Source organism: Chironomus tepperi, unplaced genomic scaffold (assembly GCF_022539635.2).
Source record: "Chironomus tepperi strain 1889 unplaced genomic scaffold, CSIRO-AGI_Ctep_v1 contig_445, whole genome shotgun sequence".
Classification (NCBI taxonomy): domain Eukaryota; kingdom Metazoa; phylum Arthropoda; class Insecta; order Diptera; family Chironomidae; genus Chironomus; species Chironomus tepperi.
In genome coordinates, this window is record NW_027226567.1 from 5,769,781 (window position 1) to 5,913,959 (window position 144,179).

The 144,179-nt window shown below is 33.1% G+C and overlaps 4 protein-coding genes, 2 non-coding genes and 1 pseudogene across 13 annotated transcripts in view; 5 read left to right on the plus strand and 2 right to left on the minus strand.

Annotated features, from left to right (window-relative positions):
- LOC139098090 (tRNA-dihydrouridine(16/17) synthase [NAD(P)(+)]-like) overlaps positions 1–18 on the plus strand; it is a 20,606-nt gene extending 20,588 nt beyond the window's left edge. The window contains exon 5 of the mRNA XM_070650209.1: positions 1–18. This exon is cut by the window's left edge and continues 801 nt beyond it. The gene's annotated coding sequence lies outside the window, so the exon portion shown is untranslated.
- A 27,829-nt stretch (positions 19–27,847) lies between these two features.
- On the plus strand, positions 27,848–80,982 carry kis (chromodomain helicase DNA binding protein kismet). 8 transcript variants are annotated; one of them, XM_070650712.1, is made up of 17 exons: positions 27,848–28,218; positions 55,436–55,703; positions 55,853–56,152; positions 56,216–58,520; positions 58,709–61,382; positions 61,459–63,409; positions 65,249–65,336; positions 65,648–65,801; positions 65,864–66,062; positions 66,128–66,217; positions 69,064–69,270; positions 71,085–71,182; positions 71,246–71,406; positions 71,873–72,145; positions 72,783–72,958; positions 73,022–75,432; positions 75,508–80,982. In XM_070650712.1, exons 2-17 carry the CDS (start codon positions 55,663–55,665, stop codon positions 78,801–78,803), a joined length of 14,424 nt encoding a protein of 4,807 aa, XP_070506813.1. In that variant the 5' UTR covers positions 27,848–28,218; positions 55,436–55,662; the 3' UTR covers positions 78,804–80,982. The 8 variants fall into 8 exon arrangements, with proteins under 8 accessions (XP_070506813.1, XP_070506815.1, XP_070506814.1 ...); XM_070650714.1 differs by having other exon boundaries at positions 65,648–65,789; XM_070650713.1 differs by having other exon boundaries at positions 58,709–59,513; positions 59,577–61,382; positions 71,085–71,406.
- Positions 30,124–49,131, plus strand: LOC139098488 (mitochondrial thiamine pyrophosphate carrier pseudogene; annotated as a pseudogene).
- Positions 65,479–65,574, plus strand: LOC139098543 (small nucleolar RNA U6-53/MBII-28). The gene has a single exon (XR_011545209.1). It is a non-coding gene; the product is annotated as a small nucleolar RNA U6-53/MBII-28 (small nucleolar RNA).
- A 489-nt stretch (positions 80,983–81,471) lies between the features above and the next one.
- On the minus strand, positions 81,472–90,414 carry LOC139098489 (RUN domain-containing protein 1). Its single transcript, XM_070650718.1, has 5 exons — positions 90,086–90,414; positions 89,279–90,022; positions 87,944–88,799; positions 86,603–86,700; positions 81,472–86,534 (listed from the first exon to the last, which is right to left on the minus strand). The coding sequence occupies exons 1-5, from the start codon at positions 90,274–90,276 to the stop codon at positions 86,327–86,329; spliced, it is 2,097 nt and encodes a 698-aa protein (XP_070506819.1). The 5' UTR covers positions 90,277–90,414; the 3' UTR covers positions 81,472–86,326.
- A 1,476-nt stretch (positions 90,415–91,890) lies between these two features.
- Positions 91,891–93,619, minus strand: LOC139098199 (neuroglian-like). Its single transcript, XM_070650325.1, has 2 exons — positions 93,386–93,619; positions 91,891–93,177 (listed from the first exon to the last, which is right to left on the minus strand). Exons 1-2 carry the CDS (start codon positions 93,577–93,579, stop codon positions 91,980–91,982), a joined length of 1,392 nt encoding a protein of 463 aa, XP_070506426.1. The 5' UTR covers positions 93,580–93,619; the 3' UTR covers positions 91,891–91,979.
- Positions 93,620–138,998: 45,379 nt separating this feature from the next.
- Positions 138,999–139,071, plus strand: TRNAA-UGC (transfer RNA alanine (anticodon UGC)). The gene has a single exon. It is a non-coding gene; the product is annotated as a tRNA-Ala (tRNA).
- The last annotated feature ends 5,108 nt before the right edge of the window (positions 139,072–144,179 follow it).

Below are 144,179 nucleotides of genomic sequence, written 5' to 3' on the forward strand. Positions count from 1 at the left end.
GTGGACATTTTGTCAGAATTTGATTGTAGTTTGAATGTCCAAATTCCAGTTATCATGGTAGTTGCTTATTTCGCTGGCCGTAGAGATCAAGTGTGATCCATGGCTTCCCTCAGTCGGCTCCTGAAGCTGGCTCTATCGCTGACCATCGTTTGCCAATTACCAATTCCAAGTGTGACACTATCTCTATCGACAGTTCCTTTAAATGAGTTTTTTGGCCTACCATATCACGTACCAGAGGTAATTGTTAGACTATTTCTGATTTTCCATAACGTACCTGCCAATATCACTATAATTACAGACACAATTTCCCTTCCGATCAAGCTACTGTTGATATTTTCAATAATCCATGTCTTGTCATTACAGTCAACTAATTTATTTATCCATTCAAGTCATGACATTTACATGAAATGTGCATTAACTGAATAAAAAAAAAAAGAATCTTTTCACATCCATTGAGAACTCGACAGTTGTGCAGACGGAAAATCGATTGAGATTGCATGTTGTGCGGCATTGATTTTAAAATTCTAAATGCATTTTCCTTCTTTATTCCTTCATTTCTATGTCACCAGTGTTTTTCATTGATTGTGTATATATATGTGGATGTATGAATGGCTACAATAGCAAGTAAGACGTTTTCACGTGACCGAGTTTGTAGTATTTTGTAAGTAGAAAGCTTCGTTGTGGGTTGAGATTGTAGATAGAGAATGAAAATTGAACTTTAAGGTTAGGTTAGGCCATACATATCTTTATCTTTAAATCTTTCGTATGAAAGGAGTTCCTATTGTATAAATCAGACATAGCTTTCCTTCTTTTACTCCATGAATTCTCATCTGACCCACAAATCATTATCATAAAATTGAAACAAGTGTCAGGACGGAAATTGAGAAAGCTAGACAGAGAAAATTATGTACAGAGACACAGCACAGCACAGCGACTGAATAGAATGAAAAATCCATTTGGGAAATTTAGATTAAATTCATTTTTTTCTTATTCGCGCTTTATATCCAATAAATGAAAACCATGAAAGCGTCATCATCTCATGAATAAGTCACGAGTGACGAGTTAAAGTGGATTTTTTTTTAGATTGTGTAAAATTTTTCGATGTGCTTTTTTTTATAAGCTTTAGCATGATTACGATAAAAGTGATTTTTATTGGATTTTCTACTTAAAGAAATTTGTTAAATTTTCCGTTTAGGATTTGAAATTGATATTAATTTTGGGATGATTATAGGAAGTCAAGAGATGAGTCTTGAGCTTTCAATTCACTTACTTACTTACTTGTTTGGCTGGGACGCACGAGGATCCATTGCCGCGCATAGGGACTATAGCGTCCTTTTCAACACATACTTAAGTAATTACAAAGTTGTTCGAATCCAATCATAAAATGTAGGCCTAGGTTTGATCGAGAGACCTTGTAAATCCTGGCAAACCCTTCCCGTTAAACTATCAATAGCCATGAAACGCATATAAACGCGCAGCTTTGCATCTTAAGGTCTGAACAGCTAATTTGCCGAGTAATTATGTATGCATAATATAGATTTAAGAATTATTGTTAAGGATAAAATCGTTGTGCTTAAGAGTTCTGGAAATGTCATTAGACTTAACAGGAAAATAGGTTGCTATTACGTGTTGTAATGGTCTTTGTGAATCATAAAAGCATACTCTGAGCTTGTTAGAGTAAGAAACGTTCGGAAATTATGCAACACTTTAATAGATAATAACGCTAAGTTACGTGATTTCGGAACGTTCCCAAAATTAATGATGTCTAGCATTGGAAAGAAAGAAACTCAGTATCCTCTTAGAAGAGCAGATAGTCAAAAGCAATTAAACATTGACAACCTTCTTCAAAAAACCCTCAAAAATTATAAAACAATTCCATCTTTACAAGACAATACGATGTTATACCTAACTTCATAAAACAACACGATGTTATACCTCATTATAGTCATTAAAAATAATTTCGATATACCCATAAAAAAGAACTTATAATTAAATTATCCACCCAGCTCAAGAAGCTTAAAGTCTTCTAACAAAAAAAGAAAAGTTTTAATTGATTCCGATACGAATGGAATTCTTATCGATTATTCAGGGACATTCCAATTCATTCGAAGATATCTAAAAATACTTGCGAAAGTCAGAGGATAAATAAGATGAGGTCACGTTTCGTGCCGAGGAAGATTTTCTTCCTCCTTTAGGGTATTTAAAGCACTTCCAAGGATACCGATTTTCGATTAACATTTTAATGTAAATTTATCGTATATCCGATGCTATTTTAACCTATAAAGATTTTTGTTTGGTGCTCGTAAATTTGCTTTTTGCCACAATTCCTTCATATTAAGCCAAAATGTAGGTTGCAACTTTAACCAATGAATAATCCTCAATTTGCATAACAGCGTAATTTGTACAATAACCAAAAAAGTTGTTTCCGAAAAATTAGGTGGATTTTCATATTTTGTGTTATCGCATGCCTTGCATCTACAACGTCCTGGTCATAATGAAACTTTGTCTTATAACTTTTTTTTTCGGAATGAATATAACTGCGGATGAATCCGGGGGATGAATTAATTAAGGAAGAAAATTTATTCATATCGAGATCTTTGGGGGTATTGACGCATTATGCAATTTGGAATGAGGTTGATTTAGTTGGGAATGGGATGGTGAGCAGCACGTCATTTGTTGTTTGTTGATTTTGAATGCTATTTCCAATCTGGTTACGAAAACTGCCTATGAGTGAAAACGATAGCAGTTTTATACACAGACATATCTTAGGCTGTTATGCACCAAATCAGCACTGCTGATTTTAGGCAACATCAGAAGAAGGTCAAGGATCACAACTGATCTGTTTGGTCAAAGATGTAAGTGAGACATAACTTCATACTTGGCCGTACAGCTCAATTGTAATTCATGGCTTCCCTCAGACAATCTATGGTGTCTTTCAGACTTTTATTGGCTTTTCCAGACACCTAAGGCTGGCTCTATATCTGACTTCCGTCTGATATTTCAAATACCAAGTATAAGTCCATTTCTATCTATAGCTTCCTTCAAAGAGTTCTTTAGTCCTCCACGAGCTCTTTTACCATCTCCAAAGTTGAATTTGAAAACCTTATTCAATGTAGCTTCTGCAGTTCTTATAGAAACATATCCAGAACATTGAATACTGATCACAATTACATAACCGCGTCTAGATCAATAAATCACCAAGCAACACACCACATCTACATCTTTTCAAGACAAAATGTCCAACTTTAAATTGAAAAACTGCTTAAAAAGGTTATAACTTTATAAGTATGGAAGTGAGAAAGTAAAGAAGTGCTATAAAGAATTATAGAAGAGCGAAAACTTTATCGTCGAGCTCTAAAAACAGCAAAAGAAAGTTTCCTTTCTTCAAAAATAAAAATAGTTCATCATTCTTATTGAAAACTTTTCATAATTTTTCTTGAAGCTATTCAAAAAAATGCTAATAATCTTAGAATTATATATGCACATCTAATGATAATATTTGAACATAGAATAGAAAAGACTGAGAAATTTTATTGACATGGCTGTTCCGAGAATCATGAAAATATCCTGAAGCGAGCAGCATTTGAACTTTTTAAGTGGTTTTTTTAAGTTTCTTTCCAAAATTAATGATATCCTGTCCCAAAATCTAATGGATAGATCAGATTAGGACAGTGATGGGCAAACTGTGTGCCGCGGTCCACAAGTAGGCTACCAAAAAATGTTATGAGCAGCATGCTGTGTGCGGATTTGCTCAAGGCTCATGTGCCGCTAAAAATGAAAGTTTGTCCACCACTGGATTAGATCAAAATCAGCATGTGCATTTTAAATTAGTGATGGGCAACCTGTGTGCCGCAAAAAAATGTTGGAAATGTCATGAACCGAATGCTGTTTGCGGCTTCGGTCAAGGTTTACGACCAAAATGCTGAAAGGTTGTCCACCACTGGATTGAAATCAGCATCCGCGTTTTAAGGAACAGTCAATGTTCACTTCCCAACTGTGCCAATTAAGCAATCAAATTAGCTTAATGTGTGAAAAGTTAACTTCATTGGCCATTAAAAATAGATCCTCATGATTTTCCGATAACTTCATCATTATGTGCTGTAGGAAAAAAAGTTTATCAGACAGACAGTAAACGAGATTTTAAGTGCTCAACAATGCACTTAAAAGCGTCAAAATGACTTGGAATTGAGGGACTATAAAAATGCTCTAACGTAATTATCAGCAATTTTATTATGTACCATGCGATTTTTATGATGCTACTTATGGGGTAATTTACCATTGAATGCTATAGCTGTAAAAATATGCTTTTATCACCATGGGATAGTAACTTTTCAGACACAAATTTGAGTATATCCTTTAGTGTACTATTTTAATTTTTTACTTCCACACACACACACCTAGCCGTACACAAACATCTCACTAAATTGCCAAGCAATCTAACCAATTGATTTTGGAATCGAATCAAAAATAGAAAGCGGAAACGGAAAGTATGTACAGAACATAAAATTTTACGACCATTTTGTCAGTCCAGACTTGGAAACTCGAAGTTAATGTTGTGGCCATGAGCTTGTTTATTCATGAATCTGATTGAATATTTTTTTTGACAAAACTTCCAAATCGAGAGCAAATTAATGTTATTGTTTGGATGTCTGGCTGTATTTGCATATTGATGGTGCTTTTGATTTCTATAGACTTGCTTTTATCTTTAACAAGAGTCTGTATTCAATTCAAATTGGTAGTTGCTTCAATGATTTCATATTTTTAAATTACAGACTGAATGAGTTGTTCCTAGATGATGTATTTCGTGAGTGTGGATGTCAGACATGACTGTATTTTGGTAACTTTAACATTTTATAGACATCTTCCTTCGTTCTGATGATTTGAAATTAGGTGGGGTAGTGGTAAGAGCGTCAGCCCTAACATTCTAACGATCCGGGTTCGATCCCAGGGAAAGTCAAGTTGAATTCTGAGTGCTTTTTCGCTGTCTTTAGTCACACTAACTCGGTTTGGTTTATTCGCGACATACAAATTGTGGTTAGGTACATTGCATTGATATATCCTGGACCTTGTCAATGATTCGAGCAGGAAGTGAAACTTTCCTCGTATTTAGTATCAGAGTTTGAAGTCGACACAGATTTCATATGAAAACGTCGACCTAACTCATGGAACAAAGTCTGACATGGACACAAGCTCAAGTCCGAGCACTAGCCTTAACAGGCAAAGATACCACTTTTAGGGATCGTAGAGTATTTGCTCTAAAATGCAAGGAGGCTCTTTGCTTTTAGGGCTAGAGACTAGCAAAATATTCATAGACGTCACTAATCAACGACCCACTATAGATTCTACGCTTGAATACAAGTCTATTGAAGCACAATATGAATAACAAAAAACCAAAATTAAATGGCACAAACTTTTACTCAGCCTGTAATTTCCAATTCCAATCAAATATTATTATAGAGATGAGAATGAGATATTCAATCACAAATACTTATTGTAATGGATATAAAAAAATTGTTCATTTTTCCTTTTTCCCTTGAATAAATTCAGTAGGATCCTTTATAAATTGATTCTTGAGATTGATGAGCACTTGAAGCTCTTCTCTTTAATTTCGAGACTCAGCCTGATATTGAATAATTTTTGTATTCATGTCTAATAATCACAGGATCGGTAGTCATCATGAATAGCACAAAAACGCCCCTCATTGACATCTAAATACCAATTTAATCGTAAATTTTCTCTCAATTGACAGTAGTTGACAGAACATAAATCCTCAAGACATAATGTTAATTGTATATCAAATCCCTAGGAAGATACAGCATATAATGATGGCTTCATAAATTTCAAGTATATCAACAAAGCGAAAAAATTTCATTTTTGGACCAATCTTCTTAAAATATTTGACAACGTTCTTCTTCTTACATATTTCAATTTTCTGCTTTGAGTAGCAGAAGCAGCACAAAAGGAAATAAATTGAATAAGGAATTTTTCGTAGTTAAGATGAGAAAAGTGCTCTCATTGCAAATCATCGATATCTATAATATCAATCTACGATGGTAAAAAAATATCATTATATTTTTTTGTTTTAATATTGTTAAAGCTATATAGCAAGGAATGGAAGAAGCTATCTATTTTTGATGAGGAAGCTTTAAAAAAATATATAAACAAGAGAAATTTATGCTTTTATGTTTTGCTTCAGCAATTTCGTAAATAGTTCCTCAAGTTTCATTATTTTGACGTCGCTGTGGTTGTGAGTTTCAAGAAAAGGAAGTCTATTGACAGTTTATCAGATTAAAATTATGACACCTACAAGTTTTATTGAATAAATAATGATTTTGTGACTGTTGACAAAGTGATTAAGGTGATTAAAATAAGTTGGTTCTTAACTAGAAAGTTACTGCGTTTTAAGGGTTTCAGGGTGGGATCAGAGCTATTTTTTTGATGACATTACTGCCTGTAGCCTATAAAGGGTGACTATGAGTCACGTTTTCACTACATATGAATCGTAAAAGGACAGATGAAGAATTGCTACTGCCGAGTCTCGAACACATGATTGCAGGGTCGGTGTTTGGAATAATTGGGTACCTTGGGTTAAGTACTTAACCATATCGCCATCGAGAAACTTTGAATCAACATGCATCAAATTCATCAATGGGTTCATGGCACTCGAGACTTTAATGATAATGGACCGAAATTAGTCGACACGTTGTCGTAAGGGTTTCCTCAAGTCTCGCTGTCAATGCAGAACAGTAGCGACCCTTGCGATTTCCTTTTTACTCCTGGAACAGATTTGGAGACCAGAAATGACCTACACTCAAGCAAATATTGATATAAGTTTTCCTATTGATATAAGAGCACAAATCCGTCAATCGATCAAAAATTCAGCCTCTGGTCGTCGTGACTCTGACTTTGTGCCGAATTTGGTTTAAATCCGGCATCATGTCATAGACTCACCGGTCTGATGACGGATTTTGGATCGATTGACCGATGTGTGCTATTCAATTTCCACCTGGGATTCCAAAATTCCACAATTAAGAAAATATTTTGTTTCTACCCAACACAAGATTTGTCTCGTTTTAAAAAAATAGTCACCCTGAGGTGCTTTATTCTTCAATTAAAAACTTTATCAATTATAATTAATAAAGATTTTAGCTATAAAAATAAATTCACACTAATAAAGTAGATTGAACTGTGTAAATATAGAACGGTTTCCTCACTTCCTCTCTATTGTGTACAAAAAACACTTTCATTAATCAATAGATAATTGCTCTTTTGTTGTCCTCATGTAAATTTTGTCAACTACCGGATTTTGTAGCTTATAGTTTTTTTTGTGGTTGCTATTGTTATTTTGTTATCATTTTATGTAAATATCAAACGAGATTAATTTTTATTGGTATTTATGATATTGATTGAACAAAAAATATTTATTGACTTATCTATTTTGATGTAAATAAATGTTTATTGTTGATGTTATTACTGCCTGTTTCTGTATCATGTAATTTTATGGTTAGGGTGGAACCATTAAATTCGAAATTGAAGGTTTAGGCATCAAAAATCGATACAGTTTTGGGGATGTAAAACAAAAATTTCATGATAATTTAACTTTATGTGTAGTAACTTGACTAGAAAAAGGTTCAAGATGTTCTGTATACAATTTTATGGTCCTTTTAACATAAGCACGTTGTTATTAAAAGCTTTTCTGAGATTTACTGACGACGTGCTGAAGAAAAAGGTGTGTCAATTTTTGTAATTCGATCTTTCATTCAGTCTGCCTTAATTTCTCACATCAAGCATTAATTCATCTTCGAAATTAAATTCTTAAATGTCGGAAAAATTTCATCATGCATGAGTGATCTCGATAAATAATTCAATTATGTTTCCAACACGAAAATCGCTTCCAATCTTCTATCGCATCTATTCTTGTGATAGGAAAAAAAATGAAAATTGTGGTGTAATTTTACTCTGCGATTCATGAATAATTGAAAAATTGCTGATCGTAAAATGCTGAAAAATAATGTGAATTTCCATGAAATTTTATATAGCTTGTGATTTTTAATGAATAAATTTTGTGATTTTTTTCAGCATGAAAATTCATGAATTGGCTGATTTGAGGGTTGAATAATTATGATAAACTGAATGTTTGGGCTTTTTTCTCATTTGACTGAAATTCAAAGTGTATTCTTTTAAAAAAAAATAAAAGGTATACTTTTGTTTGCATCCAAAACTGAGCTTGAAGTCGACTCGAATTGTATATGGAGCCGAGTCGACTTTTCCATACAAAACCCGAGTCGACTTTGATTTATAATTATTCCGAATAACACAAATCTATTAATCGATCCATAATTTGGCACCAAAATCCGGATTTAAACCAAATTCAAATTCTGGCACAAGGTTGGAGCAGAGCTCGAATACAATTCAGACTTTGTTTAGAAAAGTCGAGTTGAGTTGACTCGATTCCATGAAAAATTCGAATCTTCGAGCTCTAGGTTGAAGTGACTGAGATAGTACCAGATCTAAAGCAAATCTGACACCAAGAAAGAGTCACGTCCGCCTGTAATCAGATTTTTGATCAATTAAACCATTTAGATATTCCAAATGCTAGTTCATATCTGAATTTAATGGAAAGTTCGTCTAAATGCCTTCATTTAGTACAAAATATTGTCTAAAATGTTGTGACAATTTATGGAATGACGCATAATACCCGAGCGGCACAAACGCAGAATGCTCCACCACGGAGCCTTTGGGGCCCGTTAAACTTCTTTTACTAGTAAAACAAATGGAAGCCGCCTCCATTTAGCAGCCATATGGACGCCATTTGACTTCATTTATGTCACTCGGGATAGTAATTTAAGGATATTAATTACTTTTAGACAGGAACGTACACAATATATTTTTAATTAACATCAAATTAGTATCCAAACTTTATCACGTGATTACATCAAATTTCAATTAAAGCCTCAAATTTCAATTAAATTTCTCAATTTGTATTAAAATTTCAAGGCATGTGATTATATCCTATCAAGCAATGTTCAACAAAATGTTCAAAAAAACCTTAATTATATTGAGAATATTAATGAAGGTTGTGTAGTTTTCAACGATAAAGATTTTAATTAGATATAAGCTTTTTGTAGTCTATACTATGAAAATCAATAAAACTATCTTTAAAATTTGATGTGATTTAATTTCATTATTGGAAAAAACTTTACCAATTATTTCTAGACTGTAATTTTGTTTCCAACATATCTATTATCAATTTATTATAAATTAATAATGTGATCGTTTTTCATCGATGAGAATGTAGAACAAAGCTATTGAAAATTTCATGCTACTGATGGGAATTATTAAAATGTTTAACCATAAAATTGTGAACGTGATGATGAAAATTTGAAAAAATGAAATTTGTGGTCGAAATTTTTATGACTTTTATTGCTTTTGTGGTTAATAATAATGAATTTTAAATAGGGTTCGTCCAAAATTGCAGACCTGCTTCCTTTGACAAACTATAAGGTACAATCGAAATCTGCAGCCATGCCCATCTAAAATGGAGGAAATGAAGGCTTGTGATTCATGAACAACTCTACTTTTGAACCTACTTTATTGGGCAGTCTTCTTTGATTGAGTCCTGATTAGATACTGTTTAAGCTTCAGTTTAAGAAAATGTACAGTTTGGCAATGCGGCTCTGCTTACCATGGGCCATGCGGTAATATCGACTTGGTTTTCCCTGGAATCAAACCAGGTTCGTAAGAATCGGTAGACCGACACCACGCCACTGCTGCCCTTTGTCGATTAAGAAGTACATGTCAAATGCATCAATTCAAAATCGGTCTCAAGACATGCAGTTTGCCAGACATTACCTTACAACTCTAAACCAGTCTGACAAAAATAATTCAAATGTCCAACTCTAAAATATCTGAAAATTATAATGGATATCATTATGACAACGAATCCAAAATACACAACAGCTTGTTAAATAATATTAAATTTCTTTGTTTACTAGTGTTCATTTCCATCATCATAACAACCAATATGGAATTAAAATTTGATCGAAATGTCAGCTACACATGACTACATAAAATAATTAAGCCAAAATGTTGAGGTTGTTAACATTAATTAATTAATGTCCATATTAATTAATTCATTTGTATTTATTAGGGATGTTTATAGTGTGCATGAAAATTTGGAGTTTGAGCTGTTTTAAGGAATGGTCAGAGGTGTGACAGAGACCGTAAAAATACTCTAGGTCAGTGTTGCGCAACCTGTGTGCCGCGACACATTAGTGTGTTGCCAAAAAACCACATGCCGAGTGCAATTTCACTCGAGGCTTCCAACCAAGGTGTGTCGCGTAAAAAAGGTTGCCCACCACTGCTCTAAAGCTGATGCATTACGTTTACCTATTCTACAGCTACTTAAAGCTCAAGATGAGAAAAGGATCATCCCCCAAAACATTTAAAGCTTCTTACTTTGCAACATTAGCACATGATTTGCTTCAGCAAGTAATTTTCATCATATTTCTCATCTGTGTATACAAGAAAGCTTTCACGAATATTTTTCATTCCTTTCACTATGCTATCTTTAAAGTATGCTGAGTAGAAAAATTGTAAAAAGATGCTTTTCTATCTGTCTTCTGAGAATTTTAAGCATAGTCAAATTTGAATAGATGCTGTGTAAGATTCTCAAGGCAGTTTGTCTGACATATGGAGGTTTGGAACCAAATTATTGTTCGTTGTACCTTACTTCTGCTCTTGGTTAGTTGCTTTACTTATTTCGCTGGCCGTACAGATCAATTGTGATCCATGACCTCCTTTAGATGGTGCCTAAAGCTGGCTCTTGTCTTCCAATTACCAATATCAGGTGCAAAAGTGTCTCTATCGACAGCTTCAACTGACAGTCGCTTGAAATTGGCATCTAAGTACTAACCCCACCTTTCCGTGGTGAGAGGCCGTTAATCCAAGCCACATAGTGGATCGGAGACGACCGGGACTCTGGTTAATCAGGATGCGTTGGCCTAGCAAGTCGCCATCCTAAAATCAAAGCTACGAAACCTAAAGAAAGAAATACCGAACTGAATCTAAATGTCCATTTGAGTTCAATTGTGCCACATGCGTTCCTTATCTTACCATCCTAATCATCTTGCCTGCACTCTTACACGATGCGTAAAATCAAAATTTATACCGACATGAAAAATTTCATATTTTTATATGTTTATGTTCGTCATGAGAGTCTTTCCTCACATGTGAGTCTAATAACTCCCAAAATACTTCAAGGTAAAAAAAGACGGAACAAGCTGTCTACGGATTGAAAAATTATTTATCGTATTCTCTTTTCGCATCACAATTTTTTCTCATTCCATGATTATTTTTTCATATAAATAATAATATTCTGCCATAAGCATTTATAGCATTTGCTACAACACATGTGTGTGACTATGAATTGATTGAAAATCGATTGTTGTTATGTATTTTGTTGCGGCCTACGTAAAAAAAGATTTTCAGACGGAAATATTTATTCATAAAAAAAAGTTGAAGTTCTGAAGAGTAATTTGTGTCTAGTAATCAACTTAGCAACACTTTACAGGCAACTTACTTAATTTAGTGATTAGTTCCTCATTCAATATTTAAGCTAGCCTTTGCTACTCGGTAACACATTAATATGTTGTGATGATGACATAAAGCTATATCCTTAAATTGTTTGTGCAATTAAGATGAGTTGTTGTGCTATATCCAAAACTTTTATGTATTCATCAATTCGTTAATTAATTGTGAGTGCTTACGATGAAGTCGATATTGTTTTGGTTCTTCTTATTTTCTTCTTGATTAATCAACGACCTTGTAGTATTTAATCAAAGTAATAACAAGTAAAGGAACTAAATTATTCAAATCCGAGCATTATCTGGACAAACTTAATTGAATTTTATGATATCCTATTATTTATTGTATTAGAATTTGTGTTATTAAGATTGTGTAATGTAAGGTTGATTCAAGCTGATGACTCTTGATGACTCAAATAGAATAAATCGATAAACTGATTCAAAATCCGGCACCAGATCAGCGTGAATCTACAGTAACTTAGTGTCGGATTCAATTTCTATCTGGTTGACGTGACTTTGACTTGGTGCTGGTTTTGATCATAAAGTCTTTATAAATGCATTCAATCCTGTGCAAAACTTATCAAAATCAAAGGATTTCCTATTGTAAATGCTAGTAGCTTATGCACGACCAACTTCCCAAAAGTCCGTATAAATTTTAATAAAAGTATAATAAAGTTCACGTTACATTAAAAAATTATTTATAACATCAGAACCACAATAGCCACAAGAGCCACTTCATTTTCTCACATAAGGTAATTATTAATGAGTTTATGAGAAGCATTGGTCTTTATACTTAATTCAGAGATTTTTGGTCTACTAAGGTATGATGTAATGAAAATCTTGTCAGGAAGTGGTGGAAAAAAAGTTTTTCTTTTTGAGTTGTGGACGAATATTTTATTGAACTGGAAGTTCCAAATTATAGCCATACAATCTAAGAATTTGAATATAATTCCTATTAATTTACAATTTAAACTTGTGAGCATTGTCCTTGTCATATCGAGAACAGTCTAAATATAAAACGACTGAAAAATCAGTGTTTGTGGGAATTAAATACAGTTATTCATAAAATAGTGATGTAGATATTCAGTCTGTTGCCTAAATACTCGAACAAAGAGGACTTACTGTAGCATTGACAGATTCGCTTATATATGACTCAATACCCCAGATTCCACTTTTTGCAGTCACAACAGCTATCAATAAGTAACCTTATCATTGGACAGGTCAAATGTGAAGTTCGTCTGGCTATGGATTTATTTTAAAAACTGTCTTCTCAGTTGGAGAGTCACAAAAATTCGTATACGATAAAACAGGTTCTGCATCACATCTCATCTACCTTACATCATCCAAGGCTACTCTTTTTTGAAAGTACTCCTGCAATTTCATGAATCTTGTACTTATTTATTTCAACAATTTAGTTGTTTATCAGTATTCAGCATGAATACATCACAAATAAGTGAAATTTTTGAAGTATTTTATAACAATGCAGACGATAAAATACGTGATAAAATATTCATGGGATCACCATACATCTTAATATCAGTTTATCTGCTCTATGTGCTGTTGACTGTCAAAATTTTACCAAAGTTTATGGAAAATCGAAAGCCATTGAACTACGACGTGTTAATGTCTATCCTTGATGCAATTTTATGCGTTGTTGCGTGCTATTTCTTCCTTCATGCACTAGTTGGATGGACATTTTTCTACAATTGGATATGTCAGCCTATTGATCGTTCAGATATTTGGCTATCGAATAACGAAATAAGGCTTTCGCATGCTTTTTTGCTCTCAAAGTTTTTGTACATCCTGCAAAGTATTGTGTTCATTATTTGCAAAAAGGATTCACCGTTTTCAACATATCTCTTATATCATCACACGTTATTTCCCATAATGTTATGGTTTGGCATTAATTTTTATCCTGGAGGACATACCACGTTTGTTGGACTGATAAATTCCTTTGTACATGTGAATACCACTGTGTTGAGATTTATGGCAATTAAATTTCCAGACAGTGGATTTCGAACTTATCAACGATTATTTCATGTTTTTTTGAACGTAAGTACGAGTCAACAATCCAATAGAACTGAATTTACCGTAAATCCATTCACAGGTATTTCAATACATTGTCATATTTTGTCATTCGTCGCTTTTATTCTTCCTACATGATTGTACAGTGCCAAAAATTTTGGGAGCTTATGAAATTGTTTGTGCTTCTATTATTGCTGTGTTCTATAAAAAGTTTGTGATAAATGCCAAAAATGAACGAATTGCTGTAAAACAGTTTGATGATAATGAAAAATTTTAATAAAATGGGATTTTTTTGGCAGAATAAAATTCAGATCTGATTTATTTTTACAGACCTTGCTATAGCAGCATGTGATATAATCCTTATTAAAATATTAATTCACTTATATTTCATGCTGTGGACATAAATTTATTTATTTAATTGAGGAAATTGTCATTAATCCTGATTGATTAATTAACAAATTGCGTGAAAATCAATGAATTGTGTACCGTCGAGGTTTATAGATATTGATGAATTATTCAGTTATTCCTCATTTAATGTGATATTCTTCAATGTCATGTATTTTAGGTTGAAATTAAAGTTAAATTACAAATTTATATTCTAAGATTCTAATGAAATCCACGACTTTATATTGAATTAATAGAACAGACTGTCAGCAATTAATCCTCAAAACATTCTGCTTAGAAACTAGTGAAAATAAGATTCTAGGACAGCGTGTCTCTGGGAACAGACCAAATTCGATGAAATCCTGCCTCAGGTAAGAGTCTAGTCGACATGGGGCCAAATTTTCAGCAACTTATGCGACAATTGCCTTCCGAGAAGTTTGATTGTTTAAGATTATGTCAAGAATACATGCTTCATATCTTATTCTATCCGTCACGTAATCTAATGCCAAACTCAACCTTGTATAGTTCAAGAAGTGAAATAATTGACGGTATAGAAACTTTAAAATTTTATTAAAACTTCCTAATCAGCATAAATTCACTAAATAAAATTTTCTATTACCTTTTTATTGATTTTTTTTTTTGACATTTCCAATCAGAACGCTTTCCACCCTACATCTATCGATATTTAAAATTCAAATAAGATTAAAAAATTCTCACAAAAATTCTCGATTCTAACATCATTGAGTTTGACATGAGAATAGGAAAAGGCTGCAAATGGAAATGAAGCAATAACGAAGAAATTGAAAAGCGATGAAGTTAAAATAATTCCATTTTTGTTTAATCAATAAAATGTTAAACAAAATTTTTCCGTTTTTTGAAAAAAATTCACATTAATTTTTATTGACATATATTCTGAAGTAAAGAAGTGATATATTGCTGATATTTATACTGTATTAAAATTGTTGAATCATAAAAATGAAAAAAATTTAGATTTTTTCTCATAAAAATTGTAATTATTCCCGAGTGAATGAAAAAACATTAGAACTAGTCATCAACTGGACATTGACTTACTCTCAACTAGTTATAACGTATATTTGTCCACTTGGGATTGATACTCTTGTGCAATTTCTGTTAAATATATGTTATCAAGAATGGAAATGTTTAAAAAGGAATATCAGACTTTTAAAATTTAGGTACCAATAGGTCTGTGCCATCTTTTTTGTGGTACGATACTTCGGTGTTAAGCCACGACCGAAACCGCAAACCGACAAACCGTCTTTCCAAAAATTTCGCAGCACACAGGTTGCTCACCACTGCAATAGGTTTTTACGTGACGAATCATCAGAGTTCGAAGTTGACTTGAATTTTGTATGAAAAAGTCAACTTGATCATAAAATTCGAGTCGAATTCAATCTCTGCAAATCATAAATTTCAATGCAAATGACCTTAATAATTATTATCATATCTATTATTTTTTTCAATCTAAATAAATATGCGATAACAGATAACTGATAATTTTCAACCATATTTTCTTGATATTGTATAAATTTCATGCCTTGCTATTATGGCTAGACAAATTACAGAGTGTGATCGAAAGAGCGTTAAACAACTTGACTTTAATATTATACTTAGCCCTTCCTTTTTTCTTTGTCCTCGACAAATTGTGAAGAACTTTTCATTGCTAACACTCCCATGCATCTCATTTCAATTGATTTATCATGCATAATTTTTCACAGTGGTGGTCAACCTTTTATTTATTGTGGGACATCTTGATTAGAAACCTCGACCAAAATCGCACATGGCTCATGTCATTTCCAATTTTGGCGGCACACTTGTGTACCGCGGCACACAGGTTGTCCACCACTGATTAATGTTTCACAAAAGAATCTTATTTCAAGAACTTAAATCCTCAAATTTGATACAGTTTTGTAAAAACAAAAAAATACAATTTCATTTATGGCAGTTACTCAGATTTCGAGAATGTTCTCAGTCAATGTCATAATAAATTACAACATCAAACATATCAAATCTCATGAAAAACCTGTAAGCTTCTCAAAAATATTTTTGTTTACGTTCCAAAAAAAATTGTGAAAAACAAAAATAAGCACAAAAGCTTGGTAAATTTCCCATGAGTATATCACCTTTATTTTGAGCTTAATTTTGTATTCTGTGAAATCTTCGTCGAGTCTTCTTTGCTGCCAATTCACTCCTGCTAAATTTATTTTCAAATAAAATGGTCTCGAATTTCTAAAACCTATCATCTCAAGCTATTAAATTTCAAAATAGAATTTGACACACGCACACAAATACTTTAATGTGATGACATGGCAATGACATGAATGGAAGTAAAACAAGCAATTTAACGCGATTTTTGTCATTCACCTGCCTTCTTTTTTCACTTAATTTAACACAATGGGTGGTTTTTGGTGGAAATTTAGGCTGGAAATCTGGTTTTGTGGATGATTGAATTTATGAAGAAAATTTAATAAACAGTATTTGGTATGCTTACTCTCAATTTGTGCTTGAAGCTGCATGAAATTGATATGGAATAAGAAATGAGGGTGGTTCATGAGCGGTGTTGCTTGACGCTTATCCAAAGGAAGCAGAGCATTTAAATAGACACTAGGAGAACTGAGGAGAGTTGAGGGAGACTGTCGATCAGACTCGATGGCTGACTAAAAGTCAAGTATTCCACCTTCTCGTGGTAAAAGTCGACTTAAGTCAAATTAACTTCATGTGCAAAACTGCTGGAAATTAGAAATTGACTGAAGTTATCTAAAGACAGATTCAGCTTTCGACGAACTCTAAAGGCGACAATAAGCCCTCGTGCGCTATCGCTAAGTAAGTAAAGTAGGCAACTTCATATGAAATTCTTGTTGAACTCTGGGATTTACGTACAATGACTCAATACGAACTAATTATTGGTATTTACCCCTTCAGCTCCTGAAACCTACTCCTTTCGTATCTCAAAATTGCAGATTTTCATCCATGACACCAATAGACGTCATTTGTCAACATATTTCCTTCCCCTCTCCAAAAAAATCCAAAAATATCCTCAAAATTCCACCCCAAAAATGCTTCCACATACGACTCCAAAGTTAAGAATAAATCACAATTCATCTGACTTGAAATTATATTTCCATTCGAGCATGAAAACAGCAAATGATTTTTTTTTTGTTCCTTTTTTAAATTTAATATTAATGACATGACGGAATGATTTTGGCATGTGTATTGTTTTTGTCTTGAGCTTCTTCGTGAGACTTTTTTTTTGTATTCTGCCTTTTTGAGAATTTCAACAAGACTTCTTGGTTTCCATTCCGAACAATTGACTTTTGTAGCAATATTTTTGTGTGCTTTGTATTCTGTTTTGAGGCTAGATAATTATTGACGCACATGTAACGAATTGAGTACAATGGTGGATGAACTTGAGACTGTTTATAGATATGGAATTTTCCATGAACTTGGGGCTTTTTGAAGGATTTCGAATGGAAAATCGTTAAAATGTTGATTATTTAAGATATTAAACAATTATACTAAGGTTGACAGGACTCCAGGGTAGTCAGGACTTTCTTAGAGTCCGATTGCATTAGAGTTTGACTCTACTTAAGTCCTGACTTCACTGGATTCCCACTCTAATGAAGTTCAGGCTCCACAAGAGTCCAACCATTGAGTCCATTTACCAACCAGTCGATTCCAACTCCAGGAATCATGCCAACTCGAAATAATACGCATTTTACTGTCGAATTCTATAACAAAAAATGAGAATTCCAACTTCCAAAGAGCCTAAACATTCTTTATTCAATTATCTCTTAATTTTCCCAAAATTGATGATCCTTAAACTCTTAAATTCATTACAAGCACTCAAATATCCACTTTTCCTTCCTATCTCCACAAAAAATGCTTCATTTTGCTTCACTTGGATTGTTCAGAAGAGTAGAAAAAAATGATGAAAAAAAGGTACAGACTAAAAGGCACTTAATTTAATACAATGGAGATGAGACAAAGGATATTGAAGATGTCACAAAAGGTAAAATTACTAAATTTAATCTTGTCAAGAAATTTCTGTTTTTACTCAAATATTTTTTTTGGATAAAGATCATAATAATAAGGTTGAGGATTGATATGGAATGTTGATGTTGGGATCAGTTGCTTGGTTATTAATATTTGGTATAGAATGTCTTTAGGGAAGTTTACTTTTTTGGATGTTTACTATTTTATTAGGAATATAGCCTAAGAGGCTCTTTATAAAAGACAAAGAGACCGCTTTTGGGTACCTTAGTGGCATTTCTGTACCATGAAAGCATGTTCTCTGTCTGTTAAGCGTATTGTGCATTTACAAATGCTTACTCACATCGTTGGCGGTGCAGATGAATTGTGAATCATAACCTCCCTCAGATGTCGCCTGAAACTGACCCTATCGCTGGCTACCGTTTGCTTGAAACATACACAGAAACAATCATAATCCACAGAACATCCAGAACACAATCAATACCAAAAATTCAATTCAGTTCATGCAAATTACCATCAATAATAAATGTATCTATTAAATTTAGTAATAACTGACAATGTAACAAATAAAATTTATTACTCGCCCCAACATCGCATATCCTAATATAACGCAAATTTCACAATATCGTTACAATCAAAAATAAATCCCTAAATCCTATCATCACGAAATACACAAAAAAAAACAAAAAATAACATTTGAATGATCAATAAAAACAAATATATATTTGATCTTGAAATTCATGAAAAATGTGAAGCGTAAAAATCAATTGTTTTTTGCGACACTGCTGGCTGGCTTTTGTGTCAACAAAAAGCAAATACTTTACGAATTTCAAGGACGATGTAGGTAAGGGAGAAAAAAATATTACATTAGAAAAAAATGAAGAAAAATGAAGAAAAAGCTCACGAAGTGTAATATAAATAAGGTAATAAGGAAAGAGAGTGAATGGATTGGTGTTATATTTTGGGAAAGTTAAGTATATTGGGGTGGTTGATATAAACTGGGATGTAATTAAACAAAGCCAGAAAGACATTCGGTGTAGAAATGGCTAAAATAACAAAATAATGTCTAAAAGCACTACGTATTCACTAGGATACCTCAACGTCGCTGTGTCAATGACAAAACTCTAAGCTGTCCTGACGACTAATTGAAGGCTGATTATGACCAAATTTAAGGCGGAAAATGCGTTTCATTGCTTTTGGTCACTTAGGATCCCATTCTAAGGTCGATTTTTTCTTTTATTCAACGCCGTGTGACTTCCAGGGCTTAAAAAGGAGTGAGATGAGCCTTTAATGGGCTTCTGAGAATTGCATTCTCAAATCAAAATATCTTAGTCCTAAGAGTGTTTGAATTTTCATGATCTTCCATATAAAATTCAACATTAAAGTGCAACAAAGTAGAGTTCGGTCATGAGCCGCAGACTTGTATTTTAGATACGCAAGCCTGAAGTATTGGGTTATACCTTATAGTTTGTCCAAGCCTGCAGGCCCTCATTTTTGTCTCCAGACCTAAATTTTTGGACAAGTCCTACTACAAAGTAACCTAATAATCTTCAATCAAAAAAATTTCCATCAATCAATTCGCTCTGCTCACCATATTAATTAAAAATAAACACAAACTTTTCTAAGATCACACGAAATAAAAATTGTGAAAAAGTGAATAAAAACAGCTCGCGACAGTAATAAAACATTGGAAATTCGAAAAATTTATAGAGCATTAAAATGTGGCTTCGTGCTTAAAATACACACCTGCGTGACGCAATAAGTAATAAGAAAAGAAAGAAAAAAAGTTTTCCACCTAGGCGAGCTTTTTATTTTGTATAAAAAAAGACGGTAAGCACATTGGGTAAGAAGGAGAAAAAGAAAAGTTTCCCTTTGTATGCCTTATTATGTATTAAGTAAATGTATAGAAGAAAGTCTCTCTTTTGAGCTTGCTCATAAAAAATACACAGTAGAAAAAATTCACACAGAGAAAGCGTGCGGTTTAACCATAAAAAAATATGGAAAATTCAGAGCTATTCAGAGCTATTCAAACATTCATCAATTTTTATCCTTAAATACACATATTGAGAGCTTCCATTTTTCACGTGTGTGACTAACTTAAGCACATAGACTTCTTGCATTTTCCTATTCCACAAAAAATAGCAAACATCTGATTTTAATAAGAATACAGCGATGTGTTATGTCTAAAGCTATCAATGAAGAGGCGCCTGGGGAGCAATATCAGATACATAAACTCAAGCTGTATTTTCTTCATGAAGCACTTGAAGTTTTGTGCTGGGGAGATTGCTGCGATGATTATACGAAGTCTTACGAATGGAAGAAAATCCGTATCTGAATTTATTTCACAGCTAGCTCAACCTTAGTTGATATTTATGAACAAACAAACCGAGGATTTAGACAAAAACTTCGATACTTACTCGTGCACGTTGTGGCAATATGTATCTCTTGAGAAGATATAGTAAGATTTATGAAGGAAGTGATGCATTGAAAAGTTAAAGATATTGAGCTTTTTTGTTGTGTGGGTCGATTGGTTATTGTGTCTATTACTTAAAGGCAGGGGCGTATTCAGGGGCTCTGTGGGTCAAGAGAGCTGTGCCCCTGCTAAGATAAAAGGACTTATTCCGTGGGGTTTTGAAGATCAAGAGAGATGCGCTCCTGCTTAGAGGCAAGAGCGTATTCAGTGGGGTTATGTGGGTCAAGGTAGCTGTGCCTGTGTTTTTAAAGGATATGAAGTGTACTTTTGAATTTTATGACTTCCGAATGGGTGAATTAAGGATGACATCTGGTACCTCAGAACTTAAAAATCATACCAAAAAATGACACACAGCTTGAACGTATAGATCAAGAATGAACCATGAGCTACCTTAGAAAATGACTGAAGTTAGTTCTACTGCTGACTTTCGTCAGCCACTTTGCGATAACCATAAGTGATGTACTGTGACTATCAACAGCTTCCTTCCAACTGTTATTTAGTCGTCCTGTGTTGTCTTTCCATGTAAAAAATCAGATTTGATGACCTTTATCAAAGAAGATTCTACAGGATCGAATGGACAGCATGCTCAGTTTGCTGAGTATGCTTATTGTCTGTGAAGTAGGTCTTCTAAAAACATGTTCAGTCTATCGAAGGATCATTCACAGCTTGACACTTTAATTCTATACAAATTACCCCAATATCCCTATTTTCTATGGATATCATTTAAGAACAACCCCTAAAAAAGCTTCTTAACTTTTAAAAAAGAGAAAAAATCTAGGTAAAGTCTGTCAATAGTCTATTGAAAAAAAGTAGCATTTGTTGTTACATTTCGTCCATAAATAATTCAATGTCTACACCTATTTCACTTAATCACATTTAATATTTATGGCCATGCTTGTTGCTACACGAAATGTAATCTTCATTATTTGTGCACATCTATTTGTAGATTATGTAGTCCGTTAGGTTGAAAGTCTACTGATATATTCATCCACCAATGATGATATTAATTGAATCTACAGCCAATACAGCATATTGTAAATCCAACAACATAAAATTCACTTAATCGATTTTTAATGTGAATGACTAATGAGGATGAAATCTTTGCGTGATTACATTTCTCATCAAAAGAGCACTTAATCATTTTGTAAACAGATTCCGGATACCATAAAGTGCGTACTTAATGGAACATTAATTAGTAAAAAGGTAGAAAATTTCAAACAATTTGTTACAAAATTTATTAATTTTTGAGTATTTTGAGACTTTTTTGTTTTTGATGTCCTAAAGTAATTAAATAATGATGAAGGTCTTGTGTTTCTCGTAAATGGAAAATTTTACATAAGTTTAGTATTAAATTTTTTATTGGGGTGTCATTGACAGCTTAGGCTTGTTATTCTAATGTAAATCTTTATGAAGTGGTGGTTACTTGGACAATATTCTCGGTTTATGATTGATTTGAGCGGTTCAACGTAGTCATGAGACATTGCTACGTCACCATGTTGATAGTCAAACTTCAAAATGGCATTATGATGGACCTGAGAGGAATAACGTAGCCGTGAAGCACTGCCATGTCGCCATGTTGATTGTTGAACTTCAAAATCGCATTGTGATGGACCTGAGCGGCTCAAGGGAGTCGTGAAGCATAGTTAAATCGCCCTGTTGATTGTTAATGTTAAAAATCGCTTTATGTTAGTCCTGAGCAGCACAACGTAGCCGTGAAGCATTACTACATCTCCTTATTAATTGTTAAACTTCAAAATTGCTTTATGATGGACTTAAAAGGTTAAATAGATTCGTGAAACATAGTCACGTCGCTTTTGACAGCTAAACTTTAAAATCACATGAAACTGTCTTAAAGGAGCTCCGTTTGACTGGTTTTGGTCACTTTTGACGACAAATAATGAGTGTGGCCAAACTATTCTAATCCTGCAGTAAATAAAGCTTAATTTCTACAAATTACCGCTTATAAGCACACATTACCTAAAATTTGTCGAAGCAATAAATTCAAAGCACTTACCAAATATTTTCATAAATATCATCAATTAATGTTCAAACTAATTTATCGCATCCTTGGTAACATTACACGTTTAATTAATCACATTACAGTAATTATGAAATATTATCATCCCTTTCGACTCTGCTCAATTTTCAACGTCGATGATAATGAACATGACTTATGAGATTCGAGATTATTCTTTTGCTTAATTGTTGTCTATACAGCAGCTGCCAAGCAATAAGAATCGAGTACATGAATCATTATGATTCATTAGTTTTGCTATTGTTGATTTTATTTATAGGTCAAGGAAGGATTTATTGAAAAAATTCAGACAAATTTGTGCATCTTGAACTTAATTCCAAGAATTATTGCTGCTTCTTACTGCAGACTTTAAATTATTTTCCTGAAGTCGTTCATTAATCACTAAGCACATACAAAAAAGTTGATGTATAAATGAAATTTCATGACGATGTCGATGCCGAACTTGAAAAAAGTTTTGAATTAAGAGGAACAATTTTTCCCCCTCGGTGATTAAACGGCTTTTATGCTCTCGTCATTGAATTGCCGCATACTTTATGGCAAAATCGACTAATGAGCATTTCTCTTTTATTTGCATATCTTTTTTATCTCTGTTAAATCTGTTCATTGAATGAACTTTAAGTGGCTCTTATGTTGAGTGAGGTTTCGAGAATGAGTAAATAGCTAGTAAACTTTCCTTTGATAGAATACGGAGCTTTATGAATAATGAAGACTTTACGTTTTATTGTCCTGTTGCTCATAAAAATTGCTTATATAATCCAATGAATAAAATGTCGATTCTTATGGGTAAAGTTGATGTTATTCACATACTTACATGAAAATTAATTAAAGTTTATGTCTTTACATGAATATTCTTTTTTTAATTGCTGTAAAGGAACAGTAAATTAAATTTTCAGTCAGTAATTGAGTTTAATCTTCAATATCAGGGTTGTCATCTTGGGTTTAGAATCTTTAACATTCTATATTGAGTATAACGATTCTACACAGACTGCTATATTCAGTGCTCGAGCGATAAAAGTAAAGAAAGCTTCTCCATGAACCTTCAAGTCTCTGATAAAGGTCCATTTATTTGCTCTGAATTGAAGAATTGAAGCCTTCTCTATTTGGCAGCCACATGGAAGTCACACGGATACGAAATAGAGATAGAGCTTTAAAGAATCGTTTAAAGCTCCGGATCTTAACTCATTTGTGTCAATTAGTCTTAGTCTACTTGCTTACTTACTTCGCAGACCGTACAGATCAATTGTGATCCATGACCTCCCTCAGATGTCGCCTTAAGCTGGCTCTATCGCTGAATTCTGTCTGCCAAATACCAATACCAAGTGCAATACTATTTCTATTGACTTGCTATCGACAGCATCCTTCCAATAGTTCCTTAGTTTCCCACAAGCTCCTTTAAATGTCTTAGTTCAGTTCTAGACAAGTCAAAACATCAACCATGCTTAATTACCTTTCATATCATTCACATCATGCTGTCGAAGACTCGTGTGCTCATGATTGCTTGACACAAGACGATATTCTACTTCATTACCTCATCATACATTGCCTACGAACCGAAAAAAAGCTAAAACAAAAGGCACAATTTGCGAGGAATAAAAGAAGAAGAAAAAATTCGCGAAAGAATGATTCTTGTGGAAGTAATAAAAACACAATAAATGAGACAAAAAAGGTGTTCTTATTCATCCTTTAGGCTTCTTACACTTCATGATGTGTATCAAAGTTAATTTAGGCTTGTGTATTATAATTTTGTATGCTTCAACACCTACGCATTTCCTTCCTTTTATTATTTTTCTGTGTCTCATACAATTTTTATTTAGGATGATAACCGTCGACATGATGTGGCACGTGATAATGACATGTAGGAATGAAAATATAAGAATCTTTAATATTTCTTAAAGAAAATCGGCTTATGTGTGCATTAATTCCAAAATTTGGTGATAATACATGTTATAGGATCTTGTGCTTAATTTATTTCTCAGAAGACACCTGTAAGGCATGCCTAACAACATACCTTAATTCACAAAAACAAAGAAACTATATCCAATTGTCTTCAAAGGAAGCATTTACCTGGAAATATCCTAAATATTTCCCGAGTGCCTTTAACATTTCAAAGAAAATTTACTTACATCGTAATGCCTTTCAAATATTCATACATGGCTCATATTTTCATGACATTTGACTTTTTGTGTGTGTCTTATAAATTCTGACATTTACTTCTGAAATAGGTATTGTCAAAAATATTTCACATGAAAATTTTATGGCTTTACTTCCTTAAAATTTTGAAAATTATTTTTGTACTGATGATAATTTTGGAAGTAAATATTTGAAGCGTTTGTTTGAGTTTGTAATTGTCTTAAAATAACTTTTTAATGCCAGGATTTACATAGCAGCAGAAGTGGAGAAACAGCTGATGTTATTGTATTTCAACAATTCTGGCTGGATCTTGGAAAAAGTTTAGTAAAATTTTGATGCCTTAGTCGTTATTTTAATTACTTAAGTCCTTGGTAAAGCTGCACGAGGGCCCATTGCCGCTTTTAGAGCTCGTCAAAGCTGGATTTGCCTTTTAGATAACTTCTGCCAGTATATAATTCCTAATAATTTTGCATCGCTGCTCACTCTGTAATCCCATGAACTCTTGGGTCTACCTCGAGGTCTCTTTCCATCCAGAAAGTTACCAGTTATCAACTCGTCAAATTACCTCACAAACCGGGTTTATGAAGGTGTCCTGTTTTCGTTCTGTTGCTTTCTTTGAGCATGTTGATTTTGAAGGTGTCTGATTATAAAAATTACCATTTTTATGTGGCCACAATTGTGGAGCTGCTGAGTGTGTGTTGCTTGGTTAGCCTTTTATTCTATTTTTTCAAGGACATATGGCTCTGTAAATAGCTAGGCTACCAGTGGTGAATTAAGTGGTTATAATGAATGCCATGAGATGGTATGCACCTGACATTTGGTCAGCTTTGGAGCCCAATTATGGCTTCTCGAACCACCTTTTGGCTTCCACAATCCCTGAATTTTGATGGTGTGCTTCATTTTTAATATGCATGAAACGCGGTTCAAATTATAAATTGTCTCATAATGGACTATAACAACCGAAAATAAATCAACAAGAAACGCAAAAAATTTCACACCTACTAAGTTCAGTGACTCTCCCGAACAGCACAGCGTGTTTCCTAAGACATCTCTGCGTCACCACATTTAATGCGTCACCACATTTAATGCGTCACTTATCATTAATCGTAAGACGCAAAGTTGTGTTGACGACCTCATGACGCTTGATTTCGACCAATTTTAATTTTAAAAGTTGTAATTCACCGCATTGTGCTTCTCGGGTCTGTCAGCATATAATTTATAGCTGTTATATATTAAAATATATATATATATATATATATATATATATTTTGTTGAAGAAAAATTTGATTACATTTTAAGCCTATTAAAGCTTTTTTCATAACTTCAGCAGCAAGGGATATAAAATCCATCATTCTTCATTTTCCCTCAACTGATTTGTGTAATTGCAAGCTACATAGAACTCTTCTCAACTTACAACTTATTGTACCATAAATTGGTATTTATGTTAATCGTTCATTTAATAGGTGGCATTAAGTGTTAATGAGAACTTAATTTAACACTTGTTAATTTGCCGGCATTGTCTAATGATTTGTGATGAATGTCAAAGGGTTGAGGGTTGGGGCTATTTTGGATCGAATTCCTCAACTCTTCTGTGAATGTCAAATCAACAGCAGTCATGCAAATTGTCAAATCCCACAAGATTCTTTCACAAGTTTTATGTATTTTAATGAAAAGTTATTCCAAAACAAATATTCAAATTTACACTCCCTTAATGAACATTTTGCTCCACTAATTGCTGAAGCTTTATGTGCTAAAATTTCATTTAATTTATAACTTTTATGCAGACGAAAAACTCTTCATATTGCATTGAAAATGGCAAAAATATAAATTAAATTTATGGAAATTTATTCAAAGAGCTCTTCTCACTTAAAGTGATGAGAAATTGCAACTAGTTGAACTTAATATGAATTTATTTCTTGTTGTGGATGTAAATTTTTTTTTGGACTTGATTTTCATAAACAAATCTTATGCATTTTTGATGTTCTTTTGGCTTGTTGTGTTTGAATGTTTTTCTTTTTTTGGCATATGTATGAGCTTTGGTGGTGATTTCTTTCGGTTTGAGGGTTTGCTTTGGGTTTTTGGGTTAATAAATATATTTAAATATTCTATGAAGTTGGTAATTGTAAGAAAGATCTTCTTGGTCATTTGAAAAGTGTATAAATGATTATCAGCTATGTTTTATGCTACATTTATTGAAGGTATAGTTATGCAGATATATAATAACTGGTAAATGCTGTAATTGATCTCATTTGGGAATCAATTAAAAAGGGAATTTAAAAGGAATCAAACTGAAGCTAACAATTTCTAAGAATGACTAAATGAAGCCACAACAATCAAAACCAAAAAGTCAAAAATTAATTAAAAACAAGCTGCAAGTTCGTGAAACCTCTTTTAGAATGTTGGAATTTAAATTTTAAATTTTCTGGTTATTGGGGTATTCATGATGGATTCGGAGTCCTGACAGAACTTTAAAAGTCTCATGATAATCCGAATATTAATACTAAATGAATGCCATTTATATCTGTAAGCCATATGTCTGTGAAACGGAGGCGGCCTCAATTTGATGGAGGTTTTGTGATTCTTTAAAGTTCCTTGGCGGTGCATGCTTCATTTATATAGCTGGAGTAATCCACCTGAATTGGAATAACCAATCAAATTCGACACTTTATGATTTATCAAGTGTACTTCTGTGATGATTACTCAAACCCATCTTAAAACATCAAATCTTCCATCTTCCATCGCTGATTTATGGCAAATCTCATTTTATGACATTCTTAAACGATTTTTTCATTCCTTGATTGTGAAATTTTTCTTATCGAATGCACAAATTTGCTGTAGAAAATCATTAAATATTGAATATTAGAAACAAGTAAAATTAAAATTTTATAGTCTCCTAAGTGCTCAATATTCTGGCAAAAATTTGAAATTCTAATGACTTTCGAAATAAAATTTCATGAGTTTGAAATTAAATTCATCAAAATAAGCCCAAAATTCTGATAAGAAAATGAAGTTTTATTGATAAAATGCAAGAAATCATAGCTAAAACACAGCAGCACGTGATTACAAAAATTCATAGAATTTTGAAACGTAACGAATGCTGTCAATTTAAAATAATTCGAGCCCTTTCCAGAACTACACAAAATCAAGCGCCCTCTCGCGTCAATCAAGTCGAAACTAACAAAGTTTAGCGCGAACTAACGCGACCTCTGTATTCACCTAAAGCTGTCAAAATCCAAGCTCGTGAAAAAAGGTGTTAAGAAATAAAAACGAAATTTTGAGACAAAATTAGTGTAAATAAATATTAAATAACTCTAGTCTTTAGTTATTTAAGTGTTTTTATCACAATTGCATATGAATGAATCGCTGAAAAAAGTGAATGCGAAGTAAAAAAAAACTTTAGTGAAAAAAAAATCGGCATTTTGAAAAAGAAGAAGGAAGCAGTCCGAGAAAGAGAAAAAAGAAAGAATATAAAAAAAAACGCTACTCGAAGAGAGATTACAAAAAAAAAATAATAAAATAATATAAAAATTCGTTTTTTTCAACATCATTTTTGAATTAAAATCGAGAAACAATAAAAAGTAAGTGAATTAAATTATTTATGCCACCATATAGATCAATTATAGTCATGAATGAGGTACAAATGTTGACAATTATGGATGAATTTATGCGTGAAAAATTTTGAGATGGAAAAAAATTCTTTTTTTTTTGATTCGAAATAAATTTCGATGACGGGAAAAAAAGGAAGGCGAAGGTCTCAGTGAGAAGATGGAAAATAATTTTTCTTTATTGTAATATTTTTTTTCGGTAGAGTGAGAATTTTTTTTTTTGTATATTGAAAAAAATTTATTATGCATAATGGCGATGACGACGAATTTTTTTTTTCGGAATCAAGTTAAAAAAAAAAATTAAATTTTTTTTAATGAGGGAACGAAACACAGAAAAAAAGTTTTTAATTAAAAACGCAGCAGCATTAACACATTCTTCATATTTTTTATATTATTTCCATTTCACTCACTCACTCTTACAAATTACCGTACCGACGATGGTTCCGAATTGATACGTTTTTGTTGAGAATCCCGCAACAACATATCGGCATAAAGTAATAATAATTCTTTTTTTTTACTTCAATATATGTATTTAATATTGTTCGTATTTGCTGGTGATGCTACACTATCTATCTCTTTGCTACATACTACATTCATGTACATTCATACAATACATTCAATAATAACAATAAATAAGTTCACATTTGTTCGGGGGGGATAGCACAAGATTGAATTGATAGATTTTTGAATATTTATTGGATTTTTTTGATGTTTTTATTCTGAATTGTGGATTAAAAATATTTTAAATTGACATTTTTTCGGTATTTTAATTTAAGGGCTCTCAAGATTGAGATAAAAACTTTCCAGTCTCAGAAAATTTTGAGACCGAGACTTGTTGAAGCTGAGACTTCAAGGAATTCTCTGGTAGTCTCGATTCTGGTACCGATCAAGATCTCGATTTTGGTTTCGATCCCAGTGTTTGTCTCAGTCTTCGAATCTTAGTCTCGACTTTAGTGTTATTATTGTCCCCAATCTTAGTCTGAGTTACAGTCTTGGTCTGAGTCTCAGTCTTGGTCTGAGTCTCAATCTCAGTTTGAGTCTCAGTCTTGGTCTGAATCTGAGTCTTGAAATGAGTCTCAGTCTTGGTCTCAGTCTCAGTCTTAATCTCGGTCTCGGTCCTGATATCTGTCTCGGTCTCAAAAACGAGACTTTGGAAAACCACAAAGAGTTTAATAATTGAGATTTTTTGTCAAATTCATAAAATTTAATTGAAGTTTAATTCCGGATTCGTCCAAATGTGCGGGACTGTGGAAAAAAATGTAGGACTGCCTTGGACGAACTATAAGAAACAGCCAAAAACTGCAGGTTTGCGTATCTAAAACGTATTAAATGAAGGTCTGCGGTTCTTGGCCGAATTTAAGATTGAAATTTCATAAAAATGTTGAAATATTACCCAAAAATTAGTCCAGACAATAATTTAATCCAACCTTAATGCTAAAGTCAAGTGCAGGTGCTCCTAATCCTCTCACAGTCAATTAAAATGCAAAAAAAGTCCCCCAACACACTTGCCATCCCCTTGCACTCCATATTTGTATAGTTTTTTTAATTAACCCGAAAAAAAAAGCAGGCAGATTATAGTGAGCGAGAGACAATAGCATCAGCATTAACAACAATAATAATATCATTAAGATGAGAGTAAACTATATATATATATATGAGTATGTATACAATTAAATTGAAAATTGAACATACACACAAAGTCGAACACCATAGAAAAAATATAAAAAAAAATAACCACGACAGGAGAAGAGGAACAAAAAAAAAAAAGAAATGAAATGAAAGAATTAAAACATGGAATGAGAGGAAAAAGAGTGGAAGTGAAAGAATGAGAGACAGTGAGAAGTAAAATAAAACACAAGAATCGAGACATGAAAATTAGTTTTCGCTGTTTTTTTGATCGAATGAGGTGTGTGTGCGCGAGATAGATGTAATTAAAAAAAATCATTCTTTTTTGCTTCCCGGGGAAGAAGAAAAAAAGGCACAAAAATTTTTGAATAATTTAGCACCAAAAATCGAGAAAAATGTAGATGAAAAAGTTGTGATTTAAGAACACAAAACAGTGAAAATTTTTAAATGAAAAAAATGTGCGTCAAAATGTCAAAAAATTAATGAAAAATTGGAGAAAATAAGAATCAAATTTTTTTTTCATGTAAGGAAGAAGAAAATTTGCACAATTTTCTGAATGGTTTTTGAATGTTTTGTGATTATTGATTTTTCTCATCATCGTGATACAATTTTTTTTTCTTGTGTCGGAGACCCTTTGGATGAGTTTTGTTAGAAATTTTGGATTAAAAGTTGACAATTTTGATTATTTTGGATTTAATATCGAGAATTTTAATTGTTTTGGATTAAAAATTGACAATTTTAAGAATTTTGGAATTTAAAATTGACAATTTTAAGAATTTTGAATTTTAAAATGAGTTTTTTGAGTTTAATTTATAGTTTGAAATTGATTTTAAACTTTAAACTGAATATTTTGAGCTTATTTTAGAGTTTGAAGTTGATTTGAATTTTCAAAATGAAGATTTTGAGCTAAATTAAGAGTTTGAAGTCGACTTGAACATTAAAATTAACTTTTTGATTCAAATTCCAATTCAACTTTAAGTTCCGACTTAATTCAACAATTTTAAACATTAAAAACTCTTTAAAACCCTGCAAAATAATTAAAATCTACACCCATTAAACCAAATTTCCCAACAAAATTACTGAAGGGTAACTCCAAAGACACTCAAAGCATTCAGCTAGTGATTAATGATTTTAAATGAAAAAGTATGTGCATAAAAATATTTTTTTTTTTTTTTTATTCGAATACAAGAAAAAAATGAAAGAAAATCGACTGTGCATTAAATTTCTACTTAAACACAATCATGTACAATATAAAATGTCTGTTATAAGTGCAAATCCCTTGTGGACAAATTTGTGTGAAAATATTTCAAATTAATTCAAATTTTTATAATTTTTGAATTGAAAAATTGACGAAAATCCGCGAAAATTCCAGAATTTTAATTATCCAAAATTAGAACACAATCATCACAAGGGAGAGCAGCAATGCTTGATGTAAAAATGGGTTCTGACTGTTGTTTTTGTTGTTGATTTTCGTGTTTTTTTTTTCTTCTCTCTCTCCTCCATTTCTTCTTATTCTCTGTGCTTGCTGTTTTTTTTTTCGAGGGACATTCATACTCTATACTCACAAAAAAAAAAGTGTATTCGTTTTACTTCGGTCTCTCCAATATCCGACATTTTCTAAAATTCACATTTTGTGTTGTTTCTTCATTTCGTATTCATCATGATATTTGAAATTCATCATCGTCATCATCTTAAAAAACCGTCTTTTTTCTCTCTCTCTTTTTGATTCGCTTCATCGTCTCATGATTGAACTTTTTTTTTTGTTACTGCTTTCAAAAAAAACTCAATCCACAAATGTAAAAAGCAACAAAAAAATTTTTCGCATGACTCAAACTCAAAAAAAAAAATAAAATTTTCTGGCAACAATGCACAAATGTGACGAAAGCAAGACTCAATGTCTGAAAAAAAAATAATAATATTAAGTTAAGCTCCCGGCCTCGGGAATGTAAACAATTTTTGCTTGTGCCGGCACACTGCTAGTCATATATATACACAGCAGTCATGTGAGGGAGGAGGAGAGGGACACCCGCCTCATAAAAATCAGCTGAGACTCGAGAGTTCTCTGTGTTATATAAATATATATATTTTTTGTTGTATATAGAATGAATAAGCTGGCGTTATGTACATCCACACACACTCACACACACTCACACACACACATTTTTGTTTGAAAAAAAGAAAAAAAATCTGGCAATGCTACACATGAGTATTTTTTTTTATTATATTTTTTCGGAGTTTATCGTACTTTTTTATATTCTTGACTTTGAGTCAGTCACTTGTCTAGATTATTTAACAGACTATAAGCATGTAAATGTATACGCTAATAGATTTTTTATTAGTATGAGTTCGTTGAATTTTTCTCATTTTATATAAAAATGAGCTAGAATATAATTTCGTCTAGCATGGTCGGTTGATGACTATAACTAGGAAATTAAAAAAAAATCGGTCAAAATTGTGAGTAAATAGGACATGAGTTGATTGGGGGATTTGAGGTTGAGTAATATTATATAAAGGAAGACTTTTCTTTACGTTTTATGGCTATGGATTGGTTTATGATGGTGGAATCGCCAGGCTGCACACTCATAATTAACCTTTTCTGCTAATATCGCATTTTTTCGACGGTTTGGCATAGCCAGAATGAGAAAGATGAGTAGGTGGTTGGGTAGGAGAGGCTTAAAGGCGATAGACACCTTAATTGAGCTTCACAACCTCTTGCACTCCAGTTAGACTACTTTCTTACATAGTTCCTTGTCTAGGGCACGCGGGGACTCTTTGCCGCGTCTGTAGACAGCTCAATCTTTCGATTCCTTAAGCTATTTCGGGATATTGAAAGCTCTAGCATCCTTATCAACACATTCAGACTCGACACTCCATTCAGACTAGTCAGCAAAATTATACAAACTCAATATGACATAAGTTAAACTACATTCTATGACGAGAGGAGTTTCCCATCGTCCACATGCTTCATTCAACAATTTTTACTCTCGTAATTTATGAGGATTCGTCTCAATTTTGTGAACTTGAAATGTTAATTTGTTGTGGCTTGAAAATTTGACATAATAAATTTTCGAGCAGTATGAGACATTAAAATTAATTGAATTTTTGACAAATCTGTACCTTACGATTTACTGACTAATACAGTCGATACAGCATAAAAAAACATCTTTTCCACCCAGGGGTAATCTTCATTATTTCATTACATTACGGTACATTTTCACATTTTTTGGGTGATGATAATAGTGTTTGTGTGCATACGCCATTTAATACACATTTGGGGAATATTAAAAAAAAGTGAGAGAGAAAGAGAAAATAAGCAAAAAAAAACGGTTGCTTTACAATTCCAAGTCATCCATTTTCTTACACAATTTAGTAATGAATATTTTATTTTATTTCATATACAAATATATGAAAAGTTTTTTCTTCATTAAAAGTTGTATTTGCGATAGTCGTCGATGACAAGACGTCAAAAAAATAATGTTTATAGATATGCGGGAGAGGAAAGACAAATTAGAATTTCACAGAATAAAATATTGAGATCGATAGCTGAATATTTTCAATTATAATGAAAAATGAAGTAATTTTAATGTAAATGTAAATTAGCTTTTTTTGTGAGTTTGTAGTTGTTGAGAGGCTATTGATGATTGAATTTTTGCGTTTTAATGATTTGAATTTGGAAGGTCAGGCGAAAAATTTAATTACTTATTGCGATTCAGAATTAATTAATAATTTTTGAGAATTGTTGGAGTTTCCAAGTAAAGGCTGCGTCAATGATAAAGACTTATACTTTTTGTAGCAGAACTCGAAGTTGACTTTCAATGCAAAATTCGAATTTCAACAAAAAATCCGAGTCGACTTCAAATTTTGCTTGTTAAAAATCTTTCTATCACAGCCCCGATAGCTTAGTGATTTGAGCATACGTCTCGAAACTCTTGGAGGACATGGTTTAGATCTCCGTTTGAAACAAGTTGTTGCAGAACCATAACAGACAAAGAGCATTCTATATGGATATTCACTTTTGTGATTATGCTCATTTGTATGTAAAAAGCATGCTTTAAGTATGCTCATTAATATGATTATGCTCTTTGTATGTTAGGGGAAGTCTTCTATGGAATCTCAAGACTCAACTTATTAAGTACCAAAACCAGGTTTCAAAAAGAATTTTGAAGGTTATTTCATAATAATTTTGATAATCTTTGACAGTTATGGATGATTTTGAAGTAATACATTTTTTTCTGGCAGTTTTCAAAACTCTAGAAATAATTAAAAAACAACTAATCGTCGAGTTCTAATCTCCAAAAAATTAAATGAGAATTGATGAATTCTGTGAATTGTAGAGAGTTAGTTAGTGATGACCATGAGCTTGACTTTTAATTGAAGTCTAAATTTGAGTTTGTTCACATTTGTTAGAATATTCAAATGAGTTTACTTAGAAGTTCAAGTTACTTACTTAGTAACTTACTTTGCTGACCATATAGGTCAATTGTGAATCATGGCCTCCGATAGATGTCGCTTAAAACTAGCGCTATCGCTGGCTACCACCTGCTATTTCCCGAAACTGGGAAAGCTGGGGCGCACTTGGACCCTTTGACTCACAAATAACGTCTAAAGCAGGTTCTATCCTTCGAAGTACACTTTTGTGTGGTCATTTCTTCTTTTTCTCCAAATATGCTAGATTGACACTACTTAAGTAATCACAACAATAAGACAAAATATCTGAAAATCTGCAAAAATCTAGTCAGCCCATTAAGAGCTAAAACTATGAATTAAATATCCATTATAACTCAAACTCAAATGTATTATTTGTCACAAATGAGCGAAAAATTTAATTGACGAAAAAATTATTTATATTTTTATCAAATATTTGCTTCATTTGCAAGCTAGCTGTTCATTATTGTGGTGATTAATTTGCAATTTTAGTGTCAATGTTGAAAATAATTATTATTATTTTTTTGGAACGCTGTTCATGTGAGTTCAAATTATTTTATTTATCTGTGATATTTTCCCAGAATTGTCTGACAATATATAGCTTATCAAAACAGGTGACTTTAAGTGCTGATAGCTGAATTCTTCTTATTCATTTAAATCTTATCACCTTATTCATTACAAATACGGTCCAAAGATTAAATTTCTTAATTAACTGAACTCCAATTTACCTGATATTTGTCATTAAGTTACGTGAACATTTTTTTGGATATAACATCGAACGTCATGACTCAAAGAATGCCACAAAATGAGCTGATTATGCTGCTTATTATAATAATATTGTTTTGAGTTCTGTGGAATTTTTTTATGAAAGACAATTAGGAGGATTAATAAGCTGGAATTACAAATGTTGTTGATGTAACTGATTTAGTAATACTGCTTGCTATGATTATGATAAGGCTGACTTACAAAACCAATTGTGGTTTGTAAGTCTTTTGCCTTGATTATTATGAACTGCATACAGATTTCTACTCAAAATTGATTCAAATTAATAACAGACTGACGACTTATGATTTGATTATCAGAAATGCAATTCCAGTGAAGACTTCGGTTCCTTTACTATCTCATAAACACTATAATCTCAAACAAATAAACAGTTCCAACCTGCAGTGAATTTCATACAATTTTTTTTTGGCAAATTGACTTAAAAAATTTATTTTATTAAGCCTTGAATAATTAGCACTTTGGATTGCTTGGGAAAATATTTTTTTTTTTTTCGAATTTCGGACTGCCTTATGTGAGAGAAATAGTCTACATGAGTCAGATATAATCATTTAAATTCACAAATAAATTGTGTGAGGTACTGAATAGAGAAAATTTTATTAAGTCGGCATTTTGAGGTGGATTAAGGACGTTCAAATTGTGCTGTAGGTATGGAAATATTTAAGAATTTTTTGTAGAGTCATGAAGGAAATTTTTGTCATTTGAAGGGGGTAGGGATACTGTTTATTTTGATGAATTTTGGGATTGAGGTTGGAGATTTGAGGGAGTTTAGGTCAGACTTGGGGTAGTTTAAGTCAGAATTGACAGCAGAGTATAAAGTGGACTCGGATTTTGTATGGAGTTGAGTTGATTTGAGTTGATTTTTCCATACAAGGTCTGAGTTGACTGTAGAGCTCTGGTTGACAGGAATTTGAGAGTCCAGACTATAAATGTCGCTCTAAACGACTCTAAAAGTCTGTTTTAAAGCCACCTTCATAGTGAAGCCCCCTTAACTCTGTTTTAAGTGCCCATACACCAAAGTAGGATGATTTTAACTGTCTAGAGTCCCTCCAACTCTGGGATTCAGACTCCATCCAACATTAAATTCAATCCACATAACCTGCCCCACACAAGCTGTGCCTTTAGTTAATTCTAACAAAAAAAAAAAAAATTTCGTCGCCACACAAAACAACACATTCAATATTGAAGTTATTTTATTATTATTTTATGTGCTCAAAAAAAAAAGTGAAGAAGAAGCATTTTGAGAAGATGAAGAAAAAAAATTACATCAGAAAAAAAAAGTTCAAGATGGCAGATGCCAAATAAAAATGATGAAATGTAAAAAAATTTTCTTTATTCAATTCCTTTTCGGTGTGACATAAAAATCGATGCAATCGACGAGTGCATTAAAAGAATCATATTAATGTAATTTTATTTTTCTGTGTGTGTGAATCAATGGAAGAACATAAAGAAATTATTGAAATATGATTTGATTGTAGTTGTGATACGAGCTAAAAAAAAACTACTATTTTATCACTGAGAATTGTGTGGTTTTTGCGTGTGTAAAGTCTTGTGGTTTTTGGAAAAAGAAACTCTTAACAATTTTCTTATTATGCTGGATTTTGGTGAGGAATTTTTGGGGCATTAGAGATTTATGGTAGTTGAGGTTATGCATATGGGCAAGTGACAATGGTCTAGTTGGTTAAGAAGTCGGGCAGTCGACTTAAAGGTCCCGGGCTCGATCTTAGGGAAGGTCTGGTTGAATTTCTGTTGCAATTTTTATGTTCTAGTCACATGCAGCAGCAGCGAAGAGCCGGCAATAGTCTAGTTGGTCAGGAAGTCGGGCAGTCGACTCAAAGGTCCCAGGGGTTCGTTCCAGGGAAGTCTAGTTGAATTTCTGGTGCTTTTTCGCTGTTTTTAGTCACATCAACTAGGTTTGTGTGATTCGCGACACACAAATTGTGGCTAGGTACGTTGCATTGATATTCCCTGGGTTAGGTCATGCAGCGTCCAGTGTTGAAGAAAGCAAAACATCATGATAAAGTCAACTTTAGTCGACTCTTCTTCTTCTTCTTCGCTGGTCGTACAGATCAACTGTGATCCATGGTCTATCTCAGATGTCACCTAAAGCTGGTTCTATCGCCGGCTTCCGCCTGCCAATTGTCAATATCAATACCATTTAGTCGACTAGATTCAATATAAAATTGGTGTCAACTTCAAGTTCTGCCAAAAATCGTTCAATATTGCCAAAAAATCGTTCAATATTGCCAAAAAATCCTTCAAAATTCCTTCAAGAATTTCTCATTTAAAAATATTAAAAGTCACCTAAATTAATGAACCAGAAAAACACAAAAAAGATATTCTCATTATTTGTAAGTAAATTGGAATAATTTAAGAAATACAAACATAGTTGAGTCCAAACTCATACGATGAAGAACAAAGAAAGGCAGTGTAAAAAAATAATAAATAAGTGTAATAAAAATAAAAAAAAGTAAATCGAGAATAAAAAATAAAGGCAAAGTCGTGAAAAAAGAAGAATATTTAATAATAATACTGTTAGTGTAGATACATAATTCTCTCATATATTCTTATTCTTGTTTCCCATTTCGTGTGGAAAAAAAAAGGTAATTTTGTTCAATTTTTTTTTCTTCTTTCATTAAATGGCGGCCATAACTAAAAAGTCGATGTGCTTCGTATAGTGCTGTGTTGTGGCTTTTTTTTTCTTCTCCCATTCAAATATATATCACGTTTTTTTTTTGGATATGTATTTTGGCGCATCGCGGAAAGAAAGAAATTCTTTCTCTCCCCTTATCATGGAACATATCTGGCCAATTAAAAAGAGAGAGGGATAAAGGAGCTGGGAAAAAAGTGAGAGAATTGACTTTTTATATTGTGGAGAGGAATTGCAGGTGCGGAATTGAGGGAAAAATGGTGGAAATTCCTGATCAAAATTCTGATTGAAATTCTGGATATTTTCGGTTTGATGTTCAAATTTCATGATTTTGGGGCGTTCTGAAACGATACCCACAATTATAGCTTAAGAGGGATTTGAATCCACGACCACTCGATTACATGTCAAGTGTTCTTACTTGCTGAGCTATTGGAGGCTATTAAGACGCATGGCACAGTGCTCTCTTAAGCAATCTTATCTATACAGCACTCATCTCACTGCTTTTATCGTTATATTAGACCCAGACGCAAATCCAACAGTTATACTAAACATTTCGATAAGTATACCTTGATTACGTTTCAAAGAATATCTCTACCCGTACCGACAAGGAGCATGCTCAACCATATTATTTGAGTTAACTCACGACCATGCCATTTAGATGAGCATGCTTATTGTCTCTTAGGACAAGATATATGCTCATTTAGATGAATATGCTCATTGTCCATTAAGCCAAGATATATTTTAGAGTTCATCAACTGAATATGGAAAATTAAGCTGTTCTAACCTTAAACATCCATTACTAAGCACTTTATTCAAGCTTCACGGCTAATTACACTTTACTTAGTTACTATTTGCCAAATCTATGCTTTTAAATTTAAGGCAATCTCCAAAAGTTGAATTCAAATCAATCCACAGATTTACTTGCAATTCCTTCAAGTTCCACATCAACTCTCAGTGCTACCCAAGGTACCCCACCCTCATTGCACCACTGAACCAAATTTTAATGCTTCATTTCTTCTTCTTATTTCCTCATCTTTTTTACTTCTTCACTTCACTCTCCTTGAAAATTACTTCTTCTTATTCATCTGTTCTTACCTCTCCAATTTTTTTTATATTTTATTTACTGTACCGTATATGAAAAAAATACCTTTTATTTGCTACTTATACCATTAAATGTCGGCATTTTGTATCGGCCAATATTATGTAAAAAATTGATATTTGTATAAGGAAATGCAATCATCATCATTAGTTCTACAATATGAATTTGCTTCTGAATGAAAAGTTATTCAGTCGTGTCTTGTTTGTGTGAGCATCTCGCTTAGATGATTAAAGTAAATAGTCCAAAAATCTGAATTTTCTGTGAATTTCTATAAATAAATCCACTCGAAAATTAATGAACATGATGGGAACTTGAACTTAAAGCCAGTAATTCAGTAAAAGTCAGTGAAATTCGATACGGACAAATTATTACATGAATTAAGCTACAGCAAATTTCGAAACATGAGAAATCGCTTGTAAAAAAATTATCTTCCGCAAAACTATTGTGTACATGCATAATCTGCACATATTTCAACATAATTTTTCCACTGCCATGCCCTGTATGTTCGTACAGAAATCTACATGCCTGCAACATCATTAAATCTTTATGTCCATTAATGTTCATCTCATCTCAAAGATTTTTTTTTTCTACAATTTCTTGCAATCTGCAATCAATGTTCAATCGACAGCATTGAATTGTTGGTGCATACGAGAAATAAAAATATATGCAAGCATTTAGAGGGCATCAAGTATCATGTAGTTGATTCCAAATAAGAATATTCTATCTTTTTTTTTGCTCTAAAACACGTTTTTACTTCTTCTTATTTATTTCATTCTTCTTTGATTCCTTTGTTTCTTAGACAATAGTTGTGCCTTCAATATTTGCGCTTCATGAACTTCTTTTACAATTTCATTTGAATGTGTGAAATGTGTGAATTCGGTACACAATCGTATGTAGCATACTCTATATTGAGGCAGTTTAGTTATTATCAGTTTTAAGCCATCGAATGAGCATTAAGAAGCATTAAATTTCACTTAGTTTACACATACAAATGTAAATACTTTCATGTCGATTTATTAATGATTCTTTATTCCATTTCCTTCAAGATGAAAGTTTTCTACTTACGATATTTAATATTTGACAAGTTTAAAGCGCATTTCTGGCCAGCTATATACTCTAGACTAAACTAATATTTGTTGTTGATCCCAAACTCTGCATTTGTCGTCCATATTGATGTATTACTAATCCACCAGATGGCAAAGATATGTCTCAGCGTCTGTTCCATCAGCAATTCCTGTCTAGCAAAGTCAAAATGACCAGACAAGTAAATTTTTCGCGGAAACGCATATTAAATAATAAGAAACAAAACAACAACAACTATGACTCAAAAAGAAGCAAAGTTTAAAAAAAAACGGCAAAATTGTACGAACAAACAGCACAGCAAGAGTAGAAAGAGAAGAAGAAGTAAGAAAAGAAAAAAAAAATAAAAACAAGCTTGTGAAAAAGAAAGAAGGAGAATAAGAAGAGGCAAAAAGAGAAAAGAGATGTGATGTAAGGTTTATTAACCTTTTCTTGCCGATCCGCGCCAATCACTACCTCTGCCGTCGTCACTAAACATAATAATAGTAATGATTAATATTCATACCAAATGGAAAATGGGCTTGATGCTTGCTTTCTATTTGAGAGACTTGTCGATGATTTCTTGCAAAATAATTGAATTTTTTCGAAAGAAGGAAGTGATTAGTGGATTGTAAGGCTGTAATTTTGGATCTTCTTGACATTTCTCCGTTGCTTCATACCTTCATACCTTCAAAAATGCGCCTGCCAACCCCTTCCATATCCATCCACAACTCGTCAACTAATTTGACGTAATTAACAACCAGCAAACTTCAATTTCAATCTGTTCCTTTCACTCGACGACCATTTTTTAAGTGGAAATAAAAAATTGAATTAAAAGCGAAGCCACAATTAATAACAAAGAAGGTCTTTGGCCTCATTTATGCTCTCCATGTTTCCACATCGCGTGTGTCATCATATGTGAAATTCGTCCATGAATCGCAACATCCATTAATATGTGAGAAATAAATGTTGGCAACATTGCATATGCTTAAATTTCTGTTAAGATTCCTAAAAGGAACTTAAATAAAAATTAAAGCTCAAAAAAACAACAACAAAATGAATATATTGTGAAGGCGAAAGTGACGTAACTGATGACGTGTCAGTGTGAGCCCCCCATACGTATGCATGTATATATAGATATATTTTCCAAGTTCAAGGTTGTTTTCGGCTTTGCTTATATACACACACATATTAATTTTATACCCTGAAATGGAACGTCTCCTTTATGTACATAAATAGAATTGAATTTTAATATATAAGTCGCGGAGATTTTAAAAGGAGGCTTTAATGCCGGAGATATATAATGCCTAGATATATAATGCACACAGAGAGAGAAGTAAATAGTGAGTGAGAGAGATGGTCTATTGTGGTAAACTGCAAATTGACTATTGAGGCTAATTCAGCTTTTTGGAAATTTTCTTAGCTTATGAAAAAAATGGAAAAGAGTTGAAACAATACATGAACTCATGGGGTTAATGACATTTTATGTAATGCTGCTGCTGCTGTGTATATGAAAAAAATATAAAATTTAACACAAATGAAAAAGAAGAAAAAAAAATGTTTTCATGGCAAAAAAGTATAGAAATTGTCGGCTATTACTGCCTATGTTTTCACTATTAATTAATATAATCTATGGGTTAAATTTGGTTAAATTATGCAGAGATTCAGCACATTGAATTATTGCTTCATTGTGCTTAATGAAGTCATAAATTTTAGGTCTTTTTTTTGCGTACTTTTGGAATAAAAATTGAGAATTTTATGAAAATGCAAAAAAAATTGTTTATGGAATTTCTAGATCAACTGTACTTTGAGGAAATAAAGCAATTCGAGTTAGTTTCAATTTACTTCAGCTACTCAACTGGTTTTCTTGGTATTTTTTATTTCAACAGTCTTAGCTAATTTATTTGAGTTCAATGAACTTGGACATTTAAAACACGGCCAGCTGATTTCGTTGCTTAGATTTTCGAATGCAGGGGTGGAGTTTGGGTGTGATACTGGGTGCAGGGTAGGGAGGTTGTGGATTATAGCATTTTATATGAATTTCATAGCGATTTTTGTAATTTTGAATTAAATTTAATGTTTTTAATTAATGACGCAGCTTGTGTGATGCGGTTATGAATGGTTTGTCGTGGGTATTGCTTCGGTCGAGGCTTACCACTAAGGTATGCCTCAAATAATGAAAGGTTGTCAACCACTGGACTAAAGTAATAATTCGGATAGGGATCTCAATTCCCTCTATTTCCTTTGAAGTTTCCTAAAATCTCAATTTCGATGACTTTTCGATATCGAGACTGAAACCAAGACCGGGACAGTTAACAATAACAGGGCCGTGACTTAGACTGAAAGGGAATTCTTTGAGCTCACTTTCTTGACAAATTTCTGAAGTGTTGGTCTAGTTATTGAACTGCTTAATGCGGTGAGTCCTATTTTCGTCATAAATGGGTCGAAATCAGCCTTCATTGTGCTGCCAGGTCAACTTTACGTCTCTATCGTTAGTATGTAGATGGAGCGGTACACCCAACATGTTGTGCAATTTAGAATCACAAATGGGTATAAATCAGCCTTCATGGTCAACTTGTCAGGTCAACTTCTTATTTTATCGTTAATATACTGACGTATCGGTGCCATTTGGCTCAGTTTCGGGTCACAAATGGTTTGAAATCAGCCGTCACTGTGTTGTAAGCTCAAGTGTATTGTAGCGATCCAATAGTGATGCCAAAATGAGCTCATAGTTCAATTCGGGAGTCTCAAATACTCTCATACTTCCACCAACCCTGCACAATTCTCTTCTCACTTTAGAAACTTGCAATAAAATTTCATGACCAACTTTCTATTATTGAGTTAAATTTTTTTTTTCGATTTCTACTAAACAATAAATCCACAAAAAAAAATTTACATACGATACAATCCACGTGTCATTATATGAACAAGCTCCATATTTGACTTTCATTTATTAATAACTTTTCATGTTTTATAATTTTTTGTTCATTTGTTGCTTTACGGGGACGACGCGTAAAAAAAATAAAAATCAGTTTTACGAGAAGCGGCGTACAATAAATGAAAAAAAGAGTTTATTTCATTTAGAGTGAGTGTCTTATACAATAACACTCATATATGTAAATGAATGATGTACGTGTAGCGATAAAGCCGATCGATATTATTATGAGAGAAGAAATACCAGCAGAAATGAAAATAAAAATATATAAAATCCGTCAAAAAGACTCGTAAGCCATTTTGTAAAAAAAAAAATATTATATACATATATATTTTATATATTGTACACTTTTAAGAGCGACATTTAATTTCATGACGCAACGAGTTTTTTTAGTTTATTTGTGCGCTTGATTATATATTTATGTATATATATATATATATATTTTTGAAACAATTATAAATGTGCTCAATAAAGTGAGGTTAATCTTAATGTTTTTCTGACTTTTTCGATTGTTTTCTTCTTAAAATTTGAATTAAGGTTCTTTTTTTTTGTTCTCGTTCACACCTAACCCCCAAATCCTCTAAATAACTAAAACCCCATCCCAAATCCCAACAACCCACAAACTCAATAAACACGACTTAATCAGCCGGATTTGGTTTCAAGATTTTAATTGGGTAATTAATTAATGTTGAAAATGTCAAGTGACATGAGGGGAAACAATCGATTTTTCATGATGGTTTGGAATGTAACATTGGCAGTAGTTTTTTGTAGTCGTTTGCAGACTTTTTGGTGATTTAATTTTGTTGTGAGAATTAATAGCAATTTTGTGGATTTCTTGGCAGAGCCACAAAGTCAGGTTGAGGCAAGTGGTCGCTAAAAACAGCTCGAATTGCCCTATCTGGGGTATCCCCCGGGGTAAAGTAATTTTGGACTCAATTTAACGTGGGATTAGTTCAAAAATTGCAGTTTTGCAACTTTGGATGAACTTTTAGGTACAGTCAAAGTCTGCAGACCTGCGCCTCTGAAACGCGCAATTTTCAGACCCCCCAGATTCACACCTGACCCCCAAATCCCATCACAAATCCCAAATACCCACCAACTCAATAAACACGACTTAATCAGCTCAATAATAATTGCTCAAAAATTATTAAATCAAATCAAGGCATCCAACATTGTTAGCTTCATAGCCGTAATCTCATTAATTTATATTATCGATTATGTACAGATTGACACTATGTATAATAATAATTAATAAACTATTTAATATTCATGTGACAGTGTCGCTTAAACTTGATGATGTGATACACTATCATTAGTATTAATTTATGCTGTATCAAAATGATCAAGCACACCCTGCCAGTTAGTGATAATATTTACATAAATGTGACAGAGTTAAAAAGTCTAACTGTGGCTTTAAATGATTTATTTTGTGTTTTTAATAATTTTTAATTGAAAAAATCTCTTGGCCTTGTTGACATTTTATGATTTATAATATTGTCAGCTATTGGAAAAGTCACTTAGTTAAGTTTTGTAAAGTTGAGGCTAATGACATTAATTCAAAATTTAATACGAGCAATGTAGTTGTGATTTTGGAGTTGTTAATCAGTTGTTTACAAGGAATTTTAAAGTTTCCACGTGTTCAGCTGTTAAGGATCATTCTTAAGTTGTGTCTATTGTTCGAGGTGGGAGTCTGGAGGTATGTGAGGCTCTCGGTAACATAGATTCTGATGAATTTTATGGATATAGAGCTATTTCGAGTCATAAACTGGACATTAGCTTGCCATCAATTAGTTATGACATATTTTTGTCCATTCGTGAATAATATGGATATAGAGCTCAAATTCAAATGACGTCATTTATGATCGATATATAGTTGAATAATTCTTGTGGTTAATGCAATTTCATGATGGACATCACGTCAACAATATTTACTTTTTTTGCATAGAACAGACGAATTCGCGTGGGTTTTGGATACATTCTGTATTATTCTAGCATGCAAACTTTGTTAGATCAATGTTCCAATGTTGTTCATAGAACTGTACATAAAAAAACTTTCGTCGTGGGATTCACTGGACTCTGTTGATGCTTGAATCATTTGTTTATACAACAAGACATCAGATCCTCAGGAAACTCCTCAGAAAGTAAAAGTTTCAATGAAAATGTAATAAGAGTCATGCACAGAATTCATAACAAAATCAGAAAGTACTCAGATACTTTCCCATAAAGTCGACAATCTCGACTATCAGAATTAAAAAATCTCATTTTACGCTGCATTTTATTTACAATTAATTATGAACAATATTAAAAGCTGCAATCTTGACACAAGATCAGTTTGAAAAGAAATGTGGACAGTGAGGGAAGTTGAGACATTTTTTTGTGAATTTCGGTTGATTTTTGAATAAAAAATACGTAATTTTGTGAATAAAAATCGCAGCAATCGTTCAGTCTCAAAGTCAAAACGCAGTGCAATAAAGCAAAATAATTGAAATTGGTAAAAAGTCAGGCATAAAAAGCATTAACAGACCAAGTGAGAAAGAAGCATGAAACGCCATTTAATGAAAAATATTTGAATATCTGTGTAGTTTTAATGTAGAAAAAAGTAAGAATTAAGAATCTCTTTAAAATCATCGAACTATAGAGAATGTTTGCGAGTGAGTGAGACACAGTCAGTTGCCCTTTTTACGAACAAGAAGAAGGCATAAAATAAAAAAAGATTTTCTTATTAGTTATCTCAGGGAATTGAACATAAAACTAGGTACAGAAATGGAGTGAAAAAAAAAGAATTGAATTGTGTTGGTGGTTAATACAGCAAAAAAAGCAGCAGTTCTCTCTCCTTCTCACTTCGACTGTCGCCGATTCATATGTTCTCCACTTCATCCTCATTTTCAAGTCAGGGCTTCCGGTATTTAAATAATAAAAAACATAACAATAATAATAAAATGCCACAAAATGTCTTTTTTTCCCATGAACTTGTTCCCTGATTTTTTCTCTCTCTCTCTCTTTGGATGTCTCTCATGTAATACTTATCAATTTTACATACACGTAAACCAGCAATAAAATGAGTAAGTCATAAAACGTGTGAAAACCCTGTACATGTCGCCCCATCCTCATTTCTCATATCTCTCTCTCATAAGTTCTCTCTCCATTTCTCTCTCACACCCCATCCATTTACAATTCTTTTTTTCCCTTCTTCTTTCCTTCCTTTTTTTGTTCTCATCGTGTCGCGTGTCTTTTCTTTTGTGCCTTCTTTTTTTTTTTCTTCTCCTCATCATCATCGTCGATTCAAGTCGTCGTTTGCTCTACCGTTTTTTTGTTGTTGTTGTTGTTGTTGCTTCTGATCGTATATACGCAAAAGCAATCGAGACTTATGTATACATATATCTTATTTCGGGGCAACAATAATGCCTTGTTTGCTTGCTATTTTAAGCGCATTTTTTTTATACATATATATGGATAGATAATTGGAGTTATTATGCTCAGTTTGGGTGGTTTTTGTGGTTTTGCCGTGTTTGAGTTGATGGATGAGTTATTTTCTTAAGTGGATGGGAGATGAAATAAAGAAGCTATGGTGGGTGGATTGTGTATGAAGAAGTTTACGACATTAAGGTAATGGATGGATAGAGTTGTGAGATAAGTGAGTGTATGAGGGTAGTAAGAAGGCATGATGGATGGAAGAGTTTGTGGCTGGATGAGCAGACTAATGGATAGACTGGTTTTGGTTATGAGCAGGCTTGTTGATTTCTGTGAAGTATAGTCAAGCCGGTTTTGAGTTTTTTGTGATTTTTGAGATAATTTCTGGGTTTTCAGCTTTAAATCCTCAAAAAGTCATAAAAATTGACATAAATTTCTGTTAATTCTCAAAAATGCGCTTCAACGACAATCCCAAATCCACTCGACAGTACTTTTTTCCTCTCTGACTGTTGTTGTTTTTATGCTTGTTGTGTGTTGGTATGTCGAGAGCGAATAGCACAAAAAAAAAACTTATACACATGCTCGTGCAACGCCAGATGGAAATTTCATATTTTCTTCTTATTTCATATTATATTCGTAGTGTCGGCAATGTAAGTGAGCGAGTGAGAGACTCGAGAGAAGTACAAAAAAAAATGAGAGAGAATAAAATTAATAAAATTTCTTTTTCTCAACCGCACGTCACATCTGACTTGCTAGCTGTTTGTAGTGTTTTTTTTTTTTTTTATTTCTGTTCGTTCCTCTTCATATTTAATTTTTGTCAGTTCTGTACCATTTGATATGAATGTATGTGATGTATATACTTATTGATCCATGCACTAATAAGTATGCTATATTTAATTTCATTTCATTATGTTATGTATGTGTGATGATGAATATGATGATGGCGGATAATAAGAAAACCACGCGTGATATTTTTTCGGTCTATCCAGTTGAGGTTGTTAACATTTTTTATATGAACCCCTTCCTGAGAGTATCCCATAAAAAAGTCCCAAATCTAATTTGATCAGCCGTTAATTTAACCTGCCAAATTTTAGACAACGAGTTAAGCCAGTTTTAACTGCTGTATATGCTTGTAGTCAGCCAATTTGTTAGTAATTAATTTGAATCTCTACACATCAGATCATATTTCAAGTTTTGTATTAATAAATTTGAATTTTCGAAAAAAAAATTAAATATCTCTAAGTAGTAAGAAGAAGATTTATTGTGACTATTGAGTCTAGAGAAAATGGAAGATAATGTAGATGAGTGTGTACAGCACAGAATAAAATAATAAAAAAAAGGTTATGGTACGCGCATTTCAAAAAACGCATGTTTTTATCATCATTATTGTTGTTGTTCTTGTGACGACATTTACTACTTCAGAATAAGCAGTTCTATTCCTATCTCTGTCTGTCTGGCTTCAAAATAAATGACAAAAAAAATTATTTTGTGATTTTTTTACTATTTTTTTCTTATAGAATAGCTTTTATAACTATACAAAAAAAATTATAATTTATAAAGCCACACAAACTGATTCAAGTTCTTCGAATATCTTCTGCTTCTTCTAGACATCCTCCTGACTACCACTTAAGTGCACGTCAACCTTCAAAAAGGTCTCAAAAAATAAAAAACTTTTAAAGAAAATTCTCTCAAAAAAAATTTTAATAAAAAAAAGGGAAAAAAATGGAAAGAAAACAGCCAACAGATGGAGGCAATGCAAATCACAGCAAGGCATACACAATATTTTTACAAGTAAAGGCACCAATGGCTGGTGGAATTTCTGGATTTTTAACACGTGCTCTAACACAGCCACTCGATTGCATAAAGGTTCGTCATCAATTACAATTGGAACCGATTAGAAAGAATATTGGTGCCAAATATACATCAACCCTTCAGACACTCGTCTTGATGTTTAAAGAGGAAGGCATTCGTGGCTTGTGGAAGGGTCATGTACCGGGACAAATACTAAGCATCACTTATGGTTTCGGGCAATTTGCTGCTTACGATCAATTCAATCGTCACTCAAGAAAGATTAAATTTTTTGATGAACATTCAGACATGAGACATACAATTGGTGGTGGCTTTGCTGGATCATTTGGTATGACAATTGCAACACCATTTGATGTCGTACGTACACGATTTATAGCACAAGATCATGGTCGTGGATATAAATCAATATTTGATGCATTTACAACAATTATAAAGAGTGAGGGACCAAAAGGATTATTTCGTGGCTTGATACCAAGTGTAACGGCAATTGCACCAAATGCAGCTATACAATTTGGAACATACAACTTTTTGTTGGAACATTATATGAAATTTTATAATGAAGATACAGTTTCACGACACATTATATTGTTGGCTGGTACGTGTAGCGGAACTATTGCCAAAACATGCATTTATCCACTCGATTTGACTAAGAAGCGATTACAAATTCAAGAATTTCATGATAATCGTACAACATTTGGTGAAAATATAAAGACAACGGGAATGCTTGACTGTCTACGTAAGACATTCGCACAAGAAGGCATCAATGGACTATATAAAGGACTTGCACCGGCTGTCATCAAGTCTGGAATGATGTCTGGCTTCTACTTCTTTTTCTATGAGGAAATTATTACTGCCATTAACAAGCGGTTGTAAGAACAGAATCTTGGTGGCTGCTTTATACTTTTTCTTATTCCTTATTATAATTTTCTGGTGCCTTAAACAATTTTTTTCTTCCCCATTATTCTGAATAAAGTTCTAAACTTGATTATTTTGGTTGATAATTCAGAGACATTTATGTAGTGTTCTAAAAAAAATATGAAAAATGTTACGAATAAATTGGTAAATAGCTGACATATAGCATAAAAATATGAATTTTTGGAGGTTTTTTAATGTTTTATGCTGCACATCATACTCATATCTGCTTCTAAATTCTGATACAAATTTCTGTGTGCGTCCAACAAATGGAATGTTGAGACTTCTTTGTGGTATGCCATTGCTTAGTGTCACATAATTCGGACAGTAGGAATTCAACGCTTTGAAATTTGATACTGTGTAAATTATTTCAATATTAAAATAGTTTAAACTTGTTGCTTCAGAGATTTGCTGGTTTTTGGGGGTTAGAACTAGAAATTGTGCTTTTTTTCGGAATCTCAAGGCTGAGAGGATGTGAAAATGTGGTTTGAATGAAATTTGAGTGATGATGTTTTGTGATGTTGACTTTGATGTTTGAGAATGTGGAAGACTTGTTGTGTATGAGGGGAGGTGTACTCGGATGGATGATAAAAGAAAGAAATATGATTCAAAAATATTTTTGAGGACTCAATTATGAGCTACGAGTTATAAATTATGAGAATCCTTGGCTTAAACCTATACATTTTGTTTTAAATCCTTTGATTCCCAATAGGATTGAGATCTTGAGTGTTGAAATTTCAAATTTTCAGAATCGAGTCAGATCCAGAACTCAAAAGATTTATATGAAGTCGAGCTAACTTGAGTAGACTTCTCAAATACCACAAATCGATTAATCAATCCAAAATTCGACTCCGGACCGACGTGACTCAAGCGTGATTCAAACCAAATCCTACATAATGCCTGAGTCACGCTGACCTTGTTCTGGATTTTGAATCAATTAACCGACTTGTGCTAGTTGATCTATTCCATACAGATTCCGAGTCGACTTCAAACTCTCGTTAATTCAATTTATAACCACTAAGTCAAAATACAGACTATAAATACTTAGTAAAACACCTTCAATAAAGATTACAAGATCAAATCGCTGCAAGATTAAAAGTAATGCAAATTATTTTATATCCACTATTTAAAATGTAAATGCATATAAAAAACCTATTAATATTCATAAGATTAAGCAATTAAGTTCATCTTTATTGCCCAGAATCATAAAAATATGATAATATTGAATCGAAATGACTGCTTAATTAAAAGACGATAAGATTAATCGGAGGCTGTTTCATTGGGAAAGATTGAGGTGGCTTAAATAAGAAATTAGCTAAATTGGTTAAATTTAAGGACGGATAATCCAATTTAGTGATTAAGGCTGATAAATTTTGATGGATTTCTTAATAGACAGTGAGAATTCTGAGCTAAATGAGCAGGAAACTGGCTATAATTAATCAATATCAGAGCTCGAAGTCGACTCGAGTTTGTATGGAAAAATTGACTCAAGTCAACTCGACTCAATTTCTAGTTCCGATCAATATAATTGAGGATTCTCAATTTTATAAGCATGTTCCTTGTCTGTTCGGGATTTCTAGAAGATCTCTAGTATGTATGTAGGAATAAAGTCAGATTTTACCATTAATATTCCAACCACTTCCATGGTGGTGCTCATTGAAGTGAACTGATAAACATTTCAAGTTTTAAGGTACAAAACTTGTCGGTTAATTTCTATAGCAACATTTCATTATAAATTCCACCACTCATCAGCAAATCAGCACACAAATAAATGCGATTTTAATTAAAAATCCTTTCATTTGTAAAAAAAAAGTTCTCTTAAATCCGAACGAACCAAGTTGAAAAACTTAACACAAACAAATAAACAATCGTAATGGAAATACAAAAAAAAAATGGTTGAATGTAAAGAATAGAAGTAAAAGGAATAATCAAGAAGAAGCAACGAGAACGATGGCGAAAGTAATTAAAATTGTATTGATTTTTATTTGTCACTGGGTGAGTTTTTATGGTGCTGATGCTCTATGTTCCATCACTAAAAATGTCTTCGTCGCATAATCAGATAGCAAAAGAGGGAACACACAAAAAATTTATGCCATCCGAACATTGCGGGGGAGAAGCAGCACAGAAAAAAAAAAGATTTGTGAATTTTCATTCTCTCTCGATTTTTCTGGTTGTGTACCACCCCATCCAATATCCGAAAATTTTTCTCCATATCGCACTTAATACCTTTTAGTGCTCATGCGACGCACTTTCATCATGATGTGTCTCTCTGTGCTGCTTCTTTTCTTTTTTTTTTATGCTCGTCTTTTTTTTTCTGTGCTTGCTTCTCTGCATTGTACATTATATTCAATATATGTACACACATTTTTGTGTGCTGCGGTAGCAAAAAAAAAAAGCAATAATTTTCCGACATTTTGTTTATTTCTCGACGTTGACTTTTAGTTGGATATTTTTTTTCAAAAGCTGTTGTGGATTTTTTAATTAGATTTTTGTACATTTTTGGGATTTTTCACAGTTTTGGAATTGTTGGGATGCTCTACAATCATCTACAGTCTGTAGATTGCTACAATCATATTCCATACTCCTATTCCTGTAGCTTTCCTGTCCCACAAAAATGTAAAGGAATTTTTAATCTCCAAAAAACTCAGCTTTTTCATCACCCAGATGAGATTTATTGCGTGTACTTTTCATTTGACAGGCAGAAAAAAAATTCAATTTTCATTTTGGCCCCACAAAAAAAAATGGAAGCTAAGAAATGAATTGGGAATTGAGGCAGAATCATAAATCGAGTATGTTAACCTTTCTCACACTCCATTGAGTTCAAGCGCATGTTGAGAGAAAGTTTATGGTATAACTGAAGGTCCTGAGGTGGATATTGGGCGAATTTTTGGATAGGGAGGTGGATAGGGTGGTGCTAGGTGGATATTGGGGGAGTTTTTAGAAGATTAGTTGGATAAAGTGGTCTTGTTGCTCTGGTAATCGATGATTCTATGCCTAATCGACCTAATACTGCTTAACTTGCAATATTGGACGAAATTTCCAACCTGACTAACCTTATCCATCAAAATCCCATCCCATAAACCCCATAAACACTCAAAATCACACAAAAATCACTGCAAGGATTCAACTCGAAATAAAAAAAGCCTTTAAGCATTCACTCAACCTTACATAAATACCCAAATATTCATGTTCACTCATACAGTCACACGAAAGTGCGTAATAAATGTGCGGATATCAAAAATAAAATTGGGGGGTACGACAGGATGAAAAATTTTATTATTGGCAAAAATGACATTTTTTCCCATTCGTTTGACACAAAAAAAGGAAAAATGTTAGATGAAATGGAAATTCGGAAGGACTTTTTGTGCCTGATAAAAAATTTACTAGAATGAGGGAATAAATTTTGTGTTTGTGATGCTCATTTTCCATCTGACCGACAAAAGTAGATTTCGTTATGAACCAAAAAAAAAAAGTCATAAACTAAGAATGACTGAGTATGTGTGTGCAGGGGGTGCTGGAATTTACATCATTAAATCATCTACCCCTAGTTACTTTACATAACCATAAAAGTTGTTATGTTTGAGAGCTACTTGATCCATTTTTTTTCTCCAGGTAGATGAATGTGCTTCAACGTAAGCTCATTTGTGGATTTTTTCACATCTGTATCTTTATGATGTGAAGCTTTATTATGAAATTTTGAAGGATTTTGACCAAGTTTTTGAGGAAAAATTCAATTTCCACCCCCAAAATTACATTAAATTTTATCGATTTTCACATTACATAAAATGTTGCAATTTTCATAACTTTTATTATTCCTTCGGAAGGAGTCAAACGAGTATGAAGAAAAACCCATTATTAGGTCAGTGAACTGAGCTTCCATTTCCTTCAATATCACTTTTACAGTGTCTCTTCCTATTCTTATTGTTGATGAAAAATTTTCTTTTATTTTCCATAATTTATTGGCATTGATAGTAATTTGTGGTTTGGGTATGAATGCACTTAGTGGATGGATAAGAGGAGATGCATCAATAATTCAACTACTATCGATTTTGTCCTGATATCATTTAGATTCTGTAATTTTGATTAGATTGGAATGACTTTACTTGGCCATTAAAATTCCTTTTAATTGAAACCATACAAAGTATCATAGAACTGACCATACGGCCGTTAAAACAGCTGAGCTCTATTTTTATAATTTATTGCACTTCGATCGAATGTCTTAGATAGCATTCGGCTGAATATCGATAAATCATTAATCGGTATAAATATATCAATATTAAATTAAATATATCCATATTTGTGTCGATAGAAAAAAGGAATTGAATTTATTGCTGATTTTACCAAAAATTCCTCCTGACATTCAACAGATATGCTGTTGATATGGTTTCCCTTAATGTGACTAGCATCCACCACAAACCAGAGAATTATAGTCTCAAGCAGCTTATCCTGCATAAGCCTTTTTGAAATGCACAGAATGAAATTCCTGTAAATTATATCAAATAGATGCTATCATTGATCATAGCATGAATAATTCCTATAGCAATTCCATCAAGTATTCATCTACTCTACCTAGCACTTCTGTGAATGTGAATGTTCATCCTTTCCATCCCTCAAATCAATGAGATGAGGAGTAAGAAATTAAAGGACAGATTGATGTAATTTGAAACCTTTTTTTTATGTATTAAGGACGGTACTCTAAGAAAGTACAAGCATAAAAAGCGCGAGGGTTGAAAAATGGAATGAAGGGGTTCAAGATGAGAGAGACGAACGAACAAAAAACAAGAACGGTAGCAAATAAAAGCCGAGAGAGAAAAGGAAAGAATTCGATTAATGTTGCAAAGTAGAAAAAAAAAACTTTTTTGGTTTTATAAAATGGTGGCAAGCTGAATAAAAACACAAAAATACATAAAAAATATTCCATATTTTAAGTTGAGAAACTTTTTAATTGAAAAAAATTGAAAAACTTTCGAAATACGTGGATTTTTAAAAATTTATCCGTTACTATTTTTATTTAATGAGATTGAAATTGGAAATAGCGAAATCCACACAAAACTGCATACACAAATGTAAATGACTCCATACATTGTTTTATTGATTTTTTTTTTCTTTCCTCCAACACTGTAATAACTTTTTTTTGCATCATCTTCTCTCGTTTCTCTTCTAACCTCACTTTTTTTTTGTTCATTTCATTTCATTTCGTCATATCCTCTGAATGAACTCCACTCTTTTTTGAATATTCCTTTAAATCCAGCAACCTATTCATCAAAAAACATTTAAACACTCCTCAGTTCCACCCACCCAACAAAAGAGCATGAATCTATCAAATAACAAAGGAATCAATTCCCTCCCACCCCCCACCAACCCACAATGTTATTTACAAGTAAGGAATTTAGCACCCCTAACCTAATAATACGCGTTATTTTGGGAAAACAAAAAAAAAATTCTTCTCCCACAAGTGGTTGCGTGCCTCATCCAAGGTCGAGTATTATTATTGATGTTTAAATAATTTCACTCTCGTTCCGGAATTTCCGGAATTTTGTGTGTGTGTATGCGACATGTTTAGTACCATTTAATCACTTTCTTTTGGGAAGTCTGGATTATTAAGTGTTGAGTTGATCATCTACTAAAATGAAATGGAGCTGAGGACAGAATCAACAGTAGTCTTAATACCTGAGGGGAGAAACTGTGCGTTATATGTACAAAAATGTATCTTAATATCATAAGCGTATAGCTTTTCCCCTTAGGTGTTGAGAAAGATGCCAGCAATTTGTGGTTCAACATATGTTCTATGCTACAATGTGCTTCCGAATATCCTTAAAGCTAGGAAAAAAGTTTTTTTTTTTTCTTACAGCCGGCAAATCGTTCTGTACACAAATTCAGATTCCTATAAGAAATATATACTGTCAATATCCAAAATCCAGCCTAATATTTGTCGCGTGCGATCAGCACTGAAGATTTTTAAATGTAAAATTCACGAATATTATCATGAATGTCTGCCATGAGTCTGCCATGAATAAAAAAATTCAAAAAAAATTCTTATGTGTGAATATAATCATTATATTGTGCCAATGATGGCAATGACGATGATGATGATGATGAGAGAAAAATAAAAAATGTCTATGCTGTATGTGTGAGTGAGAGAGTGAGCAAGTTGAAAAAAAATGAGGTTTATAGTTTGAGACTGAAATTAATCATTAGAATTGGAATTAGCTTAATAATCTAATATTGGATATGATCAGGAATTCAGTAATTGTCCTGACTATTCTAGATTAATAGAATATTCCAGAAGTTTATGCTGCATAAAGCATACTTTTTCTCCCTTTCTCAAAATCTCTTCGAATTTCGAAAGTCTCTCACCGAAAAGAACTGAAAAAAAAATTGAGTATGTGCCTGTATGTGTGCGTGTAATTTTCGAAAAAAATTAAAAATAAAGCAAAATTTTTTCATTCGTTTAATTCATTCTGAAACTTTGATCTATTTACAGGTACATAACATAAACTAAGCGTATTAAAAATAATAAAAGATTATGAAATATGCAGCTTAAGAGTGATGAAAACTACTAATTTTATCGAATACTTGTACGTTAAATAGTTAAACAAATGTCAACTAGCAATTAAAGTCAGAACCTCCAAGTGAAAACATCAGAAGAAGTGTAGAAGAGAAGTTTAGAAAATTGAAATAAAAGTCATCATTTTTATTGCGAATATCTAAATGGATGGAAATGCCCAAAATATGTATCATGGAGGACAAGGGTAAGTGACTTATTCTTAATTATTAACTAATTTTTCTTGAAGGAATTTTTTATAAAAAGTATAAAATAATGGTGTATTAACAAAGAAAGTTCATTCCTGACTTAAATCAATTTGATTAATGGGAAAATATCCTATTTTGTGCCCTACAGCGACGCTTATTACAGATACGATCCGACAGCGCCAAGAGGAATGGGGCCACCGCCAGGTTATGGAGCACCACCACGACAACGAGCTCCTATGCCTTTACATCAACAACAGCCTCAATATCCTACTTATCAACCGACCGATAGTATGTATACAATGAGTGCCGATCAACATGCTAGCATGAGTTTGAGTGATATTACTGGATGGAGTACACCACAATCTGTTCCACCACAGCCTTATGGCCAACCAATGGGTTATGGAACTCATCCACAAGCTCCTCAAGCGACACAACGACAACCTCAAAGGTTTGTAGTCCAGATAAATATCCTTAAAGACATAAAACTTAATATTTTCAAATTTACTTCCAGCTATCGGCAACATATGACTAGTTATCCGCAAGATCCGAAACAAATGCAAACGGCATATACAACACAACAGAATATGATGGGTAGTATGATTCCACAACAAGGATATCCATCAATTCCTCAATCTCAACATCAACAGCAAGCCCAACAAAGGATAACACAACATTATCCGCAAAGCGGTCATCAAATGTACGGAACACCACCCCAACAAGCACCTACACAAGCCTATGCTGGATATGGAGTTCAGCATCAGGCTTCCCGTACAGCAACCAATCAACATCCCGCATATGGTCATCAATTAGATCAAACGGGATATGGACATTTAGCCAATCAAGGTCCAGTCGGCTTACCGCCAATTCCAATACAACAAACACAATCCCATTTAAGTCAAACGGCTCAAAGTCATCAGCAGCAACAACAATTACATCAATTACAACATCCGACAATGAACTCAGCGGCTCAACAGCAACCTGTATTAGGATCTACTCATGGTACTCAACAGCAAGCTCAAACCCAACAATCTCATATAGCACCACAAACGCAGCATTCAGCATCAACAATGCTACATACATCGACTGCAACTCAACAGCAACAACAACAACAACAACAAACACATCAGACGACATTAGGTGCTCAACAGCAGCAAGCTGGTCAACAGACTCATCAGCAATTAGCGCAGGTACATAATCCTGCATCTATGCCTCATCAAATGGGACATAATATGTTGCCAAGTTATGGAAGTCAATTGACTGGAACTCAAGCTGCCGTACCACCACAAGTACCAACTTACTTACCGAATTCCAAACAAACACCTGCCACACAACAACAACTTGGAAATAGTCCACAATATCGTGCGCCTTTTCCACAATTATCACCACAAATGAGTCCAAGGCCTCAAATGTCACCTCATTCTCACCCGCAAATGTCACCAAGACCAGTTATGTCACCTGCCAAACCGCCAGTGGTATCAACACAAAATCAACAAGTGCAACAGCAATCGTCAAATAATCAGTCTCCACATCCTCACATACCAAGTCCTAGTGTACGATCACAAGCATCTCTACCATCAATGCAAGGCGCAACGGTAAAGAGTTCAATTGCACCATCAAATACATTACAGGCATTGGAGCAAATGGTTATGCCCAGTACGAATTCAACTGGAATTGATTATAATCAAACAAATTATCGTCAACAAACACTTCCATCTATGCCAAATAATCCATTGTCGCCATCACCACTCGGTACACATGTATCGATGTCACCACAACATCAACAATGGCCTACACATAGATCACAAATGAATGGAAGTAGTCATCATAATATGATGACAACACAATCGCAATTGCAAATGTCTCAACAAATTCCCCAAAATCAAACAGCTCAAATGATGGGTATGCAGATGCCTGATTTAATGTCCACAGCTGGACAAAATCAAAATACACCCATTCAAGTAATACCACCTCCAACAAATCAACTACAGCAACAAACGACTTATAATAGCTATGATGATATGAATCAACAGCAGCAACAGCAGCAACAACAAAAAACCCAACTTGAATCTATACATAAACCTTATGAGAACTTAACACCATCAATTCCATCCCAACAACAACAACAACAACAACAGCAACAGCAGCAACAATTAGGTAATGCAATGAGCATGCTATCACCACAACAGCAACAACAACAAATTGAACCACAACAAGATCAGTATTCAGTTGGTCTACAAGTAACAACAAATCAATCCTCATTATCAACATTAGAATCAACAGATCAATCATCAGATCTTAATTTACTTGATAGTTATTCGAATAGTGCAACAGTTAATACATCAAATCTATCGTCGACAGCACAAAAATCAAGCATTGATGATTCATTGCTCTCTCAAACCACCAATGATAATAGTCAAAGTAGTCAAATAAGTGATAATGCCAATAGTATGATGCAAACAAATAGTTTCAATAATGATGCAATGCAGGACGAAAATGCAAATCAACAGTCGACAATGGATCAAGATGTTAATTCATATCTTGAAAGTGACAAAAGTGATGAGTATGGTAATCAACAACAACAAGCCCAACAACAACAACAACAACAAAAGAGCACAACAGACAATGATGATGAGCAAGATGCATTGAGTTTACCACAAATGCAACAGGATACAGGAAGTGATAAAATTGATAATCTAGAATTTGGATTTGGTTCCGAAATACAAAAGCCAAAATCGGCTGATTCAACAATGATTAGTGAAAATGATAAGCAAATAGGAAACGAGATGACGAATGTAGGAACGGAAATTACAAATAAGGTTGGTTAATTATTAATTTGCGAGTATTAAAATTGGAGCATGTAAAAGTGACGCATTCTTCCATAAATAAATTAATGCTTTTTGCCTCAAAATAATCCTTTTAAAGCTGCTTAAGGCAGCTCAGTTCCAATATATTTAATGTCATTTTACCACTAATTAATTATAAATCATATAAAATATCATTACAGATTGAAAACATTCCATCACAATCAAAAATGGAATCGGGTCTGATAACAGCATATCCACCGCAACAAACACAACTGCAAACATATAATATGGGATATAATATGCAACAATCACCATACAATACAATGCCACATCATCAAGAGAGAACGATGATACAGCAGCAATTAAGTGAGCTTTATACATTACCACCTACATCTGAGAATCAAGAAAAGATTCTTAAGCATCAAGAGAGGATTAATATTCTACAGCAACATGAGACAACGGATCAATGTTTAGGCGGTACACCATCATGTATCCTTCAAAATCCAATGTTCTCAATGATTGATTCACCACAAGTGACGAGTACAACTGGTCGAGGACGTGGACGTAGTAATTCCTCAAAGCCAAGAAAGCCACGCCAAAAGAAGTCTGAAAAACAATCACAAGCACAAGCCACTGAAGAAAGCTTATCAACAAGCATTAATTCATCAAATTTACCAGTATCTGAAGACTCAGTGACTGCTGGAACTGGTGATATATCACAAATTTATTCAGAGGATCATGATATGGCTGATATCTCACAAGATAATTCTCTATGTGACTTAGATACATCAACCGATGCAAGTGGTAAGAAGATTAAGAAACCACGTAAGCCACGTGCACCAAAGCCACCAAAAGAACCAAAAAGTCCAAAAGAGACGAAAAAGAAGAAGGAAAAAGATCCAGAAAAGTCATCAAAAAAGAAATCAAAGAAAGGAGCTGTTTCGGATGAAAATTCCGTATCACATGACAATAATAGTACTGAATTTTCAAAGCTTACAAGTGAAGGTGAGGAAAATCAATCACTTGCGTCATTAATGCATAATCAAAATTCTACTGATGCTAATTCAGGTGAAGGTAATGAAACGATTGAAGGCGATGAAGGCAAGAGTGGACTGGAACTAAAAATGGACGATGAAGTAACCGATTTTGATGATATTCCGGTATCGAAGATATCTGTCCAAAGCCTGCTCGACGAGAAAAACGAAAAGGCCGCAATGTCCGATGAAGCTGCCGGAAGCGATGTTCTATCCATGAATGAAGATGAATCACCAAATAAGAAGAAAAAGAGCAAGAGTGGAGATCGTAGACGAAGTGGTATGAGTAAGCCACGTGCACGTAAAGGTGGATTTGGTGGTAAATCAAATCGTCGATCAAATCGTGGTAAAATTGTTCAAGATTCAGGCGATGAGGCTGACGATATGATTGCCACACCACCTGCATCACCAACAGGTGATGATGCTGAAATTGATAGCTCAAAACGTCGATCAGCTAGAAATACACAACGAAAGAAGTACACTGATGATGTCATGTTGAGATTCTCGGATGAGGAAGGCGGTATGATTGTGTCACCAGTCAAGCAAGGTACACCAAAAACTGACGATGGTAAGAAGGAAAAGGGTGAAGATGGTGCTGAAATTAAATCATCAGAAACAACAGATGGACAACCAAAAGTTGAAGGCACTGAGAAAATCATTCCACCAGAAGATATTAGTAATAAGCCAAATTATGTATATATAAACACCTCCGATGAAGACACAATGATTGTACAGTTTGTGTTGGCTACGAGAATGGGCAAACGTGAGTTAAAACCTGATCCGCCAGCACTACCACCCGTACCTGTTGAGGTAAAGAAAGAAGAAACTGAGGGTGATGAGACAAAAACTGAATCGAGTGAAATGAAGACTGAATCAAGTGATGTAAGCACTGAAGTCAGTGCTGATGTTAAAGAAGAAAAGAGTGAAAAAGTCGAAGGTGAGGAGATAAAGGAATCTGAAAGCTTAGAAGATAAAAAAGACGTTGAAAGTGAAATTAAAGCTGATGAGAATAAAGAAGAGGAATCGAAAATGGAGGTGGATGAAGAAAGTAAGGAAGAAGAAGAAGAAAAGACAGAAAAGACTACAGAAGAATCCACAGAAACAAAAGAATCGAGTGATGAAGTAAAAGAGGACGAAACTCCAACTGAAAAATTACCAACCACTAATGATGAGGGTACAACAGAAACAAAGGAAGCTGTCGAAACTGATGAGAAATCAGCTGAAGTTAAGACAGAAGTAAAGCCAGAAGTTACAGATGGTACAGAAGTCAAAGACGAAAAACCCGAGCCAGTTTATGTAGAAGTTGAAGAATTTTTAGTCAAGTACCGAAACTTCTCATATCTTCATTGTGAATGGCGCACAGAAGAGGAACTCCTTAAAGGTGATAAGCGTGTCAGTAACAAAATTAGACGTTTCCAACAGAAACAGGCACAACAATTCAATATTTTCGAAAATATCGAAGAAGATCCATTCAATCCAGATTTTGTCGAAGTCGATAGAATTTTGGATGCATCTGAGCATACAGATGAAGATGGAAATAAGAACAAGCACTACTTAGTAAAGTGGAAGAGTTTACCATACGAAGACAGTACATGGGAATTAGAGGAAGATGTCGATGAAGAGAAAATCGAACAATTTGAAAAGTTCCATAAACTTCCACCGAAAAATGAATGGAAGTTTAAGAAACGTCCACATCCTGATCAATGGAAGCAACTAGACAAAACGCCTACATTCAAGGGAGGTAATTCTTTGAGGCCATATCAGCTTGAAGGCTTGAACTGGTTGAAATATTCATGGTACAAAGGCAACAACTGTATTCTTGCTGATGAAATGGGTCTTGGTAAGTATCAAAAATGCATTAAGCATGTCAAGTCTAACTGTCTAATTAATTCCATTTTCATTACTTATCCTTACAGGTAAAACAATCCAGAGTCTCACATTCGTAAATTCAGTATATGAGTATGGCATTCGAGGTCCATTCCTCGTCATTGCACCATTATCAACAATTCCCAATTGGCAACGTGAATTTGAAGGATGGACTGATTTGAATGTAATTGTTTATCATGGTTCAGCAACCAGTCGTCAAATGCTTCAGGATTATGAGATATACTATAAGCTTGACAATGGCAAACCATTAAAAGATATCACAAAGTTTAATGTACTGATTACGACATTCGAAATGATTGTGACAGATTATCAAGACTTGAGTAATTTCAATTTCCGTGTCTGTGTCATTGATGAAGCACATCGTTTGAAAAATCGTAATTGTAAATTACTTGAAGGTTTACGTCAATTAAATTTGGAGCATCGTGTGCTGTTGTCTGGAACGCCATTACAGAATAATGTCAATGAACTATTCTCGTTACTTAACTTCCTCGAACCTGGACAATTTGCATCAAATGAAGATTTCTTGAGAGAATTTGGTAGTTTGAAGACAGAAAGTGAAGTAATGAAGCTTCAAGCTTTATTGAAGCCAATGATGTTGCGTCGATTAAAAGATGATGTCGAAAAGTCACTTGCACCGAAGGAAGAGACAATCGTAGAAGTTGAACTGACAAATATCCAGAAGAAATACTATCGTGGTATTTTGGAACAGAACTTCTCATTCTTACAAAAAGGCACAACAGCTGCAAATATTCCAAATCTTATGAATACAATGATGGAATTGAGAAAATGCTGTATTCATCCATATCTTCTGAATGGTGCTGAAGATCAAATTCAATATGAATGGAGAATTACACATGGTGATGATCGTGATGGATACTATAAGAATATTGTCAATGCATCTGGTAAAATGGTCTTGATTGACAAATTATTACCAAAATTAAAGGCAAATGGACATCGTGTATTGATTTTCAGTCAGATGGTTCGTTGTCTTGACATCCTCGAAGATTATTTGGTATTTAAGAAATATCCATTTGAAAGAATTGATGGACGAATTCGTGGAAATCTTCGTCAAGCTGCTATTGATCGTTTTAGTAAGCCTGATTCAGATCGCTTTGTATTCTTGTTGTGTACAAAAGCTGGTGGTTTAGGTATTAATTTGACTGCTGCTGATACAGTCATTATCTATGACTCCGATTGGAATCCACAAAATGACTTGCAAGCACAAGCACGTTGTCATCGTATTGGTCAACAAAAAATGGTTAAAATTTATCGTCTATTGTGTCGTAATACATATGAACGTGAAATGTTCGATAAGGCATCACTTAAACTTGGTCTTGACAAGGCCATTTTGCAGAGTATGAATACAGGAATGCAAGGAAAAGAAGGAACTAATAAACAATTGTCAAAGAAAGAAATTGAAGATTTGCTTAAGAAGGGCGCTTATGGTGCTGTCATGGACGATGATAATGCTGGTGATAAGTTCTGTGAAGAAGATATTGATTCAATTCTAGAACGTCGTACGCAAATTATTACAATGGAATCTGAAAAAGGTTCAACATTCTCGAAAGCTTCATTTGCATCATCAAGCAATCGCTCAGATATTGCAATTGATGATCCAGATTTCTGGACGAAATGGGCAAAGAAGGCTGAAATAGATCCAAATGCATGTGAAAAAGATGAAATTGAAGATTTAATTATGGCAGAGCCACGTCGTCGTACACAAATTAAACGTTATGGTCATGAAGATGTAATGGACATGTCCGAAGAATCTACTGGCTTAGAAACAGATGAAGAAGGAGGCGGTATCGGCTTGAGAAGTAAGAAGAATCGCAAAGATAAATTACGTCGTGGAAAGCACATTGAGGATTACATACCACGTGATCGTGATACATTAGCAGCACTCGGCTTTGAAGATGTAACATACGGCTCATGGGCTCGTTCTGAATGCTTTAAAGTTGAAAAGGGATTACTTTCATTTGGGTAAGTGAATTTTCTTGTTTTTTTTTTTATTCCAATTATTGCGTGGGAATGCAAATTAATTTGGCTGGTCGTCTTAGTAGGCGTTACATTTTCATTTTGGTTGGATATAAAAAAAATTATTAATTAAAATGTCAAATATTGATCTTTCGTTCCTCGATGAAGCATTTGAGAATATACCTATTGAGGAACTGTTTGATTTTGTCAGTTCTTATAAATTAGAAGCAAATATCGCAGTAGCTGAAAATTATTTATTTGAGGAATTTCTCACTAAAAATGATCCAACTTTTATGGTTGATGCTAACTCGCTTGCTTCTTCCTCTGTTGGATTTTCAAGATCTTCTTATTTTGTTGAGAAATTTGTTGAAGACAAGATTGAGTTGAATGAAGATGAGGTTGACCTGGATGAAGAGATGGTATTGAAGAATGAGACTGTCAGTGATGATGGAAATGATGGCATTAATTTGGACAGTAAAGCAATTAAAGATGAATTGGGCATTAAGGACGAAAAATATGAAAATTCTTACAATTCTGACCAAAAAATTGACAGTTTGTCTGAAGTTGGACCTGAAAATGATTTAGATCCTCAAATTGACAATGATTCTCAAATTGAAGTCGATCCAACTGACCTCTCAGTCCAGAAATACAATCCAGAACCAGAAACTGACAATGACTCTGACGATGAATATGAAAATGAGACAATTGTCAAAGTCACAACAATTTCAAGAATCAGCAGTGATAATGTCCATAATATTCAGCATTCCGAGAGCATATTCCATCCAAAAATGTCTCAAATGCTTCGTCCAAGTATGTTTTTATCTGATTCAATAGAATTAGAGCAACAATGTTTCAATGAAAATTATTTAGAGGACCTTAGTGAGTCTCAAGTCGAGGATTATGAATTTGAATTGTACAGAATGAAAGTTGAGCATGTCAAGCTAATGGATCACTTTGAAGTTGAGTTATTTGAAATTGAGACGTCCATTAAAGAGCTACAAAATGCGAAGTTAGGGATGGAATTGACTGTTGATTCCGAAAATTCATTCTTTATATATCTCAACAATTTATCACTTAAATGCTCAACGCTCCTTGAAAAGTATCGATTGGGAAATTCAAAGCAAAAAACTGATTTGAAGGAAATTCAAAAAAGAGTAAAAAGGAAGGAGGAAATGAGTGGAGTTCTAATGCCTGTGGATTATCTGCTATTAAGCATTGAGGTCCAGAAAAGTGAAGTTCTTGAGAAGGAAAAGTCAGATTCCTGTTATGCACATCGATTTGACGAGTATAACAGCAAAAAGAAGACTTTAATCAAAAAGAACAAAATCTTACAAACCAAACCCAACATCCAACAACGCCTCCTGGAAGTTAAAGAACAGCAAAGAATCATAGCTGATCAAAAGTTAGAAAATGAGAAGCTTGAACTAAAAATCAAGAATCTCGAAGAGAAATTAAACCTTAAAAGCTACAAATTATCAAAATATTCAGCACCAACAGCCTTTCAGTACATTCTGTTAAGTGACACACTGCGGGAAACCGAAATAAATCTAGAAAAAGAGAAGCGACTGAATCGAATATTGCAAATGAAAATTACAAACGCGAAAATAAAGTGTCAGAAAATGAGGAAATATTGATTTTTTTGGAGTCTCCTTTGTTGTCGCCTAAAAATGCATTAAAAATGAGTAGTTCCAATAAAAATAATGTTTGGATATTACTAAATGCTTTGGGAGGAATTGGACGTTTATTCTCTGTTCCAGATTTCTAAAATATATCATTAAACCAGCCAAATTAGACCAAATAACTTACTTCCACTAACATTTATTAATCTTATATTATCATCCACAGTTGGGGACGTTGGAATGAAATCTTAGAGCAAGGCGCATTTAAGCGTGGATGGAAGGATAGCGACATTGAAGATTGTGCCAGAATAATTGTGAGTATGAAGCTATTGTGGTTGGTAAACGTGTGTGTTGTCGATGTTCAATGAGCAGAAAATTTATATTGAGTTGTTACGTGACATCCACAAGTCACAATCAGCTCAATTAAATTTTCTACGAAACCTAATCAATAACCTTTTATTATGATGATTAATGCTATGCTAATACTGAGAAAACTTTAGGTTTTCGCTGAGTAAAACTAGATTTTCTTCTCATCTCATAAATCTGAATAAAGTTCAAATCATGCTTGTGGCTTAACACATTTTTTGGAAACTGTAATATTGACTATATAATTTTAACATTTTAGCTCTTGTTCTGCCTACAACGCTACCAAGGCGATGAAAAAATCAAAACATTTATTTGGGATTTAATAAAACCGCGTGGCGTCGGCGAGGATAGTACGATTGCACGTAATCATAGTGGACTACACAATTTGGTGCCGAGAGGACGTAATGCAAAAGGTACACAAGTGTTCGACAAATTTAAATTAAAACCTTTCCTATATTTCCCCCCTCAAATTTAGGTCGCAAGGGCAAATGCTCTATGCCTGGTAATGGCAAGGAACCCGATAGTGCTGGACCGTCCTCACCACGTGCATCATCATCAGCATCAAGCACTGTTAGTGCATTAGATGAAGCTCATTGGAGTAAAGATGATAAATATGATGCTGAATCGTACTTGGAAATTAATTATAAGAAGCATCTGACACGTCATGCCAATAAGTAAGTTGATGGTACTTTTTGGGTAATGTCTGTAGCTTATTGATTTATCTGTTAATTATTTTCAGAGTATTACTTCGTGTACGAATGCTTTATTACATCAAACATGAAGTTATTGGTGATTACGTTCAACAGATACAGGACGGTGTGCCAATCAGGTATTTTTTTCACATTTCATATACTTAACATACTGCTCATAATCAAAAATTATTTTGGAAATTCGATAAACAAAAAAGACAAAAAAAAAATTTAATTAAAAAAAAAAAAAAACTTTTTTCGATAATTTCATCAAAAAAATTTTTTTTACTCGTTTTTTTCATCAAAAATCATTTTTCATTTAAAAACCAGAATTTTTTTTTATTTCTATTTATTTTACCCCCCTTTAATTTTTACATTCACCCCCCATTTTTTTCTACTTTTTTCTCAAATATCAAAAAATCGATCAATTAACCCAAACATTAAAAAAAATTATTTATTTACTGTTGATTGGATGGAAATTGAGCACTGTGAATTGAATTCAGACCTAAAATTCAAAAATTTCTTCATTAATATTTCAAAATTTAATTTAATTTTTAATAATTCACGAAGAAATTTCTATTCAATCAACATTGGAACCTCCCCAAAAAAAATGCAAATCATTTTCAAACCAAAAAAAAAAGAATTTTAAGATTTTTTTATTAAAAATTGCTTTATGCTTTAAATTTTTTATTCATATTTAAAACAAAATTGAAGATTGAAATTCGTTGAGCCTTTCTTTGTTATTTTTATATAAATCCCCTCTTTTTTCTCATTGGCCTTAGCAGCGTCTTCTTCAATGTAATGCAACAAAAATCATACAAAAAATTCAGTTTTTTTATGTTTTTTTATTTTTTGGTATTTGTGATTGCTATTTAATGCTTCATGTCGAAGATGCTGCAGATGTGGTTTTTTGTACATTTTGATATCACAAAACACAAAAAAAAAATTCATTAATTTAACATTATTTTCAAATCAATATGACAATATATCTATTGTGAAAGAACGAATGAGCCATTTTTTAACCCTTTTTTTATTTAAGTTTCGTACATAATTTTAATTAATTAATTGGGAAGTTCATCAAACTTTTTTTTTATAATTGAAGGTTTAAGGAAAAAAAAACTTTTTTAATTTCATTTAAAGCCATTTTTTAAATATTTGAAAAACAGGAAATTTAAATGTTTTATTGACTGTTGAAATTTAAAATTTGCTTGAAAATTCATCAAACAAAAAAAATTCTTTTTTCATCATTTCATTACTTTTTTGGTTTTACGAACGGAATCAGAATTCTTTTTTATAAAACATTAAATGGAATATTTTAAATATTTTTTAAATCTGTATTTTTAAAAGTTAAATGTTCGATATTTTTTTACATTTTCTTAAATTATGAAAATTTTTTCATGTTCCTTTTTCTTTTTTGTCGAGTTTGTTTCTTCTTTCTTTCTAAAACAATTCAGACTTAAAAACAATCTCAATGTGCCGGTATTGAAAATTTAAATTTCATATTTCCTTTATCATAGCTGATCAAAGTTTTTTTAAGTGTTTATTTGGGTCCAAAAAAAAAAAAATTTAAAATTAATTGTCATTTTTTGCTGTCATAAAATTGTGTGAAAAAGTCAGTCTGTGTCGATCATTTTTGATTTCTTTTCTATTTTTGTGATTCTGATCGTAATTTGAAGTCGAGAAACTTTTTTATATTCAATGTCTTTAAATGGTCTTAATTTAAGCTATATGAAGGTAGGACCTGTTTATTCTGAATATATTCAACATGTTCATCAGGTGAAAGGATCTAAGCATTCATAAAGTCAGATACTAAAGTTGAAATTGTGAATTTTGTGATTTTTTAAAATTTAAAATTGCAATTTTTATGATTTTTTTACATAAAAATTGTCAAAATTCGTGATTTTAATTGAAAAAATCGTGATTTAAAATTAAAAAAAAAAATTTTAAAATTCTGAAAAAAATTTAAAAGTTCTGAATTTTTACGATCTCAAATTCACAAAAATTTACAATTTTCCCAATTTTTAGGACAGTATTTAAAATTGGTACAATTTGAACAAATTTGATCATTTTAATCAGTTCCACCCTTAATACGAAAGGAACATATGAACCTTATTTTACAGGCTCATAGATCCTCATCGATACACTCTTAAACAGAAATTAATCAAAAATCATATTCAACATAAATACAATTTTTAAAATCCTTATCAATATTGCTTCATACACATTAATGCTTTTTTGGGATGTCCAATAGACAACCTTTCTTAATTTTGAACATCAAAGCTAATGATTCTCAACATTTACAAGTAAAATTGTCCCAAAATATTCAATCGATTTCCAAAAATTCACATTTTTACCTGCTTACAAACTAAAATATCCTCAAAATTTGACACAGTCTGACTTTCTCATTCTTGAAGTTTTTGAAAGATTTTTTTTACCATCAGCACACAAAAAAAAATTCATTTTTCAAATTTTTTTCCTTTAATTTTCTTTGCCAAATTTATTTAAATTCCTACATTTTTTAATTAAATGTTTGATATCACCAATGAGCAATTTTTTTACCTCAAATTTGATTGACAAATTTTTCTTAATTGCAAAAAATGTAAAAGACTTTATTAATTGGACAAAAAGGCGAATCGGGCGATCACACACAGTAAAATTTTTACTTTTTTTTTTTTACTTTCTTTGAGTTTTGAAAAACAAAAATTTTTATAATTTATTTAAAAAAGTCAAAAAACTGAGAAGCTTCTTTATACTTTTATTTATATCCGCGGTTTTGGAAAATGATTTGTACTGATGACAAAATAAAAAACAAAAAATATATCGAATAGTAGTTGTAGTTTAGTAGACAAAACAAAAAAAGTTAAGACAAAAATTTTCAATTTTAAAAAAAAATTCGAAATTTTCTTTCGAATTTTTCTTCTTTTCCATTTTTTAATCCTCAATAATAATCGTGTGAATAACCGAAAAAATACAAAAAAAATATTAGCGATCTCCCAATTCGCCCACCACCCACAACCGATGCCCTACCATGCTCATGGTGGAATCCAAAATGTTGTGACAAGAGTTTATTGGTTGGAACGTATAAACATGGATGTGAAATGTATCGTCAAATTCGAGCCGATCCAACGTTGTGTTTTATTACTCATTGCGGTCCCGGTGATGTTGCTGATGATAGTTCGATGATTAGTAAAGAGTAAGTTTTTGTTTAAAAAAAAAGTCAAAAAAACAACCAAAATTCAAATTCAAAAAAACGTATTCTATTCTATTTTTTTTTTCTTACTTCTGTTATAACTTCTTATTTACTATTATTTTATATTATATTTTGTACTATTTGATTTTAGTTAGTTAGTCATTATTCTATTTGAAGTTTTTAGTTCAAAATTTTAGTTCCACCTTAGTCATAGATCCTCTTATTTATTGAATTATACTATTGATCCATAGCGGATGTAGATTAATTGGTAGATTGAATGGGTTCAGGAGAGTCTGCAGGCTTTCTGTTTAAGTCGACTTTAAGAGTCACCTCTAAATGGAATCCCCCTCTGAGTTCTTCAAAATGACTTTGTTCATTAGTATTCAAATAGCATAAATCTCTTAATCGATCCAAAATCCGACTCCAGACCAGAATTTGACTTATGCTGGATTGATTTAAATCTGGTACCATGCCAGATTGACGACAGCTTAGTGTCAGATTTTGGATCGGTTACTTGGCTAGTGCTTTTGGGGGAAGTGATAGAATTTAGAATTTTTTCGACATTTTTAGACAAAATTCGAGTCGATTTCCCTAATAGACAGTGAGACTACTCACTTAAAAGAGCATTCTTAAGCTTACATACTTACTAGAACCATGCTCCAACTTAGAGCCTAGATTATTACATGGCCTTGAGTATCCCCAATCAATATAACTGACCAAATTCTGTAAGCATACACATGTGTATACTTCTTGTCTGTTCGAGACTCACGCTCTACGAATCCGCTTTGGATCTTTAGACTGAAAATACTTGTTATAATTTTGAAATTTTTACATCCAAGTCAATAATTATTTAATAGTACAAGTACACCAGACCCGAAATTCCAACCTTAAGTAAATTATGTAAAATCAAGGCTTTAGAATTCAGGATTAGCCATTAGAAATCCTAGTTAGAAATCTAAATTTAACTTGTAAAGTTTGAAATCGACTCGAATTTTATGTCTTTCCATACAAAATTCGAGTCGTCTTCAATTTTTGGCAATTTGACAATTTTTGTAATTTATTGCAATTAAAGAATCTAATCCTGAGTTCTACAGCCATCTTTAAGACTTAATCATAATTAATCAGTATTATTTTAATTTAGCTGTTGATCCTCCCTCCCTCACGATCCTCCCTTTCTATCAACACCGAACTATAAATTATGATTTTAATTATATTATTAGTTAGGTCTATCATGCTTGAAATATTATGTTAGTGATAATAATTATGAATGAGCAACTTGATGACACATCAAAGTTGGTCCTTCTCTGACACTAGAAAAATCAAACAAATTTTTTTTGTAGAATTTTATTTTAATTTCCCGATACGAAAATTCAAATTTATCAAAAAAAAGAGACATTAAGCATTTATGTGTTCTGTATGTTATTTGTTAATGTTATGTAAATAGGAATTAGAACTTAAGTCAATTAATAATTTATTGGATAAGAAAAAAACTAAAATATTCATCAGTGAGTAAGTAAGACTGTTGAAAGCTGTGCATGAAAGTTTTCTTTTGTTACTAAATCAAATCATTGTTTTTTTTATTACTTTATGCATGCGTACTAACACAAAAGTTTGATAAGAAAAAAAAAAAAGTCCTTAACTATACACCATATCCTTGTTGCTTATTCTTTTTTCATTATAAATTTTATATATCATTACTTATTCATCATTATATACATCCTATACATAAAATTTAGAAAAACTTTTTTAGTTCAATCTTTAAAGTCAATTTTCACATTTAATTAATGTTTTATAAAATCCATAAAAAAAATTTACAGACATGATGACGAGACTAATTCTAAGCATGGCGATGTCGATGAAAATGATGAAGAAGTTCGATCAACAAAAGATGGCGAAGATCGACCAAGTTCATCGGGTAAGAATCAACTAAACATTATATCATTTGCAAGATTTAATGATCAACATGACATTCTACCAGGTCTTGATGATGAGGATGCAACAATTCACTTATCATCGGAAACAGATCCAAATCTCATTTGGCCAACAATGCAAGATCTCAATACGCGTTTACGTCGCGTCATCACATCATATCAGCGTAACTATAAGAAGGAAGAATTAAAGCAGCAACAGAAGGCAAAGGTAAGGATATATATATCATGTAGTACATCCATTGATCACATATTTTCACATATTAGGGGAATTCACATGTAATGTAATATTAGAGATGATTATAATTAAATTTTATGATTATATACCCAATGTCTGATGAGAGTTGTGCACACATAATTGGTTGATTATGATTTTTTTTTAATTTGAAAATGCATGAAAATTTCAACAAATTGATATTTATATTTAATGATGTAGACATGTGAATTTGTGTAGTTTATATAATGAATGGATATTGTATGAATGTGAGTGCCTGATTATCATTAAATATTGACACACATAAATTAGGGGAATTCCGCTAAGGTTTCACACACAAAAAATTTCACCTCATCCATCACAAAAAAATTTTTATCCAAAATTTTAACGAATTTTTAAATAAATTTTTTCTCCCCAAAAAAAAAAATTCTAAAAAAATCCTGAAAAATTAAAATCTATAAAGTTGCAATCTATTGTACCACCGGGACAGAGTGGAACAAATAATTCAGGAAATATGAGTGCTAATAATCCAACACCAAGCACATCATATTCATCGGCTGCAATGGCTGCATCACTTGCTCAACAGCAACAAACAAATATGAAGATGGGTCAACAGTCACAAGTGCCACCAATGCCATCGGCTGCTGACATAAGTTTGTTGCTTAGTTTGGGCATGGGCGGTCTTGATGCATCACAATTAGCAAATCTTGACTTACAGAAACTTGCGATGTATTTGGTTAGTATTTATTTTTATCGTGTCTAATTTTTTCTCTTCTACCTGTCATAATTTTTTTTATGCTTATTATATCCGCTCAACCTACACACCTGAATTTTTAATTTTAATACTTTTTTACACCTCTAATTCTGCCGCGAGCTTAAACTAAATTAAAATCACATTTTTTTATTCAAAATTTTCAAATTTTCGAGACATAAACGCGCTCAATTGGCACATGAAAATAAATATAATTGGCGATGCTTAGTAGAATTATTGAATGAGTCTATTAGTAAATTGTAGTTAAATTAGTGATAGTAGAATATTTTATTTGAGATAAATTTTAAGTTGATTTTCTGATATTTTTCTTATTATTGCCGAGGGTTCATTAGATTCAGGATCTACCTGAACATGTCAAAGTAGCTCTAGATTCATTATTCTTAATCGGAGCTCAAAGTCGACTAGGATTATTCTGAATAGACTTCGAGTTCCCCTAACAAGCAAAGATCAAGCTTTCAAGTTACAGAAACACCACTCCAGTACCTAAAAGCAATCTCTTTGCCTGTTCGGGCTCTGTTCTTAGCTAACCTCCTTCCTAACACAATCCATTTATATCAAACATAACTATAATTTCTCATTCCTTAATAAACAATTTTTGTAGAAAATGGAACGACGTGAAAAAATTGAACAAGTTGTACGTGAACGTGAACGAACACGATTTGAGCAAATTCCAAAGAGATGGACTCGTCGCGATGAGAATGAATTCCTTCGTGTATTAACTGGTTATGGAATTGATTTACAACAGCACACAACAGTTCCAATGCCTGATTGGTCGAGGTAAATATTTGTGGATTTTATTTGACATCTTTACAGCTTTTATAAATTCAATTTTAATTCCAGATTCAAGACCTTCGCAAAGCTTGACAAGAAAACTGATGAGAATCTTAGTGATTATTACAAGGTATTCATTGCCATGTGCAAACGACAAGCTGGCGAGAAGCTACTCGAAGAAGAGAAGGGCTTAGAAGGAATTATCGATGATATTGGCGAAGATCATGCCAAACTTATCCTCGATCGTCTTGAATTGCTCTCAAAACTTCGTGAAGTTGCTAAGCATCCAAAATTGGAAGAGCGTTTGAAGCTCTGTGAAAATAATTTGGATACACCAGATTGGTGGGAGTCAGGCAAACATGATCGTGAACTTATTCGTGCTGTATTGAAATATGGATTGTATAGATCAGATCAATACATACTTAATGATCCAGAATTTCCATTTTCTGAAGCTGAAAAGCGATACATTAAGAGCTTAGAGATTCTCAAGTCATTCAAGTTTGATAATCCAGCTGATTTGTTCAAATTTGCAATGGGAGAAATTCCAGCACCAGTAAAAGCTAGCGAAAAACCAAAAGAAGTAAAGGAAAAGGTTGAAGCACCAACACCTGAAAAGGCAAAGGAGGAAGTTAAAGCACCTTCAGAAGAAAAGGAAATTGAAAAACCAGCTGAAGATCCAGCTAAAGTTGAGGAAGAACAACCAAAATCACCAGAAAAATCAGCTGATGTAGAGGAACTAACTGTTGAGCCAGAAGTTCCATTAGAACTTACAAAAGAAGATGAAAAGTCAGAATCAGCTGATGAAAAGTCTGCAGATGAGAAAATGGAAGTTGATGAAAAATCTGAAGAGTCAACAGAAGAAGCAAAGGAATCAACTGAAGAAAAAATGGAAGTTGATGAATCACCAAAAGTTGAAACACCAGAAGAATCATCTCCAATCATTGAAACTGAAAAGGAAGAAATAAAGGAAGTTGAGGAAGAAAAAGAGGAGCCAAAGATTGAGGAGGACAAACAAGCAGAACCTGAAAAGGTCGATGAAGAAATTGAAGCTCCAAAATCACCAGCTAAAGTTGCTGAAAAGGCTGATGATGAAGAAAAAGCAGCAGTTGAAGCTACTCCAGAAGAGAAGCCAATCGAAATCAAGCAAGAACGTCCAGAAGGCGAACCCAAAATTATTGACACAGTTGTTATTGACGACGATGACACACTTCCTGAAAAACCAGCATCTGAGCCAGAATCAACATCTAAACATGCAGCAGAATTACGTGCTCGTTTCCCAGACTTGGAAATTTTCCAACCTTTAATGAAATTGAAGCAACTCGATTCAATGTTATTAAAGGGTGATGTCAAGGACAATTTGAAGGCATTATCACGTGTCTTTGATACATCAATGATTGTCAGATGGTTCCGTGAATTCGCACTTGAAAAGCGCATCAGTCACATCATTTATTGTGTTGAGAAAGGCACATGGCCAGTTGGTAAATCATATTCAGCATATTCAGGATGTCTTGGCATTGACTTAGACTTGCCACTTTATGAGACAGTTAAACGTCTTAATGCTGACAAGCGTTCAAGCTCAAGCACACCAGATATTATTACAATTACAACTGATCATCATCAGATGAGCAAGTCACAACTGTCTAATCAGTTGCAATCACAAATGCAAAGCATGGTCGATATGGCCACAAAAGGTAAAGGCAAAGGCCAAAAGCGTCACATCGCTATCGATGTTGAAACTGAACGTGCTAAGCTTCATGCTTTATTGAACAATACAATTCCAATTGGAAATGCTGGACAGAAAGGTGCAGCCTATCATGAAGAGGAACAAGAAGGCAGACGTTCCTCGAGTGGTGGACAATCATTACAACCACCGCCAGCACATCAACATGGAGGTTCACGTACACCAATGAATCAATATAAGCCAACTGTTACAATTCCTGGCACATCCAGTACATTGACACCAATTGACTTATCATCAAGCTTACCAAAAATGCGCATTGCTGACATTTTACGTAAACCACAAGCACAACTTGGTGATATGAGTGAAGTTCAAGATTTCTCAATGGGCAAGAGTCGTGGTCAAGGATCTAATCCACATGCACAGACATCGCCAACATCTGCATTAGCTGCTGTTGGTGCTGCTGGCAAAGGAAAACTTAATGACATGTTGTCGAAATTAATGAAGAAGAACAATCTTGCTATGGATGACAATAGTCAGCAACAACAGCAACAACAACAACAACCAGAACCATTGAGTAAAGAAAAGAAGCGAAGGAAGTTGGACGAAATTGTCATGGGATTGTCGGCATCCAAGGAACAAAAATCAGTTTTTGGTGATCCAGGATTGTCACATTCATCCTCAAAGAAGCCACAAGTAACACCAAGTGTTTCTGTTACACCAACAAATGCTCCATCACAGTCACAACAGCAGAGCAATCAAAAGCCATTCACAATCACTGTTACAAGTGTTCCAGGCAAGAGTGAGTATTGTATTGGGAACTCTTTTAGTGTCTATGTTGATTCCAAAAATGCTAACAATTTAAATTCAATTTCAGGCTCTTCAAAATCATCATCCCAATCAGCATCTGGAACATCAGGTATTGCTGCATTACAAAATATGAGTGGAATGTCGTCAAAGGACAGCATGAATGCAATGATTTTACAAGCAGCACAAGCTGAACAGCAAGCATTCTTAAAACAACAACAAAAGATTTTGCAGTCAATTCCAGCTAATTCACCTCAACGTAAAGCATATGAGGCAATGTTTAATGAAATGAAACAGGCATTGGAACTAAGCTCAAAATTGGGCAGTTATGGCTCTGGTGGTGTTCAAGATGCAAAGGTCAATAAATGGTTGGCAGAACAAACTGCAGCATTAACTGAACAAGCATTAAATATGGAATATTTGTCAAGAGCTGCTGCAGCATCTGGCAGTTCCACATCAACATCACAATCACAATCGTCATCAAGACGTTCATCTTCACAACAACAGCAATCACATCAACAACAATCAAGTCATCAGTCATCATCAAATAGTCAATCAAATAACTCGAGACAAAGAAGTAGCCAATCGAGTTCATCAAATGCTGATGCTAATGCTATGGCAAACATAAATTGGAATAGCTTGACAGGTGAAGAGAATGTCAGTGTTGTACATAAAGTAACTGGCAAGCGTATAACTGGACGTAATGCTCCACAACTTAAACGTTTGTCACAATGGCTTAAGGAGAATCCAATGTATGAGATTGATCCAAAATGGACAGAAAGTTTGACAATGCCATCGGCATCAACATCTTCATCACAATCTCAATCAATGAGAGAGAAGCAATCACATTCAAATGACGTATCCATGTCAAAGACACAATCGTCGTCTAATGCGTCAATGAATCGTTCTAGTTCAAGCTCGAATCAATATGGAAATTCATCTCAAAATGCAGCTGGATCGTCATCATCATCATCAGCTAATAAGAAGCAATCAAGCAGCTCTGCAAGTGCATCAGCTGCTGCTGCTGCAAATATGGCCAATTTCCAAGGTCTTGCTGGATTAAATGCTAATTTATTGTCAAGCTTACCAGGTTTGGGAGGTTTTGATCCAAAAAATCCACTTGCATCGATGATGCCATTTGCTGGAATGCCTGGACTAGGATCAATGGGTAATATGAATAATATGAATAACATGAATTTGTTTGGAAATCTTGCTGCCCTTGGTGGACTTGCAGGAATGGATGCACAAAGTTTGGCTGCTGTTATGGCTGCTGCAAGCTTAGATCCATCGGCACTTGCTAAGTCACTTGGAGGATCGTCTGGAACAACTCAGAGTCCTTCAACCAATCAAAGCAGTTCTAATAAGGCACGCAAATCCACTGAATCGTCATCGTCACAACAACAACAGCAACAATCGTCAAGCTCAAACAAACAATCTTCGAGCTCTGCATCACAGGCTGCTGCTCAAGCTGCCGCAAGTTTGGCAAATAATCCAGCATTCCCATTCTTCTTCCCAAATCCGAGTCTATTGTATACTCCATTGGGTTTGAGTGGATTGAATCCATATTCAATGCCAGGTGGAATGTCTGCATATGATCAATTAGCACAACAATGCAATTTGTTGAATGGTGCTGGTATGAGTGGATCATCAACACAAACCACAAATACATCATCATCACGTCAGGCATCAAATAAGAACACAAATACATCCTCAAGTTCTTCATCTAGAACTGCTGCATTGAGTAGCTCATCAGGACATCAACAGACATCATCACCAAGCGGTAAGAGTTCTCGTAACTCTTCAAGTGCTATGAATTCAATGTCATCAGCTGCTGCACGTGATGCACAATTGCAATCATTATTATTGCCACATGATACACATTTGCTTGAATCATTGTCAAGAGCAACAGGTCTTGATATTAGTCAGAGCAATAACAGATCAAGTAATCAGTCAAGCTCTCAAGATAAACGCAGTAATGCAGCACAACAGGCCAATAAAGAGGCAATGGAGAAATTAGAACGTGATCGTAGAAAGTTGCTGGAATCATTGACTCGTAATGGATTCCCAACTGATTTCGCAACAATGCAGGCTCTAGCAAAGATGCCACCAGGTCTTGGCATGTCTACATCTTCACCATCATCATCATCGAAGAACTCAGCAAAGGACATCCCATTACCATTGCCAGCTGACTTTAGTCAAGCATTGTTTGCCGAAATGATGGCACAAACTGCCGCAGCAGTTGGTGGAAGTTCATCATCATCATCCTCAAAGAGAGCACGTGAACAGGAGATGAAGGATGCATTTGAACAATTGAGTAAGAATCCAGTTGAAATGCTTGCACGTAGTTTAGGTGTTGGACCAAATATCTCATTAATTCCAACATCATCAGCATCAAGTATGCACGAATCAAAGAGAATGCGTCAAGATACATCATCATCAGCTGCTGCAATCTCATTGACACCAACATCATCAAAGACATCAAATGAAATGCGATCACATTCACATGCACATGATGATATGAAGGCATCACCACGTTCAACAAGATCAAATGAAAGTACAAGAGATAGACATCAAGAACAACAAGATAAGGTCACATTGACACCAGTGTCAGCTGCAAGTATTGGTGCATCATTGCCATCACAGACAACAATCTCATTGGCAACACCATCCGGTTCTAATGAACGTACATCTACAACATCATCAAAGGATCGTTCAGAACGCGACTCATCAAGAGAACATAACATTGAGCGTACGTCACATCATTCAGAAAAGGCACGAGAACAGCCAACAAACTTGTCAACAACAAAGGAACGTGAAGAACGAATTGAACGTGTCGAACGCAGTGAACGTACTGTCGAACGTGCTGAGAATTTAAAAATGTCAGTTTCTGAGCCAGTTCCACAACAAAAACAGGAAGAAGCTCGTCCACCGCCTGCACCACAGCAACAGCAACAACATCATGCTCATGATCCAAATATGGACATTGAAGACTTAATTGAACATTCAAAAGTCTCAAAGGGAGGTGAATTGCAGGTCGATGAACAGCCAGCTGAACAGAAGCAACAGCATAATACATCACAGAAATCTGATGATTCCAGTAAGGAACAAGATTCACAGCAACAAGAGGAAAATACAAGTGACGAAAGTGACAGACGATCAACTCGTCGTACACGCTCAAAACGTCCACGTAGTGGTGAAGATATGGAAGTTGCCGTTCCGGAAAGAAAGCGTGAATTAAGATCAAGTGCAGGTCGATTGGCAGCAGCTGCCGCCGCTCGTATGGCTGCTGAAGCAAAATTAGCACAACAGCAAGCAGCTGCTGAAGCACAAAATGCATCAAATTCCGAAAACAAAGAAAGTGAATGACCAAAATCGACAAGGAGACGAATGCACTGAAAAGTGGACTAAGAACATGTGCAGCATCGTCGTTTTTTATTATAAAAAAATTCAGAAAATTCAAAAAAAAAAATATTTAAAATTAGGAAATTTTCAGACATTCAAAAAAAAAAATAAAAGGTTTTTATGACAAATTTGTGAAGATCTCGAAAAAAGCAACAGCAAATTTATTGGACATACTTTTCTGAGAATTTTTTTGTGTATGAAATTTTTGTAAAAATAATTAATTTAATGGATATTCATCATGCAGATGTAATTTATATCATTCATGATTTAGATCGAATTTAGAAATTTCAAAACTAGAAAATTCCTTTGCACTTGAGTGTAATTTATAAGGAATTATTCAACTGATAGTAATAATCCATAAATGTCGATATGCTTGATGTCATGGAATTTATCATCTGTCCAATTAAGTTTCATGATATCAACATTGGACATCTAATAATTAAGGATATGATAGTAATTTATTTTATAATAAAGAAAATTCTTATCATTCTTAGATTGTAAATTTTAAAAAATCTAAAAATTTTTCAAAGAAAAATTAGAAAATCTTTTTTAAATTAACTAACTTTTTAAAACATTTTTCGTGTACAAAATGATGATAATTAAGACGTTGCATAAAAAAAAAGTGAAAGTAGATGTAAATTTAACGTTATGATATTAATAAGATTTAATAATTCTCTAATCTGTTCTGATCAGGTTTAAGGACATGAAATATTTAACCTCTTTTTTGGTCCTCGTACGTTGTAAAATAATATATAATTAATTTAAAGAATTTTCCTTCTTAATCGATAAGAAAGTAAGAAATTAAAAATCATGTAAATTTAACTTAAATTTGAAAAGTGAAAAAAATAATTTGAGAATGTGAGGAAATTTTCATAGTTTAAAAAAAATTTAAAATTTTTGTCGCATGGAGACTGAAAAACACAAAATTTCCCAAACCTTTAAATAGTGAAAAATTTTGCATTGGCACCAATCGGCTGCTGATTTCTATCGTGACATAGTTGGATGGATCCTAAGAAATTTCTAGAAAATTATTTCCTTTTTAATTAATCACAATTCATTACGCTTGTTCTTAGTATCGAAAAAAATAATTGATTTAATGAATAATAATAAGAAAATAATAATTTTAGGTTCTTTTTTTGAGGCATCGTCGTGTGCTTCACATTTTTAAAAAACTTACCCTCATTATTATGATGAATATTAAGGAATTCAAACTCATTAATTTTTGATTTTTTTTATTGAGTATCAAACATAAAAAGATGATGAGAATATTTTCGGATATTTACTGAAAATTAAGCATATATCCTCATAAAGTAAACTTTAATAACTTAACAATTTTTCAATAATCTGAATGGTGCAACTCTGACTTTATAATGAAATGAGATATTTTAGAAAAAGAAATCACAAAAAGAAAATCAATTTTAAACTTTTCGGGTTTTAAGATTAAAATGAAAATATTCTGGAAGCATTGTATGAGCCACTTCTGGGTGACGCTTAAATTAACATTGTAGTCATATATCCAAAAATGACATAATTTGGTCAATACTTTTAAGAATTGTCAGTTTGGTCAAATGATCAATCTTGAAAATCTCTTGAAATATTGTAGAAAATTTCAAAAATTGTAATTTTTAACTTATTTTAATTTTTAATTTAAAATCCAAAAAATTTTGTAATTTTAACGATTTTACAAATTGAAAAATTTCAAATTTTAGAATTTTTAAATTGAAAAGTTTCAAAAAATTGTAAAAAGTCACAATTATTGAAATTAAATCGACATTTTTGGCTATATTTTGATGTCGAATCACAATCTTCGATCAATTTTGACTCTCTGTCTCCATTTTAACATCGATACCCTCAAAGTCCCTAAAAGCTCTCAATGTTTTCAAAGAAAAAAGTAACTTAATCTAGAAAAACTTCATTCTAATTTTGCCTAGACCCTAGAACTCCCTCTCCTTCATCTTATCTCACCCATCATAATTATGGACTTCCTCTAATGGAACCATTAAACGTCATTCTCTTTTTATGATTGATTTTTCTTACGATTTTAAAGTAAAATTTACTTTGGAAGCTGTGATAAGGAAAAAAAAAAAAGAAAAAAAAAGTTCTTTCATTTTTTTTGTGTTTTAAATTAAAAAGAAAAAGGCGAGGACGAAGATAACTTTCAAGTACATCTTAAGAAGAGGATAAAAAAAAAAAATATTTGTGGAAAGGATGAAAATTTATTTAATCGACAAAAAAAGATATTTGTGGTGGGTATCGTCGAATTAATAAATTTTCAGACATACAAAAAAAAATAATGAAATAATTAAAAAAAAAAATAATATTCGGGCTGCTGTTGATGTGATGTTGTTGTTGGCATCAATCTATATAGAATATGAAAAAAAAAAATAATAAAAATAATAATGAAATAATGTTTGTTGGGATTGAATTAAAAATCAAGATCGTTGTAATCTGCTGATGATAACTAGAAAATTCATATTTGATATAAATGAATGAAATGAAAAAAAATAAAAAATTGTAAAAATCGCTCTTAATTGTAAAACTCTTAATTAAATTAAATTATGCATTTCATAAAAACAATGGAAGAATAAAGGAAAAAAATTAAAAAAAAAATCTTAGTTTTTTGCTTGCAATTTTGTTTTATTTTATTTTCAGAGTTCTTTTTTTAGATTTTTATTTTGGGGTCTCCGAAATTGAAAGTTTTTCGCACTGAGTGTGAAAGTTTTTGGTTTTGAGTTTTGTGGGTGATGTTTTCAGGTAATAGAGATTTTCTTATTGTGGATGTTTGAATTTTAGTTGATGTCTAGATTAGGCATTTTAATCCTGGTTTTGAATTGTATGTAGTGCCAGGATCAATTCTGGAATTCAGTAAATTATAATTTCTGGGATTGAAATTCTAGCTTAGAATTATGTGAAGCAAATGCTATTCCTTTTTCTAGTCCTAGTTCAAAATTTGAAAATTGACCTGCAGGCTCACAAAAATACAGTTTAGTTTAAAAATCGCCTTTTACCTGCTAACTACACAAAACATAGTGTCACTTGTCTCATTGAACAGCAACGTTAACTTGCAATAATAACTTAGTTTTCTACCAAATTCAACTGATTCTTATTTGTTTAGACCAATGTTACCTGTGAACAATGATGTGCCGCATAGTATCTCAGATATATCTCAAAAAATTATTAAAATTTTCAAATTTGAATGAGAAAATTTCAAAAATAGTCAAAGTTATTATCCAGGAACATAAACCTGTTCAACCACTTTATTAACGCCCAACTCAAGAATCTCACATGAAACTTTTAAATTCCTTCAATATTTCTTCCACAACTGCCTAAAACTCCCCGAAAACATTACCCCAAACTACCCATGTAAGTATCATACTATTAGAATAATTTACAATTTTTACAGGAGAATGTCATCATTTATGTAATAAGGTATAATAATTATGTTATATATATGTTTGTATAATGTATATTGACGATAATCCCATGAGAGATTTCCATTTTTAGCGCCAATAATTTTTATTTAATGCTTTTTTTAATAAGATAAAAGAATGCAGTTGAGGATGAGAAACTTGTGGATTATAATTTGGCTTGTTTTTAAAAGAAATTAAGAGAAGATTAAAAGTTTAATTTAAGTAGTTCGGATTTGTGGCTATTTAAATAATGCTATGAAACATATCCTGATCATCAGACTGTTTAAAAATTAGTTTTAAGAAAGATTTAAACTATCCGAGCATCACAACATAGTTGCTATGGCATCGCTATATTTCCGTGTTGATGTTAAAACGTCAAAATGACACAATGCCACTTTGATAAGTCTGACGGCTATTTTGGTATATTTTGAAGACAAGCAATGGAATTGATTAGGTACAGACCATTATAAGCACTATCTATGCCTTGACCAATCTATTCCTGGACTTGTCTATGCCTAGCATGAGCCTATATCTTATCTATCAATAGATCTTTTGCCTAAACCTTCCAAAAATCATTAAAATATAATGGAATAATTCAAATTTTTAAATGATTTAAATAAAGTCACTTTAAGAATTTCATATAAATTCCTTTTCATCAAGTCTAAGTCTTTGGAATCAAAAATACCATAACATTTAAATGTCAGCCAAGTATAAAATCTACAAAATCTACACAAGCAAGTCAAATTTCTCATCACCTAACCCTCTCAAGAATTCATTAACCTTTAAAACATCAAAGAAGTAGAAGAAAGCAACAAAATATCATAAATCATGAGAGCTTAAACTCCCACACATCCAAAAGTTTCTCATCCTCAAACCTAGAAAAATTTTCCATATTTTGTAATGTCATTTATAAAAGCTCAATTCTCAACATTTTTACAATCATCACTTTCATTATCTATTTTTTATATATTTTTTCTCAGTATTTATTTAAGTTAATGCAACTTTAATAATTTATTTTTTTTTTTATTTCTGGGACTCAAGGTCAAAAAGCTACCTCGTATCCCTAAATAAACATGCTAGAAATACTCTTTAAAAATACATTTTAAGGAGGGCATCAAATAGTTTTTTTTTTCGCGTACATTCTTTCATCATTTAACAATCGTGTGAACCTTATAATTTGGCTATTATCAAATGCTTGGCCTATGGAGTAGCCACATGACTCCATTTAGCTGGAAGCTGTTTGACTTCATGCCAGTTTTTAAGGATTTAATTTGCAATCCGAATGGAACTTGTTAGGATAGTTTGTAAGATATATTAATGAGAGCTTGAAGTTGACTGGAATTTTGTATGAAATCGAGCAGAGACATTGATTTTGTATGGGAAAAGTCGACCCCAAATAAAATTCGAGTTAAAATTCAGCTCTGCTATCAAGTTAATTTAAAGGAATTTTTCCATACAAAATACAAATCGACTTCCAGCTCTGTGGTCAAATAGTCTCAGGGATACACTCAAGTAAGGAAGATTTTGGTAGGGAGGCTTTGGTATCGATGTCATGGGCATTGAAGGTTTGGTATTTAGCTAGATTAAAATCCACGTCTTTATACAAAATAAGTAACAGACTCTCAATCTACAGTAAATGTCCAAGCAGCACAATAAAGCCGCTAGGCACAGCAATGTCGATATATTGTCTGCAAAATGTCTAAATGACGGATACAGCCGTAACGAAGATCGGTTGTTTTGTCTATGAGGACAATTTCAAAGTCACTCTTGATGACCAGCATAAGACCCGATACCTCAACATTGATATGACACCAAAACCACCAACTAACCCTCACTCACCTTCAAAGCTCCTTAAATATATCCCCAATCACCTTAAATCCTAATAAATTACTTGTCAATCTCAACAAAATTATTTTCCCGCCAAGTTCCACTTCTCATCCATTTGCAAAATAATTCATAATATGTAGATATAAATCTTTAATATAATTAATTATGCTATTTTTGATTACTTTTATGAATAATTAATTGATTTTTTTTTTGTCATCATCATCATGTTGATATATCTAATGCATCTCCTGATTCTCCGTTTGCTTGATTGCCTATCCATTGTCCATATTATGTCTATTCTTGTTCATAACTTATCAAAAAAAAGGAAATAAATGATCTAAAATTAAATTCTGGGAAGGTTCTGAGTTTGATGGATGAATGAGCTAATCACTTAATCATTTGGGGTATTTGAAGGATAACAAGTTTCTAATTAGGATTTTCGCAGAATTTATGTTTTTTGCTGAAAAAAGCGATGGAAGCAGCATTTTAAGAAGTTAAGCATGTGGTGGAAATTGAGATAAAGATTGGGGTGCTGTCGAGCTTCTCGGAAGAATTTAATGAATTTTTTAAGATTAATTTTTTAACGGATTAAGAACCTTCAATGTTTTTAAGCTATTGCAGAGGTTACTAAACCGATTCTTACAGTATATTTATTGGTATTTTTGATTTAGAGTGTCAAAAAAGGTTTGCCAAAGGTTTAAACCTTTGAGATTCAGTTAAAATTGTAGCATTCTTGAGGAATCAAAGATATTCAGTTTCCAAAGCAGCAGAGCTCGAAATTGACTCGAATTTTCTATGAACTCTGGCAATTGAAGTTCCGAAAAACTTGAGTTCGTCCAAAACTTCAAATCTGCAAGCTAAAATGCAAGTTTGCAGCTTTTGTCGAGTCATAAGTGTACAGGTCTGTGAATCCTAAATGCGGAGCATGCAGGCTTGCGGTTCTTGGTTGAATTCTACTAAATAGTAGTTTGACCCTTAGTTTGACACATAAAACACCAACCAGTTTGAGAATCACTGCACTTAACCAAAAAGCTCGTGTAATTTAGCCTAAAAACTTAAAGAATTTCCACCAACACAACCCTTAAATCATCTCACTTCACACTCATGCACTCGACATCGCAATAAATCCAAGCAAACTCGTATCTTATTCTTGACATTTTCAACGAATTTACGCCTTAATTCGCGAGAAGCAAAATCATATCATGCTAAATTTACCAAGAAGTTTTTAATGGAAAAGATTAAAAATTTTATCTCAAGTTATTTTACACAAGGCTTACGATGAAGGATGAGATGAAAAGTTTTTGAAAAAATACTTTAAATATTTTGTCAAGGAACAGGTGAGTCACTGAGAATTTTTGACATCATATATCCATTATTCTCAGAAAAAACCTCAACTTCCCTCAATAACGAGACTTTGTGTCTCAATCTGATAAATATTTTCCGTTTATCTTCTTAAATCTTAATTTATGGGCTTTTATGTAGCTTGACATTGCCTTTTTTGCTGACGATTAGCTCAGTATCCATTTAACTCAAGGGACGATATTGGAATTTAAATAGAAGTAGACGTAATCAATTTCATAGAATTTACATTTAAATTAGCCATTACTCTTGTGAATAACTGATATTGATCCAATTTGTGTGAAAGGTTGAAGTTGGGTGTAAATTGAAGTTAGGAATTTGTTGAGAACTTGAAGTTGACTCGGATTTTGTATGGGAAATTTGACTCTAGTTGAGTTGACCTCATTTAAAGTTCGAGTAGCCTTTAAACTCTGATTTTTTGGAAAGTCTAGAAATCCATAAATTCTAGAACGTTTTGTCTGTTTAATGTCTTGTTACAAGAACGGCTAGTTGCTTCCGGATGTTATTAATTAGGTAAATCGGCTTGCTGTCCACTCTGGTATTTGTCAATAGTTTGCAGACAGTTTACAACTTAGCGACTGTATGCCATTCCAGAGCTTCGTGTCGATTCTAATTTTATATCGACTCGTCAACGATTGAGTAGACTTTTCTACACTAAATCCGAGAAGACTTTGAGCTATTCTTCATTCTGATACACTAAGCACCAATATTCTAACTTCAATTTCCACCTCAAATTCCACCAAAACATATAATCCCTAACCTCCAAGTTAAATTGACATAAAATAATCCTAACAAATACTGATTCTCATTTCACTTAAAAATAATTTCTTTAAAACACAAAATAAATTCCTCATCCCATCACCGGCTCCACTAAATTCCTCAACGCTTTTCTTATGAGAAGACATCCTTAATGTTCGCTAAATTCCTAACAGCCAAATCAACCGGCAAATCGTGAAATTCTAATTTCGTTAGCTGATCGATTGATTTGAGAGCATCTCGGAAGCCTGTTTGAGCAACATAACTCCATGGTGTGTAGTATGTTGACACCAGATCATGACTTTGGAATATGAGATTAAGCCACTGTACAAGTTTGTGTGAGCTGTTGACAGAAAAATTCAGTTTAAATTAGATTAAATTTATTTTAAAATATTCACGTGTAGAACTTACTTTAATCCAGCACAAACGAATGCCTTAAAATGTGAATTGTAGCTTCTCTTGTAGGGACTGTGAAGGTTGATGATGTTTCGAATAGCCAATAGAAAAGTCTAGAATGAGTAAAGAAGTAAAAAGTTGTCTTTTAAATTGACCTTTTGATGATTTATTTATATAGATTGCTGATAAGATGCTAGAAAGGTATCATGGAAGATACGATAAAGGGTAATTGAGTTCTTAACAGAAATGATGAGAAGAAATTGGATGAAAATTAGATTTCAAAGAAGTTCTATGAAAGGTATTTAAGTCTAGAAGCTTTGGATAAAGTTGATGGAAGTTTCTTGAGTGTACAAAAAGGTGTTGGAACTTGTTATTGGTTGGTTAACGTTCAGTTGTTGTCTGATTCTAACGTATCTAGTTGCTTATTCGGATTTGAAGTCAATGAAAGTATCCTCAGGCCGGTACTTTGTGGATTTGGTGAAATTCGGCTTTATGAAGGACATTTCGTCAAACTTCATCAATTCGAGTCCACGCCAGAGTCACTACGACCTGAAGACACATTTTTCGTCTTTTAAACACAATTTTCTGTCATTGACAAGCAGTCATCGCTTGCATCTAACTATATTGCTCGCTTGATTGCCTTACGGACATCATTTTGGATCAAACAATCCCTGTTATTTACAGTTGAATGTACTGTGGCACATGAAAGTAAAACCAAACGCTATAAGCCATATCCAAATGCGCTCAATATCAAGGAACTATCCATACACTTTGATCTGTCTGTGTATACATACAGTCAATGACTTTCAATGCAAAATCCATTACATCAAATACATGATCCATAAAGTTCATCCCACAGAAAATTTAACGTCCGTATATATTTACTATGGACGAATGAATGATATATGTACACACAATATAATTCATCTATTAATGTCTGACTATCGTACCATAAACATGATATAGCATAAAGCTACATCAAAAAAAATCTAATTCAGATCATTCCAATTATAGAATTTTCAAAGAATCATTGATAAAGCGTTGGCGGGAAAGAGATATAAACCACAAGTACGTGTCTACCTTTAAGCTAGTCCATCGATAAGAACTAAATAAACAATATTCTTAAAAGCTCTTATCCTCATCATTTTGATTCCCCCAACCCACGAAATCTCGAATTTTCAATCTATTTCCTTCCACGGAACTGTTTTCATATTCAATATTGTATGGATTTTTACGCAACAGTGACGTTCGCAACGATCCGATAGGGATGGGAAAAATAAAGTATAAAGTACATCAAGACCTTGAAAATTATGAAAAAAAACAGCTCAGTAAACAAATTTTTGTACGCCTTCTCACCTGTTTATTTGATGTTAGTCCATCGCCAATATCTAAATTGAAGCTCTGTGAAAGCTTTTGAGCAGGCGTTTCCGTATAAAAGTCACCATTTTTCGTATGATAATATTCTAATATTAACTCCCACGCATGCATATCCTTATAGTCCTCATCAGGATACTGATGATGTCCATTTTTATTAAAGTTATTATTATTTTGTGGTTGAAAATTATAGAAGCACCCAATGAATGGCACAAGATGTCGTGTCTCATTAACACTACGCAAACCATGTTGAATTAATTTTTGTAAAGTCACCGCAAATTTTTTCCTAACTAATGTTATTAATTCAATATTTAATGTCTTTAATTCGTCCGTTTTGGAAGAGCTTGTTAAGCTGTATGGTGGTGGCAACATGATTGAGGACGATGATGAATTTGACCGATATCGACTTTGTTTACGTGTTGAAGCACCTTGCGGCTCAGTCACTTTTGTTCTCGTCTCAATAAAAACATCATCATCATCCGTTTCAGCTTCCGTATCTAGATTCTTATTCATTTTACGCTCATTTTCAGCTGTCATATTTATGACCTTTACTAATGCCAATATCTCTTGTATATCCACTTCTAATTTTGCACGTATATCACCCCAATGATTTCCTCTCGTTGTCTTTTTTAATACATTACGTCTAAAGTGCTTACCATTTTGACTCGCACAATTCATTTGCGAGAGCGCAAAGATGTGGAAAATTGTTGATGCTTTGTTGAACATCTGAAATAGCTTATCACTGAAGTTGGGACTACTTAATTGAGGTAATGACGATGTTGCTGTTGTCGATGTTGAAGACGATGATGATTGACGTCCTTCATTGTCATGCGAATTGCTGTAAAAATAAAAAAGGAACAAAGAGTGAGTGGATGAATATATTAAGTTCATATGATGGCCGGATTATGCTGTAAATGATTTGAATGTTGACTCAATTTTTGGATGTATGATGAAAGAATTCGGTTTAGGAAATGAAAATTGTTCATTCTTAGATAAGGAGCTTGTCGTGAAGCATGTCCAAATCTATGTCAGATCTATAACACACTATTTAATGCCTGTGCGATGCATCTCAGACTTCAAAGCAATGCTATGTCAATTTTTTGACGGAAAAGTGACTGAAAGATGCATTGGCAGCTCTGAGATGCTGAAGATCAGTGAGAATCGAACCCAAGTCACCATCAACATCAATTTCATAAATACACCTCAGAGAAATCCCCAAATTTAATCAAACAGCTCACACAGATGTACAACAATTGAGTAAACATGTCAAGTCATCTTAATAAATAAACAAGAACTTGATTAGCCAATAATACTCACTTAACATTGACCCTCCTGCTCCTTTCAGCCACAACATTACTATTATTTCTCATATCGGTATCTTTGCCTTTCTTGCTAATATTGTTATTATAATTACAATTACATGATTTATTATGTAGATCAATGTCAGAGCAATTGTGCTTCTTCAGCAATTGCTGCTTCAACATTTTCTTCTTATCACTTTTTTCAACTTGAAGAAATTTTATAAATCTTTCGAGATCATTGACTTGTGTCTTGAGTTGAGCCACCAGTTGCTCTTTCATCTTTAACGGACTAACAAATTCACCAAATGCTGCATCGACATGATTTCTTAATTCATCTGGTGACAATTGAGGCAAATCGAGTTCATTGAAGTTTAAATTCATCTTTTGCTTCAATTCGTCAATTATAATTTTCTGTTTTTCCATCATTATAGCTTGAGGAAGGACTGGCTCACCGGTTTCATAAGCATATTTTTCTAAATCATCCAATTGAGTCTTTAACTGCTCGATTAACTCCTGTTGTCGATTTTTTTGACAATCCATTTTTGTGAGAATTGTTTTCATATTTTTATCACTATTTTGCTCACTATAATTTGGAATTCCACGGTCAGCAAAGTCTTCGAGTTTTTTAAGCAGTATGTCACGATCCTTTTCTGGTGCCTCAACAATCTGATGTAGTCGGAACTGTACTTGAGCAAAATGTGTTGTTAGTGCCATTAAGGATGACAAAAGTGACTCTTGTTCCTCTTCCAGTGCACGTATTCTAATTTGTAAATAATTTTTTTTTTTGTTTATTGATTTTTTAGACTATAGAAATTTTCCATACCTGTCACTTTCCTCTGATTCACGTTCCTCACCATCCGAATAGTCATCATTTCCATTAAAATTTGCCTCAAACTCATAGGATTTATTGTCCATATGATCGAATTCAAATAAAAATTTCCCATTTTCCGATTCATATTGTTCATTGATTTCCTCACATTTTCCATTCTCAACAATATCTTCCGTGCCTTCCATAGCTGCTATTTAACAATATACAATTGACTTTATATCAACTTAATCAACATTTTCTAGTAAAGTCTTAAAAATGTTCGTATCCGTTTTGGTTTTGTTTTTCACCCACGAATATATAAAAAAAAATTGCAAAAGCTGAAATGAAAGGAAACGTAAAAGTTTTTTTGTTCCTCTATGTCGTCATCAAGTTGTGACAAAGGGTCGGGTAGTGTGCTGATGGACATGCGCACATGAGCTTTGCAACGCATGCACATTTTTGAATTTTTCAAATACGTTAGATGAATTTTGATTGTAAATAGAAGGAATTTAGGTGTGGGAGGTGGATTAAAACAGCTGTTTAAATTTTGGTGAATGTTATTGTTTATTCAGGATGAAGAAGTTTTCAATCATTGAAGTATTTTGTGTTATTTTTAAAAATTTCGGAGTTTTGCTTTGATTATTGAATATATCTTGTCAAAATGGAGCTTATTGATGTTGCAAAATACTTTGTATAAATTATTCAGAACTGTATGGAAAGTTCTCTTGTTCTTGACCTTTTGTTCGTCCTAAATTCAGAGAAGTTTGATTGTCTTGATAAAAATGGGGGTAAATTTATTGATTTTACCATTTTGTGGGGCATCTGCAGATGTCTTTAAGAAGATAAGTTGATTCTATGTACAATATTGAGGATGGCTTCCATTTGGTGTTGATGAAAGAGTTTTAGCGGAGCCTTTAAAGTTCCTTGATGAAGCCTTCTTTATTTGTTTCACTATAGGTAGCGTATCAAGAGTAGGGAAGGGAATAACTTATCCAGGAAGCTTTGCTGAGGTTTAGCAGAGCCTCTAAAGCCCCATAGTGAAGCTTTCTTCATTTGAGTCGATTAAGGTAGCGTCCCAAGAGTGAGGAAGCATAGTATTTATCCAGGACGCCATAATAAACTAAAGGACGCTAAATCAAAAATGAATAATTCCAACGCCGAACATAAATCTATTTTTAAATGCTAAACATCATAATTCAATGTTGCCATACCAAACAATCCTGACTTTTTTTTTCCTTTATAAAATCCTATTATACAGCTCCTCATAAGTCTTTGGCACCCACAACATGCAAAATAGAACAATATTCTGCATTCGTGTACTCAACATATTCATCAGCAATTTTACACCATTATTCATCATTAGCATAGTTCCACAAATAAACTATAAATATGCTACTTGAACTTTGTATTCATGACTCAAACTACTTGAATGCATATTATAATATAAATTCGTGTATTTCGCCGCCAAAAAAATTTTATTCCATAAATTAATACTTCCTTGAAAATCGTGTATTTAATTACACGCACAGCATGTGTGTTTAGGTGAGGTAGTCATGGGTAGTGTATGATTAGTTTAGAATTAATTTTCATTGTTTAGAATTAATTGCTGCTGTTTTTTGGTGCTGAATATCAGTTTTCATAGGTCATACCCAAGGGTGCTGCATCGATTGACCATTTGTCCTTAAAAATGTTCTCAAAACTATCTGAAAATTCAAAAATCTTAAAGACACAAAACCTTTAAACTATCATAAAACTCTCATGATAGTAAGTACACAGTCATTCCTACAAAATCTTTATATTTATTTTAATATCATGTGGAAGACACAGTCATATAAGACAAGATGATGATAATAATGGAAATAGTAATAATAATAATAAAAGTAATAATGCACACGCTCTATAAACTATCTCAATTAAGAACTTTCTGTGGCTTTACAATATCTAAATAGAAATCTCTATAAGCATATCCAAGTGAATTTGTTGCATTACATCCATAATTGCCTGTATCACTTTTAATTAAATCCTTAATTGTCAATTTATTTTTTACAACACTCAATCGCTCTCCAGACGATGATTCAGTTGACGATGATAATTGTGTTGTTGATTCTATTGGTATGTTGAGAATATGACCATTATGCGTCCATATAATGTCCGGTTCTGGCCATCCACGAACATCACAATGAAAATCTACGGTTGACGTTTCATTCTCAACAATTGACTTAGATTTAGGATATGCGATGAAATATGGTTTTGCCAGTACTTCGACATTTATTAATGATGTTTTGTTGCTATTTGGTCCATTTGATACGTCACATGAATAAGTTCCACGATCATTAAGACGTGTATCGCGTATGAGTAGTGACTTGCCGAAATTTTTCTCCATAACACGTTTATCGTAATTTATGGACGATCCATTAAATTTCCACATCACATGAATGACTGGTGATCCGCCATAAATGCAAAATAGCTCAGTCCTTTGACCACGCAATACGACAACGTGTGGATTTGAGACATATTGCATAATTGGTGGAACTAAATTCTCATGACTTTTTTCATCCGTTTCACGATCGCCACTACTATCGTCATCATCATTGTTGTCTTTATTTGGATGAATAACCTTTACCTGAACACGTTTACCCAACTTGTATTCATTTCGTCTCGGTGTTGTTGCAGCACATGCATAATATGCCTTTTTAAGTTCATCATCACGTTGCACAGACGAGAACCACAAATTTCCTTCAGGATCAACTGTGCGACGTGAATTTTCAATTTCTTGTATTTCGCCGCTACCAAATGTTTGAATCATCCAATATACGGATGGTGTTGGAAAGCCATCTGGTGCCTTACATTCGAGTTTTAATGGATGTCCAATAGGCACCTCAATCACTTCAATTGAATCGTCCTTGAAGCTTTTCATAAATGATTTGTGTACAATGTATGGATTGAATGTTGCAAATCCGTGCTTATTTTTTGCAAAGCACTGATAAATTCCTTCATCATCATTCTCGGGTACTCGAAATGTCAATGTGCCATTTGGCATGTCCATTGTAATTCTATTCTCATGTGCTGTAAGGTTGAATTGTTCTCCGTTTTTTGTCCAACGATATCTGAAGTAAAGGATTGGATTAGGTTTTGAGGTACATAAGTGCATGCATGTGTGATTCTCAAAAATTTGAGGAACTTGACAGACTTCCTTCATATTTTTTGACAGTTACAAAAATTTTGCAAAATTCCAAAATTAAATCCACAACTTTAGCATCCAAAAACCCATCACAACCTCACTATCCACAACAAGAAACAATAAAATCAACTTACTTGGGCGGTGGATCACCTCCTGCCTCACACAGCAATGAAAATTGTCTCGGATGATTGCCTTTTGATGCAACTTGATATAAAATTTCACTGCTGTCATGCTGCTTGATTATAAATGGTGGTAATGCTGATACATAATAGACTATTGAGAGCACAATAATGCATAAATGCAATTTTATTCCAATACTGTTCAGCATGACTATCGTCGTACGAGTTTAAATTCTAAATGAAAGTGAAGTCACATCGCAGTGAGAATAAAAAAAAATAACAAAATCTGAATTGTTTTGCTCATCTAAATCTGCAAAGATAACAGAATTAAAGTAAAGCACACTTGTGCCCGAGCTGGACAGTGTTCATTTTGTGGCAGGCGTGGAGTGACTTTACAATTTTTGTGGATGTCATGCTGATTTTTAAATTGAAAATTTCAGGAAATTTTCATCAATTTTGAGGAAATTCACAGCACTTAATAGAAAAATCAGGGAGCAGCACCCGAAAAATCAAGAAATGAAATTTCCAGTTCCGGTAAAAAAAGTTTCAATTTGTAACCAAAAAGTTAATGAATAGCCCGGAATCTCGTATTTTTTATGTGTGTGACTCTTTTTTCCTACTCAATTCTCAATTTATATCTACGGATGTATGATATAAAATAATTGAGATACTGTACGTTGCTCTATATTTATCTGTAAATCTTCATGAGACAACATTTTATAGGAAACTTGAACTTTTGAGCTTAATTTTGTGAATTAGATGCTATTCTTTGCTGATCGTGTCTGTTTGTTTGGTTAAGGTCAATAATGCTCTACTTCCGGCAGATTATTTCATCGATTGTCGATACACAAGTTACAACAATCCATGCCACATCCACAAAAAAACTTCAATTCCCAACAAAACAATCAATCCATCACCGCAAAGCGTCCCAAACCATTCTAAAACTCTAAATAAATAATTCATGACTTTCTTACAAATTATTCAGAAGAAGCACACATATGTGCTCAGCATGAGACTATATTTAAGAGATAAATTGCTATGAACAATTTACGCAAATTGCTAGAAGCATACTTTTCTGTTATTTCGCATTTTAAAATGCCTTGCAATTTGTTGCTTTTGCTTATTACTTAAAATTATAGTGTAAGCTACACATTGTTACAGTTTTTAATACACATTTAATGGCTCTTTTTTTGGTGAATGAGTAGATTCTTGCATGCATGGAGAGTATGAATATTAATATTGAAGTAAAATTGCTAAGGAACAGCTGTGAGAAGCTTAAGGAATGGTTAAATTAAGTATTTTTGGATTTTATGATATTAAGTGTGTGTTTAGAGTTATCAAATAGTGATATATGGATGGATTGTGGGTGTTTTCTATTCTTTATGGTATTTTGCTGTGACTCAACTACTTGCTATGCATCTAATAAGTAATCCTAGAGTAAATATTTCACATCCGGTCACTATCCATTTACTTTTTACAAAATTGTTTAGAATTAGCTCTCAGTGCTGAGTTTTGAAGACCAAATCACCTTCCAGAATGGACAAAACTATGTTAACACTAGTTACAGTCCAGCAAATGTCCAGTTGATGGATACCTGAAAAGCACAAGTTGATTAATCGATTCAAAATCCGATACCAAGCTTGTGTGACTTTGGCGTCGTGTTGTAGTGAAATCAAATCCGTCAGCAATGTCAGAGTCACGCCTACCTGAAGCTGGATATTCGATCAATTAACCGATCAATTAACAATTAACAAAATTTGTCATATTCGGGCTAGTTCTAACGTATTTCTGTCCAATCAGCCAAGTCATGGCAGCGCTCTAGATTTTCCAATTCTTAAAACCACAACTAATTCACAACCAAGCTCTATTCCAGCTATACATTAATAACGTACGTCTTAATTAAATTAAAATAAATCTCTGTTGATTTGAAAAGCCACAAGACACAGCCAAAACCAAATCAGATGGCAGTAATTAATAGCCCTAAAAAATACAAATATCTTATTGCAAATCAATTTCACGGTTGATGAGTTTTAAATCTTTTTTGAAATCATCCTTATCATGTTCCGAATGAGACACACCGAAAAAAAAGTGAGCATTAAGGATAAGAAAATTAATGGGAAAAAATTTTAATTGCTTTTTAAAAAGGATCAACAGCAGCGGCAATAAAAGATGAAATTGGAAATAAAGAATGGCGAATGGAATTATCGCCTTTTTTTTTCATTTTTTCTCATGTCATTTCAATGAGCACGATCTTCACGGATGAATTTTTTTTTGTGTTCATCCTCTTCTTCTCCATTCTTTCTTGATCAGCAATGACATTCCGCATTGTAAAAGGCACACAAAGAGACGACTGGCTTTTATGTAATTAAATCTTATCGTTCTCAATTTTTTTTTTGTCTTTTTTTACCGATTGTGAGAAGCCCAAAAGCCAATTTCAATTCGAATTATAATCTGCCATGCATAGCCATTTCATTCATTATAATTGTGTGCGAGAATGAAGAAGAAGATGACAAGTTTGAGAGTTATTGGAGGTGGTGTGGATGAAGAGACTTGTTTTTAAGGTTTTATAGGAATTGTGGATTTGTTGGTGAGCTACTTACTTACTTTGTTGGTCGTAGAGATCAATTGTGATCCATGGCCTCCCTCAGATGAAATTGTCTCTATAGCTGACTTTCGCTTGTCAATTTTCAATACAAAATGTTATACTGTCTCTATCAGCAGCTTTCTCAGCTTACTTTTTACTTCCTTGACTGAAGCGCACGGGTGCCCATTACCGCGTTGAAAGAACGTCTCTAGATAGCTCGATCTTTCGATAACTTCTGTCAATTTGGAATATAGAGAACTCTAGCATCATTACCAACACAACCAATTCAGGACATTTTCGGCCTTCCTCATGATCTTTTGCCGTCTACGAAGTCTGAAAAGGATGCTTTCTGAGCTATACAGCTGTTATATGATCAATTAAGTGCTAATGTGTCTTTTTTGCAATAATTAGATTAGTATTGGTCAATCTGTGTGCCGCGGCTAATTAGTGTGTCGCCAAATTTAATTTTGGCATCATCAAGATCGAAGCTTACACCCAACGTGTGCCGTGGTGTAAAAAAGGTTGTTTATTACTGGATTAGACTGATACTTTGGCTTCTACATAGTACTGAAGTAGCAAGACGTGCATCTTAGTCTCCAGTGGATAAAAATACGTTATAACTCGTAGATGGCAAGTTAATGTCCAGTTGATGACTAGTTCTAACATATTTTTGTCCGCTCAGGAGTCTACCTACTCATACTCATTAAGGAATCCCACATTTTGTACACAATTAACAAATAAAATACCCTTTCTAAGCCAGTCAGACAATCATCGCATTTAATAAAATCCCAAGTAATCACACACAAAGCACAACACAAAAAAATGAAAATTTGTGCCATTTTGCAGACACCCGGCATAAGGATGAAACGGAAACGAAATGAAAACCTTTTTTTTTTTAATTAATTTCTTCTCACATAAACCCGATCATTTTGATATTATTTGAAAAATGGAATCGAAAATGAAAAGGAAGCACGAAAGGAATGAGAAATATTTTTTTTTGTAAAGGCAGCACAAAAAGTACAAAAAAAGAGCTTTCTATAGTATAGAATTAAAAATTAGTTTTCCATTTCAGTGGAACTAAAAACCGAAATGGACAGCTATGAATTTTACAGTCAGGAATGAAAAATAGAAATTATCTCAATTTTCATTTCCGAATGTGTATTTAATTGATTTGTCTCAAAACTATCAGTTTCTAGTTTTGTGTGTTCAATGGCTTTACTTCTTTTTTTTTTGTTCATGTTGAGGGAATCGAGAGTAAAATTTTAATTGATTGTATTTTCAAGTCCCCACACCCAGAACACACGAATAGTTCTTCCTTAATTACATACGACATTTGGCACTGTTAATTTGCGAATACCCAATTCGGATTATGTGCTAATCATATAGAAATGTTAATCTTTCTAGCTCATGGAACCCAAAAAAATTTTTGCTGTCCTTGGGGTGATTTTGATGAAAATGTTGGAGTTTATAGGATTAATTCTGGGAAGAGAGTATTACTCATTTCGAGGGTCATACCCATGTGACGTCAATATTTATTAAGCAGGGCTGGAAGTTGAGTCAGATTTTGTGGAAGTCGATTAGAGTCAACACGGCTTCAAATACAACTCTAGTCGACTTCGAGCTCAGGTATTGAGAGAAAAGGTTACCTGATCAAGAAATTTTTTTCAGCATACTCACCTTTTTGAGTGTCCTTAATTTCATAAGCCCGAATACTAAGGTACAGAGTGACAAACGTCATCATTGGTCAATTGGTCATTAAATGTGTCAAGATCTGAAAACAGCTTTTGTCGAGTTTGTGTCGAATCCAGCTCTACAATAGCTTTGTCCCCACTTATGTTTCACTCCACTTGAGCTTTCTTCACTTATTGAACACGAGGGCAATCAAGGAATTCTTGGAAGAAGACTGTTGATAGAGACAGCGTAGCACTTGTTATTGGCAATTGACAAAGGGCAGTCAGCGATAATAGTCAGTTTTAGACGTTAACTGAGAGAGGCTATGAATCGCAATTGAATCTGCCTATGGCTAAGGTAAGTATGCTTTCTGAATGACAGCGACATGCATACATTGCTACAGATGAAGACACAAACTCTTCAGTCTTCAGACGACATCACTTCCAAACAACCCATTGCCTATATCTTACAAATTTCCAATTATTCATAAATTCAACATAAAAATTTAATTCCATTCTCCAATTGCATCCGTCCATAATCATCCATAATCCTGCCAATATAATTTCAAGGAATTCTACAAGCTTCATCTTGTTGGTCTAGGTACGTAAAACTACCCAGAAAAGGGAAGATTTGTGTGCAAAATACATGATGTTCATATATGTTCATTAAATGAAACTAAAATTGGCAGACAGGCATGAGATGCATAAGGCAAAATCCATTTCCATCTACCATAAAAAAAAAAGAAAATATATTTTTAATACCGAAAAACTTTCTCGACTAGAAAACGTCGAGATAAATGGAAAATTATGTTTTCATAATGGGGTCAAAAAATAGAAAATTTTTCTTCATCTTTTCGTCCAAGCCTATCTAGGCTTAATTTCTATCTTGTATGGATGGCAAAAATCCGATTATCAAGAAGAAAAATTTTTCGTACTAATCGAAATTCAATAGCCCTTAACAGTGTACCCCACATAAATCCATTACTCGTACATATTAATGGAACTGATATTTTTTTTATCAATTTTTACTAATGACACTCGGTGTACATTCTACTTTCGTATGTATGGAAATGGAAAGATATTGGTCATGTTATTGAATATTTAGAAAGTTTTACACTGACGAAAGGAAGCATTTAGAACTTTGTGGATATCACATAATTTTTAGAGTCCATTGATTCCGATTATTTAGGTCATTAGAAAATTTACGAATATAAGTTTTTAATGCTTACATGATTTATGTCCTGTCATAAATTTTTATCTTAATTTTCTCCATGATGCCATTATTAAGGCACGACATTTTCAAAATCATTAGACAAGCTTAGACTGAAAAAGTTAACATTTTTTAATCGCTGAAAGATTCTTCATTAATCTACATGAAGGCTGTAATATAATTTTAATTGCCATCGTTCTTCAATGTCTAAAGGCATTCATGGATGTTGTTGGAAAATTTCATGAAGTTTAATAATTTTATTAGATATGCATTAAAGATACATAAGAATAAATGCAGAGTTGTTATTAAGATTTGTAGTGGTGTCTGAGATATCGAACATTATGAAGGCGAATCTGACAGACCAATAGTAAGGTCTAGGATTTCCACGAGTCTCAGTTTCGATGAATTTTTGAGATCTAGACCAATATTTCAATAGAATCGTTCGACTTATTTACTTAGTTTGATTGATTAGTTAGATATTTGACCATGACCTCTCTCAGTTGGCGTCTAAAATTGACTCTATTGCTGGCTTCCCTTTGTCAATTACTAATAACAGACAAACGCTTAACTGTCTCTATTAACAGCCTCTCTACAAGAGTACTTTGGCCGTCCTCGTGCTCTTATGTCATCTACAAAATCAAACTTAAAGAGAGTCGAAGTATTGACATAAATAGAGACTGATTTTGACTCTAGAAAGTGCTCTGCGAGATCCAAGGGAAGTGTTCTCGAGAATCCCTCTAGTAAGTAGGGTTTCTGGAAGCGGTTTTCCAAAAACCGCAAAACCGCACTTTTGACCTTAAAATGCGGTTTTTAAAAAACCGCGGTTTTGAATGAAAAAACCGCAGTTTTAGAATTTTGTATGGAAAAAATTCATTTAAATCCACAAAATGAAAATTTTTGAAGATAAATTCGAAAATTAATAAAAATTTCTTATTAACTTGAAAAGCTGGACTAAAATCTTGTAAAATTTTAAGAAAAACTTTAATTGTAAAAGTTTTTACAACAGATAATTTTTTAGACTATTGCATCAACCAATTTGGAACTGATTCTAAATAAAATGAAGGAAAATAGAAAGATTTAATACTTTTATGCATAAAACTCCTAATTTAAATTTTTTCAAAAAATTTCATACATTTGTATGAAAATTGAAAACCGCAAAAAACCGCAAAACCGCGGTTTTTGAAATTCTGAAAAACCGCAAAACCGCGGTTTTGGAAAAACGCGGTTTTTCAGAAACCCTACTAGTAAGTCCTCTATGGTCGAGTCAGGCAAAAGACTTGATTTTTAAAACACCCTTTTGTAAGAACATGAGCTCGACTCGAACGACTTGAATCGACTTGAACGACGATTTTTTAATATTCATACAGAATATGGTCGATATGGCAAAGATTCTTTCAATGCTCACAGCATTACAAGGTTCATTAGTCTAACCTTCCTTGTTATGGTTATGCTTGGCAAACCTGTAAGCCACAGCGTCCTTGTTTGCCATGAGAACCATCTCCGCATTCAATAAAATAAGAACTAAATTATATCACAATTGCAGAACATATCGATATTCATGGAATATTTCTAATAAACGTGAGACAATGATGCGTCATGAATTTTAATTAAAATTTATTTTATATCCAAAAGGAAATTCTTGTTCTTAACTTCTTTTTGCGTGACAATGTCAAAATCTTAAGCTTATGTCTGTAAAGAAGAAAAGCCCTCAATGGAATTTCCAATTTATTCTCTAATGCAAGTTCGCGAATCGTTTGAAGCTTTCCAGCATGATGTCATCTAAGCCGTGCATTAATTTCCTCTGTCATTTATATCCGGCTTTTATTTTATCAGTGAATGTTGAATATTAGGTGGCAATTCAGGATGGTAAAAAAAATCCAATTAATTCAGCAACTTTTCTAATTTAGACACAAAATCAAATTATTTGATCGATTTTGGTGTTAGTTTTGCATGGTTTAGTGCCTAAAAATGAAGCAATTTGGAATGCTGCTCAAAATGTGTGGAATTTTTGCATATTTTTGCAAGAATTTAAATTCATTTTAAAATTGAAAATAATTCGACATTCTTCTCAAAATACGCGTAAAATACAGCACGCTGAACATCACAGCACATAAAGAGATTCAATGTCCAACCATCTCATCATTATCATCATTCATTTAACGATTTTCATCTCTTTTTTATATTCTTTCAATTTAATTAATTAAAAATAAATTTTCAATTTTATCAATTGAATAGCTTCCGATAAAAAGGCATTCGACTCTGCTACAATTGGCATTTTTTTATATATAAATTAAATTAAACAATCTGAAAGACTGTACATGAGCTTGATGCATAATTTTTATTTTTAAATATTTTTTTCCTAGCTGTTTTTATAGATTTTTTTTTAACTCAGCCTCAAGGGGCTGCTGATGCTGTTGAACTACTAAAGTTGAGTAGTGGAAAAAAAGTACCAAAGTGATTCAATTAAATCATCAAGCTGCTGTTAATTTAATTATATGAAATTCAGACTTGGTTCGCTTTATACAACTATAACTATATGGCGAATGGCAGGTACATAAAAAAAATTTAAAAAAAAAAGTTTTGTAGAGGTTGAACGGATTGGCATGATTTTGTGGTTTTTGGGAGATGAATGATGGGATATTGAGAAGATGGGGCTTTTAAATGGTTCAGATGAATTTGGTGGCTGCAATTAAAATTTCTGGAGAGACACAATGCGGTGAATCTCATTTTCACTGTAAAAATGGTTCAAAATTGGTCGTCCCGATGTCGTCAAGGAAACTTCACGTCGTTCTGTTATAACAGCGACGTAGCAATGCCCCAATGAATGCAAGCTGGTTTTCGGGTTTGGATAGCATTCTGGAGCTTCAAAAGCTACTTGTCGTAGAGCAATGGTGAAAAAATGACAATATAATGTGCGTGCTGAGAATTTTTACAAGCTAGGTGACATAGCCACCAACAGAGTCACATGAGAAGCGTTTTGATATTACCTTAGTTCAAGTAGTTTAAGCATGCAACTTAAACAAGTAGTTTAAGCATGATTTTGTTACTAAAACGACACTTGTTGAGAATATTGAGCACATTACGCTTGAGAACATGCATCAGTTTCCTTAAAATTCTATTTTTAAGTAAATCGTTCTAGTTGCTGACTATCATCCACTAATCCATATACCCTACATAAAAGCTCCTCAAAAGCTGTAACAACAACTGTATCAGCCTTTGAAAGAAATATGTTCCTCCATACCTACTCTCATATTTCAAAGCTCACTTATAGATTTTTTCCTACTTCCGTTTCAATTAATTCAATCAATTTTTCTCACTTTTTTATAATAACTTTTTCATTTCATTCAGCACTATCAATTGCACTCGAGTGGCACTTTTATTATTGTGAAATGTTCCTGTGTGAAGGAGGAAAAGCCTTTAAAACTAAATTAATTTTTAACTACTTTGATGATTGTGAGCAATTTTTCTTTCTTCCTCTCTTTTTTTGCACCTACTGAAGATAATTGAAATAGCGAACAAGAGGAAGACTTAAAAAGGATACAAGAATAAAGTAGGAAGAGATGTGAGAATTTATATAGAGGAAGGTATGAACGAGTTGAAGTAAAAGAAATTAAAAGTTTCTCAATTTTTTAGAGATCTGGATGCAACTATGCAAGGATTGGAACTGATCTTTTGTACCATCGGAACTCTACCATACTTACTTTGTTGGTCATGCAGATCGATTGGGAGTCATGGCGTCTATGGAACTCTTTCAATTGGTCCAAATTGAAATGCTGCCGCTACGGCAATGAGGTAGCGGTCATTTGCCATTCATGTGGCAGTTTACATGAGCAGATCAAAGTCGCAGCCTCATGGTCTAATTAAAAAGATCTAAGGATATTTAAAATGAGGATTAGATAGAAATATGTAGCTTTTTAAAAGACGTTAAGAAATTGAAAGGATTCCAACGTTGTGTCGCACGGTTGCTAATATTCAAGATGATACAGACAACTCTTTTAAAAAATGTAAAATGCATAACATAGACACTAAATATTTTAAGGATGTAAACTTTGCAGCAAATACATGCATTAAAGCTTGTCAACACTCGTCATCATAGCATAAAGACAAACTCGAGTGACACAGTGCGGAGATTCAAAATTTTCGCCATAAAAATGAGTTCAAATCAGTCATTAAGGGCCGCTAGGGTAATTGTGCATTACAACGTTAATATGACGATGTAACGAGGTCCTGCCGTACTCGTTGTATTGTTCTGGAAAACAAATTAAGAAAACCACTTAAAATTGAGTCAAAATCTACAAATCTAGTCCTAACAAAGCACATCCAGGAAAAAAAAGTCACCATCCCTAGAACTATTGGAACTCTCAACGTAAATTAAAAATTAACTATTGTAATAAAAAATTCTCCACTCAAAATTCCTGCTCTTAAGTATCCGAAAATCTCTATAAATTTTTCCGTCCAATACTGCACATAGCATAGTTGAGGAACTACAGTAAAAGTTGATCGTTTACTTTTTTTTCTCTCTTCCTCCTTTTAACTCAAAATTGCTTCCAAATAAAATACATAGTGTAAAAAAAGTTCAAGTTTCTTTTGAAATTTAATCATGTTAAAGTTTGTGTTTCCTTCTTTTTTGTGCTGCAACATTTACTATTTTATGTTCCTCCGTACTCAAAATATTTGAATGAGATAAAAAAAATAGTATTGGATTTGAGTTTGCAAAGTCTCAGGAAAGTTGAGATGAATTAAAAAGACACAATCAGTTGCTGTGAATCTCCGCGAGACTTGAAGATGAAACTTTCATCTTAGTTTGCTTTGAGATTGTTTTATGAACTTCCATGGGAAGTGAGGTTGGAGGAGATTTGAGGAAAATAGATGCTGACAAGGTTAATGGATTTTTGTGAAGTTTCTTGATATTTTGCTTCATTAATCATCGAATTACCCAAAAATATCTAAAAATAACACCATTTCTAAGCTCTACTACCAATAGTGGCCTTCCTAGAAGGCTAATTGCTTCATTTTCTTACTCAACGATTGAAATTTCAGACGCAACACGTGTTTCTTCTTCTCTACGTTAATCGCACGTGTTCACACTTGCAAAAAAGCTTAGTCAAACATCAAATTGCCCCCTTCCAAAAGTTGAAATCACATTGAAGTCGATGACAGACGTTCGACAGGCATTGCTATTTTAATGGTCTTCACTTCTTATTTTCTATTTTTCTGTTCTGTCTTCACTAAAAGAAGCAATGAGGAATCAAATATCATCATGCAATAATAGATGTTGAGCTATGGCTCTTGTTTCATTGTCTCTATTGGTGCTTTTGGGCTTACATTTTATTTGTGGCAATATTGTTGTTCCTTTTTTACTGCACTTTTTGAGTATATATTTCGGAATTTACCTATAATTTATACGAAAAAGTCGAGTTGACTCCAAAAGTGGCTATTTTTAAGTCTAGTTCTAGACAGACGGCTTTTCGGAAGATTTTCACTTGGGTCCAAGACCGGGACGGGGCTTTCCCAGGATTTCTTGGTCTCGGTACCAACATCGAGAAAGCAAATGACTAATGTCATCATGATCCCTTATGTTGCTTTCTTTGTACAAGATGATTTCGGAATTGATCGGTTGTAAACTTTACCATCCATAGTCTGATTGTAGGGTTGTCACCCTTCAGATGAGGTGGTTTGGATAGTCTTTTACTATACTTTCACATAGCTTGATTACCAGCGATGTATTTAGCGGTATCAGGAGATACCCAAGAAGGAGTACCCTTGACATTTAAGCTTCGGAATAAGACTTCGGCATCCCCAATGACGTCATGATGTATTTCGACTATTCCAGACACAAGTTGTCCTTCGCATTTTGCATTTCATTGGTTCCCATGCGCTTCATATCCCCACATCCAACCCCAAGCATTTCTTCAACTCTTCTTTATCATACTTGCTTGTATATGGTTCAATTTATGTCCCAAAGACATTCTTATTCCGATACTTCGTATTCAATTCTCTGTTGCTATTTCTATCATTATTATTCTTGTTGTCTACAATACTCTTAGCTCACTTGCCAATGGATAAAGAAGAAAGAAGCTAGAATTTCAAAATATTCTCTTCCTTTTTCCTTAGTCGGGAATGATGTAAGGGATTTAATATCATTGAGAATTGTTTAAGTTTTTCCTTTCATTGATTCAAGAATTTCGAATGATAATTTAATAAAATGTTTTCAATGAACATAAGCTATTCCATTGGTATTTATGGGTAAGTTATAGTTTCTATTGTGCAACAATCATGTAAGTTTATTTATGAGTACTTCTATGGAATTTAAGACTTTACAGTCCAACAGTTACTTAAAGGATAAATTAAGTCATTGAAATGCTTATAGTTTGCAACAAAGTTTAGAGCTATTTAAAGTTCAGAGGATTCTCCTTTAACTTCAGAAAGATCTGGTCTGTAAAGCTTAATATCCCTAATGTGTTTACAGCTAATCTAAACATTACATCCAGCATCCAAACCATGTGCTTATTACAATATTAACCAAAAAATTTTAAAATATTTTAATAACCTCTATAAGCACAACAATCCCTTCATTGTCTGACTGTATAAAAAAAAACTAACAAAACCATTCCTTTTAACCATATTTTCCATTTCCCATAACCATCATTTCCTCACATTTCCCATTTTTCCGCTTGCATTGGCCATGATTCAACAAAACATATTGCTTAAGGATGAAAAAAAGAAAGAAAATTGTGAGACAGTGCGATAGAAATTGGATAGGAGAGAACGAGAGATGGAACAAAAAAAAAATTGCTATTATTATCCAACATTAAATATTTTTTCAATGTTTCCTCGACAACATTATTTTCTTTTTTTTTTTTGGTTTTAAAAAGGAATTTCTTTAAGACAATATGTTGAATTGTCGTGTCTGGTGTCTGTTTTGTTGGATATTGGAGGAATTTAGGGTTGTTGTCGGGTTGATTTGAGTGAGAGTTTATCGAGAATTGCTTGAAAATTTCTAGAAGAGCTTGTAAGGCTCTGGGAGAGTGCTCTGATTATTAAAGGCCTTTGCTGAAGCTAAATTGACTTCCATTACACGTTTCGGTAGTTCAATTGGTCAAAATCAGGGACCTTATCGGCATCATATCTTTAATATGCTTTATACATAGCTAATCTGACTTGAGACACTATTTTAGACCTTGCACTCTCTTTAAGTTACTTTGCAAGGATACTAATATGCGTTCATCTGGTTAATAGCCAAGACCCATGCATAAAGCTTACTAAGGAGTCTCAATTTCCTTCAAAAACCATCCAAAGACTCTCTTGCCTTTACAGACAATGAGCATTGTTTCAAGAGCTTGGTAAGTATGGTCGTGAGCGTGCTCCTAGCTTAATCTACTCTTGAAAGCATGTTCTTTGTCTGCTAGGGTTCTTTAGCTACTTCGCAATCCACACAATGCTATCAATTGAAATTCCTTTTTTTCTTCAGATTGCACTTGAAACATGCTCCATCGCTCTACCTCAAAATGCTCTCCAGCACTAAATAACCCCTAGAAAAATTCCCCAACTTGTTAATTTTGCTTTACTTCTCCACACAATTCTCACCACCATGCATTATGCGAGATATGAAACAGCCACTAGTGCAATGTACAATAGTTGAAAGCACACAAATTATTTTTTTTTCTACAATGTTGATTGTAGCTTTGCTGCTTCTTCATGCATGCATATCGGACGACTAGATAGATTTGAAAATAAATCAGCAACAGAAAGATTTATTGAAAAAGAAACGAGAAAGAAGTTCATGACAACTTTCAGCTATGTGAGAATTTTTTATATTTATATACATACACAGAACTGAAAAGAATGGAAACAAAAAAAAATTATTGATTCTTTAATGCGAAAAAATTGAAACAATTTATTTCATCGCAGTATTTTTTAACTGTCATGGAATGAAAATTAAATTTTCTATAGTATTAAAAAGTTTGATAGCGATCAAGTGTCAAGTGAAATCGCACTTTCTATTTTATTTAAGTTGATTCGATTGTCGAATGGAATGAAGGCGTTTAAATGAAGGAAATGAGGAAGTTAAAAAAATTTGTTGTGGCAGATAAGTTGGATTGGAGTAAAATTGTGGTACTAATGGATGTGGAAGTATCACTTGATAGATAGAACTGATTCATAAGTCATCAATATGTCAATTTTGAGTCTCATTTAGCAGACATTTTGAAAAGTGGAGTGGTTTAGGATCGTTAGGTTTGAATTAAAACGATATCCTGTCAATGGTATCCTATGGCATCCTGTCAATGTATCCACAGTGCGTGCATTTCTAGCCATATTTAACTTCCATATTATGGAAGTAAATATCGACATTTTTTTCTGTAAGTTAAAAAGAAAGAGCAGGTGTTAGACAGCTAAATATAGGGTAATCAATGTATTTTTGGAGGTATTTTGCCCCCTGAAAACTTTAAGTGTTAATATTATCGTAATTACTGCATGAATACATGAGCTTTATATACTAAAATGTCAAATGATACTGCAGAAAACATATTCCAAGCATAAATCTTTGGTATTTTCAATCCTCAAAGCATAATTAATGATTTTATCTGCATATTTTTCGTTTTTGTTTTTGGAGGTATCAAATTTGTTTTTGGAGGCAAAAATATTTATTTTTGGAGGTAATTTAAAAAATGACCGTTGTAAAAATTTTTGCAGGAAAAAAGCTTAAAAATTCATAATAGCAATCTCTACCGCTAAAATATATTGTACAGACGTTAATTATCTTAACATTTGGTGTTTATTTTAAGTTATCGATCCTCTAACACAAAAAAAATTATTTTTTTAAAAGTGAAAAATATGCTTGTTTAGTAGCCTGGATGTTATCAAATGATTTATATTACCTTACTAGTGACTATAACTTTGATTCTCATTTATGAGTATGTTAAAAAAAATAATTATGATGAAATTAATAATAATTTTCTCCAAATTCTTCCTCCAAATTAAAAATCCTTCCTGTTTGCTTAATTTTTCATAGATTCACTGTTTGTTTTCCAAAAAGATCCCTCAAGTCGATAATTTTCACTTAATTTAATTAAATTATGGGTGATTCTTTGGATGATTTTTTGAAATTTTTAACCGAAGAATCGATTTTTTGGAAAATATCTCCACTAAAGTACTTCATATTATTGCTTTAACAAGTTCATTAGACCAAAAACTATCATACTTTTTCTATTATGGGTCTTTAAACTCTGTATTAATTAAGTTATTTCGATTCTTCAGTCAATAACTCGATGACAAAAATCGGAACTTTAATTTTTTTTCATCCGAAGAATCGAAAAATAGACAAAATTAAAGATACTACGGGAAAATGAGTGCTACTATATGATAAAACATACAAAAATCTATCATTTTATGCTCTTAGTTCTTGCCATGATTCATTAATTAAGGAGATATTTCGATTCTTTGAGTAAAAAATCATGTCATCGAGTTATATTTGAGCTTTTTTTTTCCTAATCCGTGACGAAAAATACCGAATGGAAATTTCAAAAAACTTAAATTTCCGTCTTAATTTAGCATTTGAATGTTAAATAACTAATAATTCAGCAAGAATTAATAACAGAAGATTGTTTAAAGTCAATTTAAAGTATCGAAACAAAAAATTAGGAAGGATTTTTGTGAAAACATTTTTTAGTACTAATATTGAAATAACCTTGGATTATTAAAGCTCTTTTTCAAAAATTCAACTCATCCAAAGAATCACCCTTATGTAAAGAACAAATAAAATTCACTCAAAAAATTTAGTAAACAAAACCATTTTTTCCCACCAAATTCAAAAAATTTCCGTTAAAAATACCTCCAAAAACAAATTTTTTTACCTCCAAAAATACATTCAACACGTCATTTTTTAGAATGCTGTTTTCTCGAATATTAGGCAGTAAATACTATTCAAATCTTCAGGAAAACACAGAAACAGATAGAAAATATCATTTTTGGTTACTCATAATGAAGAAAAATGATCATTTAAGGACGAAAGTAATCGATAAAAATTTGTCAATTTTTTTTTCATTCTAAGAAAAAATGACTGTTGTAACAAAAAATTAAAAAACTTAATTAAAGAACTGCCAGATAGGGAATTTTGTTCTCCAAAACATATTTTGCCATCTATAAGATGATTTTCATGTATTTTCCAGAACATATAACGAGCTAAAATTAAAAATATTTACAAAATAAAAATTGAAGGCAAAATACCTCCAAAAACAAAATACCTCCAATAATACATTGATTACCCTAGATGTGACTAGGATGCACAATTAAATTCGTTATTTCAAGATATATTCAGCTAAAAGTTCTATTACTAAAGTCAGACTAAAGGAAAGTAGAAATTCACAAAATCTGACTAAACTTGAACTTAACATCGACTCGAATCCAGCAAATCTTGCCATTATCTTGAAAAGCGAAAGTAAAAATTTCTCCCACAATGCTCGTTCCAGATGAATTACATTCATTCCGCATTTAACCAAATCGATTGTATAAAAAAAAGGAAGAAAGTCAGGAAGATAACCTTTAACAATCATCTCTATTGAGCCATAAAGAGTCACAAAAGAAATTTATTTATGCACATATCTTCCACCATCTTTTTTTTTATATTCTATTCGATTTGAATTCAGATTCGCGATATATATTTTCCTTATTTCTTGATCTTATGTTTAGCTTTTTGTCTATCTTAAGTCCCATAAATAAATATATCGCACCAGGAGCAACGGCATGAAGAGAAAAAAAAAAAAAAAATCAAATTGATGCTCTAATAAAAATAAATCATTTCTATTAAATCTGAAATAGAAATGAAAGGAAGTAGAAGATGAAAAAGAGAGCAGTAACGGCATTCAGTTGTGCGATGGCAGAAAATTTATTGCTTTTCATTTGCAGTGTGACGCATTGGTGGAAGTAAATTTTGGAAGTTGGATGGGGGTTTTGTAGTTTTTTGGGGTTGTTTTGTCAGACAGAGACTTAAAAGTTTTGGAATCAGCTTAGGGCAAGTAAATGAGTTTACAAATTAATAAAAAATTTCATAATAAAGTGAAGTTCTATCCATTTGTTCCATATTCTCATACCCATTTATATAAAAGTTTTTTTTTTTCGCATCATTAATTGAGTTAAAATCAACATCATGTGGATACTCAGCTGCATGTAAAAAGTTAATCCTTTCAGCAAAAAATACATTGGGGATCGTTCATAGGATGCGTAGCAGTTATGGTCAATTTAAAAACCGAGAGGTTGATTACTTAGGGTTTTCGACTATATAATAGCCTATAGTGTGGTTTTAGCTATTCTCTAGCCAAACTCAAGCTATACTCTAGCCATGATTTTGACAATTATATTCTAGTGAAGTCAGCAAACCCGGAAAGCACATGGCGTCAAAATGACGACAAATCTTGCGGCAATCAGTCATGATAGAGTCACGGCAAGGACTTTTTAATGTAATTTGGCCTCAGACTAAACTTACGCCGGGATAGAGCCAGGTTTCTTGCTTTTTCTACAATAAATGCCTTTCAATGTAGTATGATGTATATATCCTAGTCATTCCATGTCTCACATGGAATCAACTTAACATACCCATACAAAATAAGTCAAAAGGCAAATCAGTCCATCCTGTTGTCCCCTCAGTAGTTGTGACATTTCACTCAGTGCTGAGAATTCACAAAATTTCCAACTTCCCACGTTACATAATAACCAAATGACCTCTCTCACACATCCCTTTGAAAACAATGCATAATCTCATGAATTTTAAATCAAAATTGTTTTAAATTAAATTTTTGTCTATACAAACATGAAAGGTGAACGATTCAATCTGCTGAATATTAAAGTATTTTACCACATAAAAATGACGAATGAAAAAAATTGAAAAATTGCTACGCTTTTATCGACAGAACGAGTAGAAATTCAATTTTTCATTCGACATACGTGTATTGCATATATCAAAGATATTTGTTTGAGATTATTGAAAAATTGTATGTGTGTATTTTGAGAGGAACAATGAACTTTATAATGTGGAAAAACGATATAAATGATAGATTTTAAGGATGAGCGGATTTTTGGAACGCATTGCTGGATTTGATAATATGATTTAGTCTGATTTGGTTGCTTTTTATGTATTTATAGGTACTATTTTGTGGAGTATTTTGCTGAGTAGCGGAAATTTTATTCTTTGATGCTTGAAATATTTAAATTTGTTGAACAATGGGGTGCGAATTTTAGTATAAGTGTGAATTATTGGGTAAAATTAAATTGTAGATTTGTATAAATTCTAACAAATTGTTTAATGTTCACTTATTATAAAGCGATAATTGACTTTTTGGCCCCTCCGTAAAAAAATTTATTCGTAATAAGGGAACGATCGGGAATAAAGCAAAATTAAAATGGCGTATTTAGACCCCTGCCGTGTAGCTTTGCATCAAACCTTTATTTTCGCCATTAAGCATTACTTAATTCCAAAATGTTTTCAAATCTATTAAAAGTCAAGCTAGTACAATGCTACTAGGTGTTTCTGGAATTCTGTAGAATTTTTGAAATCCCAAATACAATTTTCAATTGAAGCAGGCCACTATATCAACTCGTTTGACCGAGCAGCACAATAAGTCGAACCACAATTATTGCTATTAAAACAAGCTAAATCAGCTTTTACGATGCTATCAAGACAATTTGGCGTCTTAACGTTTATACGACGGCATATCGATGCCTTAGCAAACACACTATACTGATCGGGTTTGACTCTTTCATACATTCAAATAGCATTCTTCTATAGCTTCAATTAGCCAAATTAAGAACAAAATTCCTTCCACTTAGATCTCTAGCAATCAACCAATCGACAATAAGCTCCTCTCATCCCAAAAACAGACAATAAAGATTAATTATAGTGACAATGACAGTAAAATATTTTCCCATTGTATCAATAGAATGTCATCATCAAGGAATATGTTAAATAAAATCCTCAAAGATACATCTCATCACACCATATGCATGGCACAACTTTTTTTTTTGAAAAAGATAAAAAGTTGATCGAAGAAATTCGATTTTGTCTCAAATCACCTCAGCACAGATCAGATGTAATTTTTTTTCTATACTTCCAACATGAGAATGAAAAGAAGAAGAAAAGATTGTGACTGTAAAATTTTTATCAGATTTATCCTTTATGCATACAAGTAAGTAAAAAAAGATGGAAGCTTTGTACGATACGAATCACATTCAAAGTTAATATTGTATATAGAACGTAGAGCAACGTAGAGACTCGATTTTTTTTTGTGTATAGCATAAAAGTTGAGAATTTATTGAGCAGCATCAAGCGAACATGCAAGCATACTAAAATATTCTAAATTCCTTTCTGCTTCTATATCGCACTTCACTTCTGTTATTCACATCTTTTTGCCCTCAATTTCACAGTAAATATTTTAAATTTTTAATGTAGCTCAAAATACTGATTTTAACTTTATATTCTAAAAATAAATTTATTTTTTTTTTTGCCCCTTTTTTTTACACTCGACGATGGTGTTTGTGCTTCAGCTACAGCATTTACGTTATATTCTCAATCTTCCGTAATGTTATTCCTAGAAAATTCAGTCTATTAAAAATGTATTTAAGTTGTTTACTTTAAGTGTACTTGGTAAATTGAAGAAATGATGACGATGTGAATGAGTTTGGTGAGACATTTAAAGATAAAAATTCATTTGAAGCTTATTCCATTGATTTTTATAACCAGTTACTGTAAGGTAGCGGAACTTGAAAGTTCACCCGCATTTATCCATATTCACCAGCATTTACATGAATTTCCCAGTATTTAAGTGAGTTTACGAACAAGTTGCACCCACATGAGTAATTGCAGGTATAAGAATAAGACTGTGATATGCATATACTTACTTACAATCCTGATTTAATGACGTTGATTGGCTAAAACTACAACAATGCCATATTTTACATACAATCTAGCTATTTGCCGTCCTCATGAAGCCTTCCTTTTCCCTTAGAAGCTCCTAGTTGGAGCCTTCTATATTTGTGTCGCTTGAGAGTCCCAGTCGTTTCCAGAACAATATCGCTTTAACTCAGAAAACCTTCCAAATTATTGATTTTAAAAAAAATCCCCCATTCAACGTTTATAGCCACTTTGTAGTCTGCTTTCAAGGACGAAACTAATAAAATTATGCATGAAAATCGAAAATATCGTCGTGAATACAGTTTTTTGAAAAAGAAGACGAGATAGGAAATGATATGATATTCAAGACAAGCTAAGCTTTAAGCTCATTTTGACACAAATTCCTCTGAGCTTCTTATAGTATCGATTTGCGAGATTGAACTCAATTTTGATTTCTTTTTAGATAGTTTAGAATATTTTGCAAATTTGAAGGGGTTCCGTATACATCGCAACATATCAGCAAAAAAGCAGCAATAGTGTAGAAGGGGTTCCGTTGGCTCTCGATGTGAATCATTTTACCAGGAAAATGCGACCGCTTGACAGTAATGAAAAAGGCTTTGTCGCGGCTTGGTTAGACTCCTTCATGGAAATGTGTATAAATGTCAAGTGAAATTTGCCTCCATATGGCTTACAAATGAGTTTTCAAAACACATAGACAGCTTTTACTTGGCGTTAATAATGTGTCCGTGACAGAGTCTTAAAAGAGTCATTATGGTTCCTTTTTTCATTTGTGCCGTTCGAGTGGTTTGACTGGAAAATTACTATTATGGAATTTCTTCAATACCTTTCCTAGAATTCAAAACATTAAAGTATTTTCAGTTGAATTCTTAAAGTACATCAGTTCATTACAAGATTAAGTTACATCACACAATGTTATTGTTAATATCTCATGAAATTATTATTAACTTTACCGTTACTATGTAAATATAATCGAATATTCAATATTGTAATAATTAGCTTTAATATCAAGCAATAATCACCTGTAGCTATAATTAAAATTGGCGTAAAATATAATAATATACAATATATATTGACGTTTATGTATGACTTGATCGTGATAGTAGTGAAAGAAAGGAGATTGCTCCAATCACATGAAGCAGAAGCGTAGCCAGCATGAGATGGGGTATCGCAAAAAATTCAATTAAATTTTCTTGAAAATCTCTAAATTTGCTTCCAAAAACCTCTGGTATGAGGAATTGAAGGCAAATTGCATTTAAGGTTGCAGATATTTGGCATAATCTGAGCATACTTCCGACTCGTCGCCGTGGTAATAATATTTCAATGTAGACCAATCCGGCAGGCCTTCAATCCCATTCAAATATGCGAATACCGTTTGCAAGTCTTGTATACAATTACAACTAACAGTATTCACATACTTACATCCAATTGTCGAACCCTGCTTCCAAACGAACCCTATTAATATAAATTTTGCCAATTTACCTCATCCATACTGCACCATGAATCCATTATTACATCCTTAAATGAGAATATCTTTTCATTGCATGCACAATTTACTATAATCTCTATGTCCATCTACAAACTGACATATTATATAACATATTAAATGCATTGTTACCTGCATACTATACATACATCCAACAAAACCATTCTGTTAATGCATTTCCTGCATTGAAAAACCATTCGTAGATTTTTTTATTAAATTTTCATCTATACAGCACAACAGCAGCATTATCCAAACATTATTACATTCTTATGTAAATATGTCTTATAAAAAAAAATTTTTATAATAGAAAATAAGAAGGAGTAACTTCCAATGGCTTCGTAAATAAATATTTTTCCTTCATTTTTTTTCTCATCATTTTCATCGCCTGTAAATAGCAAAAATTCTCAGAAGTAAAGGAAAAAAGAGTCGGAAGGAGGAAAAAAAAATGTTCAATTGAATAAATTTTCAACTCACTTTATGTTATCTGGCAGCAGTGCTTGTTTCAACTTCCTAAAATAATATTTTCTGTTTGTAAAGTTTGTAAAAATTCAGTTCCAACATTGTTTGACTGACCGTGCATACTTTGTTTTATAGTTTATTTTATTTTCACAAGTATGAGGAAGTAAGAACAGGAATGCGCAATAAATTCAATAGTTTAGGCGAAAACTTACTAACTTCCTTTCATTATGTTATTATTCTCATGGCCATTCCAACTATTGTTATTGTTTTCTATATAAAAATTTTACACAGTTTAAAGTTAAAGTCTATTAAGGATGTCCATCTAGATCAGTGTTTCTGAAAGTATTTTGAGTGTAATAAAGTAAATTAGTGAATTTTTTGGCAATGCATTAGCGGAATGCTGACCACATTTGAATTGGCATGAATCTTAAACCATGTACGGTTTTTTTTCGTGGCTTACTACCAGGATATGTCGTCAGATAAAGAAGATTGAACAACACTGTATTGGTGTATTGTATGTGCCGAATATAGACGAATAAGTATTGAATTAGACTTTGTCTAGCTATCAAAGCTAGTCCTTATTATAGAACCTTAAAAAATAGTCATTACTAAAGCATTTTGTCATGAAATCTAGCAAGCCTTTCTTCCAGTCATTAGCCAATTCTTGGAAATTAATGAGAATATATTGGGCAAGATCTTGCAACATTTAAGTGTTTTAAGCTTGGGTTTGGGCTTAAAATCAATAGGGTACTGTCAAATATCGCTATTCTGTAGAAACAGATTCCAAATACTTTTAATTGCCTATGAAGTCGCCTAATTGTTAATCCTGAAAATATATAGTTGGATAGAACGAAGGGACTCGACATAGAAATTGCTTAAACTCGATTGTGACTCTGGCTTTATGCCAAATTCGAAGAAATTCGTATTCAGGATAGAGTAAAGTTGGGCTGAGGTTTGATTTTCGGATATTTCATCGACGCGAGTTTTGGAGGATAGTAACTGGGTTTTACCAAAGTATCAGTTTCGATGAATTTTCAAGACCTAGGTCCAGACCGGGACAATATGCGAGACTGAAATTACAAGGAAATTATCTGAAGTCTCGACCAATTTTGAGACCGAAACGGATAAGTCTTGGTCTTGGTCTTAAGAATCGTTAATAGTATCACTAGACAACTGCTAATAAAAATAAAATTCAACAAAATCTGGACATCCTACAAACATTCAACAAACAAAGAACAGCTTTAAAAGTTTCATCAATGTATTAAAAGATGGCAAATGTAGAAAGAGCACAGAAATTGTAGACAATTGTAGAAGCAAAAAGCTTTGGAATTTTCTAAACAATAAATATCCCATAACATCTTGCGTTCTGGAATTGTATATCAAGAAGTGGCAAAAAGTGTTGCAAAAAAGAAGAGTTTTAGAGATAAAAGAAAATTCTTGTGCTGCTGTTTTGTTTTTATTCATCGCGACTGTAAATTGTGATTTATTATATTTTTGTTCAAGTTCTGTTAAATTTAAGGGGTGGTTTGGTCCTTTAAAGAGCACTGAAAGAGATTTATAGAATCATTTAAAGTGCATAATTGCTTTTGAGAATGAAGCAAATTTTTAAAGTGCTTTAAACATTGTTGTGAATGTGTAGGCACGAGCAATCCAAAAGATTTTTATTGTCATTTCCAGTAAAGTGCCTCAAGATAAATATTTTTAGCTGAAATTTGATAACGGAAATGATTATTCATAATTTAATGTAAATTTGTGTGGGCTTCAAATGTCAATTCACGATTTCGCGAAAAAATACACACAAAAATTTTTATTTTATGACTTTTTAGTCTTTACAGTTCATGAGAAATTTGACTTTTCAGTCATTCCAGTTCATGTGAATTTCACTTTATTGTAAATTCGCTCTTTAATCAAAAATAAATGTCTTCTTTGAATTTTTCGGTCATATAAACACTCGTGCTTCTTGTTCCACGTGTCAGAAATCACCAAACAATTTTCTTTACTTCATAAAGCATCAATGAAGGCACACGAGAAAAAATAAGAAAAGTTTTTTCGATTCACACAACATAAATTTTTACTTTTTCACGTTTTTGTTTGCTTAATTCAAAAATGCATATAAAGGAGAAGATTAAAGGTAACAAATCAGAGAGACTCGTTGGCTTATAATGTCAGGCATTAACATAAGGAGGCTAATGTAAGGATGTAGTCTCTGTAGCACTTGAAAATATAGTATGTTAAACCAAATTTCAGTGTTTAACGTCAAATTTGACCAAAAGCAGTTGCTTAAGTACCGACAGGGCATCTTCATGTCATTTCGATGATTTTCAGTCAAAATGACGATAAAAAGGCATCCAAGGGACTATGCTGTACACTTGTCTATACTTACTTTCGTACAGATCAATTGTGATCCACGACCTCCCTTTGACGTCTCCTAAAGCTAGCTTTATCGCTTACTTCTGCCAACCGAAGTCTAGATAGTTGAGGCAATCTCAAGTTCTCTTAAAAATGGCCAGAAAATCAGCAAATCCCATTCTCAATAGACATCACTTATTAACAATCCCAAGTTTTCCTTTCTGAGAAGCCAAATAAAAGCAAAAGATTTAGCACAAAGGAGGACTTTTACGGTAAATTTGTTTTCATTTCTTCATCATTATTATTATCATCATTATTGTTATGTATGGGAATTAATTTATTTTTCCTTCCTCTTCCGTTCCATCTTTTGTGTTCAAACACACACACACACACACACACAAAGTTTGAAATGCGGTAATAGAATCGAACAGCCTGAAAGAATTTTTTATTCTTCTTGATGACTTTGATCCATTATGGGCACAAATTGTATGAGATTGTGTGATAAAACATCAAAGTTAAGCATACATTTAATTTCTATTGTCCCAAAAGTTCTTCGAAGAATTAATTTCACGGCTGTTTGTGTCATTGCTTTTATCCCTAAGGGAAGCTTTTGTGTTGACATGATAAAAATTTCTTATTCATTCATTTATTTATAGACCTCATTACGATTAAATTAACTGTCAATGAACTTTTACTATATACATACATACAAACAGGGTTGTTAAAAAAAAGAATTGGGTGTGATTTGACATACATATGTCCACACATTTTCTCCTGTGCACACATGAACTATGAAAATATGTTTTAACAACCCTGCTTACATACATTGTCATTCCTGCCCATTTATTTCCGGAATTAATTCTTATGTTGATGGACAGACTTTCTGGGGTGTTGAACAAATTTTCGATTTCCGATAAGAGTAAATAATTTTACAGATTGAAAGTCATTGCAATATTAAAGATATGTCTGATGCTTTAACCCAAGAAGCATAGTATTTCAGAGCTTGAAGTCCAGTTTTGAATGCTAGAGTCGATATGATTTTTTTTTCAAACGACTTCGAGTCCTCTAACAGGCAAAGAGGTCGCTTTTTGGTATCGTGGGTTGTATTTCTGAACCATGAGAGCATGGTTCTTGCATGTTTGGGGTCGACTCAAGTGGACTTCAAGTGTGCCGATTTCAAGCTCTGTAATATAGTTGCTTTGACACCCCTACGCTCCCATTTTGTCGAATAAACTTCAAAATGACAAAAACCCCGAATGATACATAATATAGAAATGATGAAAACTGTCGCGAGGGTGAGGTAGCTCCTGGCTTGAGCAGAATTTCATTCAATCCAAACACAATTTTCGTTTAATTTTAAATCTCAAGAGCAGCACGACACCTATTCCTAATATTTAATTCACGTAACATCCAAACAGTCCCTCGAGAGAAATTGAAAATCAACAAGATTCTTTAAAGCAGATAAAAGGCAAGAAATACATGAAAATTCATTTATAGTTGCTTCTAAAATGAATTTGTGCTCACATTTTGACACAAGAAGAAATAAAAAAAAGTTTTTGGCAAGAACTTCTGTTTCCATTGTATCTGTTTCCATTCTACATGCTGCACTAGTTAAAATAAAGTTATGAAACTTTTTATTGTTTTTCTCATTCTTTTCTATTTATATCAGTTGACTTCTTCGACATTCTTCTTCTTATTTCATTGATAAAATGAAAGTTTTTTTTATTGCCAAAAATGTTTCTTTTGCTGCTTTTGCTACAAGTTTTTTTCGTTTTGGTATCAAAAAGTTTCCGATCGTATGAAATCTTTAGTTATTTTACAGCTGTGAACGACCACAATGAATGTTTAAAGCGAGAAAGAAAAGAAAGAAAAAGAATCAGTTTTTGGGTCTTGTATCTTTTGTGGAGGATTGTTTAAGGATTAGTTTTTGGAATTGATTTGATTGGATGGAATCAAAATGAATGTGATGTTGAGGATCTCTTTTTTTGGTGTGTGTCATGAGGTTTGTGGAATTAAAGGAGGATCAAATCTGACATAGAAATGATATTTGATTCTATTTTGTCTTTAATATTGAAAGAAGAGAGTTTAATGTGCTGTAGGCACTACAATTGGTAATCCATTGTATCATACAATTAAGACCAGACGTGGGCAACCTTTTATTCTTCACGATACACCTTGGAAGTAAGCCTTAACCGAAGGAGGTAAGACTCCACTCACGACTGTTGGATCATAGCAATTCCAAGCATTTTTAGTACCGTACTTGTGTGTTTCAAACAGGTTGCCTGCTACTGCTTAATACCTATAGTTCATAATGCAATCTGAACGGACTCTAAGCTCTGGACAATACAAAGACACGAATAAGACATAAAACTTGATGTACCCTACAATGAACCTAGTTGCAATTCTTTTGCGCAAGATTTCGCATCGAAAGCTATCCGGGACTGGTATATCAAGCAATAAAGACACATTATGAGCCAAACATTTCAAAACACCAGCCAACAACCGAACCGAGCATCGTAGTTAGGCATTATCTGGAATTGAATCCAGGATTTCTGGTACGTAAGACCAACACTCTACTATTTAGTCCATTGATGCCATTTCACCGCTGAGGAGGTCTAAAAACATCATCCCTAGTAGCTTCATATTGACACATAAAGAGCAATATCTGAGTTACTTGAATAAACCTTACAAAAATCCAATTCAACAAGATCTAACAAAATTTTAAATATGTATACTCTCACATCCTTCAACACATGTCTAAAACCATCTAAAAATAATCTCTACAACAAAAGTCAATATCCATGTCTCTTATATCTCTCTTCAAAGCATAGAACATCCCCTATCACTAAACATCCATACCAGCCCACTGTCTAAGATGGAAAATATATTCCATTAAATGTCAAATTGTCTTCTACCATTTCTATTAAAGATTGATCATTCGTTATCATGGAAAGTTTACATAAAATAATCATTATGGCATTGTCGTCATTGACGCCCATGATTTTTATTATAACAGAAAATTTATATATTTTTTAGTAATAAAAGAACAGCACAATATGTTATGCTATATCATTTTATATAAAATCTTCAACACTTCCTCTGGTGCAGCAATAAATCTTAAGTCAAAAGAAAACTGTTTTTCTTCTAGATAGCATATCGTTGATGACACAGTTGCTACTAACCTCGTTACTATAAAGCATTATTCAATATATTTTAATATGAATTTTGAGGAAATTTTGGTAACAATAAAAGTATGTCAAAATTTTTAGTGTGAAATATTTCCATATTTTGAGTTACGAGACAATTTATTTGAAAAAAACTGTTTGGAGATGATAAAAATGCTCGAGTAATTTTTATAGCTTAAATTTCAACCATTTTTAATGATTTATTGAGATTTTAAATTTATGAAAATTTTTTATTTGAATTTTGTTCTCTCAAATATTATTTTTTAATTTATTTCGCAAATGTTTGCGTGGAACCACGTCAGGCGTTTATGAATTATGAAAAATGTTTTCTTGAGGGTGGGGGAATTTTTAGGGATGAGCTTGAAGCACAAGCATAGTTAGGAAGGGTTATTTGGAGGTTTCTGAGCTTAAAAGCAAGTATGCCATCTTACTTACTTACTTCCTTGAGAGGAGCGCAATTGGGTCCATTGACGCGAGAAAATCTAAAACAAGATTATCCTTTCAGATCTTCTGACTGTTCCATTATGTTCAGAACCTATTTATTGGGGATTAAATTAGGGTTCGACAGCTGCATGCAGTCATCAAACCTAACTCTCACCTTGAACATTTCACTTCCAAAAAACATGTCTCAACACCTCCCTATATTGAAATATTTCAATCCATGTTCATCCTTGGCACAACCTTCAAATCCCAAAATAAAACACTCCGTGTTACAAAAGGATATTCAATTTGAATTGCAAATTCTGCCAAAAAAAAAATCATTAAATCCTATATCCTTTTTCAATTCATCTTACTCTTACATCGCAAGAAAAATACATCTTTAGGTACGGTCAATTTGAGCAAAATTTCTAATTCACAAAGCTCTTCAAGCTTCATTTAAAAAGATAAAGACTTTTAAGTCCTTTTGAGGGAAATAGCAACAACAACAAAAAAGAGTACAGAAAAAGATCAAAATTGAATATGAATGAGCAAAAAGGATCTCACATCGTTAATATTACTAAAGATTTTTTTGTTGAGCTTTTTCGGAAACTTACATAGTTCAATAACTTTCAATTTTCTGTCCATTAGCATTTTGCTTCATCGTTCTCGTTGTCGTCATCGTCATCGTCTTTTAGCATTAGACTGCATAGTAAAAAAGAGTTTGTGAAGAAAAGTCAGTAAAAGAAAAAATGGAAGTAGAGGAAATATTTTGTAAATGGGTATCTAACACGTTTCTAAGGAATGCTAGAGAACAGTCATTAAAGTTGGTCTGCAAAAAAAGTCAATGTAGATAATCTGCAACTTAAAGTAGATATTGTCTGGAGAGTAAATTTAAAGTGAGGAGAACTTTTATTCCTCTTTAGATGTGTTTTTGAGCAGTGTTGTTGATTCATGTGATTGAGGCACAATCGGCACACATTGATGGGATGTCCATGTAGTGGATATCGAGTGAATAGTATTGCTAGAACCAAATGGCGTCCACTGACGTCCAGTGACTTTCAATTTGTTTCCAATCGACTGCTAAGGAGCTACAATTGTCAAGCATACCTCATTTGGTTCTAGTTAATTTGTCTGATTGACTGGAAGCCAGCATTTTAAGTTTACTGGATCTGGAGCGCTATTCAGGTTGTCTTCCAAATTATCATCAAACTAGTTTACCGTCAAATTTCATTTAAATGCTATGAACAGCATGTTGCGTCTGGTTTCGGTCATTGGTACCACTAATGTGTGTCATGGTACAATAAATTGAAATACATCCTTGATTAAATGTGTCAGAATGAACAATAGATCCATAAACAACTCTAACTGGATTAAGAGGTTTCTAATCACTAGACTAAAAGGATTCGAATTTTGGAATACAAAATCAAATACCTAATTTTTGGTCTGAACCCCTACAATTAAGTCATTGATCAATCTTATCGACTTTGTTCTTTAATTCGCTAAACTAGGTCAACATTTGTTTTAAAAAATCGAATAAAGAAAGATCGCCTCTAAAGTTCAAATTGCTTTAGGTCAATCTTTAATAAAAGTTAGCCTACCACATCCATATCCATACTTAACAACCCTGTCCATGACAAAACGAAATCATCAAACTTTTCCTTTCTCTTCAATAAAAGTTCTCTAAAAAAAAACTAAAAAAAGTTACTTTTCTTTCTCCTTTTTTTATTGTTGATGGAATAAATTTCCATAAATACATTAAGGATGACTTTGAGGACTTTAATGGCTTACGAACATTCACCGCCATCACATTTTTTGTGTGTGTTTGTGCTGTCGTTCTCGTCTTTAACAATAAAAGCATCGAAAATGAAAAGAAAATGTGATGAAATGAGAGAGAAAGTTTTTGGATTATGCTTAGTTATGTATATATTTTTCACACAACAAAGGACAACAACCAGTGAAAAAAATGAGTGGCAATAAGAAGCACATCAAAAAAATATTCTTATGAGAGTTAGACGACAAAGAAAAGAAAAGAGAAATAAAAAGCTTTCATGCACGATTGAGTTGGTGATGTTAAATTTAATGGTGCGTTTTTTTTGAAGTTTCATTACTTAATTTTTAATGTATACACGCTACACGGCACCTCCTTGACGCATTGTGAATAAAATAACAACCGAAAGGAAACAAAGGAACAAAATTTTAATAGCGGAATTTTGTTTGAAAATAAAAAAAAAGGAATTTTTTTCGAAAAATACTTGCTTGAATCTCTCTTTTGATGCTTAAAGACTGGTGTGAAGGAATGAGAGTCATGAGGTGCAGTTTGTCTGATTCAAGATTACCTGAACTGCACGTTGCAGCAAATTTCATTTATTACTGTCAAAATGTGGCACTAAACAATCATCATCGTCATTTTGGAGTTTTGTCTACAACATGGAGATGTACCGGCAACCTAGCGACTATGTTGAGTCAATCGAACTTAGTGAATAAAGCGGTTATGCGCACTTTTTTATGTACCGTACCGTCAAACTGTGCTTTAGTCTCTAAAATCACAAAATTCATCAAAATTATGCATCATGATGCTGTCAGGGCACTTTTATGTCATTTTGTAGTTTTACCCTCATTATGGAAATGGAGCGGCACCCTAGCGACTATGTTGCACTACTCGGGTTAAGTAAGTAAAGAGGTTATGCCCCAATTTTTTATGTATCGTACCCTCAAACTGTGGTTTAGTCTCTGAAATCACAAATTTCATCAGAATGTCATCATGTTCTGCGCTGTCTACCTCCACCCATTTCAAACTCGACATTCCACCTTTATAGCCGGCAAAGAAATAAAGACATGGCATGAATGAATATATATGAAGGAGAAGCATAAGCTTTCTTTCTCTCGTAAGCGTAAAAAAAAGGTATAATACAATAATAAAAATAATAAAAAGAGAGGCTTTGCCTAACAGGATCAGAAGCTCATTTTCACATCGCATAAGCTTCACATGAATATTCATGAATAAACGACGCTCACGGTATTTTCTATATTGATATAACTTTATTCTTATTAAATTAAGACATATACTTGGTATTGTAACTTAACTGTACGTATTACAGACACTCTATAGTAAAAGGCTGTAAGGCAGATAGTTGCTCTATGCATGCATGTATACAATCTTGAGTACGCACATATCTGCCTATCCATTTATCTGCTATAAGTTTCATCATCATCTCAATGTCTATTTATCTTCGTGTGCTTCTGGCTGCCTATATCATGCGATTACTTGCTCAACAATTCCTTCGTCGTGAGCCACCGTAAAGTAAATGAGAATGGGCGACGGAAAGAAGAGCTTTGAGATGGAAAGATTTGTTGTTAAAGTGAGAAGAAAAAGAATCCTTTAGCTTTGTTTTTTGTGTGCAACGGAAATGAGAGAAAAAAGGGCAGGATTTGATTTTATGCTTTTTTAAGGTTAAAATAATCTAGACGCATTTGAAAAAGTATGATCAGGTAAGTACGATTTTTATTTGACTAAGTAAAAGGTTTTGATGGAATAACGCTACATTTGATCTGTGAATTGAAAATGGGATTCAGTGGTGGAGTAGTCTAGTGCTGTAGGGAGTAGAAGCTGTGATGCAGATTCAGTGTCGTAGTTTTGATTCTTTGTTAGAGTAATTTGTAGCTTTTAGCGTTAGATATTGAAAATAGAGATTCAGAAAGGACCAGACAGAATACAATTTACGGAACAGGATCATGCCTGGTTGATGTTTAGTTCTATCGTATCCTTATTCACTTGGGGAAATTAAGTTTGATTTTAGAATATATTGGACTTAGTTCTTCAATTTCTGATTATATTAAATCGACACTATGCTTTCTCGAAATATCGGTCTCGACAAATTTTCGTAAATCCCGGGATATCCCGATGGCGAGAAAGCATAATCGACATAATTTTCTTAGAGACCTGGATTGAACTGAACATTAAAAATTGAACACAAGATTAGTTAACTCTTCCACAAATTTGTTCCGATTAGGAATCAAACCAGTTTCTTTATGATTTCCGGTCATAAACTCTTTGCACTAAGCTATCAAGAGTTGTTACGTAGTTACACAGAATGCCGACTTAAACAACTTATCTGCTTTGAATAGTAACTTTCCAAGAAATCATAAGTACGGTGAATCCGGATCCAGGTCGGCATAAAGTGGAATTCTAGATTGCCGAGTCATCACTTCCCTCAAGTCAGTATGAGTAATTTTGTCATCTAGGTTTGGAATTGTCGTTTATGTGGCTTTACATGGAAACCTGAAACAAGCTTGAGAAACTTGATTTTACCATTATTCAATGGAAACACCACAAGGCTTTAGATCCTTACTTTTTAAATTACAAGAGAAATCTTTGTTCTTACTTCTCGAGTGCGGATATCTTATTTACATAGACTAGCTCAAAACGTTTATCTTCGGTCTAAAATTCATCAAAGTCACTTCAATTACGCCTAAAAGCTTCAACTTGACTAATTAAAAACTTAATTCCAAAATGTCTCTTAAATTATTCATAAGATCGTTAAAAATTTTGTTAATAAATCTCATTCTATAGCTGTAACTGCTTCTGGGATGTTGAGATCTCCTAGAAAAGTGTGTATGTTCACACCAGATGAACAAGATGAGAAACACATTTTTTTCTAGTTCACAATCTTGTTGTTGTTGTTACTCATTGCCAAAAGGTCTGAAAAACATTAAATCAGATTAGATAAAGTGGGTTAGTCAGGCACACATAGAAACATCCAAAATTGTATATGAGATGATGAAGGAAACAAGTCGAGAGAATTTAATGAAATATAAAATGAGATAGAGGAAGTGGGCAACAAAAAAAAATGGCAAAAGGCACATCATGACGTAATAACTCATCGTCACGCCATTAAAACAAAGTTCCACAGAGGATAATAAATTTAATGAAAATTTTCTGACCTGTCAACTGCACAACATCACATATTATTGTACTCACAACGGTTGAAATGCTGAAAAGAAACTGTTTAAATTTTTTATAAAAAATTTTTCTCGTTATGATGAAAATTCAAGTTGGAGAGTAATTGGGGTTGAGGGTTTAAGGCGCATTTTTTGGGGTTATAGATGAAAATAGATGAAGTATCAATATTGAGCCACAATATCTAGAGACAGTCCTACTCTCACATAACCCAGCCACCCAAACAGACCCCCATCCAACACCCAACCACAACTCTCCCAACCAGCATTCTGAATGAACTACAAAAATTTTCCCAATATGTGAGCAGATACACAGAAATGATTCATGAATTATTCAATGGTTGAGCAACGAGAAGAGGAGAAAAAAAAAAGTTTTCACCGCTTCGCGGATATGTAAAGAGAAAATCAAAAGTTTTTAACTGACTATGAAAGATTTTTTTGTGCTCTCTTTTTTTTTTGGGGTTGGAAGACTTATCTCCTCATGCTGAAAATCTAGACAAATTGTTGGGGGAAAAATGCTCATCGTTTATGCAGAAAAAAGTTCATTTTTGTGAATATTTTAAGGGAAAAAGAGCTTCTTAAAGTTTGGGAGCTTTTTTGAAAGCTTTTTGAATTTTTTAAAGGAATAGTTTTGATGGATTTGAAGTCGTTCAGCATACTTACTTAATTCGCTGGCCGTACAGAACAAGTGTGATCCATAGCTTCTCTTAGGCTTAAACTGGCTCTATCGCTGGGTACCACTTGCCAATTACCAATTCCAAGTGTGACACTATCGACAGCTTCTTTACATGAGTTCTTTGGCCTACCGCGCGATCTTTTCCCATCTAAAAAGTCGGATTTAAATACTTTTAACAATGGAGCATCCAAAGGCCTTCTGATAACATGTCCAGCCCATCTAAGTCTGTTCACTTTATGAAGTGCAGCATAAAATTTGAATAACAGTGCCACAGCCTCGTCCACAACATTTAAATAAAATGTCGCAACAGATCCAAAAAAAAAATAAAATAAAATGAATATGAGTGCCAATAAATTAAACAATTGTGGGTTCTGCAGCTCACAGATTCCCAAAACCATCAATATCACGTATGACATAAAAAATATATATCATTATAAAATATATAAAGTACAATAAAAGATGTATGACTACGTCATAGCTCTAAGCTTTTTCTATAACATAAGTTCGAAAGCATTGAATACTGTACTTGTGACTAGATGAATAGAGGACTTTTATGAAGAAAAACTCTTTTTCTTCCTTCCTTCCTTTCACAGTCTTTTTTTTTTGATTGCATGCTGCCTTCATAGAAACGACTTTAGATCCACTTGACACAATAACTGATGCGTAAAAGATTCAAAAGTTATGAACAATTTTTTTTTCATCTTGAACAGCCTTTTTTGTATTGCTTTGACTGAAAGCAGTCAATAATATGAGAGTAGGAAGTCAAGGAGCTGAATAGACAAGAAAGAAAGTAATCTCTTTGAGTTTTTTTTTCTTAATTTCTGTTGTTCAAAGTTGAAAAGATGTTCAATTTATTGTTCCATTATCTTTTAGATTAGACCGAGCAGCACAGTCAAGTTGTTCGAGTGCCTTTCTGTTGCCACGTTGACAGTATAATGTTAATAAGTCTTAACAAACGACACAAATGAACAGATCTCTGCCATAGAGCTTTAAGGCTCCATTAAAGCTCCATTATTGACACTAAATGGAAGTCACTCTTATGTGGATGACATATGGCAGTCTTTCAGATGCCATATTGAGACGATTTCCATTTGGTGTCATTAAAAGAGCTTATGCAAAGTCATAGAAGCGCGAGCTCGAAGCCATCTCCATTTGTGTCGCTTGATCTTCTCCATTTTTGTCACTTGGGCTTGTTTTCCATCCATTTTCAGTGAAAAGTACGGTTTGCCTTACTGTGCAACTCGGTACACTGAACCATTGCGTCAGCAATCCAAATCAAACAGCATACATAACTCATATTCATTCAAATTTATGACTGCTGATTTCTAAATATAATTTCAAATGAAATTTTTCATCTCAAAATTTCATAATTTCAATCTCAATCAGCTCGCATTTTTCCACAAATTACAACCTCCGCAAGGTAAAAAATTTGTACCATATGAACTTTTACTCTTTCCGGGAATCAATCAGATGCTTCATGATTGAATGTGAATTTTTTTCAAATATTTATCATCTTCTTAATCAACAGCTATTGATAATCAAATTTTACTGATTTCAAAAAGCACAAAAAAGTTTTTATTTCTTTTGATTTTTCAGTTTCTTTTCATTGATTCCTTTAATTTGATGTTCAATCACATTCTTCTCAACATTCAACATAAATTATCATCTGATTCATGATTCAGTGGAGACATTGGGGATGGTGAGATGAGAAAGAGTATGAGGATAGCTGAAAGAAGAGCTGAGTGTGGGAAACGTGCCCGAGTGACACAAATGAAGAAGGCTACGACACGGAACTTTATAGGATCCGCTAAGCCTCATGTATTAACAAATGGAAGCCGCCCCGTTTGTCCACCATATGACTGCCTTTAAATGGAAGCTTTTAAAACTCAGTAGCAGAGCTTTCTTCATTTGTGTAGCTCGGGGTAAGTTCAATTTATATCCTTTTTTGTGACATTTTTTCCCAATTTTTCACATTCCATTTGATCTTGCATTAAAGAAAATCACACCTTGATAATCTAATTTTTATCTATCCGAGATTTATTTGTATTGATAAATTTGTGTTCTGGATGAGAGATGAGAGGAAACGTCCAAGAAAAGTCATGGGAATTTGCAATGCTAAGGAGGATTATAAAGGATGAATGCTGTGACCTTGTCAGCCTAAGTAAAGGAACTTTTAAAGCTTTATACTCAAAATATGTATCAAACATCAAATATGTTGTATGTATTTGAAGAATATTTAGAAGCCTTCAATCTTTAAAAATTACCTCATATCTTCCTGTGCCTTTAAATCAGTGCTGCACAACCTTTTACTTCTCCTGATACACTTTTATGGTAAGCCTCAACTAAAACTCCACACAGCACATGGTTCATGACATTTCCAAAGATTTTTGACGATATACAAGTGTGACACATCTCACAGGTTGCCCATCACTACTTTAAATAATGAACGGTAATGACATAACTAAGATCCGTAAAACTTTTTCTACCCAAAAACTTTACAGACCCAATTTTTCAATAATAAAACTTGAATAACCAGAAAAATCAAGCACAAAATGAGAAATCACATAATATTTTCCGAAACTTCCAAGAAATCCGGTTCAAAATCCACATTACGGAATGCTCAATGATGCTTAACATGAGATTTATCATAAGAACCATTGTTTTGGCACAAAAAAGAATTAAATTTACCCGAAAATCAAAGACAAAAATCAATTTAATTTTGTGCTTAAAAGCGAATGGAATAGATACAAAGGCTGCAGTCACATTATCTACTGTATGATGATGATACGAGGGATGATAAATGAAAATTAAATCAAATCAAAATAGAATGATGTTGAGGATGGAAGAAAAACAATTGAAAATTTTTTAGAAATAAATGTTGTTCGAGGAAGGAAAGAAGATGAAGCTCGAGAAATTCTTTAGCTTTGATGTTATCTGATTTTTTTGATTTATTGTGCTGTTTGTTTTATAATTTTAAACAATTGTCTGTTGGCTTAGTCAGGCTTGACTGACATAAATACAGAAGGCTCCTCCACAGAGCTTCAAGTAACTCTGCCATCGATATTTTATTAACAATTGATGGAAGCAATATGATTGCCACACTGAGGCCTCAATAGCGGTTGAGTGGTTAATATGCTGCATTCAAGCAACTCTTATATTGAATCTATTAGTGCCTTAATTAATGCTCATATACCCCTCGACCCGAATCGCACAATTAATCGATTAAAAGAAGATCCAAGATCAGAACGGCATAACTCTGACTTGGACTTAATTCGGTTTAAATACGGTCTGATTCTAAAGTCACGCCGATCAGATACCCATTTTTCGAGTTCCACCTCCTTCTTAATTTCATGAATCTCCTCTTATAGACATTTCTTTGTTGAAGCTTGAAGAGTTCTACATCTAGTCATCTAGTTATATAAAATGCTTGTTTTAAAAGCTCATCTCCATATCATCTTATTTATATCCGCCTTCTCATACATTTGAGAACATCATTTTTGATATGCAAACAATTTATATTGTTTATACAATGCATGCATTTCATGATAACTTCTAAACTGAACTTCACAAAATGATATGATTTTCTAGCATTCTAAGACTGAGTGATTGTATAAGCTTTTATCGCTCGAGATATTAAAAACATTAACTTAAAGCATGATTGGAACTAGTAGAATGATGGCATGATTCATTGTGCATCAATCAAATTTTTTCTAATGAAAACTGCACCGGGAAATAGTTGGAAATACTCACCAAAATTTGGGTATTTGGGCATTTGTATTGACATCTCAATTTGAAAAGTTTGTTCTGATTGTCGTAGATTGTAATTGACAATTTGTACTTAGAACAGTGATTTTAATGCTTTTAAGCAAGCAACACAATGAATTCCTACAGCGGATTCTATGAATATTTGAGATTGCAGTGTCTTTGAGCTTCTCAATATCCCGAACCTGGCAGAAGTTATAGAAAGATAGAGCTGTCTACAGAAGATGCGGTAATGGGTCCCTCGTGCTCCCCAGCAAAGGAAGTATATAAATAAGTAAGTGTCTTTGAGTGCAATTATGGAAGAGGAACAAGTGCAATTTTAAAACAAATTCCCAACTCCTCCATATTTAAAAATAACAATAATTAAATTACACATATCAACCATCTGCAGAACTAGCAATTTTTCAAAAATTTATGTGTATAAAGTTTTAATCTTTGTGCAACTTTTTGTTTTCACATCATAATTTTCATTGTTGAATGTTTTCTGCATCATGTATATCTATAAAGAACAACCATACGAGTTTCAAACATATACTTTTAAAAAAGTTTTGAAAAATTTTTTTAAAAAAAATCTTAAGATGTATATGTAGCTTCAAGCAACAAGACAAAAAGAAGAATATTCTGAGAAGTTCATATACCTGACTTTAATGGTCTTTAAATTACCAAGAAGAATGTTTTTCAAATGATATCAACAGGATGCATTGAAAAATTTTGATAGTTTTGTACATGAACTATCAAGTGTCTTGAAAATATGTTGGGTGCCTTAAGGGTTATTGAAATTGTTTTGAAAAACAAGTTATGCAGTAAGATAAAGTCATGAATTTCAATTATTTGAATAAGCCCAAGCAGCACACATGGATTGTCTAGGAACCGTTACGTCCCATGTTAACTACAAGTCGCGAAGTTGCCCTGATGACACCGTGGCAGCTGATTTCACGACTGTTAGAAAATTCGATTCACCGCATTATGAGCCTTGTATCGCGGAACATAATCTGAGCATCACTGCTGCAAACTAATGAATGATTTGAAGTCATTGCTCATTATTTTCATAAACTAACCCAATTTTCGAGATTTCAGCTTAATTTTAGTCAGAATTTTTCTTAACACTTCTTATTCCTTCCCAATTAATTAATTTCAAGCAATAGACAACATTTAAAGAATCCTTTCCTCAAACACCAATGCATGTTCTAAGCAAATCAGCAAACAAATCATTTATTTCAAGACTGACTGCTAAACTAGGTTACAATTGTTGACCTAACATATTAACATCTTCTCATTCTTGCATTTGAACTTCTTTATTCTTGCTCACATCATGTGATGTTGTTCGTAACAGCTTGAGTCCTTTTGAAAAGTTCAATATTTCTATTAATAGATCTGAATTTGCCTTTTTTTAAAGAAAACATTTCCAATCAATAACCTTTTGAGAAACCCTTCCACGCATCTTTGAACACCATTTAAGCATATTAAAATTTCATACAATTTTCATTGGAATTTTTCATCATCAGAAAGATTGAGAAAGCAACAAAAAATTGATTTAACGTAAATGGACTCTACAAAGTATCGACAAGAGTATCCTGAGCTCGGATCTTACTATAAATTGTAGGTTTAAAGGGTGTGGTACAATGGATAATTAAACACAATGCCTCTAGTTCAAAAGGCTAGACCATTCATTCAAAATTTGTATCTCGAGTTACACAAATGAAGAAGGTTCTGTCACGGAGCTTGTTTAAGTCAGAGCTGCCAGGATTGCATTTTGGATGAGCCTCCATAAAAGAAAGAGGAGTTCGAACACCAGTGTAGGTGCTTTTTGAACTTTTGGAACGCGAACTCTCAAAATCCTGTGAATTCTGGCTTAAAAACCTATCTTGGACCCTAAATACAACTCCCAGCACTCGTGACCTAATGCTCCAATTTTTTAATGACCATTAATTAAGGTCAACTCCTTAAAATATTTATAAATGTAAGAAAGCATTAAATGAGCATTAGCAGGAAAGATAAAACAAATGTGGGAGTTTATTAATGAGTCATGAAAATATAATGCAGCATAATGAGAAGTTCTTTGTAAACTGAAATCTTTAAAAATCCAAACTTAAAGGAGATTACAGCAACCTTAGAAGAGAAAATCTTAAAATCTCAGTTTAATAATATTTAAATCCTCTTGTGCTTACAAAGTGAACATAATCGAATCATCAGAAGAATCTCACTCATCCTTAAAATAAAGCAAAAACACGGTCCAGTTTTTAAGAACAATGCAGCACAATAAATTACATTACACAAGAGGAAAATCTCCACTCCCAAGAAGTCTGAAGTGAATTAAGCAAGCGAAAAAATGTAAAAAAAAAAACTTTTTTTTTTTAATATCTCAACTTAACTGTGTAGCAAGTGCTAATCTGAATCTCGCATCTCACTTACCCGACATTGCTGCAAGAGAAAGCTTTCTTTAACAAATTGAAACTAATGAAGTTTAATGTTTACGATTGCAGGATGAAGAGTGCTTCATCCTACAACTGCTGTGCTCATTTTTTTTTGTGTGCTGTTTTCCATAGTCATTTCGTAGATGTATTTTCATACCATATAATTGAAGATGCAGAGAGTGACTGTGTGAGAGGAAAGGGAAGGAACAAAAGAGGCAAAAAGAATTCAAATAAAAAGTCACTCTACTTCACATAATAGGAAGTTAAATGGAAGGAATGTGAAATTTGAGTGTACAAACTGTGAAATGAAAAAAAGCAGCAAAAATATGTGAAGGAAACAGAAGAGGATGTGAAGGAGAAGAAGACGTGAGAAAATTGGAACTTGGTGAGTTAGTTTATTATTTTTTTGGAGACTGCTGGATGTGTTTAAGTGGATTCCGGCATTTGTGGATTAAATTATTTTAACTTTCGAGGTTCTTGATATGTCACATGCAGTTGACTGTTCAGTTAGTAGTTTACTAGCTGCAAGGTTAACTGTCGGAATCCAGAATCATTGAATAACTTTTTATCGGAACAGGAAATAGAGTTTCTGAGACTTTTGGTACAATTAGGATCAAAATCAACTTTCTATGCCATTATACAGTCTATTCCTCATACAGTACACACCCTTATCCTTAAATCTACCTAAACAACCTTTAAACTTCCTTCATATTCCACATTATTCACCTTTGCTAATGTCTAACATCCACAACTCACATTAGCATATTAAATTTCTCCCATTAGCGTGAGCATCTGATAGCCATAAACTATTTTATGTCCCTCTAATCCTCTTAACATCTAATGCATGACCAGAAACGTAGTCTTACCGCCATCAGAAGCTCAAAAGCTTTTCAATAACACCCAAAAACTTCTTCATTTTTTTATGTGAAAATGTTTAATATTTTTTTCGTTGTTGTTGCTGTTTCTGCCTCATGCCCGTACCTAAATTATATTTCGAAAAAAAGATTTTGTTTCCATCTTACATCTACGTGAGTTCCAAAAGTTTCTTTTATTTTGATATTAGCACATCGGTATATAGACACACACACATGCTGTATACTCAGACTATTCTGTTATATGATGATACTGAACTTTCGTATCTCCTTCAACTTCCACTTCATTTAGAGGAGGAAGCAATTAAAGAGCAATTTTTTGATTCGTGCAGATGAAGTAAGCCATCACATCCTTCGCATATCAAATATATATACTTCTACTTATTTCTTATTTCTCATTCTTTGTTACTTCTTGTGTATATATGAGATGCTTGATGATGATAGCAGTCAAAAAAATACTCATAAGACATGACTGTATTTCCTCGTGCTTTTCGTTTTTTTTCAATATATATTCATGAAATGAGTTAGAAATGCAGGAGTACTTTTTTGGAGGGGAATAAGAGTTGTGCGAATTGTGCAGCAATTGAGATTGAGATTTAAATTATTAAATTGAATTTAATTGAATTTTTTTGAATTCGGGATGAGGATTTGATAGCTTGAAACATGGTCGTTGGGTTATGATTATTGTTGAAGATTTTCTGAGTCTGCTACTTAATATTAGGACCTAACCATAGAGCCTAGACCTTAAAATCAGCTTCAGTCTCAACAATTTTTGAAGCATCCTCTACATTCCATGAATAAAACGGCTCAAAGCACTAAAACTCACTAACATCATTCTTCCAAAATCATGCTACACATGAAACGTCATAAATCCATATTGCACACAAGAGAGAGACGTAGATGTAATGAAAATTCATATACAATTCCACTTTATACATGACGTATTATCAGAAGAATGAAAGATTATGAAAAAATAGGAAGTAACATACACACAAAAAAAAGTATGATGCATTGATATGGAACTAAAATGATCTAATGTAGTGGAAAAGTTGTCAATTATCCATTGAGATGATTCTTTCCTGGTCCTCAAGTGAGTGAAGAAAAAAAATTCTTTTTTTTTTTTCAATTCATAAATCATCATATCAGCTGATGCAATGGCCAGCGATGATAGGAATTGGTGGTTCCAGTTAATGGAGGAAGGATGAATGTGAATGAAATCTGACATTAGGATTCCGAGCGACAAGCAAATAAAAATTAATAAAGCGATTAAACAAGTGTCTGCTCTTGACTAGAACGACTACTTCTGGTAATTTGCTAAATAGTTGCTCTGCCTCTTCTTTAAGGTTGTACGTAAAATGGCTTTTCATCTACCAGCATGGATATAAGTCTCCTTTGTGTGGTGGCATCCATACGGCATCCAAATAGCTTCCGTTCAACCAGGTGACTCCAATTTGGAAGTGATTAATTAAGTCAGAGTTGTACTCCGCTACAAGTATTTCGATGCTGTTCATGGGCAATCTCCAAAAAGTTTAGCTAAAGCTTGTTGAATTGTGAAATTAAACTCTAATCAGATCATATTTCAATCCCGGCCATTCCAGAATCCCTAACTTTCTAAAAATTAGCCCGTAAAATTCATCAACATTGTTCTGTGAATATGAATTACAGCTAGAAAGAGGATGAAAAATAGTAAAAAAATGCGTAACAGAATGAACAGAAGGGAAGGTTAAAAGTGAGAAAATATTTACGGAAATAATGTATTTCCTGACCGTTCTGGCTAAAGCTGGTCAAAAAAAAAATATTTCAGTTCCCTGAACCATAAATTTCCATTTTCACTCAACTCGAATTCATTTTTTGTTCCCCCGGTATGCGTTGATGTGTAGCAATGATTTCTTGTTATTGCTCGAGTTGTTGGTGTTGGAAAAAAATCAAATATGTGCAAATAGGTTTCAGTAGCAGTAACTCATTCACGCATGAGATGAGAAGTGGAAAAAATTTATATATTGTAAAGAATTTTTATGACATATTATCCCTGACATATACAGCTATGCCGCATTTTAAGCTCACTTCCCGAAAAAAAAAATCAATTTTGTTGTGCTGTGCTTGGTAGTTTGTTGGTGATTTTTACACTTTTTGATCGTGATGGTTCAAAATTGAATTTTATTTTTGGATCGGGTAATTGAATCTGCAGGAGGCTAAGGCAGTGGCCTGCAACATAATATTTTTACACCTTGGTGGTAAGCCTTGACTGAAGCTAGACACGGCATACGGTTTTGTGACATTTTTATAATTTAACTAGTGAGCCACGACACACAGGTAACCTAGCACTAGGTAATGGACTTGAAACCAATTCCAGACATCCCCAGAAACCTATCTGCAGCTTTAAAGAATCCGCATAACCAAAACCTCTAAAATTTTCAGCTTCTGCTCTCTAATTTCCTTTAAAAAAATCCTACACAATTGTTTACCTCCAACTATGTCTGCTGCATACACATGTAGATGGAAAAATGAAATGAAAATATTTTATATTCGGCAAATAAAATTTATAAATATGCAAACACATTTTGCACATTGCATGTGAATTCACACATATTTTTTTCCATCTCCATGCATCCTCACAACTTTTTTTTTTTTTTGTAATTGTGACATAGAATAAAAATTCTATTTTAGTATTTATTAAGAGATTTTCGGCACGGGGTAGAAATTTTCTAAGCTTCATGATGAAAACATTGAATTTAATTGAATTTTCGGTCTCATCAGGAAAGCAAGTTTTATGCAAAATGTTTTTGGATGTGAAAATTTTCTTCTTTAATTAAAATTGAAATATTTTGTTAGCATTTTTGTGCTGTCGTGCCGAGGGACACAAATAAAGAAGGCTTCGTCACTACGAACAGAGGTGACTTCCTTACTTATTTACATCGCTGCCCATATAGATCCATTGTGATCCATAGTTTCCCATAGATGCCGTCTGAAACTGGCTCTATCACTGGCATCCGTTTGCTAATTTCTCCAAAAAGTCTCCAACTGTCTCTGTCAACAGCTTCTATCCAAGAGGAGGCTCTCCTCGCTTAGGAGAGCTTCTACAAGCCTTCTCACAACATGTCAAGTTTTCATTGACCCTTTAAGATGTAAGGTGATGTCGCTTCCATTTAGTATTAATAAAACAGTTTTAGCGAAGCCTTAAAAGCTCCATAGCGGATCCTTCTTCCTTTGTGTTGCTCGGATGTTGATTCAAGAGTCTGAGTTGAGGTATCTACATCTCAATTGGGTGACAATTTCCATTGAATTTACCTTTGGTCATTCAAATTAACAACAATCTCTTAAGATAAATTCTTCATCTTGCCACGCGACAATTTTTAGTCAAATTATTTAATATCCACGATATTCAGATGACATCAAGTCTACGAAAAGCAAATTTTCTTTGTCATAATTTTATTGTGTCATTTACCATTCCAAAAATACTGAATCAACTTCAAAATGCAGCACTCATGACCGCATCAGAACTCTTTTGCATACATACATACACTATGTTATTATTCCAAAATATACTTTTTGTCTCAATCTATGCATGTATAAGTATATTGCTTAACATTTTCGACACTTGAAAAATTCAATTTAAATTTTCTCATTTAACACAAAACCAAAAAATGTCATACATTGGAGTATTGTCGAGCATATGAGTAAATTTTCGAGTAGATAAAATATAATTGAGAGATGACACATTTTGAAAATGGTCTGGGGATGAGAAGTTTTGAGTTTAGAAGGTGTTGAGAAGTTTGTTTTTAAGTTTTTGGGAATTTTTAGAATTTTTTGCGATTTTGTTAATTTTTTTGAATTTTTAGAGGACATTAACAATTGACTTTATAGATTTCCAACTACAAAATGCACATAATTTACATAAATCAGAGCTCAAAATTGATTTGAATATCGTTTGGAGTCAAGTCGACTCAAATTGACTTAAGTGAATTTCTCAATCCAAAATCCAAGTCGACTTCAAGCTCTGAACCACATTGAAGCGCGTCATTCACCTTTAAGCCTTCATACATCATCACCATACACACACCCCTTGTCTTCTTTGCTCATTATCATGCACTACTCTACAATAATTTTCAAGAAGAACTCAAAACAATTTCTCTAAAATTCACTCAATTTGCACAAAATCACATTAATGATAACATATTTGACATTTTAACTTATAATGCAATTTGAAATAAAGCCAAATTTAATTGAAAATAATTTTGAGGAAGCGGAAAATTCATTTGTGTCTCAATTATTGATGCCAATTTTTATTCATATTCGCATAAGTGTAGACGTACCATTCAGATCTCCCAGGATACCGTTTATTTGGTTTACATACAAAATTTATTGTATGCAATTTTTGTCATCATATTGTTAAAATATTGAATATCATCACAATGTGCGAATCAAGCGATGCTTTTAGGTATGAATGAATTTTGATGAGTTTTTCCAATTTTTCAATGATCTCATTAATAAGCCAATTTATATTTGGGGTGCAAGATGGCAGTTTCTCACACATTTCCACCATTAAGTGATGTTAAACCCTCGAAAATTCACAAAAGTGCATGAAATTATCGACAATATTTAAATTTGTTAATGCAAACATGCTCGTCGCATCGTCGACACTCAATTCATGCAAATTCAAACGCAATTTAAACAGGAATTTTATGGTGATGCCGTAAAGTGAATGTAAATGACATGCATGGCATGATAATAAATGTCGAGATAGAATTTCAATTAAGTTTTAGTAAGGAACTGATGAATATTAAAGGGAATTAAATTTTATGGATATTATTAAATAGTCAACTAATAAATTTGATTAATTTTTTATCATTTGACTTTTATATCCAATTTATATTCCCCGATTGATATAGTTTGCAATATGGTTTGGATGTTGATATAATTTATGGATTAAATGAGGCTGAAATTTAATCATATATCAAAGGATTATTTATTGCATTTTGGTCACTAAAATTAACAAAAAGTTTTAATTTTATTTTTTTAGGTCAAAATTATTTGTTGAGCTTTTGTGATTAGTTCATGCTGTTGGAATGATTATAATAAGCTATTGCAACATGAAAACTCAAATCCAATTTCACCCTTCAATTCATAAAACCAACAAATAATTTGAATATCCACAAAAATAAAATCAATATCATCACACAAAGCCGCATGTCATACACTCAACTATTCAAAATAATCAAAACCAATCCAAAATAATTGATATTACAAGCCACAGAATATATATTTTTTCTTGTTGGAAGCATCAAACTTGTGAAATTAATTAGTGTTACATAAACAGAGACCTTCTCCATAGACCGCATTTTGAGGTTTTTTTGTGATGAAAGCTGAGGAGTTTATTGGATGTGATGTAATGATTAGGGATGTAGAGGATGAGATAATTTTAAATTTAACATGCGGTTTAAGCAACGGAAAGTGAGAGAATGTCTAATTTTGTATGTAATCTGACAATTCATGACATTACCTAACCCGAACAGCACAACGTTCACCATGTTCCATTTTCCATGTTTCTATGTGGAGCTTAGGTTACACCAAAAGACTCTTCATCTGACTCTATGACAAGCTCTGCTACCTAGTTTGTAAAAGTTCTCTGTTCGTTTGAAGTATAAATATGTCCATTTGTCAAGATGCAGATATGACATCGTTTTAGGGGATGTAGCTCAGCTGGTAGAGCGTTAGCTTTGCATGTTAAAGGTCCCGAGTTCAATCCTCGGCATCTCCACTTTTTTGTCATTTTTATTCTTTTTTTTGAGTGCATGATCTTAATTTATTTATTTTTTGGTTGGATATCCTTAAGTTAGGGTGACCAGAGGATTTTTGCCAAAAAATTGGAACACTAAAAAATCGGAACATTTCTAAGTTTGGCACTTTTGGGGTTATTTTGGAACATTTTGAGTTTAATTATTCAAAGAACTACTTAAAATCTTTAGAAACTTGCAAAAATGTGCAATAAATAATTGAAATTCCGAAAAAAATATTTTCAAGGTCAGGTCTTGAATCCAGACCCTTCAAAAAGGAAATGTTCTAAATTAATCCAAAACTCCAAAATTTGTATTGAGTTTCATGACTTCTTTAGATTTGCAAATGGTAGTGACGCGCAATAAAGGTGTTCACCGGCCTTCAGCTTCTCCTACCCAAGTACCCGTGGTGCATTCCTGGCTATGCCAAACCGCTGAAATGGTACAGAATTAAAGGAGCAGGTTAATTTTGAGTGTGAGGCTTGGCGAGCTCATTCTCGTAACAATCATGACTACTTGAAAAATTGGGACATTTTAAAGCTATGTCGAGCCACAGAAGCAAAATATAACAGCATCCCTGGAAAAATACAGCAGTTCACACTGTGCCGCTCGGGCAACATCTAAAATAAACCCCAACCTCAACCAATTTTCCACTTCAGTCAAATATAAATTGGGTTTGATCCACAATCCATTCAACAGTATTTAATTTTTTCCATCCCTTCCCACATCCACCAAGCATAATTCTACTGATACTTTAATTCCATCAGACAATATGTCAATGATACATTGACATGTCAATGATACATTGACATATTTGCCGAAACAAAAAAAAAGAAGATTGAATAAATAAAGGAATGGAAGTAAAGTGATATGAATTTATATTCACATTTGTTTCTATATCCTCATTTTTTATTATATATTCATTAATCCATCAAAATATCACATTATTCAAATTGTTTCCCTTTTTTTCCCATCCATGATACATTTTTATTCTGTTCCTTGTTTTGTTCCATCCTCTTATGTGACTCAATTTACATGCGAGTTCATTGCATGACGAAGATGGTTCAACGACAGTACACACAAAAAAAAATGTATGCTGGATGGATGTAAAATGAAGCAATAAAGTAGGAATGAGATGTTGCTTAATGTTATGGATTGTGTGACGTGATTCCATTCCTTTGAATAATTTTTGAGGAGTTGTCTGGATGTGGAGATTATTGCCTGTAAACATAAGCTTTATCAAGTTATGGGGAAATTTGAGATTTTGTATTAAAATTCTGACAAAAATTCCCTCAAGGATACAACCCTATTTTTTTGTTACAACTTTGTTGTGCTTGATTCATTCATATTCTGTGTACAGTTCATAAACAAGGATACATGTATAAAAAGAATAATTTGATGAATTGAAAAGTTTTAATAATGGATTTAAATTTACAAATTTTTTATGGTGCTCTTTGCCTTTTGCCTTTTTTTGTGGGGTTGTTCACAAATGATGTCTGTCATTAAATGAATGTGGTGAAATGACATCAGTAATCTAAATGGTAGAGCGTTGGCATTACGTGCCAAAGATCCTAGAATCAATTTTTGTTAATGTACTCAATACGAAGATCGATTTCTTGTTTTTGGTGCAGTTTTGAGGTCTTTAGCACATAATGTGTTTCCATTGCTAGGGATTCAAGGATTTGCTAGTATCTGGATGAATATCTTGGCAAATTCTTGCGATTACGAATTGTAATTGAGTAAATTGAAGAGTTTATCATGTTTAAGGACGTGCTCGTGTCTTTGCAGACTGCAGATTGCAAGCTGCAAGTGGTTCGGATCCCAAAGTAACTCTAAAAAGTGTGACCAACAGATTGTCAATCGTAGTGCCTTCAGCCCAAAAGGTTGGCAAATTGATACCCCGGGAAATCCAGATCTTGATCCCGATAGCGAAAAAGCATAGGTTGGACTCTGACTTGGTCTAGGATTTGGTTTAAATTCGGTATCGTGTCAAAGCCACGCAGTGTTGATTGTGTCCAAAGCTTGAAGTCGACTCGGATTTTGTATGACAAAGCTGACTCACCTCAATTCGACTCCATATAAAATTCGATCCGACTTCGAGGTTTGGTGCTGGATTTTGGATCAATTTGCCGATTTGTGCTTTTCGGGAAACATCATAAACAAATGTCCCCCAAATTTCGGTCCATGACGGAATATTTTCAAGGATTAATAAATCAAATGAAAGCAAAATTGTTGGTGAAATTGAATATTGCATTAACAAACCGGAATGGACAAAAAAGTTTCATTTTTCTGATAAATATTTCCCATTCTGGAATGTCTTTAAATTGAAAGCTTTAAATATTTGATATAAAACTGACCCAGATTGTTGGCCATTTTATTGTAAGAGCTTTTTTGTAGAAATAATGAAATATATCATCGCATTAGAGTATCTGAATGAATTCAAAAGAATGGAAAGCTATTAAGGCATTACACTTATTTCTAAAGTTGCCAAATATAAATCCTCTTAAATATTTTTCTTGGTCTTTTATGAGCCAACATCCCACTCAAATATAAATACCTACGCTCGTCTTATTGAAATTTAGATTCTGATATATTCTTAAAATTTTTTGTTCAGCTCAACCCTCCTATTATTTATTTATTTTTTTGTTGCTTGCCTTCTCAATCATTTTATGTATTGAGCAATTGAATAAAAAAAGAATTTAGTATAAGAAGCCAAAAAAGTTTGAGTCTGGCGAAAGGCCAAAGCAACAAAAAAAGATGGAGGAAATATTTGACAAGAAGGAGGAGAAGGTGAGGCAATAAATCAATCTTTTTTTGTGCATGGCAAGCAAATCCATGAACAAACTATAACAATCTCTGAAATACACATTTCTTGATCGCTGATATTTGTTTTATGGATGTGATTTTTTAGATTTTGATCTAATGATATTTTATTTGCGGATTAGACATAAAGGATGGTTTTTAGAGGGTGTTGATCTCAAGTTGATCTATTTAGGAATATTTCTATAATAAAAGTCAGGGGGTATAGCCCCAAATTGACTCGGAATTTGGATGAAACAGTCTACTTGGGTCGACTCGAATTCATATTACTTACGTACTTCCTTGGCTGTGGTGCACGGGGGCCCATTGCCGCGTTTAAAGAACGTCTGTAGACAGCTATATCTTTCGATAACTTCTGCCAATTAGGTATATAATACCAATAAGGACTTCATATAAAAGTCCGACATAAGTTGATTCGATACCATACATAATCCGAGTCTCCTTCGAGCTCTGACCAGGGGTAAGGAGTTAAAGACACATTAAAAATAGGGAGATTTCAGAGTCAACCTTCACCCCAACCCTTATAGACAAAAGGCATGCTTTCATGATACACAAATACGGAGATACGACTATGGTACCTAAAAACGGGTGTTTTTGGCTTACTAAGACCATTTGGTTCCCATTTCAAGTAGGGAAGAAACAGGTTGGAAAATGGAACTCAAAAATTATTGAGATTTTTGGATTTTTGACTTGAAAAACCCTAGCAAATTCAAGAATTTATTCCAAAAGAAGAAAGATTTTGGCCAATTCTACAGCCTTGCTTGATGCGAAACCATTATGATCTTAAACTTCTTAGAATCTACGGCACTAAAATCAATTCCATGATTTAAAAATGCACTTTTTTCCAAATTTAACCCAGTTAGATTCCTATCTATACCCTCTTTATGCTTTTCTTCAAGAAATTTGTTCAATGTCTCAAATATTGAGGGAAATTGTACATAAAGAGCACAAAAATTTGCATAAAACTCATCGCTTATATTTCTTTTGCTTCATTGTTGCTGCCATCAATGTTGTATCTCGTTATTTATTTCCTTTTGAGTCATGCACAATAAAGGAGCTAATTTTTATTTATAGAGAAAAAAGAGAATTCCATGTACGATCGACAAAAAAAAAAAAGTTTTTCATCGTGCTAGCTTCCTTTCATGCTGTCTCGAACGGTGTATTAAAAATTAAAAATTAAAAAAAAAATATGAAAATTTTCTTTGAAAGTTTTTTGAGTTGCTATGGGGGAGGATAAAGAAGATATAAGGCATTAAAGGTTGTCATGACGTGAAGATGAAGAGAGATAAGATGTGCTGGAAAATGAGCTTTATAGTCTTGGCTGATGTGAAAGTTTGTTCAATTTTAGACACTTTTTTTAGAATTTCTCAGGATTTTCTTAATTCAAGCCACAATGACTGACTATAGAGATGCAGATGAGTCTAAAAATGCAATTTTCACCACCACGTAACTACCGTACGTACCCCTAAATCAATAACTTCTCTCTATACACTTTGATAAATACTAAATTCTGAAATGGACATTTGCTTGATTTTCAAAGGTACACAAACAAAAATTGAACACTTTTCATCAATTTACCAATCATTAACTTTCTCTTTGACCTTGTTAAAAATTCTTGGAAGCAGCCTTTTTGGTTTTTGAAGTTGTTAAAAGTTATTATGAATTTTCTTTGGTTTTAAAATCCTTTGAAAGATTAAATTGTCGATAATTTGATTTTGCCTAGTTTTATCCCACATCTTTTTAGATTTTCCTTGCTGAGATTGTTGTTGAGTCGACCAATTTAAACTCAGTTTATTGCATTTTCAGTAACAGTTTTAAAATTTGTTTCAATTTACCGTAAAATCAACATATCGAAAATGAAATGTAAATTGACACAAAAAATACCCATTCCGTATTGACATCAACTTTAAATGAAAAGTCCACAACATTGTCGGTCCAGAATCAATTTTGTCCGCAAACGAAACAACAAATTTAAACTTTAATGAAAGGCAAATGTCCTGAAAATTGAATACCCAATTAGGACATATTTACGTTTTAGAATTGACAAAAAAAAAGTTTTAATTGACTTTTTTTTTGTGGAATTCTAATGAAATTGGTTATTTATTTTTGATGTGGAAATTGAGTGGTTTATAAAATAAACTTGATGTGATGAGTGGGTGTCCATTAATAAATAATATTGAAGCATTTCTGTATGTCAGGGGTGTAATAAGGGGGTCGGAAAAGAGCTCATGGAAGAAAGCTGTCGATAGAGACAGTATTGCATTTGGTATTG

Coding starts and splice junctions, on each gene's coding strand:
- LOC139098199 (XM_070650325.1), bottom strand. CDS start 93,579: ATGCTGAACAGTATTGGAATAAAATTGCATTTATGCATTATTGTGCTC. Junction 93,178..93,385: donor GGAGGTGATCCACCGCCCAA/GTAAGTTGATTT, acceptor CCTTTACTTCAG/ATATCGTTGGACAAAAAACG.
- LOC139098489 (XM_070650718.1), bottom strand. CDS start 90,276: ATGGAAGGCACGGAAGATATTGTTGAGAATGGAAAATGTGAGGAAATC. Junction 90,023..90,085: donor GAATCAGAGGAAAGTGACAG/GTATGGAAAATT, acceptor TTTACAAATTAG/AATACGTGCACTGGAAGAGG. Junction 86,535..86,602: donor TTCGTTTGTGCTGGATTAAA/GTAAGTTCTACA, acceptor TTCTGTCAACAG/CTCACACAAACTTGTACAGT.
- kis (XM_070650710.1), top strand. CDS start 55,663: ATGGATGGAAATGCCCAAAATATGTATCATGGAGGACAAGG. Junction 56,153..56,215: donor ACACAACGACAACCTCAAAG/GTTTGTAGTCCA, acceptor ATTTACTTCCAG/CTATCGGCAACATATGACTA. Junction 61,383..61,458: donor TGCTGATGAAATGGGTCTTG/GTAAGTATCAAA, acceptor TTATCCTTACAG/GTAAAACAATCCAGAGTCTC.